This window comes from Eubalaena glacialis, chromosome 10 (genome assembly GCF_028564815.1).
Source record: "Eubalaena glacialis isolate mEubGla1 chromosome 10, mEubGla1.1.hap2.+ XY, whole genome shotgun sequence".
NCBI classification, from domain to species: Eukaryota; Metazoa; Chordata; class Mammalia; order Artiodactyla; family Balaenidae; genus Eubalaena; species Eubalaena glacialis.
In genome coordinates, this window is record NC_083725.1 from 18844515 (window position 1) to 18988693 (window position 144179).

The following is a 144179-nucleotide window of genomic DNA, read 5'->3' on the forward strand; positions in this document are numbered from 1 at the left end:
CTGTATCTCTTCATCTGGCTGTTCATCTGTATCCTTTATCAGATGCTTAATTTACCGCTGAACATAAGGGTTTCCCTGAGTTCTGTGAGTCGCTCTAGCAAATTATTCGAACCTGAGGAGGGGCTCCTGGGTATCTCTGATTTATAACAGATCTGTCAGAAGCACAGGTGATAACCTGGACTTGTGACTGGCATCTGAAGTGGGCAGAAAGGACAGTCCTGTGAGACTGAGCCCTCAACTGTGGGGCCTGATGCTATCTCCAGTTAGATAGTGTCAGAGTTGAGTTAAACCATAGGACCACCCAGCTGGTGTCACAGAGAATTGCTTGGTGGGGGGGAACCCCCCTGCATCTTTTGTCATTAAATTGTAAGTGTGGAAGTAGTGTGAGAGTAAAAGAGAAACACAGAGGAGAACTGAGTCTTCCTCTATTCAGGAGGAAAGGACTGAAGCTTTTCCAATACCTCTACCCTGTACTTAATAAGGACTTTATCCTCCAAAAATAATTTTGCTGTCACTCCAGGCTCTAAAATCCTATGAAGCCCAAATTTCTTATGCCAAGCCTTCCCAAAGGGAGCCTCAGTGAGTCCACAGGTTCGTTAAAAAATAACAAATGATAACAAACCCATTTGTGTCTAAAAACTACTGCACAAACAAATGGCTAAGCTATTTGGACATTCCATTCAATATTTGGACTCACACTTTAACAGACTGTCTTCAACATAATGTCAGTGTTGATAAAAATCAGAGTGAATTTGGACATAAACACTTCTCTTATAACACAACACTTTAATATTTATTCAGTTTCTTTTCTTAGAAATCAATTTCTTTCTAGGTAATTCTGATTTTTGTAATGTTCACTATCCAGCTTTCACAAGTGTCTTTTATATGCACTCTTTGCTATTTCAAGAAACGGTTGATTTTCACTTTATAGTCCTCTTGAGATAAGATTTCCAACCTAGTACAATCGTACCGAGTAAGTATATAAAATAAGGGCATTAATTCTAACAACAAATCTATAATCAGCATTTATATTTAAAAAAGTCTTTGGCCGTTTCAGGAAGTGTCTGAATAGTGAATATATCACCACCCCTCCCACCAACACTTGCAAATAATTACTTATTGGATTACAGGGACAAATCTCTAGCCTCAGATAAAATTTTCGTCTCTATTGTAATGCAGAACTTTAATTCACCAGTTGTGAAACTAGTTTATACACATAGAATAATGACTTTAAATATTTTCTGGCAGAAGGGCATTCTGTTCATGGAGTGACCCTGAGTAATATACAAGCAATGACGTTCACTCACTCTTGTCTCAAATGTTCAGAGAATCTCACCTCTTCTGGCTTCTTGGGCTGGATGCTAGCTTGGACTGTATGTTAGTCAGAGCTATCTAGCCACTGTAACTAGTACTAGCCTCTGTAACTAGTACTAGCCACTGAAACTACAATCCTCAAATCTCAGAGGCTTGGCAACATAAAAGTTTCTGTCGATGGGGCTGGGTTATGCTACTGTGCAGCTCCCCTCCAGGTGGTGACTCAGGGACCCAGCCAAGCTCCTTCTATTCTGTGGTTCTGCCAGTCTTTCAGGTGGCACATTTGGTGTGGCACTTGCTGGGGGCTGGGTCTGGAAGTGGCACACATCACTTTCTCCTATATCCTGTTGGCCAGAACTCTGTCACCTGGCTGATCTACAGCAAGAGGTCTGGGACATGACAAGGAACACACAAATTGGGTGAGGCCTGCAGCTTCAAAAATTGGGCAAACAAGTTCACCTCTGGGGTGGGTTGGGAGGGTTGGACATCATAGAATCATGAAGTCATGGGAGCTAAGGCGGGAAGATTTCACTTTATAAGTCTTAATTAGAAGATTGAATTCCCTGAAGGCTCAAAGAGGAGGTCAGAAACCTGAATTTTTTGTCTAGCTGGCAGCCCATCAGTCCAGATGAGGTCTACCTAAAGGTTTTTGACAAACTTTAAAAAAACTTTTAATTAACTAATGCAAAACTCATGAACAGGAAAAATAAGGTGCAATGTTTATGCTAAGAGGCTTAGATCAATAATTTTAAAATTTATTTATTTAAGATTGAATATAATCAATTATGCCATTTTGAACTCTTAATGTTTCAATCCGCTGAAGCTCTCCTCTAAATTTAACGTGCATAAGAATTACCTGGGTATCTTGTTAAAGTGTAGATTCTGACTTAGTAGGGCCTGAGGTTCTACATTTTTAACAAGCTTTTAGGTCATGCCCATGTTGCTGGTCTGAAGAAAACACTAAGTAGCAAGTCACCAAAATGGAACAGGGAACAGGGCATTATAAAAGCTCACTGACAAAAAAAAAAAAGTTATGAATGTTCTTAACTCTCTTTTGAGTCATGTTGCATTTTAGTACATATGTGCATGCTAATAGAGACACAGCATAGCAAAATGTATAAAATAAGTGCTCTGGAAGTAGTAAGACTTGGGTATAAATCCTGGCACTGTCATGTATTGGCTCTGAAACCTTGAGTCACTGAACCCTCTGTGTCTCGGGCTCCTCCACAAAGAACGATGAACAATATCGAGTCAAATGATTGTTGTGAGATTTAAATGAAAGTCTCTGGCACAGAATCCACAATGAACAAGTGAGGTTATTATTCTCAGCTCACCTTTGATGGCAATGAAACAATTATATGCCTAGCATGCAGAAAATGTTCTGATCTGGCCCTAGATTTAAAAAATCAAACCCATCATGTCCCTGACCAGAATGTTGCTTGGTCCTTCTGGTCTTAGGTAGCTGAGTCAAATTCTCCCATCCCCAGTTATAGGATTCTGTTTTGAGTTCTAGGACAGATTTCGATGGAAGCATCCAGAACCTCTTGGCTTTGCCTCTTTCAGCCTGAGTCACAATCTTTCATATACTGTATTTGACTGATGGCTGTGTCTCTGAACACAGTCCTAGAGTCCTGTTTCTGGGAACACATGTAACAAGTTTATGGCTTTTTACGCAAGACTCTGTATGCTCATCCCTTGGGTTTTGTAACCCACTTGTCCAATTAAAAATTTCATTTTTGATTTTTTAAGTAACACGAAATTATATTTTCCTTACTAACCCCCCCCAAAAAGAACATTACTGAAAAGGCTAACGTCTCTTTCAACCCAGTTCCTCTTCCCTCACTCCTCACCCTTAAAGCAATCAGCGTTATGAGTTTGACCTCTCTCTCCTCAATTTTTAAAATTCCAGTTTTATTGGGATACAATTGACATACAGCACTGCATAAGTTCCAGGTGTACAGCATGATGATTTGAATCACATACATCATGAAATGATTATCACAGTAGTTTAGTGAATGTTCATCATCTCATATAGATACAAAGTTGAAGAAATAGGAAATTTTTTGTGTCATGAGAACTCTTAGGATTTATTCTCTTAACTTTCATATATAACATACAGCAGTGTTAATTATATTTATCATGCTGTATATTACATCACTAGTACTTCTTTATTTTTTAACTGGAAGTTTATAGGAACTTTTGACTTCCTTCATCCAATTCCCCCTCCTCTTTACCCCCACCTCTGATAACCACAAACATGACCTCTTTTCCTGTGAGCTTGATTGTATGTTTGTTTGTTCTTGAGTATAACTGAGCTACAATACTATGTTAGTTCCTGTTACACAACATAGTGATTTTTTTCTACATATTTCAAAATGATCATCACAGTAATTCTAGTTACAATATGTCACCATACAAAGATATTACTGAATTATTGACTATATTCCCAACGCTGTACATTTCATACCTGTAACTCATTTATTTTGCAAGTGGAAGTTTGTACCTGTTAATCTCCCTCACCTACTTCTTTCCTCTCCCCACTCCCCTCTCTTATGGCAACCATCAGTTTGTTCTTTGTATCTATAACTGTTTCTGTTTTCTTATGTTTGTTCATTAGTTTTATTGTTTAGATTCCACATAAAAGTGCAATTATAAAGTATTTGTCTTTCTCTGTCTGACTTATTTCACTTAGCATTATGCCCTCTAGGTCCATCCATGTTGCTGCTAATGGCAGAATTTCATTCTTTTTTATGGATGAGTAAAATTCCATTATATATATATATCACATCTTCTTTATCCATTCATCTATTGATGGTCACTTGAGTTGCTTCCATATCTTGGCTATTATAAATAATACTGCAGTGAACATGGGATTGCAGATATCTCTTCGATATCCTGTCTGCATTTCCTTTGGATATCTATCCAGAAGTGGGATGGCTGGATCATACAGTAGTTCTATTTTTAATTTTTTGAGGAACCTCCATACTGTTTTCCATAGTGACTGCACCAATTTACATTCCCATCAACAGTTTATGAAGGTTCTCTTCTCCATATCCTTGACAACATTTGCTATTTGTTATATTTTTGTTAATAGCCATTCTTAGAGGTGTGAGGTGATATCTCATTGTGGTTTTGATTTGCATTCCCTGGATGATTAGTGATGTTGAGCACCTTTTCATGTGCCTGTTGGCCATCTGTATGTCTTCTTTGGAAAAATATCTATTTAGGTCTCTTGCCCATTTTTTGATCAGTTTGTTTGTATTTTTGATATTGACTTGTAAACACTGTTTATATATTTTGAATACTAACCCCTTATCTGGCATATCATTTGCAAATATCTTCTCCCATTAAGTAGGCTGTCTTTTTGTTTTGTTGATGGTGTGATCCCCTTTGGGTTGATCCTGTGTGGGACTCTCCGTGCTTCCTGAACGTAGACGTCTGTTTCCTTTCCCAGGTTAGGAAAGTTTTCAGCTGTTATGTCTTCAAATATGTTCTCTGCCCCTTTCTCTCTCTCTTCTTCTGGGCTCCTATATTGCAAATATTAGTATGCTTGATGTTGCTCCAGAGGTCTCTTAAACTGTTCTCAAGTCTTTTTATACTTTTTTCTTTTTTCTGTTCATCTTCAGTGATTCCCACTACTCTGTCTTCCAGCTCACTGATACATTCCTGTGTATCATGGAATCTACTGTTGATTCCTTCTGGTGTATTTTAAAAATTTCAGTTACTGTATTCTTCAGCTCTGCTTGGTTCTTCTTTATATCTTCTAACTCTTTGTAAAACTTCTCCCTGTGTTCATCCTATCTATCTTCTCTCAAGTACGTCTAGCATCTTTACAAATGTTATCTTGAACTCTTTATTGGGTAGGTTGCCTATCTGCACTTCACTTAGTTTTTTTTTTTTTTAACATCTTTATTGGAGTATAATTGCTTTACAATTGTGTGTTAGCTTCTGCTTTATAACAAAGTGAATCAGCTATACATATACATATATCCCCATATCTCTTCCCTCTTGGGTCTCCCTCCCTCCCACCCTCCCTATCCCACCCTTCCAGGTGGTCACAAAGCACCAAGCTGATCTCCCTGTGCTATGCGGCTGCTTCCCACTAGCTATCAATTTTACATTTGGTAGTGTATATATGTCCATGCCACTCTCTCACTTTGTCCCAGCTTACCCTTCCCCCTCCCAGTGTCCTCAAGTCCATTCTCCAGTAGGTCTGCGTCTTTATTCCTGTCCTGCCCCTCAGTTCTTCATAACAATTTTTTTTTTTAGATCCCATATATATGTGTTAGCATATGGTATTTGTTTTTCTCTTTCTGACTTACTTCACTCTGTATGACAGACTCTAAGTCTATCCACCTCACTACAAATAACTCAATTTCTTTTCTTTTTATGGCTGAGTAATATTCCATTGTATATATGTGCCACATCTTCTTTATCCATTCATCTGTCGATGGACACTTAGGTTGCTTCCATGTCCTGGTTACTGTAAATAGAGCTGCAATGAACATTGTGGTACATGACTCTTTTTGAATTATGGTTTTCTCAGGGTATATGCCCAGTAGTGGGATTGCTGGGTCGTATGGTAGTTTTATTTTTAGTTTTTTAAGGAACCTCCATACTGTTCTCCATAGTGGCTGTATCAATTTACATTCCCACCAACAGTGCAAGAGGGTTCCCTTTTCTCCACACCCTCTCCAGCATTTATTGTTTGTAGATTTTTTGATGGTGGCCATTATGATTGGTGTGAGGTGATACCTCATTGTAGTTTTGATCTGCATTTCTCTAATGATTAATGATGCTGAGCATTCTTTCATGTGTTTGTTGGCAATCTGTATATCTTCTCTGGAGAAATGTCTATTTAGATCTTCTGCCCATTTTTGTATTGGGTTGTTTGTTTTTTTGATATTGAGCTGCATGAGCTGCTTGTATATTTTGGAGATTAATCCTTTGTCAGTTGCTTCATTTGCAAATATTTTCTCCCATTCTGAGGGTTGTCTTTTCATTTTGTTTACAGTTTCCTTTGCTGTGCAAAAGCTTTTCAGTTTCATTAGGTCCCATTTGTTTATTTTTGTCTTTATTTCCATTTCTCTAGGAGGTGGGTCAAAAAGGATCTTGCTGTGATTTATGTCATAGAGTGTTCTGCCTATGTTTTCCTCTAAGAGTTTTATAGTGTCTGGCCTTACATTTAGGTCTTTAATCCATTTTGAGTTTATTTTTGTGTATGGTGTTAGGGAGTGTTCTAATTTCATTCTTTTACATATAGCTGTCCAGTTTTCCCAGCACCACTTATTGAAGAGGCTGTCTTTTCTCCATTGTATATTCTTGCCTCCTTTATCAAAAATAAGGTGACCGTATGTACGTGGGTTTACCTCTGAGCTTTCTATTGTGTTCCATTGATCTATATTTCTGTTTTTGTGCCAGTACCATACTGTCTTGCTTACTGTAGCTTTGTAATATAGTCTGAAGTCAGGGAGCCTGATTCCTCCAGCTCTGTTTTTCTTTCTCAAGATTGCTTTGGCTATTCGGGGTCTTTTGTGTTTCCATACAAATTGTGAAATTTTTTGTTCTAGTTCTGTGAAAAATGCCGTTGGTAGTTTGATAGGGATTGCATTGAATCTGTAGATTGCATTGGGTAGTAGAGTCATTTTCACAATGTTGATTCTTCCAATCCAAGAACATGATATGTCTCTCCATCTGTTTGTACCATCTTTAATTTCTTTCATCAGTGTCTTATAGTTTTCTGCATACAGGTCTTTTGTCTCCTTAGGTAGGTTTATTCCTAGGTATTTTATTCTTTTTGTTGCAATGGTAAATGGGAGTGTTTCCTTAATTTCTCTTTCAGATATTGCATCATTAGTGTATAGGAATGCAAGAGATTTCTGTGCATTAATTTTGTATCCTGCCAATCTACCAAATTCATTGATTAGCTCTAGTAGTTTTTTGCATCTATTGAGATGATTATATGGCTTTTCTTCTTCAATTTGTTAATATGTTTTATCACATTGATTGATTTGCATATATAGAAGAATCCTTGCATTCCTGGGATAAACCCCACTTGATCATGGTGTATGATCCTCTTAATGTGCTGTTGGATTCTGTTTGCTAGTATTTTGTTGAGGATTTTTGCACCTATGTTCATCAGTGTTATTAGCCTGTAGTTTTCTTTCTTTGTGACATCTTTGCCTGGTTTTGGTATCAGAGTGGTGGTGGCCATTTTTTGTTTGTATTTAATTTTTGATAGTTTGATTAATATGTGTCTTGGCATGTTTCTCCTTGGATTTATCCTGTATGGGACTCTTTGAGCTTCCTGGACTTGATTGACTATTTCCTTTCCTATATTAAGGAAGTTTTCAACTATAATCTCTCAAATATTTTCTCAGTCACTTTCTTTTTCTCTTCTTCTTCTGGGACCCCTATTATTCGAATGTTGGTGTGTTTAATGTTGTCCCAGAGGTCTCTGAGACTGTCCTCAATTCTTTTCATTCTTTTTTCTTTATTCTTCTCTGTGATAGTTATTTCCACTGTTTTATCTTCCAGGTCACTTATCCGTTCTTCTGCCTCAGTTATTCTGCTATTGAATCCTTCTAGAGAATTTTAAATTTCATTTATTGTGTTGTTCATCATTGTTTGTTTGCTCATTAGTTCTTCTAGGTCCTTGTTAAACGTTTCTTGTATTTTCTCCATTCTATTTCCAAGATTTTGGATCATCTTTACTATCATTACTCTGAATTCTATTTCAGGTAGACTGCTTATTTCCTCTTCATTTGTTTGGTCTGGTGGGTTTTCCCCTTGCTCCTTCATCTGCTGTGTGTTTCTCTGTCTTCTCATTTTGCTTAACTTACTGTGTTTGGGGTCTCCTTTTCACAGGCTGCAGGTTTTCAGTTCCCGTTGTTTTTGATGTCTGACCCCCATAGCTAAGGTTGGTTCAGTGGGTTGTGTAGGCCTCCTGGTAGAGGGGACTGTTGCCTGTGTTCTGGTGGATGAGGCTGGATCTTGTCTTTCTGGTGGGCAGGACCGCGTCCGGTGCTGTGTTTTGGGGTGTCTGTGACCTTATTATGATTTTTGGCAGCCTCTCTGCTGATGATTGGGTTGTGTTCCTGTCTTGCTAGTTGTTTGGCATAGGGTGCCCAGCACTGTAGCTTGCTGTTCATTGGGTGGAGCTGGGTCTTAGCATTGAGATGGAGAGCTCTGGGAGAGCTTTCGCCGTTCGATATTAAGTGGAGCCCGGAGGTCTCTGATGGACCAATTTCCTGAACTCGGCTCACCCATCTCAGAGGCACAGGGCTGACACCCGGCTGGAGCACCAAGACCCTGTCAGCCACATGGAGTTCTGGAGGCCAGAATCATGCTCAAGGTGCCAGCGGGGTTGGCTTTGGTGAGTGTTCTCTTCTCAGCTTGCAAACGGTGGCCTCCTTACTGTGTCTTCACATGGCCTTTCCCCTTGTAGCACTCTGGGTAACACTCATATCATTCCTGTTAATAATCCACCAGACACAATACGGGTCCCGCCCAGGCCCCCATAGGTTGTCTTCATTTTCTTAGTGGTTTCCTTTGCTTTTCAAAAGCTTTTAAGTTTAATTAGGTCCCATTTGTTTATTTTTGCTTTTATTTCTTTTGCCTGATGAGACAGATCTCAAAAAACGTTGCTATGGTTTATGTCAAAGAGTGTTCTGCCTATGTTCTCTTCTAGGAGTTTTATGGTTTCTGGTCTTACATTTAGGTCTTTAATCCATTTTGAATTTATTTTTTTATATGGTGTGAGGTAATATTTTACATGTAGCTTTCCAGTTTTCTCACACCACTTATTGAAGAGACTGTATTTTCTCCATTGTATATTCTTGCCTTGTTTGCCAGAGATTAATTGGCCATAGGCTGTAGGTTTACTTCTGGGCTCTGTATTTTTTTTCATTGATCTATGTGTCAGTTTTTGTGCCAGTACCATTCAGTTTTACTAAATGGTTTACTTTTTTTTTTTTTTACTCTTTTTGTTTTTATTTAGTAGCGGTATATATAGGATCTTTAAATTTTTATTTTATTTTATTTTTTTGAGGTATAGTTGATATACAATATTATGTAAGTTTCACATGTACCACATAGTGATTCACAATTTTTAAAATTTATAATCCATTTCTAGCTACTATAAAATATTGGCTATATTCCCTGTGTTGTACTGTATGTCCTTATAGCTTATTATTTTATACATAGTAGTTTGTACCTCTTAATGCCTTCTGCCTTCCGCCCATGCCCCTTCTGCCTTCCATCTCCCCATTGGTAACCACATGTTTGTTCTCTATGTCTGTATGTCTATTTCTTTTTTGTTATATTCACTCATTTTAATAGAATAAAGGAAAAATTTGACCATTCAAATAGATGCAATAAAAGCATTTGTTAAAATCCAGCACTCTTTCAAGATTTTAAAAAACCCACTCTTAGTAGGTAATTATTAGAGAAGGGATAGGTGTCTTCTTACCCCGATCAAGGATACTTCTAAAAGACCTATCTCAAAAATCATATTTAATCATGAGATTGTAGAAGTATTCCCATTAAAGACAGGAATAAGACAAAAGGAGCACTATGGTTGATTCTATAGCCAATGCAATAAAACAAGAAAAAGAAATAAGAGGTAAAGGAAATAATATATAAGGCTCTTTTTATTTCTAGATGATATGACTGTCTACATCAAAATTTGAAGAAAATCTACAAACTATTAGAGCTAATACAAATTTTAGCATGGTTGCTGGATACTGAATCAGTATACAAAGTCAATAGCGTTCCTGCACAAAACAATGACCAATCAGAAATGTAATTAGAAAAAAGTCTCATTCACAATACCAAAGAAGTTGTAAGATACCTATTCATAAATTCATCAAAAGATCTGCAAGTTTTCTGTGAACAAGATATTTGAGTGAAAGTTTTAATCCCTTTCACTTTCTTCCCCTTCTCCTCTTTCTCTTCACCCGTTCTTGGTTAGTGATTTGCCTTTACCTCCTCCCAGCTTACTTGGTCTCTATTTCAAAACTAGGTCTTATAAAAGCTACTCAGAGTTCTCCCCCAGGAGATGGTGGGTTGTCACAGATCCCAGGACCTGGTATGAGGTTGTAGCTTACAAAGAGATGTACCCTTGGACAACATTTGTTACCTATAGTTTTTTGCTTCATTTTTTCATCTGGGAGAGGAGTGGGGTAGTAAAAACTCCTAGATCCAGTCCTCTGCTTTGTGTGAAATATTTTAAACTCCTTTATCCCAGGAGTTGAACTCCTAGCCTCCATTCCCTGCTCCTGGCCCAGAGCACAGAAAGCTCACAGCTCCATCTGGGCTTACCTTTTGATGTTTGTGTCTTATTTCTGATCAATAGAGATGCATAGCTCATACTTGAGCCTAGTTATGTGTTTGGGTTTTGTTGTTGTTTATTTGTTTGCTTTCACTTTTTACTTCATTGCTACGTGTTTGAAGTAGTGGAATTTATCAAGCATGAACTCCTTGCCCATCTTGACCAGACGTATTTCATCCCTTTTCCTGGAGAGTAAAGGGAAGGAGAGCATGAGAAAAGATACATGGTTCATCCAAATGGTTACCAATTAACCCCTGTTTATGTAACACCTATTTTAAAAATTCCTTTGGGAAATGGGCAAGATGAAATTGGAGGGCAGATCCAGATGAAATGAAGGAATTGGACTTGGTTTGGGAGATGGGGAATGAGGGGAGGAAGGGAGGAAGAGGAAGCCTGTTTATGAGCAACTGCTCCTCTGTGGGTATCTTCCCTGAATTTTGTCCCTTTTCTTCAGTGTGAACAAGAGCTCTTCTCCTTTCCCTCTGCTTTTTCTATCTCCTCACCTACTTCTTCCCTTTCTTCCAAGAAGGCGGAGAAGGAGGGTTGTGATTTATTTCCCCCCCTTTCCTTCTGGATTTTCACAAGGCAGAGACCCAAAGATGCTTACAGGAGTCATCAAGGCCCTTCCCTTTTTTCCTGAATAATGATCTCCAGGTTGAGAAACTGGTCAGAAATCAAATTCTCCTCAGAGTCTAGAGCAAGTGCTTGCATTTATGAACTCTTCTTCTTTTCTCTCCTGTAGTAGTTTTTTTTGTTTTTTGGTTTTTGTTTTTGACCATGCTGTGCAGCTCCTGGGATCTTAGTTCTCCTACCAGGGATCAAACCTGGGCCTTGGCAGTGAAAGTGCTGAGTCCTAACCACTGGACCACCAGGGAATTCCTTCTCCTGTAGTGTTTTTGAATACCAATGTGCCAGGCTCAGAAAGCCCAAAGGAAAATTCATAGAAAAGAAACAAAAAATAATGTTGAGCCAACACCTAGTCCAGAAGTCATCCTGGAGAACAGATGAGAATCCTTCCTTGAGAATAACCAGAGAATACTCCCTCTGATTTCTGAGCCCCTCTTCCATCCTTCTCTTTTCCTTTCCCCACACTGCAGCCAGTCTCTGAACTCAGAAGCAAGAGCCAGCTCTCTGTTAAAGAACTACAGTCCCTGTTTATTCCTGGTTCTCTTGTTTTACTGTGAGGACCCTGGCTTTGGAAACATATCTGCTTTGGCTCCTGGCCATTATTTGCTGAGGTCACCTGAGGAGGCCAGTGCTGTCATCATGGCTACCAGTCTGTGAGGGCTTGTCCTTGGGCTCATCCAAGCCCCAGCTCCAGGAGGCAACTGTAGATGTTTCTTCTATTTTTAGATCCTGGGATGTTGCCCATGAATGAGCCAGTGACCTGGAAGAGCCAATTCTCCCTCCAGTCTCTATTTCTGACTCCCTCATTTCCCTTCATTGTTCTACCAGAATTTCCCCTGTCTATGGGACTGGGATGAAATGACCCAGAGTTAACTGAGCTGGACTTTGATCTGGGGACACAGACCCTGATGTTTCAGGTACCTGCTAAGACTGTCACTACCAAGAATGGTTTTAAGCATAACACACTGGACTGCATGTTACATTAGGGTCTCGAAAATTTTTCACTGTGCTTTCCTATTAGTAAAACATTTTTAAGCATACACTTGCTTTGCTTTTGTATTTATTCATAAAGTTTATATGTGTACATTGATAATTATATATGTACCTGTTATAAAGCTTATATAGAAAATAGGAAATTTATAGACTGAGATAGTGCTAATGGATTAGAAGTTCTCATATTCTTCTGTTGTACCACGTAGGTCTTCTGGCACACCCCACTGTGGTAATCACTGCTTTTAGTGAAATGAGAACATATCTTTTGGAGACATTTGTTTTGAGCTGCAATGCTAGCTATTGTTGATTTGAGGAATAATGGAAAAGGTTTTTGTTGGCCAAAGTGTTTTCTCTTTCCCAGTAAATAGCGATATCTGAAAATTCTAACACCATTTAGCTATTGGGAATAATTCTGTTATGAATATAGATATACAAATATCTATTAAAGTCTTACTTTCAGTACTCTTGGGTATATATCTAGAAGTTCAATTGTTGGATCATATGATAATCCTATGTTTAACTTTAGAGGAAATGCCAAAATGTTTTCCACAGCAGCTGCACCATTTTACATTCCCACCAGCAATGCACAGGGTTCTATTTTCTCCATATCCTAGCCAACACTGTTTTCCTTTTTTTTTTTTTTTTTTTCTGTGATAGCCATCCTAAAGGGTGTGAAGTGACATCTCATTGTGGTTTTGATTTGCTTTTCCCTAATGACCAGTGATGTGGTGTACTGTATTTTTAAATTGACTTTAATTTCTCAAAAAATTCAGCTGACATTTTAATTAGATTGCATTGATTTTATAGATTAATTTGGGAAAAATAGAGCTCTCCATTTATTCATCTTCTTTGTATCTTTTAAACAAGCTTTAAAAAATTTAATAGAGTTTGAAATTTATGCCCTTAGAAGTATGCACATTCTTTATTGGCTTATTCCTAGGTACGTTAGAGATGTTGTTGCTATCGTGAATAATATCTTATTTTCTATTTATTTATTTATTTTTGGCTGTGTTGGGTCTTCGTTTCTGTGTGAGAGCTTTCTCTAATTGCGGCGAGCGGGGGCCACTCTTCATCGCGGTGCGCGGGCCTCTCACTGTCCCGGCCTCTCTTGTTGCGGAGCACAAGCTCCAGAGGCGCAGGCTCAGTAGTTGTGGCTCAAGGGCCCAGTTGCTCCGCGGCATGTGGGATCTTCCCAGACCAGGGCTCGAACCCGTGTCCCCTGCATTGGCAGGCAGATTCTCAACCACTGCGCCACCAGGGAAGCCCCTATCTTATTTTCTAGATAGTTATTACAGGTCAAAAGAAATGCTACTGATTTTTGTAGATTGATTTTGTATCCAACCCCCATACTTAACTCTTATTTGTATCCAACCCCCATACTTAACTCTTATCAGATCTAACAGTTTTTCTTTGGCATTCCTCATAGACGAGCCTACAGTTTGCAAATAATAGCAATTTTATCACTTCCCATTCAATTCTTACAAACTCTTGTTGTTGCTGTTATAACGATTATTGAAAGTCTTACATAGCATTAGCTAGGATGCACACAAAAGGTGATAGTAAACACTCTGTCTAATGTCTGATCTTCTCCACTGAGTATGATGTTTGCTGTATATTTTGGGTTTAGATCCTTTATTAAAGTAAAGGAGTTCCCTTTTCTTCCTATTTTGTTCTGAGGGTATTTAATCTTAAATATATATGTGTAATTTTTATTAAATCTTTTTTTCTATCTATCGAAATATCATTTGATTTTTCTTCTTTGGTCTGGTGTGTAAATTATATTCAATGATTTCTCTTGTCAAATGATTTTTATATTACTGGAATAAACCTTACTTAATCATGATCTTTTTTTATATTTTATTTAATATTTTGGGATTTATAAGTGAAAAATAGCTGTTCTTCTATTTTCTTCTCCTATTCTTTTTAGGGATTGGGAATTAAACTAATGCTAATCTAACAGAATGAGTTGGGTGGCTTTCACTCTTTTTCTACTTTATGAAGCAAACTGTTCCAGACACAAGTACTTGTTTTTTGAAATATCATCTGTAAAATCACCTGACCTAAGGCCTTTTTCCCCCCTTACAGATAGGGCGTGTATCCTTTTTTGTTGTTGTTAATCTTTTCAATATCTTTATTTGTTATTAATTTGTTCAAATTTCCTAATTTTTATTGGGTCAGTTTTATATTTTTATATATATTTTAAAATTTCAATAAAAGGTTAATATATTTTATCTTGATTTTTATTTTATTAGTGAATAGCTATTAATAATATTCTTTTATGGCTAATCTCTTTTGTGTCTATAAGTATTTACTTTTTTTTAATTCTGAATTTTGTATATCTGTGCCTTTTTTTACCTTTGATAAGCTTTTTAAAAAAATTTATTTTATCGAAGTATAATTGATTTACAATGTTGTGTTAATTGCTGCTGTGCAGCAAAGTGATTCCATTTTATATATATATATATATATATATATATATGCACACACACACACATATTTTTTCATATTCTTTTCCATTATGGTTTATCACAGAATATTGAATATAGTTCCCCATGCTATACAGTAGGACCTTGTTGTTTATCCATTCTACATATAATAGTTTTCATCTGCTAATCCCAAATTCCCAGTCCATCTCTCCCTCACTCCCCCTCCCCCTTGGCAACCACAAATCTGTTCTCTATGTCTGTGAGTCTGTTTCTGTGTCATAGATAGGTCCCCTTGATGAGCTTTTGACGGAGGTTAGTACATCTAGGAATCTTTTGGAAGGCCCAGCTTTTGGTTTGGTTATTCTTATCTATTTTATAGTTGCTGTTGCTGTAGTCCACTTGTTTATTGAATTCTGCCCTTATTTTTTTCTTTCTGATTGTTTCTTTGTATTTGGTCTATCGTTCATTCTCTAAACTCTTGAGTTAAAACCTTAGCTCATTTGCTTTCAATTGTTATTTTTTTCTGATAAATGTGTTCAGAACTATAAATATTATTCTTTTTTTAACGTCTTTATTGGAGTATAATTGCTTTACAATGGTGTGTTAGTTTCTGCTTTATAACAAAGTGAATCAGCTATACATATACATATATCCCCATATCCCCTCCCTCTTGCGTCTCCCTCCCACCCTCCCTATCCCACCCCTCTAGGTGGTCACAAAGCACCGAGCTGATCTCCCTGTGCTATGTGGCTGCTTCCCACTAGCTATCTATTTTACATTTGGCAGTGTATATGTGTCAATGCCACTCTCTCACTTCATCCCAGCTTATCCTTCCCCCCCCCGCCTCCTCAAGTCCATTCTCTACGTCTCCATCTTTATTCCTGTCTTGCCCCTAGGTTCTTCAGAACCATTTTATTTTTAGATCCCATATATATGTGTTAGCATATGGTATTTGTTTTTCTCTTTCTGACTTACTTCACTCTGTATGACAGACTCTAGGTCCATCCACCTCACTACAAATAACTCAATTTCATTTCTTTTTATGGCTGAGTAATATTCCATTGTATATATGTGCCACATCTTCTTTATCTATTCATCTGTTGATGGACACTTAGGTTGCTTCCATGTCCTGGCTATTGTAAATAGTGCTGCAATGAAATTGTGGTACATGACTCTTTTTGAATTATGGTTTTCTCAGGGTATATGCCCAGTAGTGGGATTGCTGGGTCATATGGTAGTAGAACTATAAATTTTATTCTTAAGGCTGCTCTAGCTATGTCTCTTAAATTCTGGCATGCCCTTTTCTCATTATCATTCAATTCCAAGTATTTAATCATTTCCTCTATATTTCCTCATTAACCCGAGGATTATTTAGTGTTATGCCATTTGTTTTCTAGATGTACAAGGATTTAAAGTGATTTTATTAATAATTTATCATTTTAATCCATTGTGTTAAGATAATTAACATGTATAATGTTGATTTTGGAGACTGTGTTGAGGCTCTCTCTCTTTGTGATCTGGTAAATCGTGAATTGTTTAAATGTTTCATGTGTGCTCAAAAAACGTGCTTTCTTCACTTGTTGGTTGATGTTGTAAAGTTCTTCCCACTTCCCATATAGTTACTATTTCAAATTTATGAATCATTTCATTTAAATATTCTCTATGATTGCTTATTATTTGTCTGCTTGTTCTATCGGTTTCTCAGATGGTTGCAAAAAAGTTTCTAATTACAATTCCTATGTGTTTTTCTCTGTAGTTATGTTGTTGCATTTTACATCTTGAAGCTATGGTTTTAAAGGCATGTAAGTCCACAATTGTTATATCTTTCTGATTTTGTTTTCTTTAAAAACATCCCCATTTATGATTTTTTTGCCTTGAATTCAATTTTGTTTGATATTAAATTTGCTCCCTAGTTTTATTTGGTTCAAAATTGCCTCATATACATTTCTGTCCTTTTATTTGCGACTTTCCTATCACCTTTTGTTTTATGAATATTCCTTTTAGAATATTGCGTTTAAAAAAATCCGGTCTGTGAGTGTCTGTCTTTTGATTAGTGAGTTTAATTCATTGCAAATTGTGTTAGTTTCCTAAGACTCCCATAACAAAGTACCACAAACTGGGTGGCTGGAAAGAACAGAAACGTATTGTCTCACAGTTCTGGTGGTTAGAGGCCCAAAATCAAGGTGTCAGCAGGGCCATGATCCCTCTGAAACCTGTGGGAAAATCCTTCCTAGTCTCTTCCTAGCTTCTGGTGGTTTGCTGGGAATCTTTGGCATTGCTTGGCTTGTAGCTGGATAACTCCAGTCTCTGCCTTTGTTGTTATGTGGCATTCTACCCATATGTCTCTGTGTTCCCGTGGCTGTCTTCTTATAAGGACACCAGTTTTATTGTATTAGGGTCCCACCCTACTTCAGTATGACCTCATCTTAATTTAGCTAATTACATCTGCAATAACCCTATTTCCAAATAAGCTTACATTGAGAGAGGTACTGGGATTTAGAACTTTGATATACCTTTTTTTGGGGGACACAATTCAATCCATAACACAAGTAATGTAATTTTATATTAGTATTCATTTCAGTTATCTTATTTCTAATTTATGCTTACCATATTTTACTTTTTTCTCTTTGCTTTTTCCTTTTGTTATCTTTCATTGGATAGAATTTTCTTCTATTGGTTTGAAAACTCTGAATTCTATTTTTGTGCTTTTTATTAGTTATATTTAACTTATTAAAAATCATATTTATGTTTATTTTTTCTCATTAATTCTATCTTATTAGGCACTCCATGAGCCCTTTTAGTCTGAGGTCTTTCATCTTTTTTTAATCTTGGAAAACCCTTGGTTATTTTTTCTTCAGTATATTCTTTTTTTCATTTTTTCCTTTTCTTCAAGGCTTCCTGTTGTACAGATGGTGACACCTGTATTTTTCTTAGCTTATTTTTATTTTTATTAGCTTCAAATTCTGTTATATTTTCCAGCTCTTTATTCCTTCCCAACACTTTCTGGGAGAACCCATCAACCTGATCTCTCAGCTCACCTATCTCTGTCCCAATATAATTCATTTTTATTATTTATATCATTTATTGAATTCTTTATTTCATTTATTAAAATTTTCACATCCAGTGTTTCTAATTGATCCTTTTTCATGATTACTTTTTTTGCTTCATCTTACCATCATCCTTCCTTTTCTTTATTTATTATGCTTATTTTAAATTATTAATATATTTATTCCATTAGTTCTAATTAATCTTGTATTGGTTGTACAGTTTGTTGTCTTTCTTTTATGGTGGTGTTGCTTCTCAGGTATCTGGTAGTTTTTGCCTGTGACTTCATCTTCGCCTGGGGGTATTAGCTATCTTGGCTTGAATTGTTACCGAAGAAAAGACCGAGACCTAGGTCTCAGCACAAGCTGCTCTTGTTGGGTTAAGAAAGGAGGGGGGCAAGGAGAGGCACACACAAACTGGGCTTGCCCTCCTCACTTTGCTAACCTCTCACCAGGGACCCTACTTGTTGGCAGTAGGGAAGATCCCTGAGCACTCCTGTTTTCTGAGGATGTGTCTCCCTGATTTGTCACTGACAAGCTCTATGAGTACGGAGGGTTATGAAGGAGAGAACCCTTAAGGCACCCAGTTTTCCTAACCCTCACCTCAGTCAGGCTCAGGCACTTTGACGTTTCTCCCACTTATTCTGTGGTGCCCACTGGAGCTGCTGTTTTTCTATCCCTCCTGAGAGGGGCCACGATGCACCCAGGACAGCAAGGTGGAAGCACAGAGTACAGTTCAAAGAACCTTTCCTTACAGTGGTGCCTGAGCCTTTTATGTTCTGAGCTGCCTTTCTTCCTCACATCTGGTCATAGTCACCCTCTGTCTCCCTACATCTCTTCACAGTCTTTTTTTTTTTTTTTTTTTACGATATATGTATTTATTGCAAAAATGATCACCACACAATAGTTAAAAAAAATAAATCTAGTTAATATCCATCACCACACATAGTTAACAAATTTTTTTTCCTGTGATAAGAAATTTAAAGATCTACTGTCTTAGCAACTTTCAAACATGTAAGACAGTATTGTTGACTGTAGTCACCATGCTGTACATTGCATTCCCAGGAGTGCCATTCTGTTTTTATTCTAAGTTTCTAGATCTACTTCTGTCAACAAGTGTCTTGTTATCAATAAGGAAAATAATCTCTAAGCAGTTCCAAGTGGCTTCAGTCACTTCCATACTTTTCCTTTAAATTAAATGTCTTCACAGTCTTTAATTTGATTCTTCGGTCCTTTTCTGTTTACTTCTGAGGTATCCCCAGGGTTGGAATAGAAGAGGGAAAATGTGGAGCCCGTTTTCAGCTTTACATCTCCACCGGCAGTGCTCCCTTTTCCTTCGCACACCCCCACCCCACCTCCAGAGAAATGCTCTCCCCATCTTACAGTCCCCTATCCAGGCAACAAGGCTGTGTCACTGCTATGTACCTTTGCTTGGCTAAATTAGTTACTGCTTCTTCATCTACTTTCCATCTTCAGAAATATCCTGAACCTTCCAGTCTACTATTGACTCCTCCAGTTTTTATTATCCAGATGTGTTTATACTTCTTTTCTTCTGCTTTACTTTCATATTTGTAGGATTTCAGGAATTAGAGGAATAGAAGCATTTGATCAATATGTCATGTTTAAACAGAAGCCCTCCAACATTAAATATTTATGTAACTAAATAAACTGATGTTCACATTTACCTGGAAGAAAAAAATATGGAAGAATAGTCAAGACAGTTTTGAAAAGAGAAGGGACTTGATTTACTACCACATACTACAGAGCCATAGGAAATAAAACACTGTAGTATTGGCACAAGAAAAGAAAAAAGAAAAAATAGATTATTATAATAGAATACAGACTTGAGGAGATGAATATATGTATTTAGTTTATGAATAGGAATAAGCATTTCAAATCAGTGAGGAAATGGTGAACTATTCCATATCTATTGTAGGGACAACTAGTTGTCTGTTTAAAAATAGAATTAATGTGGATCCCTGTTATGGCATGGATCGTGTCTCCCCAAAAGATATGTTGAAGTCCTAACCCCTGGTACCTGTGAATGTGACTGAAGGTTAATTTTTGCGTCAACTTGGCTAGGCTATGGAGCCCAGTTTGTTGATCAAACACCAGCTTAGTTGTTGCTGAGAAGGTATTTTGTAGATGTGATTAAGATTTACAGTCAGTTGACTTTAAGTAGAACAGATTACGCTCTGTAACGTGGGTGGGCCTCATCCAATCAGTTGAAGGCTTAGAGAATAAAACAGGTTTTGTAGAGAAGAAGGTGACTTTTGGAAAGCACCTAAGGATGGGGGGGGGGGCTGATTGCCAGGAGAATCAACCATGTGATTAAAGGGATGGAACTTTCAGTCCTATCCCCCAACTTTGGGGGAAGGGAGAGGGTCTGGAGGTTGGCCAGTGGTCAACGCTTAATCAATCATGCCTGTGTAATAAAGCTTCTGTAAAACCCCAAAAGGACAGAGTTTGGAGAGCTTTTGTGTTGGTGAACACGTGGAGATTTGGGAAGCGTGGCGTGCTCAGAGAGGTCATGGAAGCTCCATGCCCTTCCCACATAACTCACCCTGTGCATCTCTTCCATCTGGCTGTTCCTCAGTTATATCCTTTTATAATAAACCGGTGATCTAGGAGGTAAAATGTTTCTCTGAGTTCTGCTAGCCACTCGAGCAAATTAATTGAACCTAAGTGGGGGTTGTGGAAACCTCTGATTTATAGCAATTCAGTCAGAAGCACCGGTGACAATCTGGACTTACAGTTGGCTTCTGAAGTCGGTGGGGGGCAGTCTTATAGGACTGAACCCTTAACTTGTAACTCAAGAAGAGGGTCATTGGCACCTCCAATCTATAGCCAGTTTGTCAGAAGCACAGGTGAGAACCTGAACTTTCTATTGCATCTGAAGTAGAGGGCAATCTTGTGGAACTGAGCCCTTAACCTATGGAATCAGACGCTATCTCTGGGTAGATGTTATGAGAACTGAGTTGAATGGTAGGACACCCAGCTGGTGTCGGAGAATTGCTTGGTGGGGTGGGGTGGGGGAAACCCTACCCCCGGTCTGAATTGGTGACCAGAACTTATTTAATGTGTATATTTTGTTTTCTAGAAAGTTGATTGTTAAACATTTGCCAGGACAAAAATGCTTATGAATTAAATTTTAATGTTAATTACCAACAACACATTAATATGAATGAATCTTTTTAAATATGAGGGAAAAACAAATCCCAAAAGATTAAATACAAGATGACAGTCTTTTATAATGTTAACAGTAATTTTAAAACACTTTTGAAAGAAAACATATACTAATCTCTATTCACATTAAAAATTTTCCTTTTGAGTTGTAGGGTTTCTTTATATATTCAGGATGCTAGACCCTTAGCAGATTTGCAAATATTTTCTCCCATCATGAGTTGGCTTTTCACTTTCTTGACTCCTTGACATTTTGCCTCATCCTCGTTGAAACTTGAATTAGGAGTCTATCTTGGAGGAGATTACTCTTTAGTCCAAGTTCCAGGGCTCAGGGGAAGCCAAGAGTCTCAGAAGGTAGGAAACAGTTAACCACTTAGACTGAGGGAAGCATCAGTTTTCAGGTGAATGATAATTAATTAAACGAAAGTTCTGAATTCAATCAGGAGCCAATTTTGAATCTGCAGAGTTTCAATTAGCTGTGATTACAGCCAGAGACTGGAAATGCTGTGCCCTCAGGCCCCTCCACCTCCTGCACATTAGGGTCCAAGGGCAGTGTCTGGAGTGCCTGGTGTGGGCAGGGAGCCTTTGCAGACAGCTCAGGCCAAGTGGTGCTGCGGCAGGAGCCCCAGGGCCACAGCAATAATGCTGCAGGCTGTATTTCAACCCTGAAAAGGGAGCCACTTTCCCCTTTCCATCTTTTTCAAGCCTGGATAAGTCTCTGAATGGTCTGTGGCCAAGGCTTTTCCTTTGGTTTGCCTAAGGAGCTCTCCTGCTAAGTGGAATCAATTTACTTCCTCTTGGCAGATTGTGCGTTTTAGCACCTGCTTCTCCTGGGCAGGTGGGAGTTTCAGGAGGGCCTCCTCCTAAAGGATGATCTTGAAAACTCCAGAAAGTGCAGGGCAGAGCTGGAGGAGAGTGGAATGCCAGACACAGCCTTTAGTGGGGTGCTAGAGGGTCTTTTTTTCTGTCCGTGCTTCTGTTTTATAAACATGCGTTGAGTGACTTGTACCATGGCATCTCATAGAGTAGGTACATATATATTGAACAAATGAGAGATTCCTTGGATGGTGACTATTATAGTCCCCATATGAGGAAACTGAGGCTCAGAAATGTTAAAACCGCATGGATGCTAAGCAGAGGAGCTAGGACTATTTGACTTTAGATCTTGACTTTTTCCATAAATTGTCTCATTTTGGAATAAGGTTAATGAGTTTGTGAGGCTCATGTGGGAATCACACCTGAAGCACAAAACTGCTCACCAAAGATTTGTTCCCTTCTCTGATAGTCCAATCCATACTCAAGCTTCTGTAATGCAAGTTTGATCCTTCTTGGTCAGCCTGGAATACCTTATCCTTATCTCTTACCTCCTACCCATCAGCCCATCTCACCTTGCTCCTCTCCTCCCTGTATCCAAACAAGGCTTTTAAAAGCAGCCCAAAAGTTGCCTCCTTCAGGTAGTCTTCCCAGACTGATCCCACTAAACTCCCCTGACCCCTAGCTGTCAGTCCTGCTATGCCTGTTGCAGGGCTATGATTCATTATGATCTCTGTCATATGCACTCCTAAGCACACCCAAACTTGAATGTTCATAGCAGCGTTTTTCATAAGTGGGAACAACCCAAATATCCATCAACTGATGAATAGATAAACGAAATGCAACATACTCATACAATGGAATATTCTTCGACTACACAAAGGAATGAAATACTGATACATGTGTGGCGGTGTTGCATTCCATCCCTACTGTGAGCGCCCCAAGAGCAGGGCCTGAGACTTCTTCAGCTGTGTTTCCCTTCTATTCTCAGCTCTGCTGACCATGGAATCTGGGGGACAAGAGCCAACCACTAGGGAGGCCACTCCTGACTTGGCCACCTGCAAGGTCTACCACAATATGGTGGATACAGTAAGAGAAGGAGTCCTCCTGAAACAGAACTTAGGTCCTCAAAGAGGTTTAGTAATTGTGTCCACAAAAAAACTCAGTAAGTGGAAGCCCTGCACCAGCTTGTATGGGAATCCTCCTCACCATTCACTCCTCACCGAGGAAAGTCTAGCCAAGGGTCAAGGTGACGTGCATACCTGCTCTTCATCTTCTTCCTTCTCCTCCCTTCTTTCACTTCCCGGTCAACTTCCTATTCAGATGGGGCTCCTGAGAACCAAAGGCTCTCCATAAGCAGCGTGTGTGTGTGAGGGGGGACTGGATGGGGAGCTTGACGACCTGGATTCTACTTCCCACTCTGTCACCTCTCAGTTGTGTGTCCTCAGGCAGGAATTTCAGTCTCCTCATCTGCAAAATACTAGAATGTAAGATCCTTCAGGGCCCGTCTTGCAGACCTTCTGAACCCCAGAGCACTTAACATGATGCCTGGACTTAGCAAGTGATTAGCATGTTCTCACTTATCTGAATGGTGCCTAAAACCTACCTCACCTATCTTACAGGGTTGTATTGAATATCTAATGAGGTCATGCCAGTGAAAGACCTTGAGAACTCGAAAGCCTTGCCAAGATAAGGCTTTACAGTTGTCGTGGATGGAAGAGACCATCCCTGCCCTGGGCAAAGTGTAGTCAAAGATTGGCCTGGTTTTACACACTCCAGCAGGGGTTCATAGCAGTTTTATATGTCTTATATTTCAATTTTTGTGGTCACCAAAAATTGGAAACAACCCAATGGCCATCAAGAGATGAATGGATAAACAAATTGTGGTATATCCACACAAGGGAATGTTACTCAGTAATAAGAGGAACAAACTACTGATGCAGAGTACATACTCAAAAATGTCATTCATATAAAATTCTAGAAAAAGAAAACTAATCTGTAGTGTCATAGAACACATCAGCGGTTGCCTGACGGAGACAGCAGAAGATGGAGGTAGAAGGAAGGAAGAATTACAAGGGAGCACGAGGAAACTTTTGAATATGATGGAAATATTTGTTGTCTTGATTATGGTGACCGTTTCGCTAGTGCATGCAAGTGTCAAAATTCATCAAGTTGTGCACTTATGTGAAATGTATTATACTTCAATTAGACCTCAATGAAGCTGTTAAAAAGAAAGAGTAGCCTGGGATGGTTTTCCTCTCAGGACTCTCTTTTCCCCTCCCTTTCTCTCCTTTTAGGCTCTGAAGAGGTAGGCGTGTGGTTATTCCTTTTTGGGGTGAGAGGGGGTGGGGAAAGCTCTGTCTTGTTGAGTTTCACTCTGTTTCTTTCTGAAGGTTTCCCCTTGCCTGACTGCAAGGAAACAAGCTTCTTTCTAATTTACTGTTATCTTTGTGTCTTCTCCCTTTCAAAGATTTTGGCTGATGGCCTTGGTAGATTTCTGGATGGGGAACATGTTTGTATGGTGGCTGCATCCCAAGCTGGTGTTGGATCCAGCCATTAGGACCATAAATAATCCATCACCCAATCCTCCAGTTCTTCTATACACCAGCCAGACTTAATCACTTGCATCCTATCCGAGGTGGCCATCACTGAGAACATGGCATCTTGATAATTTTCCCTTAAAAACATGATGTCATAATGATAATTTTCATCAGAGACTAGTTCAGATAAAACCTCTAGCTTCTCCAGAAAGTCTGAGCTCTTTGGGGATGGCAGCTGGGGAGAAGCAAATGGCTATAAAGTTTCTCAGCTCTAGAGACCCCTCTACCTACCCACAGTCAGTCCCTGAGCCCTAACAACCAACTTCAACTTTATTTAACATCTGCCGAGTTTCTCTAGCCCACAAGTCCCTGAGTCCTTTCTCAGCCTGCTGCTTGGTTTTGCTTAGGGTCCTTCTGGTTTTACAACCATGCATTCCTGCAGAGAGTAATAACACAACAGTTTCAACAATATAGAGACCTTGGGAGCTCTCTGAATGCACTTTCAGATATAAGATCATGCTTACCTTCACACCAAGCTAAGAAGGCAGGGATGGGTAGCTTATTTAGTAGATAAGGACAGAGAGTTGAGGGATTCAATTAGTATCATGTGCAAGAGACCAGATAAGGGTTTAGATCACTTGTCTCCCAGGTTGGAACTTTCTCCTCTAGTCTATCCACTTTTGCTGTGCTTGGGGGCCTGGCAGAGGGTGGGAAGCTGGTAGTAATGAGGCCTCCGCTCACTGGTCTGGGAATGATGAATAGGCTGGAGGCCACATGTCCTTAATCAGCCTAGTGCAATTCCTGGTGCCTTGGGATGGACAACCTGTCTGCTGCAAATACAACCCAGGAGCTGACCCTGCACTTCCCCTGAACAGGGAAGCTGATCTTCTGTATTCCTCTTTCCATAGACCTTCCTCCAGCCCTATACAGCTTCTTCAGGAGCCCTGGAGCTTTCTGGATGACGGGCAGGGCAAGACAAACACAGAGCGAGAGGACTCACAGCAGCAGCTGCATCAGGACCACGTGTGCAGGTCCCAGCTGGTCCCTCAACCACGCCAGCCCTTCAGCAAGTCCTTCTCTTCAGAAGGGCGCTAGGTCTGTCTGCTGGGGCTGCTGTAATGAAATACAGACTGGGGAGCTTAAACAGCAGAACTTTATTTTCTCATAGTTCTGGAGACTAGAAGTCCAAGATCAAGGGGTCTGCAGGGCTGGTTTCTCCTGAGGCCTCTCTCCATGGCTTGCAGGTGGCCACCTTCTCGCTGTGTCCTGATGTGGTTATCTCATGTGCATGCACATGTCTGGTGTCTCTCTGCCTGTCCTAATCTCTTCTTACAAGGACACCAGCCATACTGGATTAGGGCCTACCCTAACAACCCCCATTTTTAACTTAATTACCTCTTTAAAGGCCCTATCTCCAAATACAGTCGCATTCTGAGGCACCAGCGGTTAGGGCTTCAACATATGGATTTTAGATGAACACAGTTCAGCCCATCATACACACAAAATCCCAGTTGGGAGGATGGAGGTCTGGCTTCCTGCAGTGGACATTCTGCTACCCTCAGTGAGATCACATCCTCCAAACCCTGTCCCTAGACTCAGAATGATAGCTAAGATCCACCAGTGAGTGTGAGCCTCCTGTCCCACTGGGGTCACCCTGCCCCGGTTTCCCAGGAGTCGACCTGGGGAGATTCTAGCCCTGTGTTGCACATAGGCCCTATCTCTAGCCTCTTGTCCATTTTCTTTTTTCCAAAATTTGCCCTCAGATAAAATTAAAATAATAATATAATGGCTAACATTTATTGAAGCTTACTATCTGTTGGGATATATATTTATATATATTATTGAGTTGTATAATTATACCCACTATACAGATAAGGAAACTGAGACTTGGAGAGTCAGTTGTCCAAAGCCACACAGCTAGTTTAAGGGACCTTGGAAAACATTCACTCTACAGATGAGGACATTTGTTGCACAAAGGTCCTGTGCAGAGAGAGTCAGGTCCCATCTTGGACAAAGGGATCTTGGATGCTGTCGTGGGGACTCCAGAGGAGTGTGGGGCTTGGAGTCCTGAGTATCCCATAGGAATTGCCTCTGCACATCCCTGTGGTTTCTCAGTGTGGTGGGTGAGCTTAACCAGGGAGGGACTAGTTCTAGGGCTCAGGGCTCTGAGGGGCAGAGAGAATAAGTGAGATTAACAGCAAAGTCTCTTTCAGATAGGGAGACTAATTGGAATTTAGGGTGCCACACCCTAAAAAGACATCCCAAAGATAGAAAAGATGCAGAGAAAGGCCTCTAAGATGATTCAGCGATGAGCAGGGTCTTGTGTCAGAACAGAGCCTGAGATGGTAGGGATTTGATCGTGCATCTGGAGGGTGCCCTTTGCCTCTCAGTGGAGGGACAGCAGAGGAAATGTTATTTTATACAGTGGCTCAGAACAAGTAGAACTTGTCACTGTGATTTTTTGTGCAGGCCAAAAATATAGTCAAAGGCCCAGAATCTTAGATCTGGGTGGGCCTTCTGGACTTAATAATAGGTCAAATGAATTGTTCATAACGGGTGAAGTGGCTGAAGGGAAATTTTTCTGAGTCAGATGGTGGGGGAAGGACTCCATTTATTTAACAAAAATGATCAGATATGGGTACCAGAACCTGCTCTGACCTTAACTAGCTGTGTGATCTTGATCAAGTCACCTAAACCTCTCTAGACCCCAGTTTCCTTCTATGCAAACTGAGATGTTAACTGCATAATGTTTAAGGGCCCTTTCAACTCTAATATTCTGTGGTCCATGGGCAGGGAGAGATGATCAGAGGGGTCAGGGTGGATGATAAATGAGGTAGGTGTTGCCAGAAGCAGCCTCCATGTATTTTGTTTAGAGAATATCTTCCATGAGATTACCTTCTCCAGACAATAACCATTGGGGTGATCTCCAGAGACTTGAAACCATTTGGGAAAAACCGTGGCCTGACCCAATGTAATCCTTTATAGGCCTATTTAGTGGCATAGATTGGAAGGCAAAATGGAATATTACCAGTGGAGTAAATAAACTTTGGAACAAGACAAACCTGGGTTTGAATCTCAGCTCTGCAATTTCCTCATAGCATATCTTTGGGTAAATTACATAATCTTTCTGTCTTCAGATTCCTCACCAATAGAATTGGGATAATATACATTCCTCTCAGAGTTGATGCAAGAAAGAAATTAGATAATGTATATAAGGCACTCAGAACAGTTTCTGGTAAGTTGTAAATCCTCATATCTGGTTATTTCTTCTCCTCATTCTCCTCCTCCTCCTCCCCCTCTTCTTCTCCTTCTTCCTCTTCCTCTTCCAATTCTTCTTCTTCTTCTTTCTCCTTCTTCTTCCTCTCTTTCCTTCCTCTTCTCCTTCTTCTTCTTCCTCCTCTTCTTCTTCTTCTTCCTATTATTATTATTATTATTATTTCACAGCAGGTATAGTGAGAAGAGGAGACAGTCTAGTTCAGCCAGAACAGGCTGTGTGATTCTCCCTCTCCAGCTTGTCCTGTCTCCCTGGATGTTGCAGGTTTCTACCAAACTGGAATCCAAAGCCTGTCAAGTAGCAAGATGGTTATTTGGTTAATTAATGGTCTACAAAAGAGCTGAGAGGCAGAGATAGGCATTAGAGAATAGGAGAACTTCCCAACTAATGCAAGTAAATCCATGGAGTGATTGAAGTGTAATTATATTTTTTACTGCAATATTTAGGGAGATCTTTTATTCTTCAGTAGAGTTACATTTAAGCTCAAATGACTTAAACAGTTGGGGGAATATTAAATGTTCTAACTAAATAAATAATGCAACTAATTCTAATTATGCAATTGACATCCACTGGGCTACAGAAGATGTAGCTGAGGAAAAAAACCAACCACCAACAATTAATACGGTAAGTGCTGATGCCGTTTCTGATTTCCTTAATAGAGCTGGACTATTTGTAAAAATAAAGTGAATATCAATAATAATAAATGATCTGAATGAAAACTAGCTCTGAAAAATGTTGAAAGCTGTGGCCATTGTACATCCTGGAAGTTTTATTTGTGTCTCTGGAAAGAGGAGTTTCATTGCTAAGATACTACATAAAAAATTTAACACTTGGTTTCTTTCTCTGTTGAAGAGCTTAATACCTCTTGTGTGTCTCTGACGTTGGCTTGGAGAGTGATGGTGGCTGTGTTGCTGGGGACGGTAACCCTTGAGAATAGCAGGCCCACTGGCCTCGAGCTTGTAAGAAACTTGGACAGAGAATGAAAGGCACTGGTGACAGCAGAACCAGGCAGGGGTTCCTGATTTCAGCATAGAATTTGGCTATGGATTAAAAGGAAAAAAAGGCATAATCAGCTGCATTCTACTGCCTAAGGTGCAAAAAATATTTTGATAAAAGGCAGACACCAAGTCCCAAAGCAAAAGGACCACACTGCACCAAGACTGGAATCATAAACTGGGGGAAACTGGGATACACTGGGACCGCCAAAGGTCTGGGGCTCATCTATACCACTAGCCTATCACCCCTCCTAGTCCTCCTGGCTCCTAGGCTGTCTTAGTTTGACCTCTGGCTGTCCTTTGTTATTTTCTAAACTTTTTGAGCTGACTTTGTGAATTTTTTTAGCTCTGGGAAGGAAAAGGGTGGGAATGGGACAAGGGGTCAGATTCTCCCTATCTTCCCACACAGACCTTCCTTCCTGTACAAGGGATACGTCCTGGGAGAAGTTGAGTATCCTTGGGCTCCAGGAGCCCAGGACCCAAGAAGTCCTTTACTCCCTGAGGGCAGTGGTCTGGAGTTGACTGTCAGTCAACTCTGGTGACCTGCAACTCAGAGTGGTAGAGGAAAGTCTGAGAGAGGTACAGTCATCAGAGGCCGACCAATCTGAGATTTTTTTGAAGGCCATGACCTGAAACATCCTGGAAGGTGACCTATCTTTTGGATAAGAGTGTGGGTTTTGATTCAAACTCTACCTGAGTTTGAATCCTGCTGGTCAAATTACGTAACTCTCTGAGGCTCAGTTTCTTCATTTGTAGAATGAACATCGCACATCTCCTTCCAGGATTGTGGGAGGAGACAGTGGGATAATCTCTATGCAGTCCCTGACTCACAGTAAGTACTAGGCATAGGGTACTGATTGTTACTATTATTCATCTAATCTACCCGGCATCTTGTGTAGTACCTGGTACATAATCAGCTGTCAAGGTATGTTTGTTAGCTCATTCCTTGGACCCAGGGTACATTGTTGGGGGAAGGATGGTGGGACACGGGCATCAGGATACTGGGGAAGGAGCAGGCTCCCTGCACAGCCAAGAGGTCCATCCCTGACTGAAGCTGCCAGCTAGAGGGGGCTGGCAGTCCTAATGGATCGAGATGTCACCTTCACTCAGAGAAGAGCTGGAATAATAGCTGGAAGGGAATATATAAGCATCCTCTTCAGTTTACAGTTGAGAAAACAAAGGCTCAGGGCTTAGTAGTTCAATTTCACACAGCCAGGAAATAGTGATTTCAGAGCCAGGTCCCCACTCAGCCTATTTGCCCACAGTGTGGCTCATTAAGGAGTATGACAGCCCTTCAACCTGAGGTCTGACATCTCTAGTTGTTCATCTGACCCAATCTGCTGACTGCCTTGGTCCCAAAGTCCTCCCGAGAAAGTTTCACCAGCACTACTTCTCAGCATATTCCAGAACCTCCTGGAGGCAGGCAGTTCTGACAGCCTTCCATGCTGCGGGCTTCTACGAGGGGAGTGTAAGGCAGCCCCGGGTCTGGGTGCAGCATCCTGGGATGTGCTCCCTTGCCCTTCTCCAGTCTCTCCATTTGGGCTGTCCTGGCAGTCTCGTCGATCAGATGAGGTGCTGCTGAGGCTGCGATGTGAGTTCTTTAAAGTTTACTTTGGAAACAAGGACATGAAGTTCTCGGGAACGTTGGCTCCCAGCTTGCTGAGCTCTGTAGCTCTCTGTGGGACTGGCTGCTGCCGTCAAAAATAATAGAGCCGTCATTCTGCAGGAGGGTTTCTATGATAATAGGGTTTTTGCCTCCCAGTAATTGGAAAGGTGCTAATCTAATGACTCATGAGCTACATATAAGAAAAAAAACCCACCTGGAAATGAAACTGCATCGTGTTTTCTGAGTGCCTCATCTCCTTATTTCAGTGGGGAGGGCAAGCTGGGGCTTAGCTGTACGGACCATAGCCCGGTCGTCCTGGCAACCCCTGCTGGAGTCACCATGTACCCCTGCCTCCCATCTAAGTAGTCCAGTGATATGGAAATCAGAGGAGTGATGGACCCAGCCACATGTCTGGAGAGGCAAACCCAGCCCCAGGCCATTGGGAAGGGAGCTGGCACGTGCATGGGTTTGCGAAGGAGACGGTCATTGCCAAATTAGTGTTAGAATCTCCCAGGGACAGGTGAGCATGCAAGTGTGAGTGCACGTGTGTGCATGTGAGTGTGGGTCTATGTGTACACATAGGCTGGTTGACCGTGTGGGCTTGTAGTGAGCGTGAGAGAGAGAGAGTTTGCGTGTATACAGGTGCACCTGGCCTGAAGGCTGCTGTTTTTTGGGGCTTGGGCTCTAATTATTTTTGCTTTCTCCATCCATGTTGTATCCTTTGAGCTTTAGGGACCTGAGCTTACTCCTGAGATCCAGCTCTCTGTGTCTTGGTACCTGGGGTAGATGACAACTTGGCTGGGTCTTGCTGTGCAGTTGGAGTTTCAGTTGGGCTCCCTTTGGAGAAATGCAACCCCTTTACCCTCAGCGGGGCAGGCAGTTGGACTCTGACCCTGCTTAGAAGTCATCTGGGGCTTCCCAGTACCTGGACCCCTCTCCAGGGGCTCAGGGGTGAGGCGCCTACTCCATACCCAGCCTTGCATCCCCTCTATCACCCCTCTGCACTCTTTTTGCTTGGGGACATCCCCCTCCTACTCTGGACTCCTGTCCTCTTCCCAGGGAATCCTGCCTCGGTGGAGCCCCTGACCTTGGGGCAACCCCCAGGATCTCTGGAGCCCAGAAGGGCCAAGAGTCTTTCTTGCCATGGCAGCTCCCCCTCCACACTCTCACCCCCCAGCCTCCTTCCTGCTGGCAGCTCAAAGCCTGAGTCACAGCCCCCCTGAGGCTCTCAACTCCTCCCCCCACCCACTCCTTTCATTAACTTCATTGAAGCTAATAATCCTGCCGGCAATTCCATTGTCTCCTCTTAATTCCAATTTCCTTTTGTCTCAAGGGGCAAATCAGCAGAGTGAAATGGTGAAGTGGTAGGCACAGCCTCCCAGTATTAATTAGGGGAACATTAATGAGGAGAAATAAACACGCCTTCGGCATCAGGGTGTTGCTCCTGCCTCCCCTCTCCCCTTACATCTCCTCTTCCTTCTTCCCCTCCTGAGCTCCAGCCAGACCTGGGAGAGTGTCCCAGGTTTGGAAACCTGCCAGCTGTCCCACCTCCACTCGCTCCCTTACCCCATCATCAAATCAGTCACCGAGTCACATAGATTTACCTCCTGAATATGCCTCAAATCCTTCCACAGTTCCCCTCCCCACCACCCCCTGCCCCCGCCCTGGGCCACTGCCCCAGGCCACACTGAAACCCAGCAGGAACCTGTGGGGCTCCTGGGCACAGACACCTTTCTGTGTCCCCCGTTTCTTGTCTGTAGGGAATAGATTCTAGCCTCCATGACCTTCCCTGAGTTCCAAAGGGCAGGTTCAAACAATTGCTAATCAGGGAAGGGAGGGGATGCAGAGACAATGGGGGAGCAGCCAAGAAACAATAGTGCAGCCTTGGGGCAGGGTCCTGGTTCCACCTCGAGGGATACACATAACAATATCTTTGAGCTCTTCTGCAGAACGAAAACCCCCAACAAATGGAAGATGAACTACTTGATGAAGCATTCTTTATTCCAGATAGAAGGTCATAGTTTGATAACCTTGAGAACCACAAAAGCTCATCAGGAGACCACCTGAGGCCAGATTAAAGGAATGCAGACCTTGCACAACCCATGCAGAACCTGCAGACCCTGCAGAACCCGTGCAGATTAAAGGAATGCAGAACCTGCACGGGTTCGAGCCCTGATCCTTATCAGCAACCCTGCCCTTGAACCATTGCTATATAACTCCTCACCAAATCCCCCCAGGTTGGGACACTCAGTTTTCGTGGGCATAAGCCCGCTGTGCCCCACTTTGCCTGGCAAAGCAATAAAGCTCTTCTTTTCTACTTCACCCAAAACTCTGTCTCCAAAATTTGGTTCAGCACTGGTGCACAGAGGCCTAATTTTCAGCATCAATACCACCATCAACCTAATTTTCAGCATCAACACCACCATCAACTCCCACCCAGATGATGGTGACAGCCTCCTAACTGGCCTCCCTGCCTCCAGTTTTGGCCTCATCAAATCCTTTCTCTATCCTACAGATGCAACACACACTGCCCCTTCTGGGTACGCATCCTGAGGGGGCACCACACAGCCATCCCACAAACGTTCTCCATGTCACCTGCTGAGCTCCTGTTCCCTCTCCGGTTTCTTGGGCATCCTTTCCTCCAGGAAGCCTTCTCTGACCTGCAGGACTGGGCTGTGTTCCCATAACAATGTAGGCTGATCCCAAACATCTCTTTTGTTACACTGGATTACAGCTGCCTGGGGCTCATCTGGCTTTCCCACCGGGCTGCATTCCAGGAGAAGGAAGGGTTTTGGAAAGGGAGGGGGGTGGGTGGCAGTGACAATGATTCATGCCCTCTAGCTGTGAGTTTTGAATAGAGAAATAAGCACAAGTGTCGGATAGGCTCTTATTATTATTAGGCTTTTTATTATTGCTAATAAAGCTAGATTGAGGAGAATGACTTGGCCCAAAGACAAAATGAGCTCTCTATTCCTTCCCTCCTGGGTTGAGACTACCCTCCCGTCAGAGCAGCACAGCAGCACAACTGCAGGTGCAGAGCAGCTGGTCGCAGAGATCTTACTAAATGGAGCAGCTGGCCGCAGAGATCTTACTAAATGGAAGGAGGAATGGGAACAGCAACTCCAAAGGAGCAGCGGACATGGACGGTCACATATCTGCTTGACCCTTTTCCAGTCTCAACAATCACAGTCACTGCTTCTTCGGAAGGTGAAATAGCAGTTTCTGCCCAGTGTTAAAAGATAAACTGAGGGATATGAAAAATTGTAAGAGTTTATGTAAGCAAAAATTGATTAGAATTGGGCAGTGCCCAACTGGAGTGGTTAGGAGCTCCACCAACAGGAGCTGGGGCAAGATTTCTACAGAGAAGGGGTGGAAACAAAGCAAGGAAATGATTTGATTGGCTCTTAGCTTAAGCATCGCATTGTTAGGGAAAGCCCAGGTGTCTGTTTGTGACTGACTGTCCTTAGGTTTCAATTACTTATCCTTGAGGCATTACAGGCTTGGTTTTGGCTTGTTTACTTGGCCACCAAGGCATTTAAGCCACCTCAATCTAATGGCCTCCTTGTTTGATTAATTTGACACCAGTACCTATAATCTTGTGGGACAAGTTCTTCTTTTACAGGCCGGCAGCAGTGTGGGAGAGGTAAAGGATGTTTCTCCCTACGTGCACTCTCTCTGGTTCACCACCAAATCCTGGCACCCAGCCCAGAGCCTGGCATGTTGCAGATGACTTATAAAAGTTTGTCAAGTGGAGTAGAGGGCTTACATTTATTGGCTTCATCTAGAAGGGATCGTATCTGATGAGGAATCTTAGTCCTGGGAGCCAAGGTGACTTACCCAAGGGCACAGAGATATCAATATCCTTTTCAGCCTTCTTACTCCAGGATGATGTTTCTTGGTCCAGCTTCGGTTGCAGGCTAAGGTCACTGGGCAGGTTGGAACAGGAATGCTCAGAGGTAGCTCTGAGTAGAGCCAGGCACAAACAATATCCCAAGTGCACCACGTGGCAACACCTGCATGGGATGGCTGTGGGTTTGAGATGGGGCAGGTCAGGAGGGAAGAAGACTTGAAGCCAGAGCTGTAGGAGTTGGGGCTGGTTAGCCTGGAGAAGTGTGTTTTCTGACGGGCTGTTGGGTGGGAGGAGACTCAAGCTTGTACTGGATATTCCCAGAAGGTGGAGCTTGGAACAATGAGAAGCGTATTTGTTTAGTGCACTAAATTCTACAGACACTTATGAGCACTAGTTTGTGTGCACAATGGTGAACCCGTCCCTGTTGTTGAGGAGGATTTGGTCTGATTGAGTCACAAGCAATACCATGGCAGAAATGCCCAGTGCTGGGGCTTCCCTGGTGGCGCAGTGGTTGAGAGTCCGCCTGCCGATGCAGGGGACATGGGTTCGAGCCCTGGTCTGGGAAGATCCCACATGCCGCGGAGCAACTAGGCCCGTGAGCCACAATAGCTGAGCCTGCGCGTCTGGAGCCTGTGCTCCGCAACAAGAGAGGCCGCGACAGTGAGAGGCCTGCGCGCTGCGATGAAGAGTGGCCCCCGCTCGCCGCAACTAGAGAAAGCCCTCGCACAGAAACGAAGACCCAATACAGCCAAAAAATAAATAAATAAATAAGTAAATTAAAAAAAAAAAAAAAAGAACTGAAAAGGTAGTGTCCCTTAATTTAAAAAAAAAAAAAAAGAAATGCCCAGTGCTGGGATTCACTGTGGGGTAGGGAAGCACTTGCCTTGGGCCAGGGGAAGGGTGGGGTGGTCAGAGATGGCTCAAGGAAGTGTTTTGGTTCAATAGAATTTTCCAATAAGTAGCGCTAACCAAAAAGGAAAGAGCAATCTGGAAGGATAGCGGCTAACCAGTGGCAGATCCCTTCCAACTCTGCACCGCGTGGTTCTCAGCAGGGGGTAGGAATGGGTGGTGGTGGTGGTTAGGTCTGACTAGCCCAGACCTCACCCCACAAACCAGATCCGATGCTGCCAGGATGCATCTGCATCCTTATTTGGTCCAATACTACGAAGCCAGGCTGTGCAAGCCTGCCACGCTTGCTGAACTTCAGCTGGTGACCTGGCCTTAGACAGAATTCTTTACCTGTTTCAATGTCTTGCCAGGGATTGAGGAGTGGTGGTTAGAGGGGAGGATTCCCTGCCTCTCTCAGAGATCGACTCTGTAGTGATCCCAGAACTGTCCGCTGAGCTCCGAGGCTCTGTGACCGTCTACGGAGAGGCTGTAGGGGATGATGAGAACGATGGAAGGACCCTGAGCACCTGGGGCGGGTGGTGTGATGCACATCTGTGTACGTAGCCTGTCTGCTGCCTGTTACCACTTTCACCAAACTGGAGGTACAGCTTGACTGGCTACACTTCCCTCCTTTCCTTTAACTGCTACTCCCAAAGGGCCTTCATCCCAGCAGCCCTCAGAGCAGGGCACTCAAGGGTGGTAGCAACTGCTCTCTTTGGACCATGAAGAGTGAAATCTGAAAAGGCTACATGCTGTATGATTCCAACTACATGACATTCTAGAAAAGGCAAAAGTATGGAGGCAGTAAACAGTTCAGTGGTTGCCAGGAGTTGGGGATTGGGAGGGATGAAGAAGTGGAGAACAGAGGATTTTTTGGGCAAACTACTTTGTAAGATACTGTAATGGTGGATATGTGTCATTTTACATTTGTCTAAACCCATGGAATGGGCAACACCCAGAATGAGCCCTAATGAAAACTATGGACTTTTGGTGATGACGATGTGTCAATGTAGGTTCATGCTTGGTAACTAATGTACCATTCTGGTGGCTGATGTTGATAACAGGGAGGCTCTGCATGAGCGGGGGCAGGGGTTGTATGGAAATTATACCTTCCCCTCACTTTTGCTGTGAGCCTAAAACTGCTCTAAAAAATAAAGTTTGTATTTTTAAAAATAGCTTCAAATTCTTAGACACTCTTCCCATTGAGAAGTAGTGTCTATGTCTCCTCCTTTGAATCTGGGTGGGATTTCGACGGCTTTGGCTCATAGAATACAGAGGAAGTGATGCTATGAGGCTTCTGACACTAGGTCATAAAAGGGCTTGCACCTGGTTCTCATGGTACATTCACTCTCTGGATGCTCCCTCTGGGAACCCGGCTAATAGGCTTCAGGAAGTCCAAACCAGATGGACCCATGTAGGCACCCGGTTGGTGGTCCCAGCTGAGCCCAGCCTCATGTCATCCCAGCCCATGTACCGGACACGAGAGTGAAGAAGCCTCCAGATAAGCCAACCCTGGCTGATCACGCTGCCCCTCGTTGTTTGAGTTTCTCAGATAAGGCCCCAGACATCACAGAGCAGAGAGAAGCCATTTCTGCTGTTCTCCACCCAAATTCCTGCCTATAGAATCTGTGAGCATATAAAATAATTTTGTCTTATGCCACCTACTTTGGAGTGGTTTGTTACATAGCAACAGATAACCAGGACATCATGCCAGATCAAAAGGTTATGGGAACTTGCTTTCTCAGACTCTTCCAGTATTGTTTCTACTTCCTAGCAGGCAGAGAGGCAAGGCGTGGGCTGCTGGCGAGCAGGTGCAGATTGGTCGGTGGATCGATTGCCAAGCCTGCATGTGATGGCTGGGCCACTTTACCCTTCCTTCCTGCCAATCACTTGGCTGAAAGGGGAAGTAAATGGTGCCATTAATCACCCGTTACCCTCTTTCCTCCATCCTTCTGTCTGAAGGGGGCTGCTCACAGGTCTGGGAGCTCAGCTATGAGACACTTGGGGAGGCCCCTGGTCCCTGGCATCTAATCAATATCTGCCTCTGAGCCAGCTCTTAGGGGCTGTTAGTGCATCATTTACCAAATGACTGTATTGACCACAGGAGAAGATAATTGCCAGAGACAAATGCCCACTTTGACATGCAGCTCTCTCTGGGGTCCTGACAGGACTAGTGAGCCTCCTGTGTGGATGTGGAGGTGATGTGTCTGGCTGTGGGGAGGGGTTGGTACACAGCAGTCTGAGACTGGATGGGGGAGATGCCAAAAGGTGTGTGTGTGTGTGTGTGTGTGTGTGTGTGAGAGAGAGAGAGAGAGAGAGAGAGAGAGAGGGAGGGCTCTGACCTATTAGAGCCCAATTACGTTCCACCTCTAAGTCCTGTGTGGGCATCAGACAAGGCTGTGAAATATTGACAGAGTCAGGGCTGCTGTTTTTTATTCCTTTGTCTCTTTTTCTGGGGCCTGGGAATGATGGAGATAATTCCTTCTCAATTCCTTTTATTAACCACCTCCTCTAGGAGCTGAGTAAGATGAAAATGAACGGTCAGTGCTGACTACAAGCACCAGGGAATGTGAAGGAGGAAAGTAACTGACCTAATTGGTACAAGAGTAGAATCTGAGAGACCAATTAGGTCACCAATTAGGTTGTGGCTGCATAATACATTTTCAAAATAAAGTACAAATGGGAGCGTATCACAGTGCTGTTCTGCCCCATGTGTTTTTTTTTTTTTTTTAACCTTATGTCTTGTAGACTGTTCTATATTGGCACATACAACAGTCCCTCATTTTTTAATGAACATATATAAAATTTTATTTTATGGGTATACTGTCATTGATTGAATCAGCTTCCTATTGATGGATATTTAGACAAGCGTTTCTCAAACTTTAAAGTGCATATGAATCAATCATTTGGTGATCTTGCGTAAATGCAGATTCTGATTCCGTGGGTCTAAGGAGGGGTCTGAGATTCTGCATTTTTGACAGCTCCTGGGTGATACTGATGCTTCTGGCCCATTGACCACTCTTTGCATAGAGAGGATTCAGACTGTTTTCAACATTTTGCCATTATAAACAATGTTGCAATAAATATTTTTGTAGGTGCCTTTCATAATGTGCAATTCTATAAATTGATAGGAATAGAATTTCCGGACCAAAGATATGTATGTGCCCTGGTAATCTGATAGATTTTGCAAATTGCCCTTCATAGAATGTTCGCTCTGTCAGTGCTGCCTGCAAGAGTTGCTCCCACACCTTTGTCAATAGGAAGTATTATTAAACAAATGTGCTTCCATTTCTTTTTAATATTTTTAGTTTTTTTAAATGAATTTAGGTATTATGTTATTGATGCACAAATATTCAGGACCGTTAGAGCTTCATGGTGAATCGTTACTCTTCTTTGTTTTAACACTTTGCCCTTCATCCCAACTTCAAATCTGCATTTGCCTGGTGTGCCTTTGCCCCTGTTTTCCTTTATATTTCTGTGTATTTTTAATTAAGATTTTTCAAACTTAAAGTTAATTTGTCAATTATTTCACTTGCATATGCATATTAAAATGTCATATATTATGTAAAATCTTAATTTAGAAGCGCTGTTTCCCCCACCCTCATTATTTCATGAAATCATTTTGTTCAAACTCTTCGCATGCATTTTTAAGATTATGGTTCTCTTCTCCATCATTAGAGATAATGTTCTGAGTCATTTATCCCAATTTTCCAGAGCACATCATCTTCACCTCCTTCTAAAAGTTGACATACCACAATTTTTTGTATCCATGTGTAATAATGTCACTGCCAAAGTCATCCCAAGCTATTGGCTCTTTAACATTCAGTTGTTTTATCTGTTTGGCCTGTGGGTGTCTATTTATGAAATGCACAGTGGAGCTATTTACTGTTTTCTTTTCCCCTTTCATTTATGTTTTTTATAAAAACACATTGGAATAGATATAAACGTATAGATATAGATGTCAAACGTTCTATGAAGCTTATATTTTAAAATATGAAAAGAAAAATTGATCAGTCCTTTGCATACACAGCTTCTGCATGCAGACAAGGCAACCGCTTTAAGTTCTTTTGGCTTTTCTGGCATTTTCTCCATATATCTAAGTAACACACTTATTGCTACTTTTTTAATGTTGTAAAGTTTTAGATACCATCCATTGACTTCCTACAACGGAAAAGTTGGATTTAACCCTTTCACTCTGCTCTTCCCCATTTCCCCTCTCAATTCTTTTAATATAGCTATAGCACATTTTTTTTAACTAAATAAATATTTAATGTACCTAGTATTGTGGTTATATGACTATTATTTAGAGTTGAGCAATGTGGTAAATCATGTTGTTTCCTTTTTGCACAACTTTCTATTTTTTCTGCAGTTACTATTCAGCTTTTTCTTTGTGTCCATTTCTCTGTATTTCTCGTTCATTTACTCCCAACTCTCTGGCAGAAGTATAATTCTTGTCTCAGTATTCAAAACTCCAGTAAGGGATCCTCCTGGAGGTCCCTGGCCTCTTGTTCTTATCCAGATTGGTCACCCTCTTAGCCCCCTTCACAGACCCTGGGGACCCCCTCTGTTCTCTCCTGTGTTGGATCCCCTGTCTTCTGGCTTTCTCTTTGTTTACTCTCATTTTGGTGGAACCGTCTTTTAATAGCTTTCAGAGAAAAGGTGCATGGAAGGTCAAACTTTGGAGGATTTTCATCCCTGAGTATGTTCTTCTTCTACCTTATAGACATCAATAGCTGATTGATGGGTTTGTTACACATAGAATCCTGGGTTTGGTATAATTTTCCCTTAGAATTTGAAGGAGTATTGTCTCCTAGCTTCCAATATTGATGAGAACTTGTTCTTTTTTTTTTTTAAATAAATTTATTTACTTTATTATTTTATTTTCTTTATTTATTGTTTCTGGCTGCGTTGGGTCTTCGTCGCTGCGCATGGGCTTCTCACTGCGGTGGCTTCTCTTATTGCGGAGCACGGGCTCTAGGCACGCGGGCTTCAGTAGTTGTGGCTCGCGGGCTCTAGAGCGCAGGCTCAGTAGCTGTGGCGCACGGGCTTAGTTGCTCCACGGCATGTGGGATCTTCCCGGACCAGGGCTCGAACCCGTGTCCCCTGCACTGGCAGGCGGATTCTCAACCACTGCGCCACCAGGGAAGCCCGATGAGAACCTGTTCTGACACTGGATCCTTTGGATGTGACCCCAACTAGCCTGTCTCCCTTCCCATCAGTGCATCACCTCTCTGGATGCCTGTAGATCCCCTCTCTGCCCTGGTATTCTGAGGTTTGCTGATGGTGTGCTTGGCTATCCATTTTCTTGTATTGTGCTGGGCTCTCGATGATAGGACCTTTCAATATGGAAACACAGCCTTCAAATCTAGGAAGTTAACTTGCACAAGTGCTACATTTTTTTAAGTTCATTCTTTTTGTTCTCTCGTCTCTCTTTCCAAAACTCATATCATTATTATTGGACATTTGACCTTCAGGAAAAATCCTTTTTTTTTCTCTTTCCTATTTTCAATCTCTTTATCTTTTTATTCTTCTTTCTAAGAGATGTTATCTTTATTTTCTAACGCTTCTACTGATTTTTTAGTTCATGCTATTTTATATTTTTTGTTTCCTCAATCCTCCCCCAACCTCCCCACACATTTTTTTGTGGTGGAAGGACACCCTGTTCTAATTTCCATGGATGCAATAGCTTCTTTTTATCTCTCTGAGGATATTAACTCTAATACTTGGGAAGTTTTCTCTACTCCCTACCTTGACTCATTTTTTTAAGTTGTTTTTCTATTTGTTTCATATCTGTGTTTCATATTAGAGACTTTCTTATACCTGTTGATTTTTTTAAATTGAAGTATAGTTGATTTACAATGTTGTGTTAATTTCTGCTGTACAGCAAAGTGACTCAGTTATACACATATATACATTCTTTTTTAATATTCTTTTCCATTATGGTTTATCACAGGATATTGAATATAGTTCCCTGTGCTATACATTAGGACCTTGTTGTTTATCCATTCTAAATGTAATAGTTTGCATCTACCAACCCCAAACTTGCATCTCCCTCACTCCTCCCCCTTGGCAATATCTGTTGATCTTTGGCTAAATGTTGATGTTTAAGAGTGAAACGTTACAGCGTGGATTGGAAGTTCTGGTACATGGGCCAGATTGCCCAGAGGTGGTTTTCACTGGGGGCTTACTGGGTAGGGACCAGTTTGCATCATTGAGGACTCCCCATCCCTCTGCCATGACGTTCTCTTTCCTCTTGACCAGTCAGTTTCCACAGAGGGGAATCTGCCTGTCTCCTGCCCTGGCTGGTGGGGTAGGAGTGGGGAAACACATCTAGATGCCTGGTTCTGGGAGCAAAGTGGGGAAGGAGGGCCAGGGAAGCACGGGTGGTCTCACCACTTGACATGTAGACCTTCCGGTGATGCCATATACAGTATGGCACGCCCACTTTCAGAGTCCCTGTGGACTGGATCTCCTTCCTGTTTGCCTGGTTGATGGTGGTGGGGAAGCTAACTGCTGCTTGCACAGACTTGAGGACAATCGCATTGATTTCAGCCACGGCCACACCCTGCTGTGGAGGTCCTTGGTGCCTCTCCATCCTGAGTTTTCTGGGATCCGTGCACTAAAGCAGCTTTGCTTCTGCTTCCCCACTTCACTGCCCTCCATGCTCTTTTAGGCCCAACTCTTTTTAGTTGGCTGAGTTTCTTCATGCTTCTGCTGCTTTTTTTTCCCCCCCGAATTCTAAAATTCTGTTTACATCTGCTCTGATCTCCTCTCCTGTTCTCTTTGTTGTGGTTTCATGCTATGTTCTCTTTTATGTGGTTTTCATCCTTGTGCTGTCACCTTTTTAGTCACATCAGGGAAGAAATGGAGATAAATATGTTCATAACTCCACGTTTAGCTGGAACCGGTCTGTCCTCTAATTTCTACCCTTTCTGAATCACTTTTGTTTTAGGTGTGTCTTAGAGTAATCTTTTCAAATAGCAAGGCTGGTCTTACCTCTCTTTAATTTAAAATCAAGGCTCCCGATGTTTTCCTAGGATGACAACCCAAAGTCTCTGACGTGGCTTGAAGGCCTGCCTGCTCCATCTCCTGCATCACCTTTCCCCGGACAGTGCTCCCTTCACTTACTAACATGCCGTGCCCTCTGCCTGAAAGCTTGTCCCTCAAGCTCCCTTTCCCTGGTTAATTTCTGTCACCCTTCAGTGGTCATCTCAAATCTCCCTTCTTCAAGGAAGCCTCTCCTGCTTCTAGACTAGGTGAGTTTCCTCGTTACACTCCCTAGATGCCCTCTGTACCTAAGTTTAAACACCTAAGGACCTGCTTGTTGTCTGTGTCCTTCACGGAGGTGTAAGTTCATAGCTTTAGTAGTGAGTTTAGCTGGGAGGTAGGGGGTAGAGCTGGGTTCTGTGAGGCCAGGAAGTGCCTCTGTCTTCTTCAATATTGTGTCCCCGTGGCCAAGCACAGTGTTCGCACAGAAAGACTGCTCAAAGCATAGCTGTTGAATGAATGAATGAATGAGTGAATATGTACCTGGGCCTTAGAGATGGCTTGGCTCAGCATCTGCTTGTTACAGCTGCAGCACAGGTGCACACATTTTCATGTGTAATGCTAGTAACAGCCCTCTGGGGTGGTTACTGTTAGTCTCGTCTAATAGAGGAAGAAGTTGGGGTTCAGAGAGTGAAAGTAACTCGCCTAACATCACACAGCTAAGTGATAGAGCTGGGATTAGCACTCAGGTCTATCTGCCACCAAAGCCTATCAATTTCTTCACTCCACGTGCCCTGAATGATAACATTTGGCTCACCTTTGCCAGGAATCAGGGGAATGAGTGGATGAGTCAGCCTGTGCTATTATAACAACCCCCTAAACCTCATGGCTTACAACAAGTAATGGTTATTCTTTATGGGTCTGCAGGGCGGCTGTGGCTCTGCTGGGCCTGGCTGTGCTTGGCTCTGGGCGGAGGGTCAAGTTCAGGTCTGCTCCTGCTTCCCATTCCAGGATTAGGCTGAAGGAGCCTCCATGCTCTGGGGCATTTTGTTCTCATGGTAGAGAGAGGAAGCTCAAGAGGGCTACCATAAATGTACAGCACTTCTAGAAGCTTTGGAGCCATGTGCCACATCCATTCACACTCCATTGGCCAAAGCAAGTTGGCCAAGACCAACATCCAAGGTGTGGGAGGTGTCTCCTTCCATGGGGGTGGGGGCTTTAGAGAATGAACATTTGCTGAACAATAATACAACCTTGCATAGTGAAAGACAAAGTGGCCTCCATGGACGATGACAACATTGGAACCCACTTTCTAGGGGCTTCCAGCCCAACAGTGATGCCCCCCTGAGAAGATCTTTCACGGCAGCCCACATGTTAAGCACCCACCATGTCTAAATGGATCTTGTTCTTACAGACACCCAAACCTCACTGGTGAGGAGGTACGGAACGTTAGACTGGGCATCTGTTTTTGTTTTTGTTTTAATTGAAGTATAGTTGATTTACAATGTTGTGTTAATTTCTGCTATACAGCAAAGTAGTTCAGTTATACATATATATACATTCATTTTTTTGAAATATTCTTTTCCATTACGGTTTATCATAGGATATTGGATATACTTCTCCATTCTATATAGTAGGACCTTGTTTATCCAGTCTATATATAAAAGTTTACATCTGCTAACCCCAGCCTCCCATTCCATCCTTCCTCCGATCCCCTCCCCCTTGGCAACCACCAGTCTGTTCTCTTTGCCCCTGATTCTGTTTCATAGAATTTGTGTCATATTTTAGATTCCACATGTAAGTGATATCATATGGCATTTGTCTTTCTCTTTCTGACTGACTTCACTTAGTATGATAATCTCTACTTCCTTTCATGTTGCTGCAAATGGCGTTATTTCATTCTTTTATATGGCTGAGTAGTATTCTATTGTATATATGTACCACATCTTTATCCATTCATCTGTCGATGGACGTTTAGGTTGTTTCCATGTCTTGGCTATTGTGAATAGTGCTGCTATGAACATAGGGGTGCATGTGTCTTTTTGAATTATAGTTTTGCCTGGATATATGCCTAGGAGTGGGATTGCTGGTTCATATGATAATTCTATTTTTAGTTTTCTGAGGAACCTCCATACTGTTTTCCACAGTGTCTGTACCAGTGGGCATCTGTTTTGATTGGTTGGTGCTCATGCAGTTATTAAATATATGTGTAAATGTAAGTTACATATTTAACCCTTTTTCTGACCTGGCCCCTCACCCCCTTCTCCAGGACTGGATGCTTCTGTAACCAGGACCTGCCATGTCCACCGAGAACCCCAAAGGGGAAAAGCATGGAAATGAAAGCAGTAGAGCACAGTTAAACACAGAGAAGAACTTCCTGTCTGCCTACGTTTCAGATTAAAATGGGAAGTTCCTTTATTAATGTAACAAACATTTTTTAGATACCTTTCAATTCTTGGCACTTGAAATGCTGGGGTTGGGGGTAGGGTGAGGGCAGGTAATATTGCACGGCTGCTGGCTGTGTTTGAGAGAAGCTCGCTTTCTGTCTGAGGAGATGTCGCAGCTGATCGGGCCCTTAGGTGCCTTGCAGGTCAACCCTTCAGACAGACCCCATTAGTGAAGTAGCAGGGCTGGGGCAAGATTCCTGAGTAAGTGCTCTCTACTGTCTTCAGAGAACACAGAAAATCAATTTTGAGACTTAACCCCTGGGTGGTGAGAGGACAGATGGTCGGTGGCTGCTCTGGAGGGTGACATTATCTGTCCCTGGTTGAGCATGTGTGAGTCAGTCTCCCTGGGGCCGAGAGGAGGCCTGGCCTCCGAGCCCCTGTGCAGAGGCTGGACTCACCTCCAGCCCCACTGATGCCGGAGCCTGGGAGCTGGGAGGCGGTGTGGGGAGGAGGAAACTAGCCACCTTTGTGGCTGATTTAATCATACAAGGGTGTGTGGGGGGAGCCAGTGTTCCTTCTCTCTTGCTGAATCCAAACCATATTAGAAACAAGCCTCTCTCGGGGCCTTTGTTGATAATAAGTGGCTGATGCCACTGCCTCGAGTGGGGGGATCTGTTCGCCTTTCATTCATTCCTCCTCACGCCTATCCCTCCTCTCCTGCTCCCGCGCCTGTGGACGGCAGGAGGAAAGAATAGAAAGCTGGGTAACGTGCGTTAAAACGGATGATCAAAATAAGGATTTAGCTTTTTAGGAGCTCATTGCCTGGGTTTCTCTATGACCCTCAACCTGGTGCCTGGGCTTCCCAGGCAGGAGGAGGGGTTTGTGAGCCTGGTGAGAGGTTCTTGGTGTGAGGCTGGGAGAATCCATCATGCCAGGGCCCAGGGCCTGTGTGCAAATCCCCCCACTACAAGGCATGGCTCTAGAGAAGGCGTCCCCGCTCTGCCAGTTTTGCTGTTTTAACTTAGGCGAGTCCCGTCACCTCTGGGCTTCCATTTTCTTAGCTGCACACCGTCAATATAGGTCTGTCCTCACAGGCAGTAATGAGGATTAGGAGAGAGAAGGGCTGGGAAAGCACTTTGAGGACGGCTAAGCAGGGAACAGGTGTTGGGGATGGAGATTATCATTAATATTGCCAACCCTGCTCCTCTGGAGATGAAGGGAGTGGGGTTAGGAAGGGGACCCCCTCCTCCTTTCCACACGGTAGTGGGCCAGTGTGGAGTCCTGGGGATGTACTGGAGGAGAACAGGACCTCCAGGCCCCATGCCCTGCAGAAGCGGCTGTTCAGTGACGGATGCTCCACGTGGGTGCAGAGCCCTGGGCTGTCTGTCTGCTGGCCTCTTCAGCCAGAGCACATTAGTAAGACCTCCGCGTGGCGCCAGCTCTCTCTGTGGGGCCCTTGATTAGGCTCGATCTCTGGGCTAGGAATGCAAATAGGCAGTGCAAAGAGCCGGGTCTGGGCTCTCCGGCTGGGTGAGGCCAGCCTCCCCGCCCTGTGCGTCGCCAGGGACAGATCCGTCATTGCCTCGGCCTCAGCCAGGCTGGGCTGGGCTTCTGAGCCATCTGTCTCCAAATACCCTTTTTCAGATGGAATTTGAGGCAGGTCCCCTCCCATCTCCACCCTAGGAAAGGGGTCCTTCCTCTCTGGCTCCTTCTTTGCTCTGCTCCTGACATGAGGAAGAAGATTCGGATGCCTTGCGGCTTTCCTCCGCTTGGCAGACCCCGTCACTCCCCTCAGCATCGCTGAAGCTTTGAATTCCGGGTGAGGACTAGAGAGGGGCCAGTCCAGCTCCCGGCCCCTAGGCCTCCCCATGCCACACGGCTCGTGTCATCAGCTTTGAAACCAGGTTGAGTGCTTCAGAGGCCGGGTTTGGGAAGGAGAAATTCAACGACTCCAGAATAGAAACACCACAATCAAGTGGGTTAAACTCCAGCCTTGACATTTAATTAGCATTTTTTGTCAGCTCCCACACTTGAAGAGTACCTGTTATTTCTTTTCTTTTACTCACAATACACTGTAAGCCAGCAGCATTTTCCTGAGCTCCCAAACCTCTCATCAGAAGTCAATCACTTTGAAAGCGTGATAAATCCTTCTGCAAGCCTGCCGCGCATCATGCCTCTGGAAGTCAGGAGCTTCCCGAGAGAGGATGAGGAGACATCCCCACACAAGCCCCCAGGTTTTAGTCCGTCCACCCCCGGCCCCATCACCCTGAGCATGTTGCCTCTCCAAGTGAGCCCGGGCATCTAATGAACCGCTAGACCATTTGCCTCTCAGAGTGGCAAGAAGAGAGCCCAGTGGAGCCCTGCCTGCCTGGGCCGTGCTGGGAGCTGTTGGGAGCAGAGTGGTGAAGTGGACGGTGTGGGCACAGCTGGAGGGGGGCCTCACCCCCATCCCCACACGTAGACTCTCACACAGATACAGTGGCAATAAGTACCGTGAAGGGTGCTATAAAGCCGGGGCCTGGACTAGTCTGGGAGGCCAGAGATTCACGTGTAGGCAGAGATCTTGATGTAGGATGAGGTAGAAAAAAAAACAAAAGGTCTGTGCTAATGCCCTGAGGCAGGAGGGAGCTGGGAGCCTCTGAGTGATGGAACAAAGCATTTCTCACACCTATGCCTTTCTCTTTGCCCTGCTGTCACGGTCCTGCCTCAGGCCTGGCTGCAGCATTAGCTTCTTTTTTTTTTCTTCTGTTTATAAAATTTTATTTTATTTATTTTTATTGAAGTATGGTTGATTTACAAGGTTGTGTTAGTTTCTGGTGTACAGCAAAGTGAGTCAGTTATGCAACTATATGTATTTTTTCTTTTTCAGATTCTTTTCCATTATAGGTTATTACAAGCATTACCTTCTTATCGAGCCTCTTGGCTCCTTCCCTCAACCCTTTCCAGCCCACCTTACTGGCTGCCACCAGATTAATCTCGGGAACACATAGCTTTGATCATAATACCCACTTATCCTGAAGCAGCTGTTGTCTCCCACTGAACTAAGTGAGGCCTGTGCACTCTGGTCCCCACTGTGCCCTTGTTTCCCATCACTTTCCTGCTTGTGGCTTCAATTCAGCCACATGGGGCCCCTCACCCTCCTACAAACACACCCCGTGCTCTCCTGCCCCGGCAGCATCTGTGCTCTTGTCGGCATTTCTGTGAACGCCTGTAAGCATCCTGCCCATGCTTTAGGCTCCTTCCCAAATGCTGCTTCTCCATGGAGTCGTTTGACACAAGCACCCCAACTCCACCAGCATGTGGGCTCACCTGGGGCCCTGGCCACTGTGCAGTGGTCATGAGGGACGTGCCCAAGAGCGGCCTGGGTTGGAGGCTGGGGGAATCCAGCTGAGACCCAATGGCGGGCCTTCTGCAGGGAGGTCTAAGAAAGCTAGCTTATTAATTTTGCCTGAAGATCATCACCTCACCCCACCCTGACCTGCCTCCCCCAACTCTTGAGTGAGGTACAGAATTGCTCTTGCTTTGCTGAGTTAGGTGCTTGGAGGCCTTAGTGCCCATCGAGCTTCCATGTTTGCCTCTTTATCCCTGAACTGCCAGAAAGGAGGGGGTATAGGTGCAATGTGAAATTATGGGAAGAACATGGACTTGGGTTCAGAGACACCTGCGTTCCAATCCAGCTCTGCCATGTGTTAGATGTCTACTCTCAGGCACGTGATCTGACCTTTCTATTCCATGGAGACAATAAGACCTCCCTTTTAGGTATGTTGTGGGATAAATGGGATCATGTGATGGGCTAGAAGCATAGCAGTTACTTGTTTTAGGATCTGCCAAGATAGCGATGACATTCTTCTCTGAAAGAAGCCTAAAGTTGATTATTTTAATCCCACTGCGATAGAAGTTTGGGCTGTAAGAAATAAAGCCCTGGCATACAAAGTCTTCTTCTCCCCAATTCCAATACTCCCCTTCCAAGACAATCAAGCAATATTTCAGCACTGCTCATGCTGTTATTCCTCTGCTGAAGGCGGGGTTATATCACATGTGACCCTGGATCCCGGATCCTGGGCTGCTCTAGCTCACTTATCGAAGGGGCGTGACCACCACCCACAGGCACCCTCCGTGGGCCCATCTTGGGAAGGAGAGATACTTTGTCCCTTTAGTTTGTACCTGGGGCAGAACTGTGGGCACTGTGGATAACATCCCTCACTAGGGTTTGTGAAATTTCTGAGAAAAGTCTCTTTTTTTTTTTTTCAGAAAGTATGCTTGCTATTTGATGTTCTGAAGTCAGACAGGCCTGTGTGCAAATTCCAACCCTACAATTTATTAACCGTGAAACCGTGGGCAAGTTACTTAATCTCTAACTTAGTTTTCTCTTCAATAAAACAAGGATAGAGTTATTAAACACAGAAATGTATTTAAAACACCTAGGCCATTGCCTGGCCCACTGAAATACCCATTTATTCACCCAGCATCTATTTTTGGGTCCCTACTGTGTACCAAGGGCAGTTTTAGGTGCTGGGGATCACGGACAATCATTTCTGCCTCGTGGAGCTTACATTCCAGTGGGAGTGGGAGACAGGCTACAGCAACAAAATAAAATACAGCAGGGTGAGGGGGTGCTGGGGCGCTGGCAGAGGTGGGGTCTGCAGTGGAAAGGCCAAGGCAGCTTGCGAGGAGAAGGTGGCATTGAAGCAAAGACACCGAGGAGCTGAGGGTATGAGCCTGGCGCATAGGGCACTCCTGGCAAAGGGATGAGCCAGGTGCAAAGTCTCTGAGCAGGGCTGTGCCTCGGGGATCTGGGGGGCAACAAGGAGCCTGTAGGGCAGGGGCGGAGAGAGGGAAGGGCGAGTAGGGGAGGACAGGGGACAACAGGGTCCGGGAGGCGGGTGCAGATTGGATGGGCCTCTGTGGGCCATCTGGAGGGCCTTGGGCCGAAGGGTGACATGATCTGACTATTTTCACAAGTGCTCTGCTGAGAATATTCTCTACAGGATCATGGGAGGAAACGGTGATACCCGCTGGAAGCATCTGCAATGACCCTGCTGAGAGACTCGGGGGACTTGGCCCAGGGTGCGAGCAGTGAAACTGGTGAGAGTGGTTGGATTCTGGATATATTTTGAAGCTAGAACTTACAGGACTTCCCGACAGGTTGGATGTGGGGAGTGAGAGAATGAGGGAGGTTAAGGATGACACCAAAGTTTTTGGCCCGAGCAATTGGAAGAATAGCATGTGGAAGGCTGTGGGCCTGGAGTAGGTTTGTGGGGTGAGATCGGGAGTTCTGTTTTGGACGTGTCACCTTTGAGAGGCCTATTAGACACCCAAATGGAGATGTTAGGAGACCACGGGCTATGCGAGTCTGGAGCTCAGAAGAGGGAGCTGGGCTGGAGACATAAACATAGAGATGGGATTTAAAGCTGGGAGGATGAGAGAGAGATATCCAAGGGATTCAGTGTGGATTGAGTAGAAGTAAGGACCAAGGACAGAGCCCTGGTTCTCCAGCCAGGACTCAAGAGTAAATAAGTGTTAGAGACTGGGATGAACAGATACACACTACTGTATATAAGATAGGTAAGCAACAAGGATTTACTGTAGAGCACAGGGAACTATACCCAGTATCTCGTAATAGCCTATAATGCAAAAGAATCTAAAAAATAATATCTACCTATCTAGCTATATCTGAATCACTCTGCTGTACACCTGAAACTATCATAACATTGCAAACCAACTATACTTCAATAACAAAGAAAAAAAACTACAGAAGAGGAGTAAATAGGTGTTACATACTCAAGTAACAGATATCATAATGTTTTATTCTCTCAATATCGAACTCCCTCTTTGTTCTTCTGAATGAATACCATGACCTTCTTTCTTTTCAAATCTTCTATCTATCCACCTGTCTATCTTATCTATCTATCTATCTATCTATATCTATCTATCTATCTATCTAATCTATCTATCTATGAATCTTCTTTCAGGTGTAATCTTTACTTTGTATCTTAAGACTCTGATTTGCTTTAAAAATATAGACTTGAATCTTATTTCAAATATATATTTTGCCTTGTTTACTATCACTCCAGTTGTATCAAATGCATACTAGCAATCTTTTGGGGTTTGTTTACTTAGAGTATAAGACTCGCCTCCCCTATTGAGCCCAAAACAATCCCTGGAAAAGTGCACCTGTGGGGCATCTTAGGTAGACCTCATGGAAGAAAGGGAACTCATGCAACTGAGGTCTGCAGAACTGAGGTCTCATCTGTGGCTTCAAGCTGGTGGTCAATCTCACTCGTTTCGTTCCGCATGCAGAGCTTGAGTGAATGATAAAAAGCAAAAACAAACAGAAATCAACAACAAGAAAAAAATACATTTAAAATTCTTAGTCTGAAATCTTATTTCCACGACAGTTAGTGAGGGCAGCCAGGACTATGGGCACCCACCCCAGTCTCAGGGCTCCCCTCACCACTCTGCTCTCTCCCTATATGTCCTTGGGGAGAGCCAGGAGAGAAGTCACCTGATTCCTCTGTATGCAAAAACCTGGTATTTAGCTAAAATGTGTTTTAGGAAGTTACGTTCCCTGAAAAGGGACATGCTCTTCTGAAACCACTACCATCTTTATCAGGGACTGAGCTGTCAGAAGGTGCTGTGGCTTAGAGTTAATGAGTACATTTATTTATTATTTTTTTGTAAGATTTTTTTTTTAAAGATTGTCTTTATTTATTTATTTATTTATTTATTTATTTTTGGCTGCGTTGGGTCCTCGTTGCTGTGTGCGGGCTTTCTCTAGTTGTGGTGAGCGGGGGCTACTCTTCGTTGCGGCACACGGGCTTCTCGTTGCGGTGGCTTCTCCTGTTGTGGAGCACGGGCTCTAGGCACTTCAGTAGTTGTGGCACGTGGGCTCAGTAGTTGTGGCTCGCGGGCTCTAGAGCACAGGCTCAGTAGTTGTGGTGCATGGGCTTAGCTGCTCCATGGCATGTGGGATCTTCCCGGACCAGGGCTCGAACCTGTGTCCCCTGCATTGGCAGGTGGATTCTTAACCACTGCGCCACCAGGGAAGTCCCTAATGAGTAAATTTAAATGTTGGATGCAAATTAGGCTTAATATTAATTTTAGCTTCAAAGAGCAAAGGAGATAGTTAAACAGCCACGAGGCTTTTTTTCTGAGTAGACAAGCCTGTTGCCAGCACACAGGCATAATGTGATAGCTTTTTGATGGCTTCTGCCAAGGCATATGGAAGTAAAAACATAATGGTTTAAAGAGAAAGGAGCTCTCCTCCATGTAGACCTGGGGCGGACCAGCAGAATCTTTGGTGTTCCACCGCCCTCAGGCTGGGCCAGACAGTGAGTGGCATTAGGGGGCAGCCACGTGAGTCCTCGACAGACACATCCGGAGGGGCTGCTGCTGCCCAGCCCCCACCTGCCTGCAAGAATCCCACCTGTCAGGCCGTGCTCAGCCTCCGGAGGTGCCCAATTCTATCAGCAGAGAGAGTAATAGCTCCACACCTGCCCTCCTAATCACCATCCTCCTCTCAGTGGACTCATTAAAATGCACACCCAAATCCATGAGTTACAAACACAGCATCCCTCTTCACATGCAAATGCAATCAATAGATACCAAGGTGATTTACACAGTGGTAAAAGAGAAAGAATTCTTTATAATGTGGCTTTTGCGGTGAAAACTTAAGCTCAGGTGTGTCACGTGTAAGCTAAGCCTGTCTTTGAGTCTGACACAGCATGCTCTCTGTTAAGCCCCTCAGCAAACAATTGCTCTAAGACCCAGGGCATATCCCCCAGGAAGCTCTCCTGGTTCAATATGCCACACACACTCGGCTGGCTCTTTACTCCCTCCCCTAGTATGCATGCCCTGGGCAGGCAGGGCTAGGTCCCTGTTTAACATTTGCCCACACTGTGCTCTAAGAGTGCTTTCCTTGTCAGCTTGAGGCTGGAAAAGCACTGTATCCTCCTCCCGCCCATCCAGGCTGAGCTGATTGGATGCTCTACACCGGAAGGGATTTCTGAGACCATCTCATGACACCTCCTCACGGTTCACCTGGGGAGATTGAGACGCTGAGTGGAGAGATGAATTGTCCAAAGTGACACTGATATCGGTTAGGGGTGGTGCAGGACCTAGAGTTATGCCAGCCCTGAGGAAGTGTCCAGAGACCAGCGGGGTGGTCCCTCAGGGATGCTTCCTTCCCTCAGGTCATCACTTAACAGTGATCACTATGTTATTTGGCCTCTGTGCTGTGAGCCTCTTGAGAGATGCTTGATCTTAAACAACTCACAGACCAAAACTCAATTGCTATTTGCCAAGTGAGGGCTGGAGAGTTCTAAAACTTGGAGAAGGCACAGCTCCTGCCCTAAGGGATCCTATATCAGAGATTGCTAACCTTTTTGTTTATAAGAAGACTTTTTACATCAGAAAAAAATTTTAAGATCTTTTCTTCACACAACTGAAGTTGTGTGAAAGTATGTAATAACTGAGAAGATAAAAATAACAGAAAGTACTGTAAATCTTGTACATACATTTCAAAAATAGCTTACCTATGTGATAACATATTTTTTCAGCCCATAGGCAATGCTTGGCGTGCTTTTGGATTGTGCATTCTTCAATGATTCTACTGTTCCCAGGAGCGCATGATTTAAAGTCGCTAGGGAAGCGATCGTTTGTCTTGGGAGTCTGCAGTTCCTGGAATGGAAACTGTTGTGTGGCTTCTTCAGAGGCTGAGGTGAGTGGTGACCATCAAGACTGTCTTCCTCCCAGTCATCCCGAAACAAGGTGAGTCTTGAGCGGGGCAGGGACTGGAGAGATGGGGGAGGGGAGAGGTCCAAAACATCAAGTCGTTTCTCAGAAGGATGGGGATCTGGCCCCAGAGCATGAGGCAAGGAACTAATAATAATAATTATAAGCTACCATTTATTAAGTAGCTACTAACCTCCAGAAACTGTGCAAACGGAGATCAGATAGATACGAATATGGATATGAATATGGAAATGGAAATGGATATAGATATATCTCCCCCACATAAAACCCAGAGCTCACGTTCACCAGTTCCTGCATGGAGTCGTGCTTTAAGAAGCAAATTCTAGCTGCCCAAAGTAATTGAACAGGAATTCCAATCTTTACTGGCATCTCTCAAAGAGCATTAAAATGATTGAATTCAAGCCTCAAGGTAAAATCTCTCAAAGTTCCCTTTCTGTCTGGAATCCCCCATATCTACAGGCTAATTGAGAAGCTCTCACTTGGCAAATACTCCATGAATGTTCCCTGATACTTCAGTGTTCTTGCTGCTGTTTCTTCCTCCCTTGCCTCTCCTCTGTCCGGGATCTTCCCCAGGCAGATAGACCTAACCATCAGGTTTAGTTTCTTCTCTGCTTGCCTGTTATGCAGATTCTCTACACCAAAGGACAGTGCTGGGGCCAACCCAACAGGCAAGAGCCTGTGTCCTGGACTTTGACCTCTTTAGGGCTGTCTCTCTCCTTCCATTCGCCCTATTGCACTACAAAAAGCCAGAGAATCGGTGGGCAGAGACAGAGCTCTATTGAAAGATCAGGGGTGAGGAGCTGAGCAAAATTCTCCAAGGTGGATGGGGTGGGGGAGGGGGAGGAGGTGGAGAAAGAAGGACGCAGACTGGGAATATTGACACAGTGATAAGTCTGGCTCTAATCGCAGGCATCTTAGGATTTAATCTCCATCAACCCTAGGAGGGAGGCGGAATGAGCCTCACGTTGCAAAGGAGGAGAAAGGGCTCAGAGAGGGTAACGAGGATGGTAAGAGGTTGAGAAGACAAAGCACCAAGCACTGGGGTGACACTCGGGGAAGCTCCCACCCTCCTCTCCAAGCTTTGGCAGCATTTTGATCCCAGGAGTCGAGTCCTGTTCCAAACAATTCTGTGGTGCCCTGGTGTGGTCTTGGTGTTTTCTGATCATCCTTTGACCACTTTCCTGGTCCCAATCAAGTTTTATTTCAGGCACATGGTTTGCTTAGACATGGATCTTCATATGATGGATCCACACTATGGTGTTCGTTGTTCTAGAGAGAAAATGCCATTTTGCTTCAGGTTTTCTACATACACTCTGGCTACACCAGCCTGTTCTCCACTTTCAAACACAGCTTCGTTTGTTTGTCCTTCTGCCCTTGAAAGTACTCCACAGCTCCGCACCTCCCTCCCATCCCAGACTCTGCCAGCCAAGGCTGTGGCCCCTTAATAATGGTCATGTTGCTGGTTCCACACAGGAGGGAAGAGAAAAGTGGGTACCTATGGCAGGCTGAATTTTGTCCCTGCAAAATTCATATGTTGAAATCCTAAACCCCAGCATGTGACTGTATTTGGAGAGTCTTCAAAGAGGTAATTGAGTTAAAATGAGGTCACTAGTGTGGGCCCTAATCCAATCCGATTGGTGTCCTTACAAGAAGAGGAGATTAGGACACAGACACACACAGTGGGAAGACCATGTGAGGACACAGCAAGAAAGCAGCCACCTGCAAGCCAAAAAGAGAGGCCTCAGAAGAAACCGACCCTGCTGACACCTTGATCTTGGACTTCCAGCCTCCAGAACTGTGAGGAAATAAATTTCTGTTGTTTAAGCCACCCCGTCCGTGGTACTTTGTTATGGCAGCCATAGCAAGAGAATACAGGGCCCTCCTTTGGGTCTGACAGAGACCCCTGTCCTGGAATGAATTACATGGGAGTCTGAAATAACCAAGAAGAGTCCTAGGGCCTGCCTGTGCCCCTCAGAGCCTGCCCCAAATCTCACCATCTGGAGGTTGTCCTCTTCCAGGTGACAACTGTACCTATGAGAGAGTTCAGCTCAGAGGTGGCTGCCAGCCTTCTGAAGAGTGATAGGAAGGAGGGAGTCTGAGGTAGATATCTCAAAGACCCACTAAATGATGGTCCACAGATAGCAGCATCAGTGTCACCTGGGCATGTGTTAGAAATGCAGACTCTACCTTAGTCTACTGAATCAGAGTCTTCATTTTAACAAGAGCCTTGGGTGATTAGTATACACAGAAAGGTTTGAAAAGCACTGCCTCTGATCCATAGACCCTTGGATCTCATGGCAGCTCAAGTTGTAAGTGATCTGCGTACCTCGCATGTAATCTCCACACATGTGGAGAGTCCAACTGGCTGCATCAGGATAGCCCAGGTCAGAAGAGCTAAGACAGTGATGCTCAATCTTGGCTATACTTTGGAATTGCTTGGGGAGCCTTTGGGACTCCAGATGCTGGGCTCAAACTCTAGGCCAAATAAGTGAGAAGCTCTGCAGGGAGTTTGCGGGAGACCCAGGCATCAATATTTTGGAAAGCTCCTAAGTGATTCCAATTTGTGGGCATGTTTGGGATTATATCCATTATCTATTGCCTCATAACAAACAGGCCTACAATTTAGTGGCTTAAAACAATAACCACTTATTTAGCTCATGGTTCCGTAGGTCAGCACTTTGGGCTGGAATCTGCTAGGCAGTTCCTCTGGTTGCTGCTTGGCTCACTCATGTGTCTTCAATCAGTCACAGACCAGAAGGGTGGCTGTGCTTCCAGGGGATGTTGCTGGGTCAAGAGGGGAATGTGGGACTGGGCCCTATTTCTTTTGCTATCCGTAAGGCTAGCCACGGCTTGTTCACATGACAGCTAGATAGGAGGGGGAGAGAGAAAGACATCTAGGCTTAGAACTGACACCATGCTGCTTCTACCATTTTCTGTTGGCCAGCCCAGATTCCACCTCTGGATGGGAATTGCTGCAGAGTCATATTACAATACAAAAAGGCACAGGGAATGGTAGAGAAGGTTGGCAATTTTTGTAGTCTGCCATATTGGACTGATAAGGACTTGCTCCTGAACCAAACTTTTTTTTTTTTTTGGCTGCACCACGTGGCTTGCAAGATCTTAGTCCCGGACCAGAGATTGAACCCGGGCCCTGGCAGTGAAAGCGCAGACTCCTAACCACTGGACTGCCACGGAATTCCCTCCTGAACCAAACTTTAGTCAGCCTCTTTGGAGCTCTCTTTTCAGCTAGGCCCTGTCCTTGGCTCGGTTCTTGGCCTGCTGAGCACAGTTTTAGCAAGAATCCTCCTAACCGAGTTTCTAACCCTTGATATCCAGTCAAGTTCCTCATTCTCCCACCCTTGATACCTAACCAAGTTCCTCTTAGTAATTTTCCATCTTCTCCCTCACCCTTTTGGTTGGCTATAAATCCCCAGCTGCCCCTGTTGTATTCAGGGTTGAGTTCCATCTCTCTCCTCTATTGCAGTAGTCTTGAATGAAGTCTTCCCTGCAATGTTTGAGATGTGTCCAGTGCAATTTCCCTTTAGCAGAACCACTGAGGTCCTGAGTGTGTCCTCTTCAGCCCCCCACAGCTGCTCTGATCGGCCCAAGCTCACTCCAGCTATTACTAGTGCTTTGATGGTTAAAGTTGCCTTTTGAAGGGGCTTCCCTGGTGGCGCAGTGGTTGAGAGTCTGCCCGCTAATGCGGGGGACACGGGTTCGAGCCCTGGTCTGGGAGGATCCCGCATGCCGCGGAGCTGCTGGGCCCATGAGCCACAGCTACTGAGCCTGCGCGTCTGGAGCCTGCGTTCCGCAACAAGAGAGGCCACGATGGTGGAGCCTGCTTTCCGCAACAAGAGAGGCCACGATGGTGGGAGGCCCGCGCACCGCGATGAGGAGTGGCCTCCGCTTGCCGCAACTGGGGAGAGCCCTCGCACAGAGGCGAAGACCAAACACAGCCAAAAATAAATAAATAAATAATTTTTTTTAAAAAGTTGCCTTTTGAGGAAAACAGACTAAGGCAGTTTGCTGAATGGAGTGTCCTAGTAACTTGTGTTGAAATCCCAGAGGTCTACTTGTGATCTCAAACACAGGAGTGTTCCCTTGACCTCTCTTTGACTGAAGTGTCTCATCTTATAAATGAGGATAATAATACTTACCTAGCAGGGTTGTGAAGCTAAAATAAAATAGCTGTGAAAGCTTCTCGCTCACAAGCAGTCAGTCAATTGGGTTTTCTCATCCCATGGACAGATCTCACTAATTAGGATTAACTAGGGCAAAGACCATTCTGAATGAACAAAAATTCTAACTGTAGAATTTCCCTCTCAAAAGTAGTTGTATTCTCTCAACCACAGAGTAACCACATGAAATATTCCCTGCAAGAGGGTGCTCCTTATAGGTCTGCAAGAATAAAGAGCATCACAACAACTGGTGGTAAATGGAGGTTCTAGTTGTCTGTGAATGGTTTCTTCTCCCTTTGACCCTGCATGCATCTTACTGCCTATCTCAACTACACACAGGAGGCTTTTTAAAAAATTAATTAATTAATTTTTGGCTGCATTGGGTCTTTGTTGCTGTGCGCGGGCTCTCTCTAGTTGCAGCGAGCGGGGCCTACTCTTTGCTGCGGTGCACGGGCTTCTCATTGCCGTGGCTTCTCTTGTTGTGGAGCACGGGATCTAGGCACGCGGGCTTCAGTAGTTGTGGCACGTGGGCTCAGTAGTTGTGGCTCGCGGGCTCCAGAGCACAGGCTCAGTAGTTGTGGTGCACAGGCTTAGTTGTTCCATGGCATGTGGGATCTTCCTGGACCAGGGCTCGAACCCGTGTCCCCTGCACTGGCAGGCGGATTCTTAACACTTGTGCCACCAGGGAAGTCCCAACTACACACAGTAGGCTTTTAACACATTTTGTGAAATGGGAATATCGGTGCAATCCCTTTCCCAGGGGTACCAGCTGCCATTCACTGAGGGCTTACTAGATTCCAGGCTCTTTACATATATTTCCTCACTTAATGATCAACTCAGCCCCAAGAGATCATTATCCACCTTTTATAGATGAGGAAACTTGGGATCAAAAAGTTAAGTGACCTCCTGAGGTCTGTAAATGAAGGTGTGAGGAGCTGGATGCCAACCCAGGCATCTGTCTGACTTTAGACATCTCTCCTGGGTGGTTCTAGGGGACCCTTCAGTGGGGCCCCTGTCTGAGCTCACAGTATGGCTACCCAGGGGCCCCAGATGAATGAGATTCATGGTCATGGCTGGAGATGGTAACAGCCTGCTCTCAACAGCCTCTTGGTGTGCCGAAGCGATGTGGATCTTGCCGTTAATGGAGGGTGTCAGCACATGGGGAGGCTCCCAGACCTGCCCACTGGGGTCTTGCAGTTTTGTCAAGGAACCTGTCATTACAAGCCCCTGGATGCCTCCTCCACCAGCCCTGGTGTTTCCAGCCTCTGACTCAGCTTTCTCCCTTTGGTCCAGTTAATGCCTCTAAGCTGAAAAAGGTTTCTGGTAAACTAGGTCTGACATTTTGAAAGTCTGAGGTTGGTAATTGGGCATTTGTTCTGCCGGACTCAGGCTGTGCTGAGATGCATTTCTTCTCAGCTTGATTATTCTGCCCAAATCCCAGGCTCCTCCAGCTCCCTGGAGCTGCCAATTTTTTTTTTTTTATCTGAAGTTGCTTCAGGGCAGGCAAGCCCCTCTCAGAAACCAGATCCTACCAGAAAAGACTGTTTCTGGGGTGCTGCCCACGAGTTGGTGGGAGGAAGTGGGGGAATTCTCAAAACTAAGGTTTCTAGCTGGGGGTCCTTGGACTTTCTGAGGGGCATGTGAATGGGCTTGGGAAAGTTCCAGAAACTCTTGAAACTGTGCTCAAAAGTTTCCTGGTAAACTTTTGGGTGAAGAGGCTCTGAAATTTTCATTAGATTCTCAATAAGGCTAAGAAACCCCAAAGAGCTCAAGAGTCACTAGTTTGAAAACAGGGATTAGAAAACTGGGAACAGTTAGAGGCAACAGGAATGTTGATTCTGGAGAAGAACAAGAGGATGAAATGGATCTTTAGTAACTCTGAAGTTTTGTTTTTGTAATAAAACTATTTCTTAACAATACCACTTTTTGAGACTGTGTGCTATGTGCTGTATTCACTGAGCCATTATAACAGCTCTTTACAGTAGATTCACATTCTCATTTTACAGATAAGGAACCAGGTGCCCAGAGAGGTAAGGGGGCTCATCTAAGGTCACACAGCTAAGGATGGTGGCACTAAGATTTGAATATGGTTTTGTTTACTTCCAGAAGACAAGTAAGATGTGCAGTAGGAGAAGCTAATTAGAAGTGAGGATAAACTTTCTCCACATGGTTGACTCTATGCTGAGATAGTAATGAAGGGTTCCTAAAATTTGACACTCCTAGAGATTTTAAACTAGTTCTTTCATTTTATTTTATTTTTTTAATTTTTATTTTATATTGGAGTATAGTTGATTAACAATTATGTGTTGGTTTCAGGTGTACAGCGAAGTGATTCAGTTATACCCATACAAGTATCCATTCTTTTTCACTTTCTTTTCCCATTTAGGTTATTACAGAATATTGAGCTGAGTCCCCTGTGCTACACAATAGGTCCCTGTTGGTTATTTTAAATATAGTACTGAGTACATGTCAATCCCAAAGTCCCAGTCTATCCCTACCCTCCACCCTTTCCCCCTGATAACCATAAGTTCGTTCTCTAAGTCTGTGAGTGTTTCTGTTTTGTAAATAAGTTCATTTGTATCATTTTTTTTTAGCTTCCGCATATAAGAGATATCATATGATGTTTGTCTTTCTCTGTCTGACTTCCTTCACTTAGTATGATAATCTCCAGGTTCATTTTATAATGCTTAACACTTTTTAAAAAAGTAGTATTATGTAAACTACTTTATTTAGGTCTTCCCAATGCCCTGTAAGGTATAAAGGGTAGATATTAGTTCCTGCACGTTAGAGTGACACAGACTTGCTAATATTGTGTTATGAGGGAGCAGTAGCCCCAGATTGTTCAAACTCATCTGCCAGGCTTTCTGCACTCAGCCTGGTGATGCCACTGACAGTGATGACTGGCTGGAGGCGGGTGGTTGGACCAGAGGATCTCTAAGAATCCCTTCCAGCTCAAGAGCTCCATTATTTAAAAACTGGTTGAGGTCATGACCATGGCCATCATCAAAACATCTACAAATAATAAAGGCTGGAGAGGGTGTGGAGAAAAGGGAACCCTTCTACACTGTTGATGGGAATGTAAATTGGTACAGCCACTATGAAGAACAGTATGGAGGGTCCTTAAAAAACTAAAAATAGAATTGCCATATGATCCAGCAATCCCACTACTGGGTATATATCTGGAAAAGATACACACACCCCAATGTTCATAGAAGCACTATTTACAATAGCCAAGACATGGAAGCAACCTATGTGCCCATCAACAGATGAACAGATAAAGAAGATGTGGTGTATATATGTGTGTGTGTGTATGCATATATATATATATATATATATATGTATAAAATGGAATATTACTCAACCATAAAGAAGAGTGAAATAATGTCATCTGCAGCAACATGGATGGACCTAGAGATTATCATACTAAGTGAAATAAGTCAGAAAGAGAAAGACAAATACCATATGATATCACTTATACGTAGAATCTAAAAAAAATAATGATACAAATGAACTTATGTACAAAACAGAAACAGACTCACAGACTTTGAAAACTTATGGTTACCAAAGGGAAGAGGTGTAGGGGAGGGATAAATTAGAAGTTTGGGATTAAAATATACACACTACTGTATATAAAATAGATAATAAGGACCTACTGTATAGCACAGGGAACTCTACTCAATATTCTGCAATAACCTATATGGGAAAAGAATCTGAAAAGAATGTATATATGTATATGTAAAACTGAATCACTTTGCTGTGTGCCTAAAACATATGTAAAATAAAAATTGAATTAAAAAAAAAAGAATGGATGATGCTCCGGAATTACAAAGACAAGAGATAAAATTAAAAAAAATTAAAACTGGTTGAGGTCATTGGGGAGTTTTAGCAGTCAGTGATGTCTGATTATTTTTTGTTTTTTGTTATGCCCTGCGCATGTATTATTTATTCAATAACATTAACTAAAATGTTTTTTAAAAATCTAAATCATAAAGCAACAAATGGGACTTCCCTGGTGGTCCAGTGGTTGAGAATCCGTCTTACAATGCAGGGGACGCTGGTTCAATCCCTGGTTGGGGAACTAAGATCCCACATGCTGCGGGGCAACTAAGCCCGCGTGCCACAACTACTGAGCCCCCGCACCACAACTAGAGAGCCCGTGTGCTGCAACTACAGAGCCCACGCACTCTGGAGCCTGCGCGCCACGGCTAGTGAGCCCATGCACTGCAACTTCTCAGCCCGTGCGCTCTGGAGCCTGCGCGCCACAACTAGAGAGAAACCCATGCACCGCAGCGAAGAGCCTATGCGCCACAACGAAAGATCCCGTGTGCGGCAACTGGGACCTGATGTATCCAATAAATAAATAAATAAATAAATAAATAAATAAATAAATGAATGAAATAAAGCAACAAGTAATGGCACCGTAATGAAATGGTCATGTAATAAAAATAAAACATATGCATAAAAATAGTTAGCATGGAAAAATTTTAAGTAAATATGAAACTGTCTCATTTCATATTCCTACAGTTCTCTTAACTGAGATCCTTTTTTTCAACTTTTGTTTTCATTCAGATCAACAGAGTGGGCCATTGCCTGATTTTAGTAATGTATACAGCACAGTCCAGTGGCCAAGCACCTGTGTTAACACACTTAACTCTGAACCTATGAGGTGGATACTATCATCATCATGCCTCACAGATGAAGTAACTAAGGCACAGAGAAGTAACTTGCTTGAGGTCCCAGTGCCTGTTGTTTTGAGTTTTCCTCCCAAAGTCCTTTTCTTTCTGAAAGAAAAAAAATTTTCATGAAAAAAAATTTTTTTGTTACAACCCAAGGTATCATAAAAAACATACCTTTAGACCCAACTCGGAGAGAAACAGATGGAGGTGACAAGCACGAGCAAACACAAGCCAAGCGGCGCTGCCTGTTGGCACAAACCCCCACCCAGGGCCAGTAAGTTAATGCAGGTTAATTTGGGGAGGTTTTAGGATCTAGTAAGGTGAAGTGCAGCGTTTCCTGACGGCTGATTCTTGGAAAAGTTGAGTTGCAGTGTGTATGTGTGTGTGTGTGTGTGTGTGTGTGTGTGTGTGTATGTGTGTGTGTGTTCCCGTGCATGCCCGGGGGAGGCCAGTGAGGCAGCCAGGGTGCAAAACAGAAGGAAGCCTCCCTCTCCTCCCCAAGGTTTGTGCAAGTGCCTGAACTGCCTCCTGATCTGCACGCCCCTCTCCCCGCCCCGCAGGAGCCTCACTTTCATCCCCCTGGTCCTGCGCCTGCGCGGTGGGGCTGGGCATTCCCATCCAAGGTCTACGTCTCCATTTCCGGCTCAAACAGTCGAGGAACAGAGTGATTATTTAAACCTTCTTTTCCCTCTAAAAGGAACAGTTGGAGCGCAGGGTGCATATGGAAGAACGTATGCAGTGGGGCTCTGGTGGGCGTGAGCGCTCCACATCGTGGAAACCATTCCCACCACGAGTCATATTTCGTTTAGCTTTCGCTCCTAATGGACCCGCTAGTTGAAGCTAGGAAGCATAAGGAACGCTTGAAAAGGACGGCGAGAATGATTTGCCCCATGATCATCTTGATCAAATCAGCAAGCTGCATTTGGCTAATCAAAATTCTGAGAGCACTTTGAGACTTCTCTGGTACTTCAAAAACCAATATTAAAAAGAAAAGAAAAATGCATTTCATTTTGGCATTTCATTTGTTGGGAATAAATATTATTCATGAAGGTTTTGTTTGCAGAGAGATGCTTGAAAGTAGCATCCTGAAACCTTCTCTCCTACCTTGCTTAGAAAAATATGAAAAAAATTTTTAAAAAGCCAGTTTAATTTTTAAAGTGCAAAATGTGGTAATTTCAAGCATCAGATCATCAAAGCAGTTTTTGATGCTGTAATACCTCGTTAAAATTTAATCTGCATTTTAATACACATTCGGGCCCCAAACCAAGCATGTGAGACTGAGATGCTTTAAATTCCTGAGGGGATTCCTAAGTCATCTTACTGTGAAATGGCAGAGAAACATTGCTGTGAAAGAAAGTGTCCAACCTTTGGAGCCAGACAGGACTGGCTTACAGATCCTTCTGGGCTCCTGCATGGGCAAGTTTCTCAGCTGTTAGCCTCAGTTTTCCCATCTGGAATAACAGGGCTAAGAAGATTCAATGAGTGTATATGTAAAGATGTGATCTTTTCATGGGCACATGGGCATGGAACTGTCTTCCTTGACAACCAATTTAATTGCCCCCCCCTTTACCTATTCCCATGCCTAAAGCTGCCGCTTCATACATTATCTTGTTTCCACTGCATCCATAGAACTTATTGCTGTCTAACCTGATCTCTTTGATTTATCTGTCTTACTGTCTGCTGCCTGTTTTGGCATGTGAGGTCCGGGAGAGCAGGGATTGCTTCTGTTTTCTTTATCTTTGCCTCTCTTGTATTTAAAATAGCCTGATGTGTAATACATGCTCAATAAACATTTGTTAAATGACTTTCTTTTTTCCCTCTTTCGTAACTGGCTGTGATAGTCACTTCATCTCTCCACGTTTTAGTTTCTTCATTTGTCACAGAAGCACATTGGTCTAGAGTAGTGGTTGGCAAACTACAGCTCATGGGCCCCTATGGCCCACCACCTGTTTTGTAAATAAAGTTTTATTGGAACACAGCCATGCTCACTTGTTTACATATTGTCTGTGGCTGCTTTGGGGCTACAACAGCAGAGTTGAGTGGTTGCAGAGATGGTATAGCTCACAGGCCTAAAATAGTTATTATCTGGCACTTTATAGAAAAAGTTTCCTAATTTCTGGTCTTATTGAACTCTGAGATCTTTATACGCCTGATGCTCTTAATCTTCTGGGAAACACTGCCACAATGTTCATTGCTCTGTGTAATAAGAAATAGCCGATTGATTTTCTGAACATCTTTGAATTTTCATATTAGGCCATGAATTGACTTTGGTTGCGGACTTCATACTAATGGTTTATTCATTTCCCCATGACTTTCCAGCCTTCTCCCCGAAAGGATTTAAGCCATGAATGGTATAACTGCTGTCACCCACCTTGAGATTTTCTGTAACTTTTTCTTGACACCAGCAACTTCAATTCTAGGATGGGATTGCCTTAACACTGAGCTTCGAGCCTGCTTGGCTTTGGAATCGATAAATGTTTCTAGCTGGTATTGCTCCAGCTTCAATGTCACAAAACATCAGCTGAGAACCGGAGGTGGAGAAGGAGGGCGGCAGGTTCCTTATTTCTCTGGGGAGCCTCTTCCCTTTTTAAGCTCCCTGCCCACACAGTTCCACAAAGGGCTGTGTTTCAGAAGTGAGGCAACGTGGTATAATTGAGAGAACATAGAGTTTGGCTCCAGAGAGATTTTGGTTCACATTCCATACCTGCCACTCACTAGTTGCATGACTTCGGATGAGTAACATAATCTTTCTGCGCCTCAGTTTCCTCATCTGTGAAATGGAGATATTGAGTACCACCTCATAAAGGAGAGTGAATAACAGTGGTCATTTAATAAATATTATTTGAGTACCTGTTATATACGAGGCATTATTCTAGGTTCTGGGAATACAGCAGTAAACAAAATAGTGTCTCTTCTCTCGTGGACCTTATGTCCTATTGGAGGGAAGTAGACAAGCAAACAAATATTTAATATAGTGATGAGTGCAATGAAGAAAAATAAAGCAGGGTAAAGGAATAGAGAGTGATGGAAAGGTGACATTTTATTTAATAGGATGGAAGTCCTCTTTAGAGAGGTGACATTTGGATAAGACCTGAAGGAAGTGAGGGAGAGAGACATGAGGATATTTGGGAGAACAATATTCTGGGTCAAAGCAACAGCATGTGCAAAGGCCAGGAAGCAAGAGCCTCCTTGGTGTTCAAAGCAGAGCCTGTGGGCCAGAGTGGCTGGAGCTGAGGCCGGGGGTGCGGGGGAGGGGGGGGGCAGGGGGCGTGCTCAGACTTGAGGTTGAGGGAGCAGGCAGGGCAAGAATCATTTAGGGCCCCGGGGCCATGGAGAGACTCAGGATTCTATTCTACAAGGAGTAGGAAGTCAAAGGAGGGTTTTGAGCAGGGATGTGACATGCTCTGACTTATGTTATAAAATAATTCTGGATGTTGTACGTGGAGACCAAACTGTGAACTATTTTAAAAATGCCTATTATCATTTCTTGTTTACAATACACTTTGAATACCCACTATTCAAAGTGGTATCAGAACCTATTTAGAGGGAATTACCTACAGCTGTAGCAAGACAACATGAGGTTAATTGGGAAAACAGTCTGATTGCTGAAGAGTGACAGGAGAGCAAACTCCCCTTGGAGAAATGGTGTGCGCCCAGCAGGTCCGAGGCGTGGACACCTTGACCCCTGGCCAGCGCTCTGTCTCCCGGCTGATGAGATTATCCCATTGTCCCTCTTTGTCAGCCTTCAGCAGCAATTAGAGCCACGCAGGCTAGGCTGGACTATTTGCCATGTTTGAAATTGGATCATAAAAACGAGAGATGATTACAAGTGCTTTAGAAAGACCAAACATCATTAAGCCTCCCAGATCTGCTCTCTGGAAAGCTTTCCACCCTGGCCACTTAGCTGAGCCACTTGGAGGCACAGAGAGGTGTCGGCAGCACCTTGGGTGGGTGGGGAGTTCTCACAGGAAGGGCTGAGGGCATGACAGAGCAGAGAGTGGGATTAAAATCACCGTGTGAGCTTAAAAAATTAGGAGTGTGGACCAGCTGCCCTGCACCCTCAGTTACGCCAGCTCCCAAGGGGGAATGGGGCTGGGATGAGGTGGGCTTGACTCGCTGGGCACAAGCTCACTCTAAGTGTCCGGTCTCCTGTCGGGTCAGCTTGGTCAGCCCAGGTCCCTGAGGAGTCACCCTCCCCCCACCCCTGCCTCCACCCCAAAGGATTCCCTGCTCAGCCTCCCACCTCCCTCCTGTAGGCGTCATTTCTACATCTGACTTTGGAGCCCCAGGCCTGCAGATGGGGAGGTTGCCCTTTTTATGCAACCTGCCATCCCTGCTAGGGTGAGTGGGGATTCCAGTAGGGTGATCTGTCTGTTATCCTGGTTTGTCTGGGATTGAGGGGTTTCCCTGGATGTGGGACTTTTGGTCCTAAAACTGGGAAAGTCCCGGGCAAACCAAAACAAGTTGGTCACCCTAGAGGCTGACCAGACTACAGGCTCATTGAGAGTAGGGGCTGTGTTTTTTTTTTTTTTTTTTAAAGCAGAGGTTCTTCTTTTTTTTTTTTAATTAATTAATTAATTTATTTATTTATGGCTGTGTTGGGTCTTCGTTTCTGTGCGAGGGCTTTCTCTAGTTGCGGCAAGCGGGGGCCACTCTTCATCGCAGTGCGCGGGCCTCTCACTATCGCGGCCTCTCTTGTTGCGGGGCACAGGCTCCAGACGCGCAGGCTCAGTAGTTGTGGCTCACGGGCCTAGTTGCTCCGCGGCATGTGGGATCTTCCCAGACCAGGGCTCGAACCCGTGTCCCCTGCATTAGCAGGCAGATTCTCAACCACTGTGCCACCAGGGAAGCCCAGGGGCTGTGTTTTGTTGTTGGTTTGCTAACCGCTTTATTGAGATATGATTACATGCCATCAACTGACCCATTTAAAATGTACAGTTCAGTGACTTTTAGTATATTTACAGCTGTGCAACTATCATCATAATCCATTTTAGAGCACTGTCGTCACCCTCCAAAGCAAGCCCCTACCCGTTAGCTGCTCCCCATTTCTGCCCCAAAACCTTACTCCCACCCTGAAGCCACAGCCTTGGACCAAATTAATCCCCTTCCTGTCTCTACAGATTTGTCTATTCTGGACATTTGATATAAATGGAACCATATAATATGTGACATTTTGTGTCTGGCTTTTTTCACTTAGCATAATGTTTTCGAGGTCCATTCATGTTGTAACATGTGTCAATACTTCATTCCTTTTTCATTGCTGAATAATATTCCATTGTATGGATATACCACATCTATTTATCTATCCATCAGTTGTTGGACATTTGGGTTGTTTCTACTTTTTGGTTATTAGGAATAATGCTGCGATGATCATTTGCATACAAGTGTTTGTGTGGACATCTCTTTTCATTTTTCTTGGGTAGAAATCTAGGAGTGGGACTGCTGGGTCATGTGGTAACTCTGTTTAATCATTTGAGGGACTGTCAGATGTCTTCCAAAGCAGCAGCTCCATTTCACATTCTCACAGCAATGTATGAAGGTTCCAGTTTCTCTACACTCTCACCAGTACTTGCTATATTCCGTCTTTTTTTTTTTTTTTTTTTTTTACGTCTTTTTATTATAGCCATCCTAGTGGGTGTGAACAGCATTTCATCGTGTCTTGATTTGCATTTCCCTGATGGCTAATAATTGGGAGCTGTGTTTTATTCCCGCTTATATCTAAGCATGTGGCACATTGGCTGGGGCAAAATTGGTGCTTAATAAGTGATAGTCGAATTCTAAGTACTAGAATGAACCCCATCACACTCCCATTTCTAGAGGGTGCGCATATATATGGCTAGAGTGGGTGGGTCCCAGGTGGGTTTAAGAAAGCACCCAAGGGAGTATATAAGATATACAGATGAAAGGGCCTTCCTTACTGGTACAGGACACACTTTTGTCAGTCAGAGACCGTGGGCTTTGATGCCAAATAGCTGTGTGTTCAAATCCCCTGCTGAGGCCCCAGTCCTCACTGTGGGTGGGAAAAGCAGCAAAAGAGTGAGTTATGAGACTAGAGAGACAGAAAAGGACCAGCCTAAAGAGGACCCTTGTGATACCCTCCATTTAGGTTTTTATCCTAGGAAACAGTGGTTCCCTTGGGAACCACTGCAGGCCTATAGGCAGGGCAGCCATGTGGGTAGGTTTGCATTTTAGAAAGAGACCTCTGGTAGCAGCGCGGAGCCAGCATGACCCATGGAAGGATGTTGCAAGAATGGGGATTATATGTGAGGGAGGCTGGACAGAGGCAGTGAGAGAGGAGGGGCTCAAGCGGTGGTGGGGAATCAGACACCTCTGGCAAGGGACATTCTGAGGGTCATGGGCCCCTTTGCAAACCTGATGAAACCCAAAGACCCTTCCCCCAGGGGTAAAGTGTACAGAATTTAGCGTGCAATCTTCAAGGTGGCAAAAGAACTACTTAGAGCCCAAGACTGCCTTCATCTCATCTTGCTGGGGGTGGCCAGCAGATCACTTTCTCTCTCTAAGCTTTGCTTTTCCTCTCTGTAAGAAAGGAGCCCATGCCAGATGATCTAACAACTTCTCCTGTCCTGAGGGCCTCTGCCTCCTAGCAGTCCTCGGGAATATTCCCTGTGGGGGTCAGGTTTGGAAGCCTTCTGCCCAGGACAGGACCCAGGGAAGTGAGTCAGTATGTGACATGAGCCTGATGGTGTCGGAAACTGAATGTTAAGAGCTGCTTTGCCTTGTGGTTTTTATTGCATATCTATAAAGAAAAGAACGCATAAAAATGTATTTCCCATCTTATAAATAATGCATCTGTCAGAAGTGGCCTGGAGAATTATCGCCTGTTGTCTGGCTTCATGTGTGTTTATAATTTTCTGAAGGGTTTGAATTATTTCAGAACTCAGATTCAAGCATTTTGCTGAAAAATTCTGTTTGATTTATAGTCATCATATTCCTCCCAAAGTAACAGCTCTCAACATGTTGCCCTGTTATCCCTGCTGCTTTTTGCTGGGGCTGGGATGGTTAGGATTTCTTCAACATTCTGAGACATTCTTCTCTGCCCGGGCTTGGGTGGAGTTCCAGGGGGGCAAGGTGTCAGGTGGAAACGGATCCTCTGTGTCCCAGCTCTTGTCTGAGACTAACCACGGTGACCTAAAGTGCTTTGGGCAAAGCAGTTGACCTTTCAGATGTTTCACCCACTGAAAAATGTAGTTGTGGAATAGATTTTCAGAATTTCTTTAGCACCAACATTTTATAATACAAAAGGGCTTTGCTCCAGCTTGTCTTTGCTGCTTACAGCAATGATTCTCCAAACTGATCATCACCCCATGTGAGGCTGGCTGGATAATAGTCACCTGGAAGCTTATTAAAAATACGAATTCCAGGGAATTCCCTGGTGGTCCAGTGGTTAGGACTCCATGCTTTCACTGCCAAGGGCGCGGGTTCAATCTCTCGTCAGGGAACTAAGATCCCGTAAGCTGTGAGGCCGAAAAAAAAAAAAAAACCACAAAGAAACCAAAACCAAAACCAAATTTCAGGCTTCCAGGACCAGAGATTCTAATTTATGGGGTCTGAGATGGGCGGGACATGGGAGAATGTATCCTTTTTTTTTAAAACTCTTTTACTAATTTAAAAAATCTGTTTAAAAATATTACTTTTTGCTTCCTTGCTGCCTCTCTCCCCCCACTAATCTACTAAGGTGATTCTAATGTGTATCCAGGTTTGGGAGCCATGCTTTTAGGTAAATATTACTGTATTTCAATTCAATTTAATAAGCCTTTATGAAGTATCTAGTATGTGTGAGGTGTTTTGCCCAAAAAGATCGAAAAAGACACAATTTCTGCTTTAATTCACAGTCTGGTCGTGAAGGAAAACAGGTAAAAATAAATTATACTGTAGTGTGAGAGATGCCATAGTAAATATATGTACCAGATACAGAGGAAGGAATGACTAAAGTGGGCTGGAAGTGACAAGACAGGAGAAAGGGCTGGTGAGTGGACAGATCCAGGTTTAGGAAGAGGATGCTACTTAATCACAGAACTTGTTCTCTGTGTTTTAAAGCCTGGTTCTGGATAATAGCTGATATTCCCTTAAAATAATGACCCAAACACTATAGTCATTCTGGCTAGAATAAGGGATGACACAAGAATTGGTTGATGTGATTTAGCACTGTTCTGGAAATTCTTGATGATTTATTATGTATGAAATAGGATTAGGTCATATAAGTGTGGAAAGGAGGAAATAAAGTTGTTATTATATATTGATGATCTGCTTTTATACTAGAAAACTCAAAGGAATAACTTGAAAAACTATGAAAAGTTTTAACTATTTAGTAGCTGAAAACACAATGCAATGCAAAAATCTCTAGTGTCAGAAAGCAGATCCATAGTTGCCTAGAAATGGGGTGGAAGGGTTAGGAGGGGGAGATTACAAAAGGCCACGAGGAAATTTGGGAGGGTGATGGATAAGTTCACTGCCTTAATTGTGGTGATGGTTTCATGGGTGATGGTTTTATTTAACACATGTCAAATACATCAAATATCACCTTAAAAATGTGCAGTTTATTGGATCTCAATAAAGCTGTAAAAAAGATGCAGTTCCTATATATCAGTAACAACTAGTTAGAAAATCTAGTAGGGAAAATATCTAATAGGGAAAATATCTAATAGGGAAAATCCCACTTATTATACAATAAAACCCATAAAATATCTGGAATAACCACAACAAAAGGTGAGAAAAGGTGAGAATTTATATAAAGAAAAGTGCAAAACTTTACTGAGAGTCACAAAAGAAGACTTGAATAAATGGAGAGGTATATATACCATGTTCCTGGGTGGAAAGACTGCCCCAAAGGAGTCATTCTTCCTAAATTGCCATGCAAGTTTGAAATATTGTCAATCAAAAGGACAGAGTTGGGGCTGACGTATACACACTACTATACATAAATAGATAACTAATAAAAACCTGCTGTATAGCACCGGGAACTCTACTCAATACTCTGTAATGGCCTATTTGGGAAAAGAATCTTAAAAAAAAAAAAAAAAAGAATGGATATATGTATATGAATAACTGATTCACTTTGCTGTACACCTGAAACTAACACAACATTGTAAATCAGCTATAGTCCAAAAAAAAAATTAAAAAAGAATTACATGCTAAGCACTAATAATAATGTCTGGCACACACAAACAAAGATAGAGTTGTTTTCTTCTTGGGAGGGTGAGGGATGGGGGGAAGGAGTGGAGGACTTGACCAAATGAGGTAGCTGTGTGTACTAACCAGGTCTCTTATTTTCTGTATTCTGATGCTTTGACATCTGAGGCCTTGCTGACCCAGGAGGGAGTGCCTTTCGAAGGGTTAGCCAGTTCCTAGAGCTTGCCCTTGAGTGTGTCTTTCAGATGCAAACCAACCAATCCAGAGCTCACAACCCCCTCACCTCCTTTATTGGGCTCTCACATTCCGGGTCTCTAACTCCCTGCCTTAATCACCCCAGGGCCAGGCACCAGGCAACTAGGTACAGCCCCTAGATCCCAGAGCCTACTGAAATTATTCAAACTAGCCAATCTTAAACCTGCTTACCCTGCCTTGCCTGATCCCTCCCATGGAAATCACAATAAAAGCTCTTGCCCTTAGTTTCCCTCACTCTCTCTGCTTCCTGACTGATGCCAAGGCTTCCCTACATGGCCCTCCTTTGCCTTGAGATCTCTGAATATCACAAAACATCTTTTCCATGACAGTTGTTTCCTGATCTGTTGGACTTAACAGTACCTAAGTAGTAACCAAATATGCATTAAAAGACTGTGTAGGGGACTTCCCTGGTGGTTCAGTGGTTTAGAATCCGCCTTCCAATGCAGGGGATGTGGGTTCGATCCCTGGTCGGGGAAATAATAGCCCCCATGCTGCGGAGCAACTAAGCCCGCGCGTCACAACTACTGAGCCCGTGTGCTAGAGCCTGCGCACCACAACTCGAGAGACGCCTGCACGCCGCAATGAAACATCCCGCGTGCCGCAATGAAGATCCCGCATGCCGCAACTAAGACCCGAAGCAGCCAAAGAAAAGACTGTGTGGTAGGCAGAATTCTAAACATGGCTCCCTCGAGATCCCTTCCTTTGATTACTCAATCAAACACTAACCTAGCTGCTACTGTGAAGGGACTTTGCAGATGTAAATAAAGTCCTAAATCAGTTGGCCTTAGGACACAGAGATTATTTGAGTGGCCAGACCCAATCAGGGAGCCCTTGAAAAGTGGAGAGTTTTCTCTGGCGATTGGCAGGAGAGGAAGTTGAGGGGAGATGGGCTCCCACTGGCTTCGAGGAAGAAGCAGCAAGCTGCTATGCTGTAAGCGGCTGAGGGGACACATGCCACGGAACCAGGGAACTTGGAAAAGGACCCGTGCCTCAGAGGAGAATTGTAGCTTCACTGACACTATGATTTCAGCCTCTGGGACCTGAGCAGAGGATCCAGCTAAGCTGTACCTTAGCCTCTTGATCCGTGGAACTGTGAGATAATAAATATGTGTTGTTTTACAACTGCTGAGTTTGTGATGACTTGTTATGGCAGCATAGAATGGTGGTTCGGGGGATGCCCTCTGCCGCCAGATTGGGTTCAAATATCCGCTCTGGCACCTACTAGCCGTGTGACCTTGACGAAGTTACTTAGCCTCAGTTCCCTCATCTGGAAAGTGGGGGTAAGTATAGTGTCTGTCTCATAGTTTAGTTGAGAGTTAGAGTATATGAGTTAATGCATGGAAAGTGCTTAGAATATGCCTGGCACAGAGTATATGCTCTATAACTGTTTGCCATTTTTATGCCTCTAAATTTAGAGGGAAGAATAATCAGTTGAAAATAACCAAGGAAAAGAAGCGTAAAAGAAGATGAATGAGAAGGCTAGCTCCACCAGATACTTTTTAAAAAGCAAACTGATGAAGCTGCGATAATTAAGTCAATATGGTAATGGTTCAAGAATTGTTCAATAGAATAGAATTGATAACCAGATACACACACGCACATACATGTATCCATTCATTTAACAAATATTTATACAGTGGGTGCTGTTCTATACACTGGGGATATGGCAATAAAACAAAAGAAAAACCAAACGTAACAGGTAAAGTTCTTGTTCTTAGGGATTTCTACCCTAATAGATGGAACCAGACAATAAACAAATATATAATGTTATGTGGGGATGAACATTATGGAAAGACCAGTCAGGATGAGGCCAGGGGAGAGATGGAGAGTGTTATTTCAGATAAAGTGGCGGGCGGAGGCCTTTTAATAGGTGAATAAGGAGTCACTCAGGTGCAGGTGACCTGTGCAAGGTTGATGTATTTGCAGCAGAACAAGAGAAGGAGGTCAGTGGCAAAAATGAGGCCAGAAAAGGCCTTGCATGAGTTTTTAACCAGAAGGTTGCCAGATAAAATATGACATCAGTTTATGTTTTAATTTCAGAGACACAATGAATAATTTTTTTTTTAGTATAAGTGTGTCCCATGAAGTACTTGGGAAATACTTATGCTAAAAATTTATTCATCTGTCTCCAAAATTCAATTTTAACTGGTTGTCCTGAATTTTTGTTTGTTAAATTTGGCAATTGTGAGGAAGATGATTATGACATAATATTAAATTAAAAAATCAGTTATGGACTGCATGTTTCAATGCCCTGCCTAATTCATATGTTAAAATCCTAACCCCCAGTGTGATGGTTTTAGGAGGTGGGGCCTTTGGGAGGTGATTAGGTCATGAGGGTGGAGCTCTCATGAGTGAGATTAGTGCCCTTATAAAAGAGACCCCAGAGAGCTCCCTTACCTCTTCTGCCATGTAAGGACACAGTGAGATGACAGGAGGTGAGCTCTCACCATACACCAAATCTGCCGAGGCCTTGATCTTGGACATTGCAGCCTCCAGAACTGTGAGAAATAAATGTTTGCTGTTTCAGGCACTCTGTCTATTGTGTTTTTGTTACATCAGCCTAAATGGACTAACAGAATCATGATACAAAATTAGATTTGTCCAATTTGTTCAAATCAGTATTCTAAATGCCTAGAAGAATGCCCTTGGTAGATACGGAATGAATAATTGTTGAATTATTGAGTTAATTGTACATGTGTTACTTTTTTTTTAAACATTTTTATTGGAGTATAATTGCTTTACAATGGTGTGTTAGTTTCTGCTTTATAACAAAGTGACTCAGTTATATATATACATATATCCCCATATCTCTTCCCTCTTGCTTCTCCCTCCCTCCCATCCTCCCTATCCCACCCTTCTAGCTGGTCACAAAGCACCGAGCTGATCTCCCTGTGCTATGCAACTGCTTCCCACTAGCTATCTATTTTACATTTGGTAGTGTATATATGTCCATATATACACTACCACTCTCTCACTTTGTCCCAGCTTACCCTTCCCCCTCCCTGTGTCCTCATGTGTTACTTTTAAATCAGGAAATCTTCAGTTCAACTATGGGGAGAAGTTGCTGTAGATAAGTTCACTATCTATGGTGCTCAGAAAGGGGAGAGAGGAGAGAGTTTCCAGGGGGAACTCTGGGTGCGCCAGGGTTTCCAGGGGGAACTCATGGACAAACTGCCATGTTTGTCCCAGGAGGAAGAGGCTGGGTGCTTTATCTGAGGATTCCATATGATGGGTTCTGTGAGGTTTGGCTTGGATGGTGCAATTCTGAGACTACAAGCTGTAAGGGACCATAGAGACAAGACTGGATGGCCATGGGCCTTGTGAGGTGAATGAGGGTCTCTAAAACTGTGTAGGTCTTGAGTTTGCAGGAGTCTGCTTGAGGCCGCAGGAGGCCTGGTTAGGGACCTACAATGTCTTGAAAACAGGCTGAGTCACTTTCATCCTCCCCTTGCCCCTGAGTTAAGCATTTGGGGGAAATGGGGCATTTCTATTCTTTCAAAAACATCATAATGAATTCTACATTAGTCTCTGAAAAGTGATTTGGCTTGAACTGACCCCCTAATGGCCTGCAGTCTTATAATCACCAGAGATTTGGAGTGTACTATTAACAAGCATAACACTTCAATAATGCATCCTCCTGTTGGCAACGGCAAGCTTGCAGAAGAATTCCAAACTTCAATGCCTGTGCTCTGGTTCATGTAAGAAAACAGGCAAAAGAGCAAGAAGCAAGGGTGGGAGAGAGGGAATGAAATACTCACTGATGTCCTCCTCTGTGGCTCTGAGGGAGCAGAGCCCCAGACATTTATTGATCAGCCTGACGGTGTTGATGGGGCTTTTGTGTTCTGTTTATGAGGCTGTCTTCTGCTCTAGGCTGCTCTTCATTTGTCCAGTGTCCGGCACCTAGCAGGCGGGGCCCACATATGTTTGTCAATCTCAGTTGAACTCTTCAGTCAGTCCTGCCGACAGACAAGTGGAAACAAAGCCTAAAACACCTCTCCTTAGAAAACAAAATCCTCCGCATCACAGAGCCAGCTTACCAGCATGGGGAGTCCAGAAGCCCCTGTGCCCAGTCTGGGTCTTTGGGAGTAAACCCAGGGGAAGCTCCAGGCAGTGACAGGACCTTGGAACCCCTGAGTCTCTAAGGCATCCTTAGTGGGAAGAGGGTCTGGCTGGTGGCTCAAAAGAAAACTTCCCTTTTTTCCATATTGGGGTTGATCTCAGCATCCCAGAGACACGCTTTTTCTGTAAAGAAGAGGGACTGAAGTCAGCTTTAGGGTCCCCCAACTTGCAGATCTTCATTTTGGTCTGTCCCTTTCTGCTCTAGTGATGGGCTCCTGCCGGGAGAACCACACTGGGGTTGGGGGGCACATATGGACCTGGAGGGCTGGAGGGTTGGAGGAGGTCTGTTACAGGAAAGCCACCAGCCAACGCTTTCATTCCCCAGGGTCCACCCCTCACTCATGAATCCAGGCGCTGTCTCACTTATTTGTTCATTCAACAGATGCTTATTAAGCAGGTATTCTCTGCAAAGGACTCAGCTGGGCTTAGGGCGCAGCAAAGAAGTGAGGTCCCCCTGGCACTCACCTTGCTGACTGAGTCTGCCAGTTGCTTTGCTCTCATCTCACATACCAGCCCCACCTCGACGTTCACCAGGTGCCAATCACACTCACCTCTGGCTGTCCCTCTAGCAAGCCAAGCTTCCGCCTATCTCAGGGCTTTTGTGTTTGCTGTTCCATCTACCTAGGGCTTCACAAGATGGGTTCATTCACCTCCTGCAGCTCAAAGATACCTCATTACTACCTTAGAGAGGTGCCCACAGGCACCCTTGTATGCCCTTATTATTCAGAATTCACTTTATCGTATTTGTTCAGTACTGTACTGTTTGCTTCCCTCCCTATGAGACTTAGGTCTGCGAGAGCAGGGGTTTCTGCTCTGCTTATGGTTTCTACCTGGAACATGGAACGGGACTTGGCAAACAGTAGGTGCTCGGGAAATACGCATTGGCTAGGTGGGCTTTCATTACCTCACCTGGCCTCTAGGGGAGCTCTGCTCAGCCAGAGGGACAAGCATTTTAACCCAACCTTGGCCCATACAGGTTGACGTGTTTGGAAAGAAAAATTATGAAGCAAAGGTGGAAAACTCAGTATGTTTCAAAAGCTGACTAAATCAAATGTGTATCTTAAGGTGACCTAAATCCTCATGGGTGTCTTCGCTGACACTGATCCTGGTTGATCCTCCTTGAATGGGACCTGAGGTAGCTGCACCTCCTCATTGCCAGATTCAGAGGGACTTTCAGGCCTGCTGCCCAGCCTCCTCTCTGGATGAGGATTCACGATGTGCTTCCTGGTCCTGGGTTGCCACGTGTATCTCTCTGCAGCTGTCCTGGCCTCTTGGGTTGACCCGGCTTTTGCTGTGGCGTAGGAACTTTACAGAAATAAGTCTTGGGCTCCCGGCTGTCCTGCACAGAACAGCAGACATGGCCACTGCATATTCTGGAGGGGTCTCTCACTCTGGCCCTCTAGTCTCCCTTCTACTCCACTAGCTGGTTTATGGATGATTTTCCTTCTCTCATTTAGATGCAGTCTGACTTTTTTCCCTACTTAGTCTAAGCCAGTGCCTGGCTCAGCTGTACCTGCGGCATTATGGCCTGAAAGATGTCCACTCCCTATGTGGAACCTTGGGGTGTTTGTTACAGAACTTTTCTGAGTTTCATTTTCCTTATCTGTAAAGTAGAGGTGGTAACACCTGCCTCATAAAGTTTTGTGAGGTCCAAAGAGATAATAAATGTACAGGACCTGGCAAAAAGATAATAAATGTACAGGACCTGGCAAAAAGATAATAAATGTACAGGACCTGGCAAAAAATGTACAGGACCTGGTAGAGATGATTATCCTTGTGAAAAATCACGAGGTCTTTAGTCCCATGACCGGCTGAGCTCCTGATTGGCTGGTAGGGGTTTCAGGACTCTCAGAAAAATGGGTGAATTTCCACCCATCCTCAGGGGGAGGGCACCCCCAGGTCCGCTCCCCTCCCCCAGGCAGACAATGTGGTAAAAGGCAAGGACATCAGACTGGGAGTCAAGACCCACGTTTGAGCCTGACTCTGGGTGGCCTTGACCAACTATTCCCCTGGGTGATCAAGTGCTTCCCCTTCAGCTCTGCTTTGCCGGGTTTTGCAGTCTGTGTGGTCTGAAAACTACAAGAGAGCTGCTTTCAAGGAGTGAGGAAGGGGATGTGCATCCTTGCTTAGTGAGTGAGGGCTGCAGGTAGTGCACACCCTGACCTGTAGGTGATTTTTAGCAATGAGCAGATAAGGGGTTCACTTGATTCATGAAACCAACTTCAAAAAATCTCTGAAGCTAAATCCCTGTTGACAGTAAGATCCATAGGAGTTTTCCAAGCTCCTGAGAAAGTGAAAGGGGTTCTTTGCTTTGGTTATGATCGAGGCAGCAGGCCCAGCAGCCCTAGTGCAGAGACAGCTAAGGAATGTCCCTCCGACATGAGGGAGAGAGGCCAGGCTGGTTTGCTGGGGATGGTCCAGGCTGTCCTGTGCCTCTGTGCTGTCAAGAGCAATGAGCACACGTCTCTGTCTGCGTCCTCAGGAAGCAGAGTGTGAGCGAGTGGGTTAAACCTCAGTTAATGCCAGGTGCTGCAGGCAACAGGTTGGAGCACCTTGGGTGAAGCCTCTAACCTCTGAGCCCCACTCCCTTCCTCCTTCTGTGAACCGGAGATAAGGGTGGTGTGATCATCTTTGCCTTGCCAGGATGCAGGGCAGTCAGCGAGATTGAGAAAGTGACTTCCTCACTTGGAAGAAAAAGATGTGTGACTATTGGTATTACTCCTGGCCGAAGGGCACCCATGTTCATCGCAGGAGAAGGGGCCTGAGAGACTGACTGACTGAATGAATGAATGAATGAATGACCAATTTATTTATTTATTTATTTGCTTGTTTGTTTTCATACTTCACCTCAATTAAGCAAGCATTTACTGTCTCCTATTCTTAGTAATGCAGAGATGAATAGAACATGGCCTCTGTCCCTTAGAACTCCCATCGTAAATCCTCATTGTCTCCTCTTGGATATCGTCATCCTTCGTATGAAAGGGGCTGAGCCCCTCAGCATTCTGCTTGCATTCCAGCCTCCCAGACCTGCTGTGTGTTTTATTTCACGTAAGTCTCATGACGACACCCTCTCGAGTTGGTATTTTAGACACCACTTTGCAGCTGTGGGCATGGAGGCCCCGAGATGTCTCTGGTGGGGTGGAGCCCACGTGAGGAAGGGGTAGGGCACCTTCAGAGGACCTGGCGGGCTTCACAGAGGACGTGATCCCTGCCTGGATTTTCATGGACAAGCTGAAGGTTACTGCATAGACAAGAGGGCAAGGGGATTCCAGGCAGAGGGAAAAGCTCGCTCAAAAGCTTAAAGGTGGGAACCAGCTGCCTGTGCAATGCAAACAGCAGGCACTTACAAGCTGCCGTTTAGAAAAGTCGGGAAGACCCTTATGTACCAGGCTAAAGAACTGGGACTTCATCCTGGGGCAATGCCGTGTGTGTGTGTGCATGTGTGAGCACGTGTGCATGCAAGTGTGTGTGGTGGTGTGTACACTGGGCAGAATCATTGATTGGCTGTAGGTTTGATTGGCACTCTAATGAGCGGCAGGTGATGCAGAGGGAGATGGGGCTGGTGGTGGAGAGACTAGTTGGGAGGTTATCACAACCATCCAGCATATTAACTAATGTTTACTGAGTGCTCATCTCACGCCGGGCGCAGTGCTGAGCACTTGATAAGCATTATCTCAGAAATCTTGAGGTGATATTATTATTACCTCCAACGTTACCTAAATGGAGACTGAAATTTTGAAAGGTTAAATAACTTGCCCGAGATCACACAGCTACCAACATAAACTGGGATTTGAATACAGCTCACTCTGACCTGATTCCAAACCCTTGACCAATGTGACCTACCATGGACCTACATTTGGCCAGGGACAGTGGGATTGAAAGTAGAGGAAAAGTCTGAGGAATATTTAGGAGGTAAAGCCGGTGAATTTGGTGAGTGGATGGATGTAGGGAACGAGTGAGAGGGAGAAGCTTCTGGCCCAGATGACTCTGGAGTCTGAAGAAATAGAAAGGATTTATGGAAACAATATTGTCCTTTTGAGCCCAGATTGGGCTGGCACAGGTATAGCTGGATCCTGACTCTGTTCTCCAACACATGAACTGACCCCCCCCAACCTTGTTTCATTTATAAACTGATCAGCAATCCATCTACGGTCTCCTCCAATCCATAAGAAAAATGTTCACCAGGACAGGCCAAGATGGGTTCCCTGCCTGAGGACTCCAGCCCCCTCCCCAGATTGGTACTGACCCAGCTAATCTGCTCTCTTTGGTATGGTCAGCCTGTCGGTCACTAAGCCCCTGACTACATTATCATCCAAGTTACATTTCTCCACCTGGGATCGTGACCCCAAGATACTGCACTTTTGGCTATTCCTCTATCAGAAAAGGAAATGAAGTATGTCAGGCAAGACGAGTTCTTGATGGACCCACATTGGGGACCATGGCATCTCTTCCTGAGGCTCCCAAAGCCACCTGTTTAATAAGCAGTTCTGAAGTTGTACCTGGAATAGACCTCAGGCATGCCTTCTATCCCTTTGAGAAAATCAAGGCGCTTGTTAGTTTCTCACTCCTTTTCAACAGCATCCAGCAAATTCTAACTGAGCGCTTGCTATGTCCCAGGTATGTCTTTTGTTCCCTTTCCCATTCCATGGAATTCTTCAGGGATTTCTAACAGCAAATCAGTGCTCTGCATGTTATCCTCAAACCATGGAATGTAACTCTTCCGGGGGCAAGAGGTGTGACCTTGTTTTAACAACACGTGTGCTACTGGATTCGTCAATTCTCCTTATCAGTGTTCATTCTAGATGCTCTAATCTGAGGACCATTGTCCTTGACAGGAAGATGGAAGCTGAAGAATGTAGCTTTTTGTTAATTTTAAACCATTAGTCCTAGAAGGACAGGAGGAAACTGATAACCAATATTTTTAAGAGCTTTCCTCTGTTCGTGTGTTTTGGTTTTTTTTTTTTGGTGGTTGTTGTTGTTTTTTAGTGCATCATTCCGTGTAATCCTCGCAACAAACCCACAGTGTAAGAACTATTATTCCCATGTTAAGGGTAAGGAAACTGAGGTTCAGAGAGGTTAGGAAAGTTGCCCAAGCTCATACAGCCAGTACTTGAGAGGTGGATCTAGCCCTTCTCTGTTCTCGTTGCTCTGACTATACCCAGGAAGTCCCTTTGTGGCGTGATCCTCAGCTCATTCTGGCTTCAGCCTTGCTGGCATGATACTTAAAAGTCTGTATCACTCCTTTGTATTCATCCTGTGCAACCACGTTTCTTCCATATCAGAGTCATTTGCAATCGTATTGTCAGAATTTCATTTTTGAAAGTCATCCCTCCAGAGCTGTCTTTCTTGAGAGTGGACGGTCATGGGACCAGCCTATCTTTCCTCCGAAGGTTTTGCAATCTGCCTTCATCAAGACTAAGGTACACGTCAGACCATGCCCATCTTTTTTCTCTGTGAATATCATGAACTTTGAGATGCAACTGGCTACTGTTTCTCAGGATTTCTCTCCCTGTTCCTTCTCCAAGCAGTGCACCCTTATTGGAGCAGAATTAAGTGCAAAGTAGATGTCTCGCCCTGACCCCAGCATTTGCTTTCTGAGAGATTAAATTGCCGAGGCAGAACACGAAAGTATTTGATGTTCCCTGCTTTTACCTGCGGTGATAGTTCCTGCAATGAAAAGTAGTTGTAAATAAAATTGATTAGGTAACTTAGACTGACAAATGATATTTCTATGGGTTTTTAAATAGAAATTTGATTTGTCTATATGTCAGCTTGCAGGAACTTACTTGAGTCTCTATCTGTCTGTGTTTATGTAATATGAACATGCGTGGCTCTAAGAAGAGCTATATCGGAGTGTTTGTGCTGTTTTAGGGAAAACAACATTAAGTGACTTTGTATGAAGTAGACAGTATAGAGGAGTGGTGAAGAGCATTAATTTTTGGAGACAAACAGATATGGATTTCAGTGCTTTCTCAGCACTTCATTATCTCTGAGACTCAGTGGATTCCTAACATCTTTAAGCTTTAATTGTCTTATCTGTAAAGTGATGGTGATACAGAGTCTATATCAATCTCTAATGGGTGTGTGAAGACTAAAGGAGATTAATGTATGTAAATGCTTTGCACAATGCTGGCACATAATAAAATGCTCAATTCACTTAAGATATTCTTATGCATAACCACATCTGTTCTTATGGGACATTCTTTTGGTTTGTATCAGTGTGTGTGAGTCTGAATGTGAATATCTGCTGGAATATTTTACTCTCATTGCTACTGTTTAACATAGACATTCACAGACACACTACAGTGTGTCCTGAGGACAGGGAGACCTTAAGAGTGAGGAGACTGGAATCTGGAATCCTTCTTTTTTTATATAGATTATACTCAATTTATAGTTATTATAAAGAGTTGGCTATATTCCCTGTGCTGTACAATATATCCTTGTAGCTAGTTTATTTTATACATAGAAGTTCGTACCTTTTAATCCCTGACCTCTATCTTGCCCCTCCCTGGTTCCCTCTCCCCACTGGTAACCACTAGTTCGTTCTCTATATCTGAGTCTGTTTCTGTTTTGCTACAGTCACTAGTTTGTTTTTAGATGCCACGTATAAGTGATAACATACACTATTTGTCTTTCTCTGTCTGACTTATTTCACTATACATAATACCCTCCAAGTCTATCCATGTTGTTGCAAATGGCAAAATTTCATTCTTTTTTATGGCTGAGTAGTATTCCATTGTATGTGTATGTGTGTGTGTGTATGTATACATCTTCTTTACCCATTCATCCCTTGATGGACACTTAGGTCGCTTTCACATCTTGGATATTGTAAATAATGCTGCTATGAACATTGGGGTGCATGTATCTTTTTGAACTAGTGTTTTTGTTTTCTTCAGATATATACCCAGAAGTGGAATTGCTGGATCAAAGGGTAGTTCTGCTTTTAGTTTTTTGAGAAACCTTGCACCATTTTCCACAGTGGCTGCACCAATTTACATTCCCACCGTCAGTGTACTAGGGTTCCCTTTTCTCCACACCCTTGCCAACATTTGTTCTTTGTGTTCTTTTTGATGACAGCCATTCTGACAGGTGTGAGGTAATATCTCATTGTGGTTTTGAGTTGCATTTCCCTGTTGCTTAGTGATGTTGAGCATATTTTCATGTGCCTGTTGGCCATCTGTCTGAAACTGGAATCCTTCTAGACCCAGGGTCGGAAGACCTGGGGAGCATTTAAGTTGGAGAAGAGAGTTGGCCTCAGAAGTGCAGGGGGCAGAACATGAAAGGGCCTGAGCAGGGAAGGAAGCTGAGACTTCTTGTGTGTTTTCTCCAAAGGGCAGAACTAAGATCAATAGGTGAAGGCGGTGTTGGATTCAACTAGAGGCAGGTGGAGCTCTGACAGCCAAGCTGGCTGTGGGATGGGATGCCTTCGCCCCAGGCGGTGCTCACACGGTGGCCAGGCAACTGTCCTCACTCAGCCTCCTTCCCCAGACAGGAGGCCAAAGTAGGGATCTCCTATCTGTGCCCCGTGAGAAAGAGCCGCAGCCTGCACATGTGTATTTTCTCAACTGAAACTCCAATTTTGATTTCCAGGCAGCACAACATTTGTTTTTAGAAAAAAAAAAAAACCCAGCCAGCTCAGAGGTGACGAGGGTGACAGGGCTACAATTATCACCTGCTCCTCAGCACCTAGTGTATTGTGAGAAAGGTGCTGACAGCTCTGAACTCTCTTTGTGTGGGGAGCTGAAGCCCCCCACCTCTGCTCAGAACATTTGACACAGACAGACAGCTGTGGGACCGGCGTGGGGCTGGGGTGAGCATGGAGGGGCTGTTACCTCCTCCCCTTCTCTTTATGCTGCGCGAGTGGGCAGAGGGGCCCTCCACGTTCCATTTCTGGACAGATTTCTTTCTATCTTACTCAACTAGCCTTTACTTCAGAGTCTCCTCTGGGTGCCAGACTTTACAAAAAAGAAAAGGAAACCAGTGGGCCTTAATTTGCGATGAACTGACCTTTCTTAGGGGGCAGGATGGAGGAGTGACCTGCAGAGGGCGCCAGAGTGATTCAATGTTAAGTAGCTGCTAAAGAAGTCCAGTGGAGTAGTACAAAGAGGTGGGGCTTTCCTGCCCCCAAAGAACCAGGTTAAAAACCCGATTCTGCTTCTTATTTGACATGTGACCTTGGACAACTTATTTAACCCCTTAGAGCCTCAGCTTCCTCATCTGTAAAAAGGGGGTAGCTATATCTACCTTGCAGGACTGTTATGAAGGCTGAAAGAGACAACGCAGGATTAAATGAAATTACACAGAGACCGAGGTGGGGGGAGGGCAAGAATTACTGCAAAGGATCTGCGTCTCCACTGGCACATCAAGCCCATTGTCTGCACACTGAATTTACATTGCCCTCTCATATGTGTTCAATCATTTTTCATGTGTACATTGGTGTTCCTATAATAAATAAAATGCAAATTCAGGGGCAAGCATCCTGAAATTCCTAGTAGACTTTGTGATGATGTCTTCTTCAATCAACAGACATGAAGTGCCAGTGCTCTTACGTGGAGATCTGTGGACATGCTTGCTGTGAGATGAGAGTCCTCAGAGGTCTCCAGGAAGGTTGGGAACCACCAAGACAATGCATGTACAGTACTTGATCCCACCCCCAGTCCCCCAAGCCCAGAGAAGGAGGGCCTTTCTGACCTGGGTAGGGATCTACCCTTCTCTCCTCCAAGGCTGCCAGGTTACAAAGAATGTACCACATACCTCCTGACAGGTAGGCTTGACTGAGCTCCTTGAAAAACTTGGCATTGGTTTCCCCCTTCCTTTTCTACAATCCAACTCCAAATTAAGGGAGTTTCTGGAGAGGACTTCTGGTTCATCAGAATAATGCTTGTCATTTGATCTCCTTCTGTGATCAGTGTTCTTCTCCACTGCCCTCTCTTACTGGGGGTGAGGAACAGAGGCTCAGAGGCTTGTAGCTAGAAAAATGTGCCTTTCAGGTACTAATCCTTAGAGCAGACCCACAGGAGAAAACTCCCCTGCCCTCCTACCTCCACCATCTGGAAGACACCTGCAGTTCAGCTGTTTGGCCTTTAGGAAGGGGCCCTAGAGCTACTGGTGTCAGTTCCCACCACGCACCAACCAGAAGGACCAGTTCATCAAAGCGGCCTGAACCATGGCCACCCCTGCTGCCCATCCTTACTTCTAGTAACTACCCCCATGCCTACCCCATGGCTCTCTCCATACTCATCCCACAGCTGGTGCTGTATCCTCTTGCTCCTCAAAGAGTCTTCCTGGGTCAGCAGCATCCCGTCATCTGAATACTTGTTCAGAAATGTAAAATCTTAGCCCTCTCCTCAGGCCTACTGAATTAGAGTCTGCCTTTTAACAAGGTCCCCAGGTGATATGTACGCACATTAAAGTCCAAGAATCATGCATCTAGCTCACCTACGGGCTCCCATCACTGCCCAACTACTTTATGGTTAGGACAACTCTAAGGGTTACTTCTGGCTACTCAGCACCAGGGGCAGAGGACATGGTACAGAGAAATGGTCATAGGCATCTTGGCCAGAAGTCAGAGTGAGCCAGCCAGCATTATTAAGCCCTGACTATGTGCAAGGCATGTTATAGGCATGATCTGATCTTATCTTTACCTCTTCTCTCCAAGGCAGGATGTCCCCCATACATGCAGGAGCAAACTGAGGACCGAAGAGGTTTGAAACTAGCTCACCGTTCCAGAACTAGTAAGAAGGCTGAGTGTCAGTTAGACTTGGAGGGAAAGGGAATTCCAGGCAGAGTAACAGCCTGTAGAGAGGCACAGAGATGGGAGAAGGCATCATCAACATCATTGTTAAGGAGCCCTATGTGCATGGGGCTGGGCTGGGTATTCATTCATTTATTCATTCATTCACTCCATAGCTACTTACTGAATATCCACTCTGTGCCATGCTCCGTGCTGGGCAAGGTAGTTACAATGTGGAATAACACAGACATGGTCTCTACTCTTCAGGAGGTGTCTTTCTACTGGGGAAGAGCGATTCACCAAAAAAGGATTTAATTGTAATTGAAATAAGTGCCCCAAAGCACTAGTTTTGTGCTTAACCAGCTTAGTTTTGGGGGAGAGGATACTTACTGTACACAATCTTTCAACTGAAAGACATCCCTTCCTTTAGGACTCCCAGGGCTGCTGTCTTCTCTCTGGTTGACAGTTTATCTCCTTTTGTCCATAAGCCAAAATCATGCGTTTGTGCACAGTGCCTGGCACAAGGGATTCTGGACGAACAGAGCAGGAGCAGGTGCCCACCCTGCTAGTAAGAAGGCTGAGTGTCAGTTAGACTTGGAGAGAAAGGGAATTCCTTTCCCTTTCTCTCCAAGAAAGGGAAGGGGGCCAGAGCACAGAATTCCCCCTGGGTCTCTGTGTGGAGGGGGTGATGCTGAACATGACGTTTTTTTCTAACATCAAAAGTCCTGGAAGGCTGTAGTTTCATGTGTTTTCTCTGCCAGGTGTGCTTGTGAGGAAGCTCCAGACAAAGGCAGCATCAAAGCTCAGCCTGACCTTCCCTTTTTTTCCCTGACAAAGGCCGCTCGCACTCAGACACAGTCGTGGCTCTTCCCCAGGTGTTTCTGTTTTATGGTTGTGCTTTGATTTGGGGGCTCTCATTTTCTCACTTGGGTTTGCTTTTTCTGGCAGCTCTGGTCCCAGCAAATGACCTTTGCACATAGGGCAGCTGCAGTGACCAGCCAGGGTTGCCAGGGAGACTCTATTGCTGTACAAGCAGCAGGAACATAGGAGTTTCCATATGGGCCTGTTTCAGTTGTCTGTTGCTGCAGAACAAATCACCCCAAACCTGTCATAACCAATACTGGCTTAAAGGAACAGTGACATTATTTTTTGCAGTTCTGTGGGTAGACTGGATTCAGCTGGGAGGTTCTTCTCTACCCTGCAAGGTGTAGCAGAGATCACTCGTGAGGCTGCATTCCGCTAGGAGCTGGATAGGGGCTGGAACGCCCAAGATGACTTTCATCCTTAATCCACGTGGCCTCTCATCATTTAGTAGTTTACTCTGAGCTTCTCTACAAAATGGCGGGCGGCTTCCAAGAGGGAGCCTTCCAAGAAGACAAGCCCCAGCCTGCAAAGACTAATCCAGCTTCTGTTTGCATCATGCTTGCTGGTGTCCCACTGGCCAAAGCAAATCACATGGCCAAGTCCAGAGTCACTGTGGGAAGAAGAGTGTTGTGACTTGGAAGAGTGCCGGGAGCGAGGCAAGGGTGTAACTACCAGGAAATGTGGTGTAGTGGGGACCACCAATGTAACAATCTACCATGTGGCCTTTGGAACTGCAGCTGCCAGTAAATGTTCAGGAAACTAATACAGGGCTTGATTAGACAAGTCTAGAAGGTGGAAAACAGTCCTTGGAGGTGCACGTGGGTTTAACATATTTCATTCAATAACATATTTCGTTCAATAGTAAGTAAGTCACTCAAAGTAGTACCAGGCACTGTGCCACGTACTGGGCACACCAAGATGACCAAGGCACTGTCCTGGCTTTCAAGGAGCTCACAGATCACTGATTACAGACAGACAAGTAGGCAATACTCTCATATGTATGATTTGTACTGGGACTGAGTTTTGCCTTGGATCCTATAGAGTCAAAGAAGAGAGGGATTTATATTAGACTGAGGGGCAGAGACGGCTTCCCTAGGGAAGCAATACTTGAGGTGAGTTTCAGGGCAGCAGTGGGAGCTGGCCAGGTGGATTTGCAGCTGGGCATTCTGAACACACGAGGTAGTGTGTGTGGAGGCCCTGGGATGAGAAATGCTTTGAAACCACCAGAAAGTTGGATGCAGTTCTTCGTTCCACGGATCTAAAAGGAAGAAATTGTGTGGCAGATGAGCCCAGAAAGCCTAGAGCATATAGGTTCTTGTACTTTATCATGCCCCGATCCTTTGAAACCAAGGGAGAGTATTAGAAAGGCATCTTCTTTTTTGCGTAATGAAATTTAAATGGTTTCCTATAATAACCACGTTTACTTGTGTAGAATATAATACAAATGGGAAAACATTGTTCTGGCCACCACCCAATGAATTAGGAGGCGTGCCAAAATTTAGTTATGATTTGATGGCAGTCTGAACTGAGTCAAAGGCAGATGGAAGGAGGAAGAAGGGAGACAGAGGAGAGCCACTTAGGAAGTTATAAATGTGAGATTTGGTGCAGTGGGAATATGAGGGCTAAAGAGGAGGAGATAAGGCTAATGCCATCTCCTGAAAGTCTCCCCCACCCCCCTTCATGCACCTGTCTCCAGGGGTGCAGAAAGTCTAGCACTGACCAAGGGAATTGCTTTGTAGGCTGGGTGTCCTGATAGGATGTGTCTCTGAAAGCAGGAACCTCTCAGGGGGGACAGGGCTGATCTATATTAAATACACTGTGCAGGCAGTCCACAAATAGATAAGCAGTGTGTATATCTGAGTGAGGTACAGCTGGGGCTCCTGAGTATCCTGGGTAGAACTACCTGGGTTCAATCTTGGCTTGAGTGCTGGGTGTTTCTAGCTCTGTGATTTTTAGATAAGTTACTTAAACGCTCTGTGCCTTAGTTTCCTCACCTGTGGAAAGAAGGATACTTTATAGGGTTATTGCAAGGATTACATGGGGTGATGCTTGTAAAATCTTAGAAGAGTGCTGAGATGTAGAAAGCACATGACAAATGGAAGCTATAATAATTATTAAAACAGTTTTTTCCAGCTTCAGGACACCCTGGACACTGTAGACAGAGATCCTGCTGCCAGCTCTGACCACCAGTGAGGCAGCACCAGCCCTAGGTCCCCCTGAGCTTTGACCCCACCAACTAGTGCTCTGATACAGACTCTGGGACACCGAGCCCTGCAGCCAGAGACTCAGGACCTGGCCCTACCCACCAGTGGCCAGCACTAGCCCCAGGACCTGGCTTCACCCACCAGCAGGTGGGCACCAACTCCAGAACCACTACAGCACCACACCCTGACTTGTCGAGACACAGCCAACATACTAGCAGGCTGGCACAAGCCCCAGGACCCCTGGGTCCTAAACCCACCACCAGCAGGCTGACACCAGCTCTAAGAGTTGTTGGACTCCTCAGCCAGCCACCCCAGGATCCAGCCCCACCCACCTTCAGACCAGCACCAGCTCTGGGACACCCCAGAAGCTGCAGCCAGCTGTGTCAGGAACTGGCCCAATCCACCAGCAGGCTGACACTGGATCTGGGAACCCTGGACTGCAAACAAACACCCACCCCAGAACCTGGCTCTGCCCACCAGTGAGCCAGCACTAGCCCTGGGACCACCCAGTGTCCCACAGCCAGCTGACTTGTGACCTGACCCCTCCAACAGTAGCTGGCAGCCTCTGCATAAAGCAGGGCCTCACAACCAACCAGACCAGGGGCCAACCATACCTACAAGACTGCCCTCAGAAGTCAGCTCACCAAAACAGAAGGAGCCACATAGCTCACATAGGGGACACCCCTAAATCATATAGCTCTGGTGACCAGAGGGAAGTGTGCTGCTGGGATGTATAGGACATCCCCTAGAAAAGGCAACTTCTCCAAGATCAGAAAATGTAACCAACCTACAAAATACACAGAAATAAAAACTGAAAATTAGGCAAAATGAGGTGATAGAGAAACATGTGGAAGGAATAAGATGAAAACCCCAGAAGAAAAACTAAGTGAAGTAGAGATAGGCAATCTATCCAATAAAGAGTTCAAGGTAATGATCATAAAGATGATCAAAGAACTCGGGAAAGAATTGATGAACAGAGCAAGAAATTACAAGTTTTTAACAAGGAGTTAGAAAATATAAAGAAGAACCAAACACAGATGAAGAATACAATAACTGAAATGAAAAATACACTAGCAGGAATCAACAGTAGATTAATTGACACAGAGGAATGGATGAGCTAGCTGAAGACAGAGTAGTGGAAATCACTGAAGCTGAATAGAAAAAAGGAAAAAAAAAAAGAATAAGAAAAGTAAGGACGGTTTAAGAGACCTCTGAGACAACATCAAGTATACTAACATTCACATTATAGGGGTCTCAGGAGGAGAAGAGAGAGAAAAGGGGCAGAAAACATATTTGAAGACATAAGAGCTGAAAACTTCCCTAAACTGGGAAAAGAAACAGACATCCAGCTACAAGAAGCACAGAGAGTTCCAAACAGGATCAACCCAAAGAGGACCACACCAAGGCACATTGTAATTAAAATAGTAGAAATTAAAGATAAAGAGAGAATATTAAAAGTAGCAAGAGAAAAGCAACAAGTTACATACAAGGGAACTCTCACAAGGCTATCAGTTGAATTTTCAGCAGAAACTCTGCAGGACAAATGGAGTGGTATGATATATTTAAAGTGACAAAAGGGAAAAACCTACAACCAAAAAAATACCTGGAGACAAATGAAAATGAAAACACAATGATCCAAAATCTATATGACACAGCAAAAGCAGTTCTAAGAGGGAAGTCTATAGTGATGCAAGCCTACTTCAGGAAACAAGAAAAATATCAAATAAACAACCTAACTTAACACCTAAAGGAACTAGAAAAAGAAGAACAAACAAAACCCAAAGTTAGTAGAAGGAAAGAAGTCATAAAGATCAGAGCAGAAATAAATGAAATAGAGAGCAAAATACAACAGAAAAGATCAATGAAACTAAGAGCTGGTTCTTTGAAAAGATAAACAAAATTGACAAACTTTTAGCAACCTTTAGACTCATCAAGGTAAAAAGAGAGGGGGCCCAAATCAATAAAATCAGAAATGAAAAAGGAGAAGTTGCAACACACACCACAGAAATACAAAAGATCGTAAGAGACTCCTACAAACAACTATGCACCAATAAAATGGACAACCTAGAAGACATGGACAAATTCCTAGATATGTACAATCTCCCAAGACTGAACCAGAAAGAAATAGAAAATGTGAACAATGGGGACAGACCAATTACCAGTAATGAAATTGAATCAGTAGTCAAAAAAAAAACCCAAAAAACAAAAAACAGAAAAACCTCCCCAAAACCAAAAGTCTAGCATCAGATGACTTTATGGGTGAATTCTACCAAACATTTAGAGAAGAGTTAACCTCTATCCTTCTCAAACTATTCCAAAAACTTGCAGAGGAAGCAATGCCTTTGAACTCATTCTGTGAGGCCAACAGCATCATCCTGATACCAAAACCAGACAAAGTTATCACAAGAAAAGAAAAGTACAGACCAATATCATTGATGAACATAGATGCAAAAATCTTCAACAAAATATTAGCAAACCAAATTCAACAATACATTAAAAGAATCATACACCAAGACCAAGTGGGATTTATCCCAGGGATGCAAGTGTGACTCAATATCTGCAAATCAATCAGTGTGATACATTAACGAATTAAAGAATAAAAATTATATGATCATCACAATAGATGCAGATAAAACTTTTGACATCCATTTATGATAAAAACTCTCAAAAAAGTCAGCATAGAGGGGACATACCTCAACATAATAAAGGCCAAATATGACAAGCCCTATGAAAATACCAATGACATTTTTCACAGAACTAGAACAAATAATTCTAAAATTTGTATGGAAACATGAAAGACTCCAAATAGCCAAAGTAATCTAGAGAAAGAAGAACAAAGCTGGAGATATCATGCTCCTGGACTTCAGACTATACTACAAAGCTACAGTTGTCAAAACAGTATGGTACTGGCACAAATACAGTACTATAGATCAATGGAACAGACAGAGAGCCCCAAAATAAACCCACACACTTATGGTCAATTAATCTATGACAAAAGGGGCAAGAATACACAATGGAGAAAAGACAGTCTCTTCAATAAATGGTGTTGGGAAAACTGGACAGCTACATGTAAAAGAATGAAATTAGAACATTTTCTCACACCATATACAAAAATAAATTCTCAATGGATTGAAGACCTAAATGTAAGACTGGAAACCATAAATCTCGTAGAAGAGAACATAAGCAGAACACTCTTTGATGTACATTGTAGCAATTTTTTTTTTGATCTGTATCTTAATGCAAAGGAAACAAAAGCAAAAATAAACAAATGGGACCTAATTAAACTTAAAAGCTTTTGATCAGCAAAGGAAACCTCTGACAAAACGAAAGACAACCTACGGAATGGGAGAAAGTATTTGCAAATGATGTGAACGATAAGGGATTAATACCCAAAACATACAAACAGCTCATACAACCAATAGCCAAAAACCAAACAATCCAATTAAAAATGGGGAGAAGACCTCTATGGACATTTGCCCAAAGAAAGCATACAGATGGCCAACAGGCACATGAAAAGATGTTCAATGTTGCTAATCATCAGGTAAATGCAAATCAAAACCACAATGAGATACAACCTCACACCTGTCAGGATGGCTGTCATCAAAAAATCTACAAATAACAAATGTTGGTGAGGATGTGGAGAAAAGAGAACCCTAGTAAACTGTTGGTGGGAATGTAAATTGTTGCAGCCACAATGGAAAACAGTATGGAGGTTCCTCAAAAAACTGAAATAGAATTACTATATGTTCCAGCAATTCCACTCCTGGATAAAAATCTGAAGACAATGAAAACACTAATTTGAAAAGATACATGTACCCCAATATTCATAGCAGCATTATTTACCATAGCTAAGATATGGAAGCAACCTAAGTGTCCATCAATGGATAAATGAATAAAGAAGATGTGATATACACAGTGGAATGCTACTCAGCCATAAGAAAAGAATGAAAGTTTGTCATTTGCAAAACATGGATGGACCTGGAAGGTATTATGCTAGTGAAATAAGTCAAACAGAGAAAAACAAATAGCATATGATATCACTTATATGTGGAATCTAAAAAATAAACACGTGAATGAACAAAACAAAACAGAATCAGACTCACAGATATAGAGAATAAACTGGTGGTTACTTGTGGAGAGAGGGAAGGGGGAGAGGAGCAAGATAGGGAAGGAGGATTAAGAGGTACACACTACTATGAATAAAATAAAGAAGCTACAAGGCTATATTGTGCAGCACAGGGAAGATAGCCAATATTTTATAACTTTAAATGGAGTATAATCTATTAAAAATTTTGAATCCCTAAAAAACCTAATTCTTGTATATTTATGGAATATGTAAATCTTCCAAATGATTCAGAATTCAAAAAGTACAAAATTATATGTATGGAAAAAGTCTCTCTCTTACCACTATCCCCTAGATATCTAGGTTTTCTCCCTGACAGTGACAATTGTTCTTGGGCATTCTTTTAAGATAGCTTATACACGACCAATAAAATACAAATATTCTCCCTCTTTTTATTACTCAAGTGGTGATGTACTTTATAACATTATATTGCACTCGCCCCGTTTTTGGCTACGATTTCTCATAAGTACTTTCTTAAACTAGTGAACTACTGTCTAACTTTTCACTATTACAAACAGTGGTGCTATGAAGAACAAATGACATTATTTCACTCATGCTAGAGTCTAGCTAAGTATAAATTTCTTGAAGTAGAATGTCTGGATCAAGAGCGTACATGCATTTTTTATTTTGTTAGATATTGCTAAGTTACGTAGATGTTATACCAATTTACACCTCCACTAACAATGTGTGAGCATGAAGAGCGTGTTGGGATATACATTATCATGCATTGTTAGAGAGAGTGTAAATTGGTATCACCTCTATGGAGAGTAATTTAGCAGTATCTAACATTTTGAAAATTGCCAGTTTAATAGGTGACAAATGGTATTTCAGCATCATTTTATTTTGTAAGTCTCTTATTGTGTGTGGAATTAAGTATTTTTCCCTATGCTTAAAACCCTTTTGCATTTTCCATTCAGTAAACTGTTCCAAATGTTTTGTTCCTTTTTCCATTGTGCTGTTAGCTAATTTTTTTCTTATTGATTTGTGAACTCTTTATATATTAAAGAAATTGTGATATGACTTGCAGATATTTTCTCAGTTTTTAGTTTGTATTTTTATCTTACATACGGTGGCTTTTGCTATGCAGGTCTTTAAAAACGTTTATGTTGACAAGTTTTTCAGTGTTTCTTTTGTGGCTTTTGAGATTTGCATCATATTTAGGTCATTTATACTCTGAGATGATAAAAAAATGTTCTCCCATTTTTCTTCTGTTGTTACTATGGTATCAGTTTTGCATTTAAAACTGTTATTCAAAATTTGGAATTTCTTCTTGTGTAGGTGTTGTATGAATAAAACTTAATTTCTTTTTAGGGTTTTCATCCTATTTTCCCAGAATCATTTTTTTAAAAAAAATCCATTTATCCCTTCTGATTTAAGATGCTTTCTTTATAATGTACTAATTTCCCAGGTTATTTGGGTTTTTTTCTGGTCTTTTTATTCTTTCCCAATGATCTGTCAGTCTATTCATATGCCATATCACAATGCTTTAATTTTTGTAGCTTTATAATATATTTGAATATACTTTTATACTTGAATATACTTAAATGTACTTTTTTACATTAATTGTATTCATAGATTGAGGAGAATTTACATCTTTATAATGTTGTGTTTTGTCAAGACCATAGCATGCCTGTTCATTTGTTCAAGTCTTCTTTTGTATTTTTAGTTTTCTTCATATCAATCTTGCACATTTACCACTAATTTTTATTGCTTAGTATTTCATCTTTATTTGTATGTGTATTTTTTGCTGTTGCGAATGGAGTCTTGTCTTCTATTATGCCTTCAAATTGTCATTGTCGTTTGCTTACATGAAGCTCTTAAGTTCTATATACTAATCTTGCATCCAGCCAATGTAGTGAAATCTCTCACTACTTATAATAGTTTATTTGGTGTTGTTTTTCTCCTTGTAGGATTTTTGGGTTTTCCCAAATGAAAATAGTGATAATTTTTCCGCCTCCTTGCCAATGTTTATAACTCTAATTTCTTCCTATGTCTAACTGCATTGGCTAGTACTTCTAGAACAGTTTAATACTGGAGATAGTGGACATTTTTTCTGCATTCTTACCATTAATGGAAATGCTTATGATGTTTCCTCATTAAACTTTGGAGTTCAGAGAGCTATATCTTACCATGCTGAGGGAGTATTCATTAAAACCTCTTACTTAATTAAGAGATTCTAATGAATGAATGTGGCTACAGTATGATTCAATTTATAGGAAGGTTCATAAACAGACAAAAAACTAATACATGGTTAAAAAAAAAAAGTGAGGACAATGTTTACCCTGGTGGAGGGATTTTTGACTGAGAAGGCACACGAGGGAGTCTTCTGGAGGGCTGGAAATATCCTATACTAGGATCACGGTGATGATTATACATATAAATGTAAACCATCATTGAGTTGTATACTTGTGATTTATGCTCTTTGCTGTATATATAGTACATGTAAATTAAAAAGAAAAAGGAAAAGAGTGATTGTTGAATTCTATCCTATGCCTTTTTGATATCTGTGCAGATAATCATATCATTTTTCTTCTATCTATTAATATAGTGAATGTGTTAATGGATTTCCTACTATTGAATCTCCCTTGCATTACTGGAAACAAATCTTACCCGGTCTTGGTGTGTCACTTTATTTAGGATTTTTGGAAATGATATTTATAAGGGTGTTGGTTTATGGTTAGGTTTTGGAATTAGTGTTATGCTTGCTTCATTCAGAAGAATTTGGAAGAATTCCTTTTCTTCTATGGTCTAAAAAATTTTCAGGGCTGTTAGAAACCACTATTTTCTTTTTCTTCTTTTAAAAAAAGATGTAGAAAATTACTTTGTAAAAATTTCTGGCTTGGTAGTTTTACAGGGAGAAAGTTTACTAACATTTTCTATTTAATCTTTCATAATTGGTCTGTTTAGTTTTTCTATCTTTTATAGTCAGTTTAGAAAATTATACAACTTATGCCATTATTCATTCTCTTGAAATTTTCAAATGTATTTATGTAGAGCTAAGTGTTTTAATTTCCTTTATATCTGTAGTTCTCCCCCTCCATATGCCTTATTTGGTAGTTTTGCTTTCTCTCTCTTTCATTAATTAGATTACTTATTTATTTTCCTAAAAGTCAGCTCTTCGATTTGTCCTAACATTTTCCTTTTTAAATTAATATATTCATTTCTGCTTTTAGCTATTACATCCTTCCTTATGCTTTCCTAAGGGTTGTTTTATTATATTTATAGCTTCTAGAATTGAATGTTTAACTCATTTATTTTATAGACTCTTGATTATTATTATTATTTACTGAAATAAATTTCTCTTTTGATATTAGTTTAGCTGCATTTCATAGAATTTATATATATTGTCTCAATTATCATATTCTAGCTATCCTACCGTATTTATTTGCGTACCTTTTTTGACCTAAGAGTTGTTTTAGAAAGAATTCAAATGTTTTTTCCAGTGGTAAGAATTTTTTATTTTTGTTTTTATTATTTATTTCTAGTTTTAGTGCAATATGACCAGAGAATGAATTTTGTACTTTTTGACTTTGAGTACATTTCAAATGAATATGTTTTCTCTGTTTTGAGGATACAGAGTTGGAAGTATATAAGCTAAATGTACTTATTGAGCTATGTTATTTTGGTGTTCTGTAAGCTTAATCTTTATCCACTTGACCTGTGATCATAGAGAGTTGAATCAAATCTTTTACTACTGATGTATTTTCACCTATTTATCCTTGTGTTTCCTTTTATTTTTGTGTTGTAAATGTTGATGGTATGCTATTTACCCATAGGTAGTCATAACTTTTAAATTTCACTGCGAGTTTATCATTTAGCATTATAAAGTGTCATTCTTTGTCTCACTGTGTGCTTTCATACAAATTCAACCTACCTGATATTTAGATTATGACCTGTTTTGTTTTTCTGTGCATGTACTTGGCATACCATTGTCTACCCTTTTATTTTCAACCTTTTAAATCCCTTTGTTTTAGGTGGCTTTTACAGGCAGCAGAGTTGGTTTTGCTTGTGATACAATCTGAAATCTTTTTCTTTTAATAAAGAGTTTAGTTCCTTACATGGATTTATATGATATACATGTTTGGTCTTCATTCTGTCACTGTTTTGTCATGTTTTCAGGTTTTTAATATAAGAAACGTCATCTTTGTGAAACTTTTTCCTCCGTTTTCTTGTGTGTGTAATTTGGAAAGTTTGTATTTTTCTGGCAGTTACCTTAATAACTATAACTTTATATAACATGCTTAATCCCCTATTTCTTTAGACAGTCTGAATTATATAATACATTCAATTCTCTATTACTTTAGATAATAGGGAGCAATTTCTTTCATATCTTTGTTCAGTGCTTTTGCTTCACTAAGATAATTGCCTCATTACTTTCTTTTTAAAAATCATGGTAAAATATTTAGTCACAATTTATTCAGCTCTGTGAAAACAGTTTCTTGTTGATCCTTTTTCATCTCCTCTTTGTTTTTACTATTTCTTTCCTCCTTTATTCTTGCTTTTTGTGTATAGACCTTGTTTTGGTTCCTTTTCAAATATTTTTGATGAAGGAGAGTTTTTCCGTGAAGCAGCTATTTGTGGTTGGTTTGTGTGTGGGGTGGGTGAGCCTGTGTTTCAGATGAGCAGAATTTCTTGTTAGGACTCAGAATTTTGTATATGAGTAGCTGGGGCTTTTGCTTCTCTCCAGCCAGAGAGGACAGGCAGGGGTAATTCACAGGAAAAAGCCTCTCTCCTCCCCAATGTCACAAAGATGGACCTTTTCTCACAAATATGGCTTGTTTGTGTGACATCTGGTCTTGCCCCACCATCTCTGCTTCATGGAGCTGGGTCCATGGACTCTCCTGGCACCACCCCATGTACTCCATTCCTGCTTTTGAAATTGTGGGGTTTAGGTTTTACGTCTTGAGGAGGGCTGTCTTCTCACCTTCCAGAAATGTACTCTGAAATTTCTTTCTGAGCTCTGCTTCTGAGACTTCCTCTCCCCACTTCTTCCACCTGGATCTTCACTGCAGGATGACATGTCCATCTATCTATGGTTCCAAGACTCAGGTCTCTCTTACTTTGCGAGGACAGAGTTTATGTTTCAACCTCTCATTTGCCTTGTTGCTTGGAGGTGATTTCTGAGAGAAGAGGGGAGAAATGCCAGCTTTATGTCACATTAGTCATGCTGGGAGTTGACTGTCCTAGCTGATATTATTACAACTCTGTTGCTGGGGAGTGGGTCAGAGTCAAGGGTGGCCCTGCCAGATGTCAGGAGGGTCTGAGTCTTCAGACTCAGAGGAGACCAGGTTCGGATGAAAATGGTCTTACTGACAAGTGGGCCCCCAGCTTGTGACAACCACCCATAAGGGTAGGCACTGAGGGAACAGATGCAGCTCTGCCTCCTGAGGACCCAGAATCCCCTCCGCATGGCGGGGACGCCATGACCTTCAACATGTTCAGTGGACAGAGGAGCAAGGGTGTTCATCTTGCAATTACAGATGGCGCAACCAAGGGTTAGAGGGGAAAAAAGGTCTCAGCAAACGAGCCTTCCAGTTTCCAGCCGGAAGCTCTCTCTCCTCTTGAACGTTCTGCCTCCCAAACCATCCTTGGTCTTAAGGAAGAGAACACTTGCCGGGCCCAGAAGGCTCTCTGTACCCTCAGCCTCGGGACCTGGCATACCTGTCCCCTGCATGTGACTTCTTCCTCCAACTCCATTTCCAGCACCTGCCAGGCACAGTCCTCTTACTCATCCCTCAGAGGTCAGCCCTCCTTAACCCTTCCCATTTCGCTCTTGCATTGGTCCATTTAGGTAACCTGGCCTTGAATTTCCTTTGTACCTCTTACTTGTCCCATCGTTTTGAAAGATCCTGTGCTTGTTCCTTCACTCTTACTCTTTCCTGTGCTTAGAACTCTCTTTCCCTCCATTTTCCAAAGTTTATTCCCTCATCTTACTTAGGTCTTTGTTCAAAAGTCATCTGCTCAGAGAGGCTGTCTCTGTCTCCCCTGTATAAAATTACCCTCAAACCACATTCATAGAAAATTATTTTATAGATTTTTAATCTTTTGTTAATTGTCTATCTTCCTCATTAGAATACAAGCTTCATGAGAGCAAGGATTTTACTTGTTATATATGGCACTACGTTCTCAGAAGCTAGAAAAGGGATGGTACGTAATAGACATTACATAAATATTATAGGACAGAAGGAAGGAAGAAAGCGAGGAAAGATGACTGTATTTATCACACATCACACAGAACTAACATTTATGTTTTACTTGTCTACTTCTCCCTTTAAACTGTCATGTCTTTGGGGTGCTTCATTCTAGTGCCTTAGCCAGAGACCAAAGGCTGCCTCTGCATAGTAGAGGTTCAATATATGTTTACTGAATTTGATCAAACACAGCATCTATACCCCCAAATGAATCTCAGAAGTTGATCTGCAGAAACCTTGGGGAACAGGGTAATATCTGTTCTTGTACCCCATCACCTACTCCCTGTCCCTACTTGCATTCTATATTTTCAAAAACTTCTGTTGTGATAGGAATTTAAAAAAAAAAAAGCAATAGATTCCATTTGATCAGGGATGAGAAGTATTTCAGGAGGGCTAGCGAAGGCCTGCCCCAGCCCCTCTGCCCTAAGTGGGTGGAGGTGGTGGGGCTGGCTCTACATGCAGCCCGTCGTCAGACTGATTACTCCCCACTCTGCCCCGACACACAGGTGTTCACTGAGGGAGCTGGGAAATTGTCCAGTCATCAGGAGAGTTCTTGGAATTCACCAACAGAATGGAGAATTCTGATAGAAGCGACGCATTGGAAGCTCGATTAGACAGAAAGCTTTTATCGCTATTGAACTATCTGTGGCTTCCACCCATTGCTCTAGTTTTCCTTCCTAGAGAGGGAGGATCTCTCTTGCAAGCTGCCTAAGGCAGATGTTGCATTAATACCACCTTTGTTGCCATCACCTTTTCTTTGTAACAGCAGCTCCTGCTCCTTGTGGCAGGGCTATTAGAACCCACTTGCCTGCATGACCTGGACAGAAGTACCTGGGAATTAATATCTTCCCAAAGGCAGCCCTTCACCAATGAGTGATGCATGGAGGGGTTCCTTATCCCTTGACTGAGATAACTCTGAAGCGTGTTTATTGCTCTGTTTTTCCAGAGTTTTCTTGTAGGATTCAGCTCCAGTCACCTACTTGGAAGCTGGATTATTAATGCAGCCTTTATTGGCTACCTTCCTCCCTGCATTTCTTGTACCTTTCAGTAAACCGCTCACACTTGAACCCTTAGCTCAGAGGCTGCTTCTGGGGGAACCCAAACCGATAAACCTAACTACAAAAGTACAAGACCTTTTTGAAGTAAATTGTATGAAAACAAATACACAGAGAGATGTAACGTATTCATTGATGTGAAGACTTAACACTGTAAGGTGACCCTTTCTCCCCAGTTAATCTTTACTTTTGATGAATTTGAATCAGACTCTCAGGAGGATATTTCAGAAATTTGACAAAATAATCCCAAAAATCACATGGTAGAATCAAGAACACAAAGAGCTAAAACAATTTTGAAAAAGAAGAACAAAGAAGGGGACCTCCCTTGGCCATCTACGAAGATGAATTCAAAGCTGCAGAAATAAAACCAGCATGGCGTGGCCCGGAAATGGACAAGTTAACCGCGGGGAAGATGGCAGCCAGAGCCAAGAATGCGGGTGTGGTGGAGGTGGCATCCGCAGTCAGGGGGGAGAGGGAGGCCTTGGGGAGGGAGGGCGACTGGCTACTGTCCACTTCTACAGAGAACAGAATAAAGGAAATGGGTTGGAACTCCAAGAGGGGTGCAGTTTAGGTAAAAGGAAGAGGGTCAGGTCCCAGGCCAGATGAGTAAAGCAAACATTGGCATTTCTCACTGGATAATTTGGAGCTTCTGTTTTGAGGGTCCCAGGGCTTGTCCATCTCTCTGTGTTCTGTGTGCTGTTTCCCGGTTTGATAAACATCTATCACTGGCTTCTTGGGACAGGTGGTGCTGTCAGCCCCCTGATTGCTGTATCAGCTGAGCGCCGAGCATTTTGACATGGCACTCCCCACTTAGCGCTTCTGTGATCTTGCGAAGAGTGGCCTGCACAGCAGGGTAATGGGAACCTTTCTGGGCAGTGCTGTGTCATCATCTCTGGGAGAGTGGCAGCCCGTGCGGACATGAAGAACAGATGCTCGTTTCCCTGGCCCTCACTGAGAGAGCCACATGCTTCCTGTCGCCAGTATCTGGCCACTTCCATACACCGACCTCCAGACCTGGACACAGAGTGACACTGACACATGACTCCCACAGACAGGGACCCCCACTAAGAGACACACAGTGCCACACTGGCACAGGAACACACCCACATTCACCGCCTGAGTGCGACCCTCCCCAGACTTGCTGAGAGGCCATTTGGGTGAGATTTGGTTTCTCCTGGCTAAATTCCATGGCTGGGACCTTTCCTGGTGCTGGGAGCTGGCTTGGGGGTGGGAGACACTGTGCCTTCAACCCTTCCTACAAACACCACGCACACACACACATGCTCTGTGACACGGTTAGTTTTATGTGTCAACTCAGCTGGGCCAGTGCGTGCCCAAGATATTTAGTCGAATGTTATTCTGGGTGTTTCTGCAAGGGTGTTTTTGGATGAGATTAACATTTAAATCTGCGGACTCTGAGTAAAGCAGATTGCCATCCCTGATGTGGTGGGCCTCATCCAATCTGTTGAAGGCCTGAATAGAACAAAAAGACCAGCCTCCCTTGAGCAAGAGAGATTTCTCCTGCAGACAGCCTTTGGATTTCATCTACAACACTAATTTTTCTTGTTCTATAGCAGATGGCCTTTGGATTCAAACTATAGCATCAGTTCTCTGGGGTCTCCAGCCTGCCAGCCCACCCTGCAGATTTTGGATTTGCCAGTCTCCATAATTGCGTGAGCCAATGCCCCAAAGCTTTATAAAAAATCTCTTTATTTTATAGATATATGCACACATGTATATATATAATATTACGTTCACTTCCTATTGGTTCCCTTTCTCTAGAAAACTGACTAGTGTGCGCCCCTGCACACACACAGTTTGCCCTTGAGGCTGTAGTTCAGAATGGGATTTGGTAACCTAAGTGTCTCTCCCTCCCCCAATCCCCGGCTTGCACTCCTCTGCCTTGCACCTACCCACACGCAGTCCCTGCAAAGCCCAAGGGTAGATAGGGATGGAGGTAGGAACTCTAGTCCCATCATCCCAAGAGCAGACAAGGGACCCTGAGGCTGACCCTGGGAGACCCATCTGGAGGAGCTCAGCCCGCACTCCATTCCTATAGTTTCTTTAGCCTTAGCCAGCCCTCCTGGGAAGTTCCCAGAGGGCACTCCGAATTACCTCTCCTGCCTGAGGGACAATAAGGCCTTGACAAGCTCTCGTTTTTCTAGCTGATCCTCTTCTCTGCTCTGCCTCCCTCCCCCCACCCCCACATCTCCCTGTCTTCATTTCCACTCCCCATACACCTGGGCAAGGTAATCACTGCTGTTCTCAAATCCTGGGGAAACAGACCCCTGGTCTCAGTGTAAGGGAGAAGCCAGACCAGGAGTCAGAAAGCAGGTCCCCGAGGTTCACATCACCACTGCCTGTCCAGTGACCTTGTACCTGTCACCAAGCAGTGCCCTTTTCCTCACCCATGATGGTCTCCAAAGGTGGGCTTTAGGGGGAACTCTGCCCTGTCCCAGCTGGAGTGTCGTGGAGAGAATGGCGAGTGTGCCGGGCACTGGTGCGGACACAATGAATCTTTGTTGAATGTCATTGAATGATGGAGTGACAGAAAACCTAGATTTGAGACCAATGGTGTGACTTTTGCCAAACCCTAGGCTTCCTTAAATCTCAATTTCACAGAAATGAGTATCTCAGAAATGACCATCCTGGGAGGCCGCACCTGTGAAAGGAATGTTTCCCCTCAAGGTGGTCTAATTTCCTACATAGGACACAATCCTTCTACAAAAACGTACACGTTCAGGACCATATTTTCTCAAGAATTTCCTGACATTTCCTGAGTGTCAGGCACTGTACTAGACTCATAGCCACCACACATCATCATCTCAGGAATTCTATGCAGGACACTTCGTAATCAGTGTTTCACACGTGTGGAAGGTGAGACTCAGATGGTGAAGTGACCCTTCCAAAGTCCCAGAGCTAGAAAGTGCCTGAGCTGGGATCTGAACTTTCACTCACTCATTCATTCATTCACTCACAATTCCTCCAGGCTCTGTGCTGACGTGGGCGTGCAGTGGGGAATCAGGACCACAGGGCTCCTGCATCCTCGGAGCTTAGATCACAGAGTCCTGCCCAGAGCTGCTACACTCTCCCCCGCCACTTGCACTCTAGGACTCCACAGTCCCAACACTGATTCTAGGTCTTATGACGGCTCTTGGTCTGGGGTAGTTGTCCTCTACCTTAGGCCAGCAGGGCCTCTGCAACCCTTTGGGGTCAGGTTGGGGGGACCAAGTGGGCGCTTAGTCCATGCGGTATGATTCCCATTGGTCATCTTGCCTTCAAACATTTGTCTAGCTGCTGGACACCCCAATTCCAGAAGTCCAGGGTGGAGGGGTAGCATCCTGGCATCCGTTGTCCCTGAGGAGTTGGAGCCAAGGACAGGCACGGTTGAAGGAGAAAAGAGAGAAGGCAGGAGGTAGCCATGGGTGTTGGGTAACCTGGGGTGAGATGGAGCAGATCTGACCATGTGACTCCCCGTCTCGATCCTTTCAGTGGCTCCCCTTGCTGGAAAGTTAAAGAGCCAGGCCCTTAAGTGTCTTACAAGTATCCCCAGATAACTCCTGCCAATCCAGGCCACCCCCAGACTAGGTTAGGAGCCCATGCTTTCAGTGATTCTATTCAGCAGATTTTATTCTAAATATCTGATTGTGCATCTGTCCCCAACAGTCACCAGATTCTGGGGTCCTCCAGGGTACAGGTCTCCAGGCCTCAGTGCAGGGGCCTGGCACACAGGCGGTATTTAAGAAATAGTTGCTGAGTGAATGAATGAACACAGAGCTGAGTGAGCATTCCTCAGGGGGCTGAGTGTGAGCCCTGGAGGCTGGGCTCAGAGTAATGGGCACCTTCCTCCGGCCACCTCTTCCAGATGGTCCCCAGGCCAAGCGCAGCTTCCCTCTTCCCTTCCAGACTCCATAATTAATGCAGCACCTTCAGTAATAAACATGCACCTCGTAGCCTCCAATCTTTCTCATTAGGGCCGAGGCAGATTGTTCATCTCCTTTTCCTGGTGCTAATGAATGAATCATGCCGCCCAGCAGATGGCCCTGTGCCGTCCTGGGGTGAAAGCGCTCCCGTCCTTTTAGGATCTGGACCTAGCAGCCAACACAGCCCCCACGTTAGATGGACACAGGCCCAGAGCTGGTGTCTTTGGGTGGAAGGTGGTCTAGGTGGCACCCCTAAGCCCTAATGAGCTTCAGGATTAAGCCTCAACCTTCAGCCTGACACTCAAGGCCCCTGCAGGCTTAGTCTCCACCTGCCACATTGGACCTTTTGTTCTCTAAACACTTGCCTGCAGAGCACTCCTTCCTCCTCCAGGAGTTCATTTGTGAAGTTCCCTGTTATTGATACCTTTTCCTTATATGTCTCTTTGAAGCTCATTCATTGCAAAAAAGCCTATGAAAGTGACACCTCTTCCATGAAGCCCTCCTTGATCACATCAGGGCAGAATTCCCAGGTCCTCCTTGTACACTTGGCATAGAATGTCTTCTGGCCTCAGCTCTGTCACTAACTGTGTCACCTTCCCTCCCTGGGTCTCAGATTCCTTGTCTTTAGAGGAAAGAAAATCCCCCCAGAGATTTTTGTGAGGTTTAAATGACCTTCATTTGTTGACCATCTACAAACATTTATTCTGTATTTAGTTCAAAACATGCAGAACTAGGTGCAGAGAACAAAAAGGTGAATAAAATATAGCTTCACCCTCAAGTAGCTTGTAGTTCAGTGTAAAATAATCTAAACAATAATAATAATAGCAATAACTTCACATTTATGCTTTCCAGGGCGCATTGGGCTAAATGCTTTATATACAGACAAATATAAAGATCATAATATCAAGTACTAAAATGCTTTGAAATTACATAAAGTCACAAGAAAATTGAAGATGATCTTGTTATCACGATTTATCGTTAGATGTCTGTCTGTCTTGACTCCCCATTTAGGCTGTAAGCTCTATGAATCAGAACAGGACTCATGCTTCTTTGCGGTTTCCATGGTGCTCTCAGCAAAGTGCGTCTCCATCCATGACTGTCTGCTGATTGGTTACTCCCCTTCCAGAACCAAGAGGACCAGATGGCATGCTACCTGGTCAGAGGTAAATGCCATTGGATGCCTGGTCAACAGGGCCTTACAGAGGTCATTTTGTCCAACTCCTGCCATCCACCAGGTCCAGCAGGTGAGGAGCAGAAATCCTTCCTTATCCTTCCTTGAAAGGCATCAGAGCAGAAATGTCTGCTTTTCCCAGTAGGTACTGCGTTCTGACGTGTTCTTTGAAAATTCTTGGTCTCATGTCCCTCTCCCAGATTTTCTCTCCTAAACATCCCTCGACTGCAAAACAGAGTCGTGCCCTCACGTCCTCTGTCCTCACTCGCCTTCCGCTCTGCATCTCCTCCTCTTTCCCAACTCAACTGCCGTCCAAGGCCGTCAGCCACTCCAGGTCCCACCTGGTGGGAAACACAGCCCTGCTAGGTTGGTGGGAAAGACCAAGCATCAGAAGGCCTGGATCGGGTCTGCTTCTGGAACTGCCCCACCTCCAGGCCCCAATTCTGCCTCTGGAACAATGAAGGTCATCTTCTGTCCTTGCTCACTTACAGGATCATTGGGAGGATCATATGGTCTATGTGTTAACGGGCTTTACCACCTGGATCATGTGAAACAGAGTTGTCAGGTCATTATTACCTGCATTTTAAAGAGAAACATTTAGGTTTTGAGTTTTAAGTCAGACCAAGTTCAGACTCTTCTTCTTTTCTGGGAAGAAAAGTAATATGGGGACACCAGGATTGCTCAGTGATACCCTACAAGTAAGCACAAGTCTTTGGTCAGCCTGTTTCCCTGCTCCATCACGTGGGGTAGGAGGTAGGCGCTGCAGGAGGGTGTGAGGGGGAGGGTGAACTTGTGTCGTGCTGGGCAGGAGAAGGGGCAGGTGGGGAGATGACTGCAGTGTCTGACCAGGGGCACGATGCTCCTCCGGGCCCAGCCACTCTCTAGGTCACTTCACAAAAGGTCATTGCACCTGCGTGGAGAATTTTCCAGCTTTTAATGAAGGCACCAAGGCAGTGCTTTGGTAAAGTTCAGCCTCTAATCCCCAATTAAGGCGCTAGGCCTTAGCTGCGTCCAGCACCTGGTTGCCGATGGCGATGGTAATTGTGTCTCTCGCTCTCTCTCTCACACTCCCTGGTACAATTTCCATTGGGGGGGGGGGGCGGTCCTTCGTCAGGCTCCTGATGTCCAGAGACCTCTCCCCAAGGTGATGTCTCAGAGTGTGAGTGGAGAAACCGCTGGGCTCAGCCTAGCCTCCAGCTCCCCTCCTCCCCGTCCCCCTGAGCCCCTCCCTTGCTCCCTTCAGTGTCCCCACCCTATGTCCATTGTGGCCTGAGGCTATTTATTAAGAACCACTGTGCCAGGCACTTTGCATATATAATCATTTAATCCGTAAAATGAGCTTTTGAGAAAGACTGATCCCCACCCCCCCTTTCACCAGAGGGAGAGCCAAAGGTCTTAGAAGGTGGGATTTGCTGCAGCCCCACAGATGGGAGAGGACGGAGCTCAGACTTACTCTGGGTCTGTGTGACCCCAGGTCCTTCACCACACCAGTTCCCTTCCATGGTTGATGCGACATGGGCTCTGCAGGAGCTGGGGGCTTAGGACAAGGAAGGATGACCAGGTGGCTAACGAACAGCCTATAACAGCAGTGATGGCTGACATTTTTGAGCAAGTGGCTGGGCATTTAGTAGATGGTGAGTTTTTACATGAAAACAATGTGTTCAGGTACTGTCCCAGCACATTACTACCCATCTCATTTAGCTTCACAATAATCCTGCCAGATTAGTAACTTTATTCCCATTTCACAGATGAACAAACAGACACGGAGAGATTAAATTTTTTTCAGTTTTAATTTTTTTATTGAAGTATAGTTGATTTACAATGTTGTGCTAACTTCTGCTGCACAGCAAAGTGATTCAGTTATACATATACAATCTTTTTTAATATTCTTTTCCATTATGGTTTATCATAGGATATTGAATATAGTTCCCTGTGCTGTACAGTAAGACCTTGTTGTTTATCCATTCCATATATAAAAGCTTACATCTGCTAACCCCAACCTCCCACTCCAACCCTCCCCCCTCCCCCTCCCCCTTGGCAACCACCAGTCTGTTCTCTATGTCCCTGATTCTGTTTCTGTTTCGTAGATAGGTTCATTTGTGTCATATTTTATATTCCACATATAAGTGATATCATATGGTATTTGTCTTTCTCCATCTGCCTTACTTCACTTAGTATGATAATCTCTAGTTGCATCCATGTTGCTGCAAATGGCGTTATTTCATTCTTTTTTATGGCTGAGTAGTATTCCATTGTATATATGTACCACATCTTCTTTTTCCTTTCATCTGTCGATGGACATTTAGGTTGTTTTCGTGTCTTGGCTATTATAAACAGTGCTGCTATAAACATTGGGGTGCATGTATCTTTTTGAATTATAGTTTTGTCTGGATATATGCCCAGGAGTGGGATTGCTGGATCATATGGTAATTCTATTTTTAGTTTTCTGAGGAACCTCCATATTGTTTTCCACAGTGGCTGCACCAACTTAGATTCCCACCAACAGTGTATGAGGGTTCCCCTTTCTCCACACCCTCTCCAGCCTTTGTTATTTGTAGACTTTTTAATGATGGCCATTCTGACCAGTGTGAGGTGGTACCTCCCTGTTGTTTTGATTTGCATTTCTCTAATAATTAGTGATGTTGAGCATCTTTTTATGTGCCTATTGGCCACCTGTATGTCTTCTTTGGAGAAATGTCTATTTAGGTCTTCCACCCATTTTTTGAATGGGTTGTTTTTTGTTGTTGTTTGTTTTTTGTTCTGAGTTGTATGAGCTGTTAGTATATTTTGTAAATTAAGCCCTTGTTGGTTGCATTGTTTGTAAATACTTTCTCCCAGTTGAGCAACAGAATTACCTGGGAATGTTTTGCAAAATATACGAGCCCCTTCCACCCACCAGTCTCCTCCATCCCCCTCCCCATCCTCTACTAACTCAGATTCAGTGTGTTTGCCTATAGTTTGAGTTTGTGTGCTCTGAAAAAAACCTCTCCAGGTGATTCTGATGTGCAGGTCTGGTTAAGAAAAATCGGCAAGTGAATGAATGAATGAAACATATGAGCTAATAGGAGGGGTTTTAGTTGGGACCAAGAAACTGAAGAAGCAAAGACAGATGAGCCTTCTTTATGGTTTAGGAACTTGATAAGGATGATCTTCTACTAGTCTTCTTTCTTTTCACTCAGTTGGCAAAATAAACAGCACTTGCTGGGGAAGAAAGAAGTAGCTCCTTCCCCCTTCCTGTCACTCCTTCTCCTTCTTTCTAGGAGAAGTCAATAATTGCCCAGAAACAGGAGTCTGGCCTTTTCTCTTTGGGTTCCAATTTGCAGGTCGCCATGGTTGTCTTGTTGTTAGCACATAGATTGGATTGGAAATTGAGGTCATGGTGAGGAGAGGGAAACTACAAATGGGAGGAGGGATGATCCAGTGGGGATCTGGTGATTGATCCCCCGTGCTCGGCTCAACCCAGCAGGACCTTGGAGTCTGAGGAACTGTTTAAGCCATTTAACCTAGGGAGTAACAGAGAAAGTCAGGGATGAGGGTGAAGAAAGAAAGAGACCAGCCAGTCAGCCCCTGCAGGCAGCATGGAGTGACCCCTGTTGACTCATCTGCTACCAGAAGGGGGCACAGCGGCTGCTCTGCTCTGCAGGGACACACATCTTCTCCTCGGCCTTCAGGGCCCTCAACAGGCAGGCAGCGGGAAGCGAGGGGTGTGAATCAGAGACACGAACCAAGTCCAGGAATCTGCAAACCACCAATGGCTGGGCTTACAGCAATTTTTAATAGAAACAGCAAGACGACATACATAAGAACAACAAAACTACAGAAGTGGACCTCTGACTATCAATGTCAATGATCTTTTCTGCAGTGGTGGAAACGTTCTACACTGGGCTGTCCAATAGGGCAGCCACTGGCTACACATCACACTTGAAGTGTGACCAGTACAGGGAACTGACTTTTAACTTTTATTTCATGTTAGTGAATTTAAATTTAAACAGCCATGTTAGCTAGCGGCTGCCATATGGGATAGTGCAGGTCTATGCAGAGAGCTGAATGGGTGGGGAGGGAGGAGCTTGAGCCTGGGGTGGGCGAAGAGAAGGAAAATACTGGCACGTAATTTGGGCAAAAATTTCAAGTCCCTGTTGCGTGGAGAGGAACACTTTATAAAACATTTTCCCTCACAGTGAGAGCCAGATTCTCTGAGCTGTGGCTTCTTGAGATCTTGGGCTGATGCAGAGAATTCTCGTTCTCATGGCACCTCCAGCACCATGTGGGGAAGCTACCACTGAATCCTGCGGCACTCAAGGGAGAAACGATTCTGTTCTTCCATTGCAGCAGTTCTCAAAACACTTACCTTAAGTTGATGCAGCCACTACAGAGAACAGTATGGAGGCTCCTTAAAAACTAAAAATAGAGCCATCATATGATCCTGCAATCCCACTCCTGGGTATATATCTGGAAAAGAAGAAAACTCTAACTCAGAGAGATACATGTACCCCAATGTTCATAGCAGCACTGTTTATAGTACTGAAGACATGGAAGCAACTTAAATGTCCATCAACAGATGAATGGATAAAGAAGATGTGGTATATATACACACTGGAATATTATTCAGCCATAAAAAAGCATGAAGTAATGCCATTTGCAGCAACATGGATGGACCTAGAGATTATCATACTAAGTGAAGTAAGTCAGACAGAGAAAAAGAAATATGATATCACTTATATGTGGAATCTAAAAAAAATGATACAAATGAACTTATTTCTTAGAAAACAGAAATAGACTCACAGACTTTGAAAACAAACTTATGGTTACCAAAGGGGAAAGAGGGGGAGGGATAAATTAGAAGTTTGGGATTAACAGATACACACTACTATATATAAAATAGATAAACAAGGACCTATTGTATAGCATAGGGAATTATACCCAATATCTTGTAATAACCTAGAATGGAAAAGAATCTGAAATATATATATGTATAACTGAGTCACTTTGCTGTACACTTGAAACTAACACAACATTGTAAATCAACTATACTTCAATTAAAAAAAAAAAGAAAAGAAACAAAACCCTTACCATAAAGGAGTCGCTAAAAGAACAAGCCTCTCTTTCTGGAGCAAGGGCAGAGCTAGGGTTAGAGCTCAGAGCTGTCTGACTCCAGAGCCCCAGACTCTTGGCTCTATGCAGCCACTTCTCAAACTTGTATCCAGACCACCCTGAGTCAGAATGAGTTATCAACTCGCTGAGTGGCGTTGAGAAAAATCACTTGATCTCTAAGCCTTATCTATAAAATGAGGGAGTCTTCCAGCTCAGAGAGGGGGACCTACTCTCCAAACTCAGGGAGTCTCATCTCACAGGGAGGCAAGCAAAAGAGAAATACAGATCTGGGAGAAGCCAGCACCTTCAGCAAGGGAGCCCTGAACTCTTCAACCTGTGGTTCTAGGCTCCGCAGGCTGGCTGCCTCTCTGTCTGGAAGCCCTCAACAGGGCAGCTGCAGCTTAGGCTGGAGACCTCTGAGTCTGCATTTCCCATGTGCCTCTATCCTACTTCCCCTTTCCTGGGATAGTGAGAGAAAACCCCTGGCTTTCAGGGACAGTGCTAGCTCAGCTTGGCACATGGCACACTCAACTGGCACTCCTGCTTGCCATCACACCTGCTGCAGCCCCCATGCTACAGGGAGCGCTTCTCCACAGAGTTAGGACCTGGGACTCCGGTTGCCTCTGTGACCAAGCCCTCCCCCCTCCCCCCCCCCCGCCCCCTTTCAAGCCCTATTCCTCTTTGTCAGCGGTAGCTGAGAAGCAGAGGAGGGCAAGAGCTGTTCTCTCTAAGTCTGCAGAGCCAGTCTGGAGGAGTGAAAAGAGCCCTAAGTGTGGGTTCCTGGCCAGTGTCACCACTTACCAGCCTTGTGTTCCCTCCAAGCCTCAATTTTCTTTCATCTGTAATGAGAATGGAACACCTCCTTCATTGGGGACCTTATGAGGATTGAAGGAATAATAGACACCCCTTTGTCTAGGACAGTGGACGGGTGGTTTGGTTAGCCTGGAAGCTGGGGGATGGACTCAATGACCTCTTCAGGTCACTGCCTTTCTTGGGAATCTATAACTCTAGGGAAACTTAAGTGAGTTCAGAAATGACCGTGCAACTGGCCGAGGTAGGTGAGGCTTAACAGCTCATTACTTGTGTGGCTGACAAAGCAACGGGGCCCTCAAGCAATTTTGAGAGTCAAGAGAAGGTGCCGATAATGGGCATCTGTTTAGCATCTGGAGCGAGTTTCTCAGGCATCACACATCAGTTTCCAGCGGGCTCCTGCTGATTCGTTTTTCACGGTGGTGTGGTGTGGAACGGCTGCCGCTGATGCGCTGGCAAGGGGAGGACAAAGGGAGCGTTGTGACTTTTGAGTTATGTCGACACTCAGCCAGAAACAAAGGCACTTGTTATGCAATCGACATACTGGGAAGGGCCAGCCCAGGGCAGAAGCCTTGAACTGTGGAGCCGTGGAACAATTTCCCCAAGGGAGATAGAACAAAACTAACTTTAGCTTCCAGCTTTAGGTAATGGCGGGGTAAGTGGCTAAGCCGAAAGAGACTGGACAACCTTCAAAGAAGAGGGATGTTCTCAGTGACCACCCACCAGGGCCACTAGTGGTTACTAGTCCAGGGTTACTAGTCTGGGCAGAAACATAGACTTGAGGGCGATAGGTGATGAGTACAGGGCTATAAAGAAAAGGCAGGTGATAGGTCAGTTTGGGGGTGTTCAGGAAGCCAGTTGAGATAAAGCATCAGCTAAGTCTCAAAGACCAAGGTTGGTGTGGATACCAAGAGGGTCAGAGCTCACAGTGCCAGTGAACAGGAGGCACCTCCCCAAAGAAGCTGCCTGCTGTCCCTTTCGCTATCATCTCTGCGTGGTTAGCCGGGTTGAAAGATGCTGGAGCCAGAGACAGAAGGCAGAGGCTTGCTCAGGACCAGGGCAGAGCTGTTAGGTGCCCCTCAGGTTGGGACTTTCTTGTGGAAGAAGAAAAGACATCCCGCACTTCGTGATGGGTGGTTTATTTAAAGAAGGGTGATGTCCTGTACTCTGTATCTGTCGAGGAAAGAGGGTCTAACAGAGCAGGAAAACTGCCAGTGAAATTCCGGGGAAGAGTTTCCTGACTATGAAGACTGTGAGCATGTAAGCAAGAAAGTTGGGAGATTTCTTTTGAAAGAGGCAGGGTGGCCAGCAGGATGGGAGGGGCTTCAAGGGTCTTTAAAACACAGGAGCCTTTCTTTCCACCTGGGATGGTTAGGGGTAATTTGTCCTGTAGGGAAAGGGTTGCAAATCACCTCTCTGATTGACAGGTTCTACCATCTTCTGATCCACCTGTACGTCCCCTGCTGCCTAAACCATCTCACCAGACTCAGCCTATATGATAGGGGTGGGTGACTTATCAGCCATACAGCTTATCACAACAGATCATATTCCATCTAAATATCCCCAGGACTGAGCTGCATGAACATGGGGGCTATCATTTTCCGATTTTCTTGAATAATATTTCAAATATCATGATATTGCCTCCTTTTTCACTGTGCTGCTATGTGAAACAAGCCAGCCTTCTCTCCCTCTTTGTGTCTCTGTTTCTGTCTCTGTCTATCTGTCTCTCTCTCTTCCACACACAAACACACACACACACACACCCCCCCCCCCAGTCAGAACCTAGCCCTGGACCAGATCCCTAAACTTGGTCTGCAAATCCTGATGTGTTCATTGGCACAGGGCACACTCGGGCCATTTGCATAAGTGAATCAAGACAGTTATTACCAGGACACTGTTGTGATGGTTCTTCCCTTGGCTTCCTGCCTTTCAAATTGTCTAAGGACCACATTCTTCAGCGGCATGCAGAGATAATAAAAGAAGAAACAGAAGGAGCGTCCGGGGTTGTGGAGCAGAGAGCAAGGAGGGCAGAAGCAAGATTCTAGCTCTCTTTTCATCTTCAGGGAAGACTGGGAAAACACTGCAATCATGATGACGATGGTCACCGTTGCTGAGCCCCTGCTATGAGTGGATATGTACACAAGGATGTCGATAATGACAGCTGTCACTCTTGAGTATCTGTGGTATGTATCTTACACACACCACTGCATTTACTCCTCTCATCACACCTAGGAGGAAAATATCATTATTCCCATTTTACAGTTTTTCCATTTTACAACAGACATCTTTTATATAGGGTGAGGCATCTGCCCAGCCTCACAGGCAATAGAACATCCAGAATTTCCAAACCCAGGTTATTCTGGCTCTAGAATCTGTGTACTCACTTACCCACCTGCTGTTTCTTGTTCTGCTGGGCCCCTGAGACCCAGATTTTCAATGAACAAATACGAGTTTCTTCACTAGACCTAAACTCCAGCTCAGTTTTTATTCCCATTGTTGTTCAGCTGTCAGGAGAAGGGGATGAGCACATTTCATCCCTGCAGCATAAGGCAGAAAAGGCTAAAAGTGGAAAACAATATAGATTTACCTCATTTAAATAACAGCAACATAGTATTGCACAGATGGACCACCATTTATAGTGAAATAAGTAAATATATACTTATATGTGGGCATTTTATTTTTATAAGAGTCTCCAAGGTGGAATTTCTGAGTCCACATGTAGGGATGTGTATGTGTGTGTGTGTGGGAGGGGGGGGTTTGCCACTCTTATTTATTTATTTATTTATTTTTAACATCTTTATTGGAGTATAATTGCTTTACAATGGTGTGTTAGTTTCCGCTTTAAAACACAGTGAATCAGCTGTATGTGTGTTTTAAATGCCATTGTTACTGTGGTAATTGCTCATCTAAAGCGATTTGATCTTTTCTGTGGAATTATCTAGTCATGGAACTTCTAGGAATGGAACTACTATTTGAAACAGAGTTGACTTATCTTTGTTCTAAGTGAATATTTTTATAATGCTCTTTTTTTCTCCTAACATTTAAAAAATTTCAAACATGCAGCAAAGTTGACATAATTTTACAGTGAACATTGATAAATTCAGCACCTCAATTAGACCTATCATTAACACTTTAGTGTACTTATTTTATTATGTATCTGTCTATTTATCTAAGCCTCTAACCATCCACCAAACAAATTGTATCCCAGGCCTGTGCTAATAAAGTACCATAGATGGGGTAGCTTAAACAACAGAAATTTATTGTCTCACAGTTTTGGAAGCTGGAAGTCTAAAATCAAGGTGTTGGCAGGGTTGGTTGCTCTGAGAGAAAAATCTGTTCCAGACCTCTCTCCTTGGCCATCTTCTCTCTGTGTCTCTTCACATTGCCTTCCCTCAATGCAGGTCTGTTTCCAAGTACAAATCCTCCCTACCCCTGCCCCGCCTCTTTTAAAGACATCAGTCGTATTGGATCAGGACCCATCCGAATGACCTCATTTTAATTTGGTTACCTCTGTAAAGACACTATCTCCAAATAAGGTTACATTTTGAGGTGCTGGAGGTTAGGACTTCAATACCTGAACTTTGGTGGGACAAAATTCAACCCATAACACCAACTTATTTTTTGATACATTTCAAAGTAAATTTCAAACGTCTGTCCATATCCTTCTAAATACTTCAGCGAGCATATCATTGAGTTCTATATTTGTTTATAGTTTTATGTAAAATTCGCATGTAATAAAATGCTCAAATCTTAAGTATACATTGGAAGTTTGATAAATGTAAGCACTAGTGTAATCCAAATTTCTATCAAAATATAGAACATTATCACCATTCCAGAAATTTCCTTTGTGTCCCTTTCCAGATAACCCCTGCTCTCACTGCCCATGTAAGTATATTTACAATTTTAAAAATACATTGTCAGTTGACTTTCTAAAATGCTAGTAGAAATTCATAGCCCACCAGCAATGAATTAAGTGCTCATTGCTCCACTTGCCCACTTGTTACATTAGTAATAATGAGAGCTCATGTTGGCTGCTTATTCTGTGCAAGGCTGTGTTCTAAGCTTTACTTGATCTAAATGCTCATTTCTTTCTCACAACAACCCTGTGAAGTAGGTATGATTACTACCCTTATTTTAAAGATGAAGACACTTAGGCACAGAGAGGCTAAAAGTAACTTGCCAATGTTTACACAGTAATTTGAGATTTGAATCAGGCAGTTCATTTGGAATTAATATTCTTTAAATTTATATTTTGCAGATCGAATGGGTAGAAGTGGTATTTGATACCTGCTTTAATTTGCATTTCCATAACACAATGAGATTGAAAGTTTATTGGCCATTTGGATTTTCTCTTCTGTGAATTATCAGTTCCTATCATTTGCCCATTTGCCTACTGGGCTGTTGGTCTGTCTTACCAATTTGTAAGATCTCTTTGTACATTAAAGGTATTATCTCTTTAATATATAATTTTAAATATTTTCCCTATATTATTTTCTTTTCAATTTTCTTATGATGTCTTTTGCCATGAACTAAAAAAAATTTTTGGATAGTTAAATATTCCATCTTTTTCTGTTTCCCTATAGGGCCATTGGAGTTTAGTATTTTCTTTCAAAGTTTCTATGCTTTTCTTATAAATTGTATTCCTCAATATTTTACAGTTTTTGTCCCTTTTGGAAATGGGATTTTCTTTCCATTTTTACTTTTCACTGATTATGTTTGAGTACAAAAAAGGAAAGTGATTTTTATATATTTATCTTTTCTCTACTACCATACCAAGTTATCAATTATAGAAGTTTTAATTTTTTTAAATGGGGTCCCTTGAACCTTCAAGCTATAAGAGCATCACAATTTCAAATAAAGATAATTTTGGCTCTTCTACTTTTTATATGGATTAATTAATTTGGGGGACATTAGCTAGACTCTCCCAAATAATACTTAATCTTGGTGATTGTCCTGCCTGTTCCTGATTTTAATGGAAAAAGCTTAAAATTTCACTGTTTAGTATAAAGTTCATTATTGCTTTCGATATCCTTATTATGTAGAAAATAATATGTGAAATGCATGACATATATGTAAAAGCATAATAATAAAATGAATACCTGTGAACCCACCACCCACTTAAGAACTGCAACCTGTTGGCTGCAATATTGTTGGCTCTACCTGCTCCTTCTCTAGACTATTTCTTTCCCTCCCCCAGATCCGATAAGATAACTACTAATTTGCTATTGCTTTCAGGAAAATATTCTTTATTACATTCAGTTGAGTTCTTTTATTCCTATTTTACTGAGCACTTTAATTAGGAATAGATGTGAATATTTATCAAATGCCTTTTCAAAATCTGTTGTTATAACCACTTGGTTTTTCTCTTCTGATTGGTTGAAGTTATAAATTAATAGATTTCTTGATGTTGAACCTATATTAATATTCCTGGAATAGCTGGAATAGTCCCTACTTGGTTACTGAATCTTTTCATATCATTGAGAGATCTTATTTGTTATTATTATGTTTATAACCTTTATATCTTTCTTCATGGTAAAATTAGTCAATATTTTAATATTTTGCACTATGTGAGATTTTGCTATTAAGTTCAACCAGCTTTATTATTCATGAAATAAGTTGATAGCTTTCCACTTTTTCAATGGTCTGGAATATTTTAAATAACATAGAAATGATCAATTTTTTAAGGGTTAGATAGAACTTGCCTATAAACACATCTGAATCTGAGGTAAATTATAATCGTACATCTTTAGCTATCTTTCCAATTTCTTAGACAGTTATTGTCTGTCCAGATTTTCTTTCTTTCTTTGGGCCAGTTTTGGAGGTGCTATTTGACTAGAAAAATTAGTTTCCTTTAGAGTTTCAACTATGTTGCACATAATATTCATTTATTGTATATATTGCATATTTGTGGTTATTTATATCCCTCTTTTTCCCCCCAGTATTGTGTACTTTTGCTTTTTCTCTTTTGTCTTTAATAAACTATGCAGGGATTCTTTTATAATTTTTTTCTCAGAAAATAGCTTTTGGCTTTGTTTACTCTCCTAATTTTTTGTTGTTGTTTTCCGTTACATTAATTTAAACATGTATCTTTATTAATTATTTTTCTAAACATTTTTGGTTTATTTTGTTATCATATCCTCTAATTTTATTAGTTGAGTACTTAGTTGATTTATTTTTAATTTAATTAATAATAAAAGGGGAAATTTAAGACCATTAAAATTTCTGTGAGTACATTTAGCCCTGTTGGATAAGTTTTGATACATAATATTTTCTTTCCAATTATTTCCTATTTATAATTTAAATGTGGTCATTATTTAAGAAAGTAACAATTGTATCTGAAATCATAAACACAAAATTGTACCTTACTTTCAGTTAGTTGTTATATTGCTAGGGTTTTATCCTTTTTATCCTTGTTACTTTTTCTCTACTTGATTTGTCAGATTTACAAGAAATGTATTAAAATCTTCCACTGTTTTTATTAATTTTTCTTATTTTTAGAGGGGCTTAAAAATTTATGATTTGGCTGCTGTGATGATTAGTTTTATGTGTCAATTTGATAGGCCATAGAGTGCTCAGATTAAACATTACTTCTAGGTGTGTCTGTGAGGGTGTTTGTGAATGAGATTAGTGTTTGAATCAGTGGACTAAGTAGATTACCATCCCTAGTGTGGGGCATTATCCAATCTGTTGAGAGCCTGAATAGAACAACAGGCAGAGGAGGAACGAATTCATCCTTTTTTGTCCAAATTCACTGGACATCTCATCTTCTCTGGCCCTCTGACTACAATTTACAACATTGGTTCCCCTGGTTCTCAGGCCTTCAAACTTGGACTGAATTATAGCACTGGCTTTCCTGGGTCTCCAGCTTGCAGATGACAGATCGTGGGACTTCCCAGCCTCCATAATTGTGTGAACTAATACACATATTAATTCTGTTTACATATATATATCTATATCTATCTATCTATCTATCTATATATATACATACATATATATATCTCAGGTCAGGACCTGTGTCCACAGCGGAAAGAGGGGGATTACATGGGCTGAGAGATTTTCCCTAATGAGTGAGTGGTTTGAAGCACATAATGGGCACCCCAGCGCTCAGGTCTGACACGAGGAAGGTAAGTCCCTTTGGCTCGTTTGAAAACCAGGGACTGACAGGAGGGACAGTAGGAAACCTACACTCTGCTTGTGAAGAGTGCACACATACTTGCTTACTCTTGGGGATGAGGTAGAGGAAGGAGACTGAAACAGCTCAGGGATCTGGCCAGTTTCTCACAACTGCCCCAGCATGAGTCCCAGCCCACTCTGAGCACCCACTCAAGCACCTCTGGCTTCAGCACAGCTCACACTAGGGAGAAGCTCTGGCTCACACTTGACCCTGACTCTGGCCCTTCCATCTCCAGCCACACCTCCCAACAAAGTGATAACTGCCAGCACACCCTGGGTGAAGATGTGACCTTTGGTCACTTCAGATCCAGCTCTCCCACTAAAGCCACTGTGCACATGTAGACCACATAGGGATGCTCACACATAAGGACACCCCCACATAAGGACACCCCTTCAAGACAAGGATAGATAATGGTTTCACCTAATTTAATAGAGACAGAGAAAATTAAGCAAAATGAGAACACAGAGGAATTTGTTCCAAATGAAAGAACAAGAAAAAAAACCCTGATAAAACAACTAATGAAACAGAGATAAATAATTTACCAGATAAAGAGTTCAAAGCATTAATAATAAGAATGTTAATTGAACTAAGGAAAAGAACAGATGAAAACAGTGAGAATTTTAACAGGTAACTAGAAAATATGAAAAAGAATGAGCCAGAGCTGAAAAATACAATACCTGAAATGAAAAACACACTAGGAGGAAATAAACAGCAGACTGGAGATACAGAAGAATGCATAAGTGATCTGGAAGTTAGAATAATGGAAGTCACCCAATCAGACCAGCAAAAAGAAAAACAAATTAAGAGAATGAGAATAGGTTAAGGGATCTCTGGAACAACATTAAATGTACTCACATTTGCATTATAGGTGTCTCAGAAGGAGAAGAGAGAGAGAAAGGGGTTGAAAATGTATTTGATGAAATTATGGCTGAAAAATTCCTGAATCTGAAGAAGGAAACAGATATCCAGATACAGGAAGCACAGAGAGTTCCAAACAAGATGAACCCAAGACATATCATAATTAAAATGGCAGAAGTTAAAGATAAATAGAGAATTCTAAAGGCAGTAAGAAATTGTCCATCGACAGATGAATGGATAAAGAAGATGTGGCACATATATACAATGGAATATTACTCAGCCATAAAAAGAAACGAAATTGAGTTATTTGTAGTGAGGTGGATGGACCTAGAGTCTGTCATACAGAGTGAAGTAAGTCAGAAAGAGAAAAACAAATACCCCGTATGCTAACACATATATATGCAATCTAAGAAAGAAAAAAAAAAAGGTCATGAAGAACCTAGGGGCAAGACGGGAATAAAGACACAAACCTACTAGAGAGTGGACTTGAGGTTATGGGGAGGGGGAAGGGTAAGCTGTGACAAAGTGAGAGAGTGGCATGGACATATATACAGTACCAAATGTAAAATAGATAGCTAGTGGGAAGCAGCTGCATAGCACAGGGAGATCAGCTCGGTGCTTTGTGACCACTTCGAGGGGTGGGATAGGGAGGGTGGGAGGGAGGGAGATGCAAGAGGGAAGAGATATGGGAACATATGTATATGTACAACTGATTCACTTTGTTATAAAGCAGAAACTAACACACCATTGTAAAGCAATTATACTCCAATAAAGATGTTAAAAAAAAATACTATTGAAAACTTAAAAAAAAAAAGAAAGTGAAAACATATGGATTAATAATCATCTTTGAAAATGTTTCTAAATAAAATCTTCTTGAATCAATATCAATCTAAATTAAGATGGGAAGCAACTGATGAAAATATACTGAGACAATGGTATGATAGTGGATAAAACTGTCATAATATCTAACAAAGTTATTACAGAGTTATTACCACCTTGAGTTCAAGATAACCTTCATTTTCACTTTTATATAGGATAGTGTATACAGAAGTCTATGGAGAAAGTCTATAGAGAAGAACAATTTTGTCTAAAAATAAATAGAATTTGTTTTTTTAGCCTAAGTGTAACATATCAACATCGAGTTAATTAATCAATACTAAGTAAAAAAAAAAAAATTTGTTTCCAAAACACACAGTCTGTATGAGAAGACCTGAATAGATATTTTTCCAAAGAAGACATATAGATGGCCAAACAGACAGATGAAAAGATGCTCAACTTTGCTAATCATCAGGCAAATGCAAATCCAAACCACAATAATATATCACCTCACACCTGTCAGAATGGCTATCTTTAAAAAGACCACAAGTAACAAATGTTGATGAGGATGGGGAGAAAAGGAAACCCTAGTACACTACGGGTGGGTATGTAATTGGTTCAGCTACCATGGAAAACAGTATTGAGATTCCTCAAAAAACTGAAATAGAACTACCATATGAACTACCAGAACTACCAGAAATTTCACTCCTGGGTACATATCTGAAGAAAATAAAAACACTAATTTGAAAAGATACATGTACCCCAATGTTCATAGCAGCATTATTTACAATAGCCAAGATATGGAAGCAACCAAAGTGTCTATCAACAGATGAATGGATAAAGAAGATGTGATATATCTAGATCTAGATCTAGATCTGTATCTCTATCTACCTACCTACCTATCTATCTATCTATCTATCTGTCTATCTATCTAATGAAATATTACTCAGCCACAAAAAAATGAAAACTTGCCATTTGCAACAGCATGGATGGACCTGGAGGGTATTATGCTTACTGAAGTAAGTCAGACAGAGAAAGACAAATACTGTATGGTGTCACCTATATATGGAATCTAAAAAATAATCAAATAGTGAATATAGCAAAACAAAAACAGACTCACGGATACAGAGAACAAGCTAGTGGCTACCAGTGGGGAGAGGGAAGAGAGGAGGACCAAGATAGGGGTAGGGGATAAAGAGGTACAAACTACTATGCATAAAATAAATAAGCTACAGGATATATTGTATAGCGTGTGGAATATAACCAGGATTTTATAATTTTAAATGGAGTATAATCTATAAAAATATTGAATCACTATGTTGTACACCTGAAACTAATATAATATTGTAAACCAACTGTACTTCAATTAAAAAAGAGATATCCACTATATTTTCCTTGGTTTAATTTCTGCTTATTCTCTTTTCCTCTCATTAATTATGATGTTTTATTATGCTTTCTGATTATCTTGTTGATTACCTTCCCATTCCTAACAGTCAGAATTACACTGATCACTTCTATTACATCAAAATTCTGTTCCCATTAATTTCATAATCTTGCACAGCCTTTCTCCCAAGATGAGCCCTAGTGGTCTATATTATAGCTATTGATATTATTCTGCTGCCTTCTAAGTGCAGCGTTGCAGATGAGAAATCCACCGTTAGTCTGATTCTCTTTCATGTGTGTTTCCTTCTACTCCCCCCTCCTTTCTGTTTGACAGCTTTCAATATTTTTGTCTTTACCCTTTGAGAAGATTCAATATCATAATTTAGGAACTTCACTAGGATATTTCTAGGTGTGTTTATTTTCATCAGTTCTCACTTAGTGTTTTTAAAATGTCATTTCAATCTTCAACTTCAAGTCTATCTGGAGCTCAGGAGAAACAGTGTTCTCCATTTGTTCCCCCTCTTTCCTTCTGGATATCCTATTCTTTGCTTATTAGGTTTCCTGGATCTTTATCCAATTTGATTATCTTTTCCTTTTTTGATTTTGTCTTGTGCCTTGGCTTGGTTTTATGAGGCATTTCTCTTGATTTTCTAGATCTCCAAAGTGATTCTCAATTGTAACTATCTTGTTTCTCAGTTTACCTATTGTATCTATTAAATATAGAGGTTTGGTTTTGTTTTCAGCTTCTGAAAAAGTCCCTTGGTGCTGAAACTGCATCTTTTTTGAGAGTCCTCACCACCTTTTAAAATTAATATTCTCATATGCTCTTCCAACAGCCCTTCTTCAGTGGGAACCACCTGCTCTACACCTCCTATTTAGTTATTCCACCTTAAGATTCCAGAGTTCCCTTAAGTGACTTGTAATTTTGCTTTGCCTTTTTATGGTTTGTGATCCCTTCAGCCCCATATAGAGTAGGTTGTTTGCGTTTCTACTAGTGGTGTCAGAATGACAGGTGATAGAACATACAATGATTTCTGCTTTTCTGAACAAGAGATGATTGAACTGGCAATTATCACCCCTCTGTTGATTTTTTAGAAAAATATTTCCCTGCTCTTAGGCCTACCAACAGAAGGTACTTGGAGAAATTCCACCTGTGCAGTTCCCTCCCTGGTCCACTAGAAGTAGCAGGATTAGGCAGATCCTCCTTTCTAACATCACACGATGCAGGCAGTTAAAGCCTCTCTTTACCCCCCTTTCTCCCTTGATAACCATAAATTTGTTTTCTACATCTGGGAAAAAAATGGGAGATTGGGATTGACATATACACACTACAAATATAAAATAGACAACTAATAAGGACAGACTGGATAGCACAGGGAACTCTACTCAATACTCTGTAATGACCTATATGGGAAAAGAATCTTAAAAAGAGTGGATATATGTATACATAGAACTGATTCACTTTGCTGTACAGCAGAAACTAACACAACATGGTAAATCAGCTATACTCCAATAAAAATTAATTTAAAAAAAGCCTCTCTTCAAGCAGTTCACAGCCTTCTGCTGGCTAAGTTCCCCCCACTTTTCCAAAAACCACAAAAATACCCAAATTCTTCCCAGGCCTGAGGAAATGAAAATCTATTCCTCTGGAACCTTGGCTCTTGCTTGGATCTAAGGATAATAAAGCCCACTCTCTCTCCTCACAATCTCTGAGATCTCTAATGTGCCCTCCAGATGCCACCAGTTTAGCTGCCTTGGGCATGGTATCATTGCATACTGTTTCAGGTAGCTGTAGCTATTTCATTTTCAATGCTATATAGTATTCCATTGATGAGTATAGTTTATTCATTCTACAGTTGAAAGACTTTGGGGTTATTTCCAATTTGGGGTCACTATAAACAATTCTCTGCAAATATTCCTATAGATGTTTCCTGGTGCGCATGAGCAGACATTTTTCTACAGCAGGGCAGTCTGCTACTCCTAGGGTGCCCTAAGACCTTTTCAGGGGTTCATGTGGTCAAAACTTTTTATAAGACATGATTTGCTTTTTCTCACTGAGTTTACATTTGCACCAATAGTACAAAAGCAATGGTGGTAAAACTACTTAACATGAATCAAGGTAGTGGCACCATACTGCACTAGTAGTCATTGTATTATTCATCACAATGTACCACAGTTGAAAAAAAAAGCCAGTTGCCTTTAAGAATGCCCTGTATAAGTAGGAAAAATTACTAATTGTATTAAACCTTGATTCTTGAGTAAATATCTTTTTAATATTCTGTGTAGCATTGAAAAAATATCAAGTATATAGGAAATATTTAAGAAGGGCAAGACTTCTACAAGGAAAACTCTGTAACTTCATAGAAGGACATTGAATAAGACTTATAGATGGAGAAATATATCACATTCATTAGAAGGCTCAATATTGTAAAGATGTTAATTCTCCCAAAGTTTATTCAAAGATTCAATGCACAGAGATTGCTGACATTGTTTTACATTTTTGCAAAACTCTTTAACATCTGGCTTGATGGAAGATAGCAGGATTCCTAGGTACTTGATATTTTTTGAGGCTGTAATAAAAAGGATCTTTCACAAATTTTCTCTTAGTGGCTGATACACAAGAATATCATTGTTTAAAAAAATATTAACTTTGTATCCAGCTAATGTACTAAAGTTTCTTATTAATGCTAATAGTTTAATTGTAGATTTTTCCAGATTTTCTAGGTACACAATAATTTCACCAGGGAACCGTGGCAGTCTTATTTCTTCATTTATGATCTTTGTACCTTGCATTTATTTTTCTTGCCTTAATGCACTGGGGAGGATGTCTACTACAACGTCAGACTGCAATTGTTATATCAGGCATCATTGTCCTTTTTGCCATTTTATAGATATTCTCTACCACATCAGGAAGGATGTCCTGTTCAGAGAGTCCTGAGCTGCCCCACTGCCACCACCATCTTAGTTACTATCACACTCTGGAGGAGCCACAGCTGCTACAGCTGGACCCAGTCACCATCACCACACCCATGAGCAGCCAGGTGAGACCCAGCACCCCGCAGTCTGGTCCTCAGTGATGCGCATACCAAACCCTGCACCTGGAGCAGTGGGTGAAGGGAGCAGTGACCCCAGCAGCCTCATCTAGGAGGCACCAAGAAAGTCATCACAATGGGGGTTTTGGGAAAAGTAAAAAAAGCTCAATATAAGAAACAGATATGGTTTCATCAACAGGAAGATGTTTTTACACACCAGAATGCCAGAAAGAAGGAAATCCCAGGAACTACCTTTGCAGTGTAAGATGTGGAGAGACTGGAGTTTGATGTTGTTGAAGGGGAAAATGATGCAGAAGCAGCAGATGTTACAGGTCCCGGTGGAGTTCCAGAGCAAGGCAGTAGCAGACCATAAACAGTGCTTATAGACCCTACACACGTGGTAGGGGTCCTCCACATGATTACCAGCAGAATTTTCAGAAGAGTGAGAGTGGAAAGAAAGGGATTGAAGAGGGCTCCGGAAGGCCGGGCCCAGCAGCGCCATCCCTACCGCAGGCACCTTACAGAGACCCTATGGGCACCACCCCCCCACAGTAGTCCTGTGCAGGGAGAAGGGAGGAGGGTGCTGAGAACTAGAGTGTAGGAGAACAAGGTAGACCCGTGAGACAGAACATGTATCAGGTTATTGACGATGATTCTGCAGGGGCTCTTCTCGCACAAGACAGCCTACAGAGGATAGCAATGAAGAAGATAAAGGAAATCAAGAAGAGGAGACCCCAGGTCAGCAGACACCTCAACATCTATTCCACAGAAGACGCCCAGAAAACCCACAACCACAAGGTGGCAAAGAGACAAAAGCAGCTGAGAGTTTGACTGCTCCTGAAGCCGAGCAGGGCATGGCTGAGTAAATGGGGCTTACCATCTCTACCATTACCAGATTTAGTCATCCGAGGAGAGGAAATGAGTATGAAGTTCCAGCAATAAGAAATGAACAATAATGGGAGAAGACCTTAAATGCTTGCTCTTTGCCTGTTGACTGGAGAACTAGAACCTTCTGCAATATCTGTGCAGCTTATGGCTTTTATTATTTTTATCTAAAGATGTCTCTTTCTGGTTAATGACAAATGTGAGTTTTTTTAAAGCCTGTTTTTTCTCAGTGTATCTTTAGAGGTTTTAAAATTGTTTTATATCTGGTCAAGTTGAGATTTTTAAGAACTTTATTTTTTTTAATTTACTTTTTTAAATTGAAGTATAGCTGATTTACAATGTTGTGGTAGTTTCTGGTGTACGGCAAAGTCATTCAGATATATATAGATATGTGTGTGTATATATATATTCTTTTCCATTATAGTCTATTATAAGATATTGAATAGAGTTCCCTGAGCTATACAGTAGGACCTTTTTTTTCTATTTTATAAATATATAGTACTGTGTAGTACATATAATACATATATATATATGTACTATATATATATATTTTTTTTCTATTTTATAAATATATAGTACTGTGTATCTGCTAACCTCAAACTCCTAATGTACACCCCCACCCTTTCTTCTTTGGTAACCATAAGTTTGTTTTCTATGTCTGTGCATCTGTTTCTGTTTTGTAAATAAGTTCATTTATATCATATTTTAGATTCCACATATAAGTGATAATATATTATATTTTTCTTTCTCTGTCTGATTTACTTCGCTTTGAAGGATAATCTCTAGGTCCATCCATGTTGCTGCAAATGGCATTATTTCATTCTTTTTTATAGCTGGGTAGTATTCCATTGTGTATATATACCACATCTTCTTTATCCATTCATCTGCTGATGGACATTTAGGTTCCTACCATGTCTTGGCTATTGTAAATAGTGCTGCTGTGGACATTGAGATGCATGTATCTTTTTGAATTATAGTTTTCTCTGGATATATTATATATATAACTCATTTTTAAATTGTAATAAATGTTTGCTTCTTAATTTTTTCCAAAAATGTCAATAAACTGCAAGCACCTGTTAGTAAAGGTCTTAAATAGTAATAATAATAATAAAAAGAAAGCACCTTTTCTATTTCTATTCAGCTAAGTTATTCTTCCTTAAAATTATAAATGAATGTTGCATTTTATCAAAAGACTTTCCCACATCTATTGGGATAGTCATATAATTTTTCTCCTTATCCTATTAATAAGGTAAATTACCTTGACTGATTTTTCTAATGTTGAATCAGCTTTGCATTTTGGCATTAAATCCAACTTATTCATGTTTTATATCCTTCTGTAAATCATTGGATTTGCTTTCTAAAATTTTTTTGAAAATGATTGCATCTGTGTGCAAGAGTGAAATTTGCTTATAATTTTCAGTTCTTTTAATATTTCTGCCAGGTTTGGTATCCAGGTTATGCTTAAGTTGGAATGTGTTTACTTATTTTTTAATTTCTCATGATTGTATAAAGATTCAAGTATTTCTTCTATAAATTGCTGGTAGACTCACTGGTGAAACCATCTGGACTTGGAGTTTTATATTCAGAAATATATTTTTTACTATTAATTCAATTTCTTTAAGGCTTACATAGAATTTTTCAGCTTTTCTCCATAATTTAATTGAACTTTATTGATGGAAATGTTAATTGCTTTCAGTTTTCACTATTACAAAGGATGCTGCGATGAACACATTTATACAAGTATTTTGCAAGTTTGTGTATCTTTACATTTTAAACATCTTTATAAGATAAATGCTTATAAGAGGAATTGCTGGGTCACAAAGTATGAACATTTTTAGTTGTCTTGGTCTTGACATCAGGCCATTTCTTTCCTGAAGAAACAGCATTGGAGAGAGAAATGCCCTCTGTATTAGTTATTTATGGTGAGTAACAAATGACTCCAAAACTTGATGGTTTAAAACAATAATAGACAATTATTATCCTCACAGTTTCTGTGACTCAGAAGTTGTGAGTGGCTTAGCTGAGTGGTTCTGACTTGGGCTCTCTCATGAGATGGTCATCAAGATGTCAGCCAGGACTGCAACATTTGAAGGCTTGTCTGAGGCTGGAGCAATATTTTCAAGATGGCTCACTCATGTAGCTGGCAAGTTGGTGTCAGTCCTTAACAGGTGGCCTCAGTTTCTTCCCCAGTGTGGGCTCTCCACACCCTTCTTGAGTATCATCACAACATGGCAGTGGAGTTCCCCAGAACAAGCTATCTGAGAGAGAGAGAGAGAGAGAGAGAGAGAGAGAGAGAGAGAGAGAGAGAGAAGCAGCAGTGGCTTTTTTTTTTTTTTACACATCTTTATTGAAGTATAATTGCTTTACGATGGTGTGTTAGTTTCTGCTTTATAACAAAGTGAATCAGTTATACATATACATATGTTCCCATATCTCTTCCCTCTTGCATCTCCCTCCCTCCCACCCTCCCTACCCCACCCCTCTATGTGGTCACAAAGCACCGAGCTGATCTCCCTGTGCTATGCGGCTGCTTCCCACTAGCTATTTTACATTTGGTACTGTATATATGTCCATGCCACTCTCTCACCCTGTCACATCTTACCCCTCCCCCTCCCCATATCCTCAAGTCCATTCTCTAGTAGGTCTGTGTCTTTATTCCCGTCTTGCCACTAGGTTCTTCATAACCTTTTTTTTCCCCCTTAGATTCCATATATATGTGTTAGCATACTGTATTTGTTTTTCTCTTTCTGACTTACTTCACTCTGTATGACAGACTCTAACTCCATCCACCTCACTACAAATACCTCCATTTCATTTCTTTTTATGGCTAATATTCCATTGTATATATGTGCCACATCTTCTTTATCCATTCATCCGATGATGGGCATTTAGGTTGCTTCCATGACCTGGCTATTGTAAATAGTGCAGCAATGAACACTGGGGTGCATGTGTCTTTTTGAATTATGGTTTTCTCAGGGTATATGCCCAGTAGTGGGATTGCTGGGTCGTATGGTAGTTCTATTTGTAGTTTTTTAAGGAACCTCCATACTGTTCTCCATAGTGGCTGTATCAATTTACATTCCCACCAACAGTGCAAGAGTGTTCCCTTTTCTCCACACCCTCTCCAGCATTTATTGTTTCTAGATTTTTTGATGATGGCCATTCTGACCGGTGTGAGATGATATCTCATTGTAGTTTTGATTTGCAGCTCAATAACAAAAAATCAAACAACCTAATCCAAAAATGGGCAGAAGACCTAAATAGACATTTCTCCAAAGAAGATATACAGATTGCCAACAGACACATGAAAGAATGCTCAACATCATTAATCATTAGAGAAATGCAAATCAAAAGCAGCAGTGGCTTTTGAACGAACTTTGGAAATCACACACCATTACTTCTGCCGTACTCTATTCCTCAGAAAAGCATCACTGACTCTGGCCCACATTGAAGGTATGGGGAGTTTAGACTCCACCCTTTGAAGGAACAAGTGTCAAAGAAGTTGCAAGTGTATTTTAAAACCATCACAATCGCTCTGTAAGCCTAGTTTAAGTAGGTCTATCTCCTTGCATGAACCTTCAAAAATGTGTTTCTAAGGACAATTTCTCAGCCCATTGAAGTCACTGAAGCAAATGGCAACAGCTGGTGAGAGTGTGGAATTGGGGCTACAAGAAGTCAAGCACCTGCTGCCCTTAGTGTCCAGTGTCCTTAGTGTCCTGGCTATGATCCAGCCTCAAGATTTATGTCTTAATTATGTAAATAGAGCAATTATGCCATCAGAGGCTCTGGTGAGCTAATTACTAAACAAGAAATCAATGCTGCTGAAGTCAAGACTAATGAATCCCAAGGCACCCAACACCCTGACTTTAATTGCAATATTGAGGATCTTATTTCAATCGACCGTGCCAGAGAGCTTGGAGAGAAGAGGGCCATTCTCTCCATGATTGATTCATTGAGACCCTATCCAAGATTCTTTTTCTCACAGATGCTGGGGGGCTGGAAACAAGGCCTGGCCACCCTCTCCCATCCCATGGCCACCTCTACACATACCCAATCAGCCTGTAATAGCTCAGCCTCTGGGAAGTGACCATACGGATTATTATGGTCAGTGCCAGTAGGCAGGGAGGGGCTCTGACCAGAGCATCAGCTCAGTTGGACGTGACTTTTACATTTGGAGGATTGAAGCAGGGTGAGAGGGTTTCACTGGGACCCCCTTCTCCCCAACTCTCTGCTTTGCATGAGATGTCTGATTGCCCCTGACAATGGACAAGACTGGACAGAGAGGTCTCCTGACCCTAAAGTTTCCTGGAGGCACAAGAGTGCCTACTCACTTCATTGTCCACCCTTTGTCCTCTCCAACTCTCACATCGCAGGGCTCTGGGCTCTGTCTCTCTTGCTTTATGTGACAGTTTTCCAAATTGCCTTGTCTCACCCTTAGCTTTTATCCAGTGCTGCTACAAGCAATAGCCATGTGCAATCTGGTTCTGCAGTTATTATAAAAATACTGTTGAGGACCATGAGTTGTTGTACCTCTACAACAAGATGATTTGGGGGGGAGGGTGTTGTCTGCTGTCCCAGAATTGTGGCCAATCTCCAAACCAAAGCAGTTGACAAGAAACACTGAGAAACTCTGCCTTCTAAAAAGCATTGCCCAGGAGCAGAACCCATGCATCCTGGCAATGACAAGGTGGTTTGAAAACAGGTTGCAGAATTGGCCTGCCACCTTCAATCCACACCCAATCCTGACCTTTATTCTTCCACTCTTGTTTATATGAAAAGAGGATCAGGGAATGTGGGGAGATGGCAACCAGACCTGCCAACCTTACAGCATTCGTGATGAGGGGAGATTCCCTTTTCTTCCCATGGGAAGACATATGTGATCACAGAGACAACTGGCTACTTCTGGGCTAGAGGTTTTTGTGAGGGGCCTGTGGAGGTGGCCTATGCCAGCAGAGGGACAGGGGACTGCAGAAGGCCTGGGAAGGAAGAACTGGAGGAACCCACATCCCCTCGTCCTTGGAGAACACAAAGGAAGTCCACAGCCTTTCCTGTCGTTCCACCTGCAGGAACATGGAATGAGAGGGGTCAGGAGCTGTGGGCTGCCCAGACAGTTGCTGTGACAAGTGAGGAGAACCTCCATCCAGAGAAGGTTGGGGACCATAACCCGGACTGAAGGAGGACTTTGCCCCCTTCACTCTGAGTGAGCTGTCATATGAGAGGAGACCCAGGTTGAGTTGAGCATTGCTCCAAAACACCACCCCACCTTCAATGTAGGATCTACTAACCTCACATGGGATCAGACTGAACCAGGCCAAGATTGGAGATGCCTCCTCACCACCACTGGTCCTCAGCCATGCTGAGATGCCTCCTGCTTCCCCATCCCTCCTTCCTGTCCCTAAGCCTAGAGAGCAAGACCCAGGAGAAGGAGGAGGAGGAGCAGAGGGGAAAGAAGAGACCACACTGCTCCTTCTTATGGGTCCCTAAGGCCAAAATCTTCCTGGGTTTTGAGGAAGAGGAAGAGCTTTGAATCAGATACAATTTTGGAGTTTTAACCTGGACCGAGTTTTTAATAACTGAAAGCGACGGGAACATTCACTTTCTGCCCAAAATATCATTAAGTGATGAGGAAAAGGGATTCGACAGAACACAGCAGAAAGCAGTGACTGGAAAAAATTAACTTCCGCATTTATACCCCACTGAGTTGAGACCCTTCAGTAACCCACTGCACACCATTCCAGTCAGCGATCCCTAAATAAAGCCCTGTGGAGGGAAATGATTGTCAGAAATTTTTGCAAGGCTATCCAGGACATGAGGAAATGAACACATTCACACACTATGGGAGTTAAGATAAACTGGGGAGGTCTTTTGGGGGGATGATTTGGAAATATGTGTCATAAGCCTTAAAAAAGTGCATATCTTTGACCCAGCAGTGTTATTCTTCGGAATATATTTATTTATTCAACAGATTTTTATGGAGTACCAAATTTGTGCCAGACACTGTTCAGGTACGTTGAACAAGATGGACATGATCCCTATCCTTACAGACCTTACAGTTTACTGAAGGGGAGACAGAGAAACAGGATGTTACAATACAGCGTTAATCATGCTCTAGCAGAATGAAGGGCAGGTGATGGTGGCCACCATGGGAGGGATATCCGTCTGTGATGATAATGGTGATGGCAGAGTGTCAGGGAGGTTCATCTGAGGAAGTGATGTCTGAAAGATGAATAGGGTGAGCTAGGCATGGGATCCCAGGTGAAGAAAGAATGTTCTAGGCAGGAAGAGTATGTACAAGATCACAGAGGCAGAGAGAGCATAGCATAGTTCAGGAGCCTAAGGAAGTTTAGTTTGGCCAGAGAAGCAAGAGTGAGAGGATGAAAAGGCGGGAGGATGGAAAGGGAGGCAAGGGACCCTAAGGAAATAATTGAGGGTGCATGCAAAAGCTCACCAAAGCATCAGTGATGGTTATTATAGCTGAAGCTTGGAGACAACTTAGATGTCAATTAATAGGTTCCCAGTAACACCAGTACAACAGAACACTGCACAGCTACAAATGAGGCTGTGGAAGAATATTTATTGACACCAAAAGATGTTCAATGTTATACTGTCAAATAAAAAATCAGGATATAAGACTGTATGTATAGCATGGTCTTATTTTTATGTTTAAAATTATACAAAGATTCTGGAGAAAATATATAAGTTATTAACACTTATCTCTGGGTGCTGGGATTGTGGGTAAATTTCATTCCTTCCCTTTTGCTCAACTGTAGTTTCTACAGTAGTTTATCTGTATGCAAGTATTGCTTGGGTAATAAAGAAGTGAAAGTTATAAGACACAAAATAACTGAAATGTAAGCTGAAAAAATTTGATGCCAGGAAAATCTTGGTCTTCCTGTTAAGTGTGAAGAAATTATTCAAAATTGAGAAGGGGAAGTCGTATAAAAGGCAACTGACATGGAATATCAATTTTAACATTTATGGGCTTCAACCGACTCTGCAAGGGCATTCAGACTGTCCACCTCCATGCGTGCCGCCACTCCCAGCTTCACACAGCCCTGCCTGGCCCCAGGCAGCGCCAGCTTTTCTTGGACATCACCAATTCTGGCTCCACTTCCTTCCTGGTCCTTGTATAACAAAGCTACATTCTCTAGTTTCATCTCAGATGCTTCTTTTAATTTTTTTAGACAGCTTTGTTGAGGTATAATTTATATATCAAAAAACCCCACACATATTTAATGTATATAATTTGATGAGTTTGGACTTATGCATACACCTGGGAAACCATCTACCTCAATCAAGGTAATAGACAAATGTATCACCTCCAAAAGTTTCCTTGTGCCTCTTTGTGGTTTGTGTGTGTGCCTGTGTGTTAAAAACACTTAACATGGAATCTACCTTCTTAACCAAATTTTAAGTGCACAATAAAGTATTTTTAAATATAGGCACTATGTTGTACAGCGAATCTCTAGAACTTATTCATATTGTATAACTGAAACTTTATACCCATGGAAAGATTTGCAAGCAGATAAAGTCCTATGAATTCCAGTGGGTCATACAGCTTTGTCTAAGAAATAGGCATCTTCTGCTGATCCTACCAGGGCAGCCCACTGTGGTATTTGCACACACATCTAGCACAATGAATATATATCAGTGTCCTATGGAGGCTTGTACAATTGAGCGTAGATGAGCTTGTGGTATGCTTTCTCCCCTTGGATAACAATTCTTGTGTTAGTTATCATGATTCCTTTTTGCCCGAATGCCTGTAGTCAGAAACCATTTGATGCTCAATTATTAGGGTGAAAGAGGAGCTCTTTAGAGTCAGGACTTTGAGTTCATTCTGATCCTTGGATGTGGCCCTGCTCCAGCCATGTGGTCCCTTTGCCTCAAGCTGACCAGTCTCCTCACTGTCCCTTGAAAGAAGAATGTTTTCCCCTTCCCTATTCCTGTGTTCATGCTGGTCCTCTCACCAAGAATTCCGTCTCTGCACCTCTTATGGTCTAACCAAATGCTACTGATCTGTCACAGTCTAGCTCGAGTCTCAGCTGTGAGACAGCCTGCCCGATGCTACAATTTACGTGTGTCTGGAGTCTACGTGCTTCATGAAAAGAGTGTAGATTTTGCCACTGGAAGCCCTAAGATCCAATTGCAACTTCACTACTTACTAGTTGAGTGATCTTGGGAAATTTACTTAACATTTGAGAAATTTTCTCTGTGAAATTTTTTTTCACAGAGATGTTGTGAGAATTACAAGATAATATAATTTTTAAGTCCCTTAAATTACCAAACACTACATGTATTCAACAAGCATTTATTAAGCACCAATTGTGCAACCAACATTAAACTAGACATTACGCAAATGCTAGTTTTGTTATAACACTCAGTAATCAATAATAGTCTTCCAGGGAATCCAGCAAATAACATTCTGCTTTGTGCTTCTCATGTTTCACCTGTGAATATATTAACGCTTTTGTATTTTGTAGATTAACTATTTTGTGTTATGAAATAGTTATCAAATTCCTACTGTGAGCCTAGTGGGGATAAAATGGTGAACAAGAACCTGCCCTCCTGCAGTGGCAAGAGTACAAGGAGGAACTTTTGAAGGCTCTAAGGAAGGCAATGATTTAATGGGATTTGTGTCATCAAAAATATCATTTTTTTCTACTTCAGTTGGAACTTTCTTCCCTTCTTTGCCCGGCTAAGTCCTCCCTTTCTTTATTTCTCAAATTTGATGTCCCCTACTCCAAGGATACTTCTCTGACCTCCCATCCTGGGTTTGTGCCCTCCCATGTGCACTCCTTTTTTTATTAAATTGAAGTATAGTTGATTTACAATGTTGTGTTAATTACTGTTGTACAGCAAAGTGGTTCAGTTTTATATATATATATATATATATATATATATATACACATATATATATATACACAATCTTTTTTTTAATATTCTTTTCCATTACGGTTTATCATAGAATGTTGAATATAGTTCTCTGTGCTATGAAGTAGGACCTTGTTTATCCATTTTATATACAAAAGCTTACATCTGCTAACCCCAACCTCCCACTCCATCCCTCCCCCAACCCCCTCCCCCTTGGCAACCACCAGTCTGTTCTCTATGTCCCTGTTCTGTTTCATAGATAGGTTCATTTGTGTCGTATTTTAGATCCCACATATAAGTGATGTCATATGGTATTTGTCTTTCTCTTTCTGACTTACTTTACTTAGTATGATAATCTCTAGTTGCATCCATGTTGCTGCAAATGGCATTATTTCGTTCTTTTTTTATGGCTGAGTAGTATTCCATTGTATATATGTACCACATATTCTTTATCAAGTCATCTGTCATTCCATTATACATATATACACCACACCCTCTTTATACATTCTTCTGTCAATGGACATTTAGGTTGCTTCCATGTCTTGGCTATTGTAAATAGTGCTGCTATGAATGTAGGGGTGCATGTATCTTTTTGAATTTTGGTTTTGTCCAGATATATGTCCAGGAGTGAGATTGCTGGATCATATGGTAATTCTATTTTTAGTTTTCTGAGGAAACTCCATACTGTTTTCCACAGTGGCTGCACCAACTTACACTCCCACCAACAGTGTAGGAGGGTTCCCTTTTCTCCACACCCTTTCCAGAATTTGTTACTTGTCGACTTTTTAGTAATGGCCATTCTGACTGGTGTGAGGTGATACCTCACTGCAGTTTTGATTTGACACGTGCACTCTTTATGTCTCAGTACAGCTCTCAGCACACTGGCTTGTAATTGTCTGGTTGCCCGTCTAGGTGCCCCTGGTCCATGAGCTGCATGGGCTGACAGAGCTCTTGCTTATCTTTTCATATTTGTATCCTCAGTGTCCAGCCAGAGCACAGCGTAGGGGTTCAGTAAACACTGTTGAAAAAATAGTGACCCTGGCAAGAGCAGTTTCAGGGAAGTAGTGGAGCAAAGCCAGACAACAGCAAGATGAAGCAAGAATGAGGCACAATGAGAAGAGACACTTCTTCCGAGAATCTTACTTGAGAAGAGTATGGGTGAGCAGGGCAATAGCTAGAAGAGGACACGGGGAGATGGAGGGTTTGTTTTGTAAGATGGAAGAGACTTAGACATATTTAAATACTGATGGGGACTATCTGGAAGGAAAGAAGGAGATTAAGATATCGGAGGCTGTATTAGTCAATACTAATAACGCAATAATGCTGCGGAGTAAGCGAGCCCCAGTCCCAGTGGCTTATGGTAAGAATAAACATTTATTTGACTCACTCATGTGTCTGCACGGTGGCTCTGCACTGTGTTGCAGGTCTGCATATCTAGGGCTGTTCCATGTGCTTTCCATCCTTGGGCCAGTGAGCTAGCCGAGCATGTTTTTCTCATCGTGTTGGCAGAGGCTGAAGAGAGAGCATCAGAAACAAGCAGGGCTCTTAAGGCCTTGGCTCAGAACAGACACACTATCACTTCTGCCCACATTCCACTGTGCAAAACCAGTCACGTGGCAGTCTCAATGTGAACATCAATCAGGCAGGGAAAAGTGCTTTGCCTACAGGGGACCATAGCAAAGATGGGAAGAAAGAATTGTGAGCTAAGAATAGAGAGGTTTGCATGCCAGAGAGAGAGAGAGAGAGAGAGAGGGAGGAAACATGGAACCAATTGATGAGGTGGGTTACTTGAGGATTGAGAATGGCAAGAGAATAAAATATTGGCAATAGAGTAGCTCAAATAATAAACCATGTGGTCCAGGCTAGACAGAGAAGAATGGAAAGAAAGTGGAGGCTGACAGAGTGAGTGAGTATAGGGAACAAGAGGTGCCGGTGAGGCTGAGGACGAGGTGGGTCCAAGTACCTGAGTTGGAGATGGTAAGATAAGAGGTTGAAAGCAGAGAGTGAGGCCTTTGAATCTGAACCTTTTACAGTGGCGCAGTCCAAGCTGCTGACCAGACTCAGGCTGTAGCTGTAAACAGTTGAACTTGAGAGGAGGTGAAGGTAGTCAGAGCTAAGGTCGTCAAGGCACTGGGAGGCCCAGGGCTTGGATGGGTGGTCCACGCAGATGAGGAAATCCCCAGGGTTCCAGCAGGGCTGGGTTGGAGAAGACTGTGAGGTAGGTTGTCTCCAGGGGACCTGGAGAAGATAAGGATGGAGTGGGGGAGGGACCCGGGCCTTACTTTACATGGAAATAGAGGCGAAATTTGTGAAAGCTGCATTAGGGAGCCTGAAGGATGTCATCTCTGGCTCCTGATGGAGATATTTGTGGGTTGTGGAAGAAGGAGCAATTCCTAATCGAGAAGCCTGCAGGGAAAACAAAATTTGGAGGAAAAAGCCAAGTTTCATTTAAGCTAGAAAGAGAAGAGCCATTCAGTTGAAGAGTCTGAGGGAACAGGAAATTCTGTTTACTGAAAAGTTGGTTCTATGGGAAACCATGGGATCTGGCATTGTGGTGGAGGAAGCCCTAGGCAGTGGGAGAGGAGAGATACATCGGAGGAAGGAGCGTGGATGTGAGGCACAGCTGGGTCAGTGGGGGAAAGAAGGTCCCAGGTATTTCTGGAAAGAGGAAATCCAAAGCCAGAAGAGTTACTTCCTGGGACTCTCATCATGTGGGGAAAACAACAGATGTCCTTAGACGATGAGGCAGCCCTAACTCACTAGAAAAGTACCAGGCCCCTAAGAAACGCTTAACAGGATGAATACAGGTCCAAAGAAAATACTGGATCCATGAGCCACCTTCTCGTCTACTGGAAAAGGCGATGGCTCTGATCTTGTCCAGAGCAGGGAAAAGTCAGCAGCCTGCTATGCTGCAGTAACCTGACCCCTATTGCTTCCAAACCTGGGAATTACCTGTCCAGAAATTTCAAAACCTTTGATTATGGGTTTTTGATTTCTCATGAACTTTTATGGTGTTTACCTTGGCAATTAAATTACATATGTTATTTATCAGATCATCTTCTCCAATTAAGATGATAATGAGCTTCTATGTTCTACCAGATATTTATCAGCCTCTCTATGAAAAAGAGCTTAATGAAACACTCAAGACAGGTAATCACGTTAACAAGGGGGAGCCCCTGGGGAGGATTTGCGATGTCTAACAATAGAGTGGAGAGTAATGGGACTTCATGGTAAACAGTACTGACAAGCACAGACCTAATGGCACTTGAACGAGTGTCTGGGCTAGCTGGGAGGACTGGACATTTCTTCCCTTGGCAGGTCATAGAAACCCGAAGCTGGTGCAACAGTGTGGGCAACCGGCCTTGATAGTATGATGGCCAACAATTTACTACTACTACTATTTGTCAAATGCCTATTGTGTATAAGGCATTGTACTAGGGGCTCTCCAAGCATTATGCCAAGTCAGACTTACTGAAACCTACTTTATAAGTAAGTACAACACTATGTTGTATTTTCCTGACAAAGCAACTAAGGCTCAAAGGGATGCAGTAACTTGCCTGAGGTCATACGGCAGATAAGCAGCAATGCTGAGACTTGAATTCTGGTTGAGAAGAGGCACGCTCCTCTATGTGGCAGGAGAGTGATGTGAAGCAGAGAAGTTCTAGTTGCAATGGTGCCTGTCAATAAGCCCATGTGGCTGCCACAGAAATGGCTTTGACCAAGGGCAGCAAATATGTGGCACATGTACTGCCTGTCACTCCCTCCTGTTCTCCCCATGCCAGACATCTCTAATTTATCATGATACTCTCTCCCATTGAGCACAGATGTGGCCTCGTAATCATTCTCACCACAGCACCACAGGCAGTGACTAAGTCAGTCAGAACTGACATGTGAGATGAAATCTCTTTGCCATCCTTGACATAGATTCTCCATGAAAACATGAGGGACAAATCACTGGGCTTGGAGTTTGAGGAACCCAGCTCTGAATCCTAGTTCTCCCTCTTCAAACAGTCCCAGAGCCCATTTTACCACCTGTGACATCAAGGGTTGTGGGGATTAAATTAAACACCAACATGAGAAGAACAGCACCTGCAGCAGAGTAAGCCCCAGAGAAGTGTTGTTTCCTCTTTTTATAAACAACGACCAACACGTTCAGACTTGGATCAGGGGCAAGTGTAGTTTTCTCAAACTCTTAGAAAACTCCCTGGAGGACAAAGGCAGTGACAGAATAGCCTGGATCCCAGGGAAGGCATGGAGAGTGTCAAGGTCCAGGGGCGAGGACCTACAGTGATGAGAGTCACTGAGGTGCTCAAGGGCAGTCCCTCCAGGTTTGCAGAAAGCCCCCCAGGGAACAGAAAGGCAAGGAAGCCACGATCTGGGGACAACTCTGACCTCATTCTCTTCCTTCTTCTGATTCCCTTCCAGTGGTCCAACCAGGTGCCCAGAGTGCAGGGGGGCCTTGATGCAGTCCATGCAGTTCAGCTCCAGGGCTAGCGCAGGTGGAGAACAGTAGAGAGCAGACCTGGAAGGGGAAATCTGAGATCTCCAGCATGGAGACTTTTCTCCCTGGCAATGGTCTTAAATTGAGAACTTGAACACTGTTCTGCTGGTCCCTTCATTTCCTGGTTTGAGTTTTGCTAATCTATACCCCACAGCTAGCAGAGAAGCAAACAAAGAGAAAGAAGACAGAGTAGCAGTAAAGACCATCTGCAGTTAAAAGAGCAGGCCCCAGAAAACAGGGGGTTGTAGGTCTGGAGGGCTGGCTAGTCTGGCAGGTGGTTGTCTGGAAGACTGGGCAACAGGCAGCAGGGCAGTGGTGTAATCATGGGCAAAGGAGGGGGTGTCCACATGGAGGGACATAGATGGCCCATCCAGCTGGTTGGGCACAGCTATGAGGATGCTCAGGCAGGCTTGAGACCTCAGCAGATAACTTCAGCTTAACACTCACTGAGTAGTTTTCTCTATTTCTGGCCCCATGCTAGGCACTGAGAAACTAAAGATGGATAAGATAATCCTTTCTAGTAATTTCAACGTAATGGGAAGTGTGATTGGATAGAGGTACTTAATGTCCTCTGGGGACCCCATCAGGGACCTGCTGGAGAGAAGGATGCCTGGGGAGAGGAAAACATTCCAGCCAGAGGGAAGAGTACAAGCAAATGTCAGTGGATGTGAGGGCCCACGGCATGGTTAGGCACTGCTGCAGAGTAAAGTGGGAGAAGAGGAGGGGCAAGAGATGAGGCTGGAGATGTGGGTGGAGGCAGGTGGAGCCTGCTCCTTGTCAGGAGCAGACAAGGAAGACCACACTCCCTGGTAGCCGATAGGCAGGCCTTGAAGAGTTTAGCAGAGGGGCAATGTGGTTACATCTGCCTTTGGATGGCTCTCTCTTGACGCTGGGCCAAAGTTGGATCTAGGGGTAAGTTTGGAGGCAGAGGGAGCAGTGAGGAGGCAATTACAATGGTCCATGTGGGAGGGGACCAGGGTCCGAGCTAGGCAAGTGTGCTGGCAAGAACTGGTCCTGCAGAGCCCAACACAGCTCAGCTACTGGGCCTGTGCCCGCCATACCTGGCATGATGCTGGGAACCCTTCCCCAAAGGACGGAAGGTACTGCTGCTGCTGCCTGCTTGCAGGTGGCTTTCCCCAGCTGTCTGACTGAGCAGTAATTTTCCTTAAACCATGCTTAAGACAGTCATGGTTTTAAGCAAATGATATTGCCCATAGGTAATTATAAGATTATCTCGTGGGCTCAAGGAAACCCAAATAGTTCTCAGGTTACCAGCATGAGTGGCAAAGAGGTAAGACAAGGCCCTCTAGGAGGGCTTGCTGGATGTTGCTGGAAGCTGGGCAGGGTGGGCAAAGATGAGGAAGGATGGCCATCCCCCTAGCTGGGGAGGATGTTCCCCAGGAGAGTCACAGGAGAGAAGAGGATGCCCATGGAAGCAGGTGGGTTTACTCCATAATTCCTACTAAGTCACCTGCCTGATAAGTCAAGTCCATCACTAATAATAGTAAATCCCACTTAAGGAGCACTTCCTGCGGGCCAAGTATTCTTTCTCAGGGAGCTCCCCCATACGGGATCACATATAATTTTCACAAAAACTTTAAAAAATAAATTATTATATCCATTTTACAGAAAAGGAAACTGAGACTTAGTTAAGCAACTCGTCCAAAGTCACAGAGCTAGGCAACAGCACACAGCTTTTGGAGCCCTCCATGGGTTTGGCCATCTCAGCACAGACCCCTGTAGCAATTTTGTGATAGAACTGGGGGCAGGAGAGTCAGACGGGAAAACCAGTCACTCGGCTTTGAGGGAAGGTCAGGACACGGGCAAGGGAGTTTCTCCTCCTGAACTTGTGTGCTCTTCCTTGTAATCCAAGCAGACCAGGGCTCAGTCGGGACTGGGTGACGGGTGGGGTGGCTTCTTTCTGTACTAGCTCTTTGCAGAGGAGAAGGTGCTATGCCCAAAAAAAGACTATGTCACAGAACAAAGAGGGGCCAGATATGTCTTTGATCTCATCATTCTCCTCACCTTTCTCCTTCCCTCTCTCCTACCTCTCACCTCTCCCCACCTTTCCCTCCTTCACTCACCCCTTTCCTCCTTCCTGGAACCTCAGAGTCAAGTCAACACCCAACTACTCTCTCAAAATCCCTGCCAGTGGAACCCACCTTTCCAGCCACCCTTTGTCCACACTCTGGGCATCTGGACTGCTCTCTTCCTTGACTTCCAACTGTCCCCATTCTTACCCCAATCAAAGCTTCCACATCCCCAGAGGCTCTCAGCTACAAAGTTGGAAAGCAATCAAAACAAAACAACTCACACTAAATTGGGTACAACAGATAACTCTCCTTTAAGCCCTCAGGGGTGTTTGTTCATTAAGCCAAATGGATGACTAATTGGGGAGATTTCTCTTAACAAACATTTGTTGAGAGTCTACCTTGTGATGGGTTGGTTTTTTGCTGGGGGATGGAGGGAGGGATGCAGGTGAGCCAGGGGATCTCACTCTTTAGTCAAGAAGTAAGACAAGAACACAAATAATGGTGTCATGAATGTCACAAAGAGGTGCATGAGTTTATTAAAACTGGGGATGGGTGAGGGAGATGAGGTTGGGGTGAGGGAGATGAGGAAAGTCCTATGGAACACAACAGTTTGAGCTGGGCTCTGAAAGACTAGTGGGAATCAGACATATAGATGGAGGTGGGGGGAATCAGTCATCTCAGACAAAGAGAGCAGTGTGGACACAGTCCTGGAGATGGGCCTGGAACATGACTCAATGGGCAATTCCAGTGTGTGAGGAAGAGGCTTCTGCTTGAAAGTAGGCAGAGAAAGGGATTTCTTTAAGTCCCATCCCTTGGCTTGTTCTTGCAGCAGAAGGACCCAAGGTCTACAATCCTGCTTCCTTCCTCTTCCCATGATGCCCCACCCAGTCCAGTCCCTCCCTCACTGGAGGAAGAGGCCAGGGGCTCTTTTGTCTCTCGCCGGTCTTATCTAAGGGCTTGCCTTGAATCACATCCCATCAACTCAGCTCCCAACTGACTCTCCAAATCTGTAGACAGCCCTACCCGTCATCAGATCTGTCAGAGACCAGATGATAGACCTGGGGGCCCTCTATGGAGCCTCAGAGTAGCACCCCAATCTTTCCCAATGGCTCCTTTCCCTCCCTGCATCAAGTTGACCCTCCCCAAATACTTGGTTTCTATAACTGTAATAATAGTCTTCCCTCTGAATAACATACCCACTATTTATGCCTAATTACCATGTGGTCCAATAATGATACGTAGAGCACTAAATGGGTGAGATCAACTTTGCTTGAAGTTTTGCTTCATTACAACACCAAACTTGATTCATATACACTGAATATTTAACCTGTCTGGGCCTTGGCTCCCATGTCTGTAAAATGAGGGGTATTGATTAGATTAGTGTTTCCCCATCTGGCTGATGCTCAGAACCACTGGTCAGTTTTTTAGAAATATCAGAACCCCCACTTTCTAAATTATTATCCAGTAGGTCTGGCGTTTGGGATCTTAGACCTGTATTTCTCTTAGTTTCCCGGATGTTTGCATTGCATCCAATCCAAGGACTGATATTTGGGAAACTGGGGTAGATCAACTCTGTGACTCTTTCCTAAACTCACTGATTCATTCTCTGCAGAGGGGACACCAGCAGAGATGAGACTGGAGAGAGGCAAGGGACAGATATGGCAGATTTAATCCATTTTAACAAGAGTAGAATTTATCTCAAAGGCAAGGGAAAGACTTTGCAGGGTTTTCAGCAGGGGTGACATGATCAAATTTATGTTTTAGAAACAGCCTTCTTATGCAGTGTGGAAGATGGGCCAGAGGTGGGAGACCCGAGAAAAGCCTTTGGTAATAACTGCCTGAGATGATGCTGCTGACCTGGATTGCACTGGTGGCAGCGAGGGTTCATTCAGAAAGTAGAGTGGACAGAACTGAGTCATTTCTTGTTTCCTTTGGATCTGGGACATAGTGGATCATTGCTGTTAGGCTTTGCAGCTTTCTAAACTGTGTGGTTCTTGGTCAGCTCAATTAGAAGCAGATGTCCCAGATTTTGACTCAGGAGCTGGTGACTCAGAGAAGCAGGGAGAGCAGAACATCCATTCCAGAGGCAGCCCAGGTAGCCACAACTTCAGTTTCCAGAAGCAGCATGACAGTGCCAGGGGAATGCCAATGCCTGATGCCAGCAGCGGTGCTGATGCCATCCGGTGCCCTGTGTTTACCTGCAATAACTGAGTTCTCACTGGACCGCTGGGTGGGCTTGATTTTAGTTGAAGACCTTACAGTGTCTAGCTCTTTTGTTGCTGCCTGTTTTATAAGGTTGGTGTTCTAATCTCCCTTGTGATTCTGTGAGCTACTACAGTATTTTCAATGACTTCCCTTTCTGCCCTTAAAGTGCCCAAATTGTTCATTTCTTACATCCACATCCCCTGACTGACACCCGGACTCTGTCGGAGACAGCGAGGGCATGAGCAGCTGGGTAGAGTCCTCAGCCATGGCAAACACATGCAAAGGAGCAGGGAGTGAGAAAGAATCCTGAATGCTGCTGGTTGGCTTACAGACTAAAAATACCTCTGCTCTTGATTTGTTCACCTTCAATAAGGAAAGCTCAGATTGAGCTTTTCTTCACTATTAGAGATTTCTCTGAACTGTACAACTCCATTCAAAACCTGAGTGCTTGATTAGGAGTTTGAGATTAACATATACACACTACTATATACAAAATAGATAACCAACAAGGACCTACTGTATAGCACAGGGAACTATACTCAAAATCTTGTAATAACCTATAATGGAAGAGAATGTAAAAAAAGAATATATGGGCTTCTCTGGTGGCGCATGGTTAAGAATCCGCCTGCCAACACAGGGGACACGGGTTCGAGCCCTGGTCCGAAAAGATTCCACATGCCGCGGAGCAACTAAGCCCATGCACCACAACTACTAAGCCTGTGCTCTAGAGTCCGCGAGCCACAACTACTGAGCCCGTGAGCCACAACTACTGAAGCCTGTGAGCCACAACTACTGCAGCCTGCATGCCTAGAGCCCATGCTCCGCCACAAGAGAAGCCACCACAATGAGAAGCCCGCGCACCGCAACAAAGAGTAACCCCCGCTCACCACAACTAGAGAAAGCCCGCGCGCAGCAACGAAGACCCAACGCAACCAAAAAAGAGAAAAAAAAAAATGGCATGAGAGCATGCATTAAAAAAAAAAGAATATATATATGTATGTATAACTGAGTCACTTTGCTGTACATCTGAAACTAACAACTAATAAACACCATCAACTATATTTCAATAAAAATTTAAAAAGCAAACAAACCTGAGTGCTTGAATGTGCAGAGTATCAGAAAACTATCACTCTAGTTTCACTGCCTATTCCCATCTTCTGGAAGGGGAAGCCCTTTAACCTTCCAGTGCTCTCCCCAATTCATGATATTCTTGACATCACAAGGCTATTGGAAAGTAGATGAGATCACAGAAAGGGCTGAGGAAAGGCAAGGCAGTACTGATTGAACTTCCCTAAATACAACTTCCCAAGTTATATATAAATTGATTGTTTTCTAAATAGTCACTTTTCCACCTACTGGTAATCTCCAAGATGTTTTATTTTATTTTCACATATGTGGCGACCACAGTGGCTATTGAAACACAAGGTTTATACATTTTCTATTGTAGTAAAATATACGTAACATATAATTTACCACCTTAACCATTTTTAAGCATAAGTACATTCACATTGTTGTGCAACCATCACCACCATCCATCCTCAGAACTGTTTCATCTTCCCAAACGGAAACTCTATACCTTTTAAACACTAACTCCCTATTCACCACTCCTTCCAGCCCCTGGCAACTACTACTCGAATCTCTTCCTTCCCTGGGTACCTCATGTAAGTGGGATCATACAATATTTGTCCTTTTGTGACTGGATTATTTCACTTAGCATAATGTCCTCAAGTTTCATCCATCTTGTAGCATGTGACAGGATTCCTGGCCTTTTAAGACTGAATAATATCCCATTATATGTACATACTACATTTTGTTTATCCATTCATCTGTTGATGGACACTTGAGTTGCTTCTACCTTCTGGCTAT